The sequence below is a fragment of the Taudactylus pleione genome, unplaced genomic scaffold (assembly GCF_031769625.1).
Source record: "Taudactylus pleione unplaced genomic scaffold, aTauple2 ptg000256l, whole genome shotgun sequence".
Taxonomy (NCBI): Eukaryota; Metazoa; Chordata; class Amphibia; order Anura; family Myobatrachidae; genus Taudactylus; species Taudactylus pleione.
The window spans coordinates 22,267,160-22,371,682 of record NW_028284658.1 but is presented as its reverse complement, the minus strand read 5'-3'; the positions used below and the strand labels follow the sequence as shown (position 1 = coordinate 22,371,682).

Below are 104,523 nucleotides of genomic sequence, written 5' to 3'. Positions count from 1 at the left end.
TGATCTATCTACAGTAGGATTCAGTATGAGTGTTCGACAGTCAAAATGTCAACAGCGTAATGTCAACGGGAGAATGCCGATGTAGTAATGTTATTTAAATCATTGTTAACTGTGGGCCTGAGTCAGACCCGCTCGCGAGCGCTGAGCGCTCGCAAGCGGGTCGATGGTGCCCTAGTGCGCATACGCACGACGGAGGGAGCTCCGTCGTGCGCATGCGCGAGACCCGAATAGCTACGGCCAAGCCTTCGCTATGGGTCTCGCACCAAAGGGGGCGTGCTGTCGATGGTGAGTGACAGCACGCCCCCTTTGGTGGGCGTGCCGGGGGGGTGAGTGCCCAGACGGAGGCGTTCCCATGGGAACGCCTACCGTTAGGGGCCGGCCCCACTTACATCACTAGTGATGTCATTGGGAGTGCTTTTGGCTCTGATAGAGCCAAAATCACTCCAGGGCTTGCGGCAACAAGACCCTACCGCAGGGTCTCGTCGCAAGCCCGATGGTCTTGACCGTCGCGACCATCTTTTTGGCCGCTCGCATAAGCTATGCGAGCGGCCAGGAGGCCACTCCAATAATAGGTAGGACGGCCCTGATTCAGAGCGAGCGCTCTTGTCAGAGCGTCCGGCTCTGAATCAGGCCCTGTATCCGCATTATGGGTGGCCGCGGGATGAATCAAAGCAATTTTTGCAGTCAAACCTCCAAAAATGACGTTTTCGGAGGTTTGGCTGCGTACCACATATGCAGGAAGCTCCGGAATGCAATATGTTCCAGGGCTTGATACGGTGGGCAACGCCATTTTAGCCTATGGGCTTCTATTTGCACTGAGAGGGATCCAAGTGGATACAACCCAGCACCCCCACTCGACGCGTGCGCAGATGGACTCCTGGGTATTAAACACGTAAGCCTTTCTATCGCAAAGGACAGCTCTTACCGGGAGAGATGTTCTTTGTGATTTTTCTTCAAACATACTGTGTCATGCATCCCGTCCATCAACTTTAAGCATGATGGTTTACCAGCATCAGTATTGACTATTCAACTATCACCACTCACAGTATATGCCCATCAATACTGCAGAGATGAGCTCTAATTGCAGCAAAATTTCATAGCATTGTATAAAGGATGCAAAGTTTTGTCAGTACAATCCAGTGGTGTAACTAGGGTATTTTGAGCCCCAGGGGCGGGATACAGTAATACTTACCGACAGTCACCGCAATTGTACAGATCGCATATGCACTAACATATGCGATCTGTACAGCAAAGGACAGCTCTTCCGATAAGAGCTGCCCTTTGTGATCTCTCCTCCACAGTGGACTTCCGGGTTTATGACCTGGGAGTCCATATGCGCATGTGCAGAGTGAGGCGGCGGCCACGGGTCATGTTGGGAGGAATAGTATCAGATCCCTCATAGCAGCGCGATGCGGTAGAAGCCCATAGGCTTCTATAGGGTAACGCCAGCAAAAGCTGGCGTTACCCTCCACATCGGAGCCCGGCAGCCAGCTGATTGATGCATACGGAAAATGCGGTAAACAGGGGTTTAGTTCATCCCGGCGCAGGGCAAGATGAAAAATGGACACCCCCAAAACTCACCTATGAGTGCGCACCGAAGGCGCGTGTGCAAAAAAATGGGCGTGGTCACTGAAAAATGGGGTGTGTCAACATGACACACACCTCTTTTTCGTCACTCTGGGAACATTCCTTTCCATTCCATATACACCTTAATGCCCCGAAGAGTAGTGCCCCTCTTGCAATGCCCACTGTAGTAGTGCCCCTTATGCAATGTCCCCCCAGTAGCAGTGCCCTTTATACAGTGCCTCCAGTAGTGCCCTTTATACAGTGCCTCCAGTAGTGCACCCTTATACAGTGCCCCTTATGAAGTGCCCTCAGTAGTGCACCCTTATACTGTGCCCCCAGTAGTGGTCCCCCTTATGCAGGCCCACAGTAATGCCAGTTATACAGTGCCCCCAGTAGCGGTCCCCCTTATGCAGGCCCCTTATATAGTGCCCCCCGTAGTGATCCCCCCTATGCAGTGCCCCCAGTAGTGATACAGTACATAACACACATACATACATACATACACAAAACACTGGCTTACCTGTAGTGCGGACCATACACACTGTTATCCGCACTACACTGACTGACTAGGGCGGACCTGTACAGTGGCCGGTGGCACGCCGCCCGTCCTAAGGGGCCCAAGGCGCGAGGCCTGTCCTAGTTACGCCACAGGTACAATCATACACTTTCCATATAATTTAAAAAAACAGGGAAAGGGGAGATCTTGAGCACTAGTGTTACAGTTTATACTTTAGAGCAGAGGTTCCAAAACGCGGTCCTCAAGGAACCCCAACAGTCCAGGTTTTAAGGATATCCATGCTTCGCCACAGGTGACTTATTAGTACCTCAGTCAATTTGATTTTACCACCTGTGCTCAACCACGGATATCTCTAAAACCTTAACTGTTGGGGTGCCTAGAGTACCACGTTTGGGAACCTCTGCTTTAGAGCATGTTTGAGAACCACTGTGCTACATGATTGTGGATATCCCACATTCATGTAGCTGAGCGTAATGTCCCAAACAAAAAGGGAATTTTGTGTACTATGCATGGAGGTACTCCCCTGAAATTAATATGTCAAACTACAAGAAAAATAACTCTTTTATGGGGTGCACTCTTAGTCAAAAATAAAATGTAGTTTTTATTAAATCCTTTTAAAATATGTATGGTACAAACATATACCTAAACAAACACTGATACACTGATACAGCTATACATACAATACAGTTTTAAGAAAAAACATATAGGATCCAATCAGTGCAGGTGAAATTATAATTTCCAATAATGTGAAGGTTCTTCACTTTCTAATCAAATTTTGGCGAACACAGGACCTGATTCAGACCCGCTCGCTAAGGTGTAATCGCTCGCTCTGAGCGATTTTCGCCCATCTGCGCTGCATATTTTTACGCAGTGCGCGTGCGCAAGCCATTCGTTGCGATCTGATTTTGGTTGCTCGTAAGCCACTATCAGGTCGCTGCTTTGAGTGACAGATTGTGGGAGGTAACAGGGGAAGGTGCTTGTGAATGGGGGAGTGGATGTGCGAACGCAGGCGTCAGGCCACCAAAACGCTGTTTAAAGGGCGTGCATAATTAGCAAAGTATCGTCATTTTACACGTCACCTGCATGTATTTCAGCCAGCACTGATCGCTGTGCTTGCGGCAGGTTAAGGCAACCCCAAGGGCTGCGAGCAGCTCCGATGCCTCACGATGGTCCCGATTAATCCTTCATTTCCCGGAGATGACGTGTGTTGCGAGTGGCAAGGGGGCATCTTTAGACACTTGTGAGCGCACTTTGCCATAGCTCGCTAAAACATAGTGGGCGTCCTTACACGACGCAGTGTGAGCACTTCATTTAAATATCCGGCCCCTTTTTGCAAGCGAGCAACCGCAACTTGCGAGCGTGTCTGAATGAGCTCCACAGTCAGTAGCCCTGGTGAGAAAACACCTGTGTGAAACGCGCATCTTGGAATAGGAAGGTGCCCGTGCACAAATGGGACACCAAGGCAACACAGCTCTACACCGCTGCCCCACGCAGACCTACTCTGCATTCCTCTCCACTCATAGTAGCAGGTACTCTTTTATTCAGCCGAGGTGTCACACTGACAGAGAACAGGAAGAGACCCTGCACTGCTGATAACAACAGTGTCCACCCGTATACACTGATCACATGGACACTATTAGCTTATATTTCTTCCAGCCACCATATACAGGAACACATTTATTAATGATAGCATTTGCAATGCGATCTGGGCGCAGCATTGCAGGATGCGATCATATCGGCCGAATATATTACTGAGCTCCTGCAGGGACAGAAGCCCTTCCCTGCTACTGTATGTGGTGGGAGTGTAGTGACCGTGTTAGCTGTCTCTTCACTCCTGTGCCGCAGATCCTGCGCATGTGCGGCCTGCAGACCAAACATGTGCATTGCCGGGGAGGGTTCCTATGGAACCCTCTCCCGGCTACTACTGTGTTGTGTAGCCCATAGACTACAGTGAGCTACCGCCATTTTCAGATGGCGGTAGCTGCAGGGGGCCAATCTCCGGAATGTATTGCATTCCGGAAGTTGGTAAATATGGCAGCATCGCATCCCCAATAGAAACCTATGGGGGTTTGAGTCTGCCAGCGGGAATGGAGGGATTGCAGCAGGTAACTGAGATATCTGCTGCGGTCCCTCTGTCATTCGTGGGATACTATTTATTTGTGGTTACCCCCCAGAAACAGGTCTTTTCGGGGGGAAAAGATGCAAATATTTATTGATAAATGGGTGCCACAGAGTGAAACCGCTCAACCTGCCACTAAATGCCCTGAGGCATATGACAGGCAGCAGTATATAACCCTGATTACATATGGTGTCAGCATATTTCCTCTTATACCCTATATGCCATGTTTCCTTCTCTATTCAAGGTACTCTCATTGGTGGGCTGTCCCGCCAATTTCTTACAGTAGTACATCAGGCTCTCCCCTGGGCATACTACTAACAGTAGATACCTTTTATACTTATTCTCACCCCATGAGTCCTGTTGTTCACTGCATAGCACACAACATGTAGCAGCTGTCGGTCATACACTTATAGGGACAGCTATATCTATAACTAGCTGTAGTACCCAGTGTTGCCTGGATTTAAACCTTCAACTTATTGGTTTTATTATGTGATGTCGTCCAAATTTATCCAATGGAAGGGCCAGAACAGGCTCCCTGGGTCAAAGTTCTGCCCTTTGCCGTGAGGTCCGACCGGGACCCCAACCACTCCATTAGGCATCCTAGATCAGTTGCCACCCATCTGTGAAGTTTCCACCCAAATCCATCCAGTGGAAGGCCCAGAATAAGCTCCCGGGTCAAGGTTTTAACCAGCGTACACCAGCGGGAGGTCCGACTGGGACCCCCTAAAACCTAGCCAGGATCCAACTCTACCACCTTGCGTTGGTTTCATCCCAATCGGTGAAGGGGTGTCCAAATGCATAACCGGACAAAAAAACAAACAAACAGACAAATGAATTTTATATACTGTATAAGATACTCATAACTTGCTACATAATGATACAATGTTTCATTAAGGATCATACTGTTTCCAGCCACTATACATACTGATTGTCACAACAAGCTCTAGTTTCACTAATTGAAGGTGAACTAATAATCTTTTTATAATTATTGTACATATTTTCTTGTACTTATATAGGGGCCCATTTATCAATGAGTTTTATCATATGCAACAAGTTTTAAAACTTGTTGTGTATGATAATGGTGCTCCAGCCAATCAGCTACTATCATCTGTATGAAAAATGAAAGTTGGGAGCTGACTGGCTGGAGCACCATTTATCATATGCAACAAGTTTTAAAACTTGTTGCGTATGATAACTCGTTTATAAATGGGCCCCATAGTGTGGAAATGAAGTATTTATTTTCTTGCTAATATTGAGGTTTCCTTGTTTGTATTTTTCATGATCTTCTTGACCTAGTATCTGTACTATGCAGTATAGTTAATATTAAGGTCTTACTGACTGTGGGCCTGACTCATAGATGTAAGCTATTGCAATTGCAACTGCATTCTCTCACAGATAGCAGTTGCTAAAATATGCTTATGCCCTCCAAAGCACAGCCGAGCATAGGGACGCCCACTGCTGCCTTCTCATATCCGTCCAACGACGTGCAACAGCATAAACATTGATAACATTGATACAGTTTGGGCAGCCATACAAAATATGCGGCAAGTCTGACTAGCCGCAAACACTGCAGCTCTCCTGACACACAGAGAGCTCTCATACTGCATAAGAGATAGCAACTAATTTATGCATGCCCATGAAAGGGAATTTAAATGGTCAGACACACCTGTGTATGCCTAGCCACCCCCCATTACCTCCCCCCAAACGCTGACTACCTCTCACTCATTTTGCAAATGGATCCTTTGTGTGGGCATAATCCCAAAGCAATCGCTGCGCGTGCACAGTTCTGCCTGACACGCATGTGCAATGGCAAACAATCGATTAGTCATTGCATACAGGCTGAAGGGACTTCCTCCGATGCCTGCAGACAGGGTGAAAATAGGTAGATGTACTAAGCCTTGCAATGAGATAAAGTACCAACCAATCAGCTCCTGTCACTTTACAGGCTGTGTTTGAAAAATGACAGGATCTTATTGGTTGGTACTTTATCTCTCTCCAAGGCTTAGTACATCTCCCCCTTTGTGAGAGCGCTGTCATGCCTGTCAGTGTGTTTGACCCAGTGACCCCCTGTCATGTGTATGTGACACCCCCACTGTCATGTCTGTGACTCCCCATCATGCGTGTGACCCTGTCCAGTGTGTGTGACCCCAGTGTGCTGTGCAGTCACTAACCTCACTCTGGTCGGCTTCTCCGGTGCAGCAGACAGTAGCAGCTAGTTCCAGGAGTGAGAAGAACCAGCAGTCAGGCACAGCAGAGACCGGAGCCACCGTAACAGGTGAATTATTTTTTTTCTTTTTCTGTGGAATACATACAATGGAAACACGTCATAATAGTACCAGTCTCTAGTTAGCCACCCAAGGTTGATTATTCCAGGCTCGTATCCTGAATGCTGTGGCTTCTTTCAAAGTACTGCCGGTAAGTATTGTGCCATTCCGTTACTCTGATTTTCCGGCCACACAGCTCCATAAGACCTGCAGGAGTTAATGATACAGGTTAGCTGATCCTCTCTGGTTTTTCATGGTGCTCTGACCTTTAGTCGGTCTATTGGTAGCATATAGCTCATGCCAGAGATGGCGCTACAGCTTCAAAAGCAATAGAGAGAGACATGACCTCTGACTACTGCTATTAAACTGTCCCATATTCCAGCTTTCAAGAGGGGCTTGCACTTTCTGGCTTCCCTGTTTGGCACATCTTGAGCTGTGGGAGGAATCCATATATTTCATTGGTACTTCTTAATTACCAGGATGAACAATTTCCCAGGCACTGACAGCTCTTCCTTGGGAACTTATGCTGACTATGGCTCCAAAATTTCTGGCCTGCCCTGGCTAGATAATAGCTTTTTCCTGAAAGAAATGAAATCTCTGACGGTTGGGTCCAACCAGGCTTTGTTCCTTGGTTTAATCCATGGACTGCCAGAAGCTGCAAAAGGATCATCCCCATGAAATGCTGCACTTTGTCTAATCCCTCAGACTTCTGGAAGCCTTCTCAGGCTAGCGGCAGTGATGACCAGCAATTCAAGTTTTTCAGTAGCGGGCTGCACTGGCAGGAGTGTTGGACCTTCCTAAGATGGCTATAATGCTGTTGCAGATTCTAGCTATCATTTATCTAGTACATACATGAGCTTACTGAGGTAGCCGCCGATACTTGGCAGAGGCGGAGAAATGCGTTTATTTCACTGCTATTGAGAGACCAGCTAGCTGTACTCACGTCCTCGGGATCCCCTGTCTCCTCTGGCGGTCTGGCTGTTTGAAGTCTGGAGGTGACTGTTTGATACACTGTGGACAGGGAAAGCCTCAGGCAGAGGAGAGGGGAGAGAGAATCCCTAAAGGGAGTTCACCAACAGCCCTAACCAACAGAAGGAGGATGTGGTAAACTATATATATATTTTATATGGCCATGATTTTTACTTAAGCATGCATGCACTTTTTCATTAACGAGTACTAAGGACTCACATTATTTTTTCTAAAAGACTATGGCCCTCATTCAGACCCGCTCGCAAGCGGGTCGATGGTGGGGCACCGCGCATGTGCACAAGCCCCGGAGCGAGTGAGAAATTCACTCACTCCAGGGCTCGCTACAAATGGGGTGGCAGCTCGCCATGTTTTGTAGGCGGGGAGGGGGGGTGTCTGGACAAACGGAGGCATTCCTGAAGGAACGCCTGCCGTTTGTGGGCGGCCCTACTAACATCACTCTTGATGTCAGTAGTGAGCTTCCGGCTTTATTAGAGCAGGAAGCTCACTGGGGCTTGCGGCAGGTGAGACCCTACCACTAGGGTCTCGTCGCAAGCCCGATGGTCGCGACCATCGTGACCATCACCTGGCAGCTCGCAAAAGCTGTGGGTGGTCACCAACAGCCTAGCGAGCGGCCAGGAGGCCGGCTAAAAAAAAAAAAAGCAGCCGCCCTCATCCAGAGTGAGCGCTCGCTTTTTACGAGCGGCTCTGAATGAGGTCTCTATTTTAAATTGAGTGTGGAGATCCATGTGAAAAAGATGGCCGTGCAGTGTGATTGGAATCAGCTGGGGAATCTGACTGCATGCTGTGGTTTAAAATTGCCGTGGAAAGAGTTAATATCTGCTTTTCCCTGGATTAAAATGCCTAAAGACTGTGCTTTAAATTAACGATACAGGACGGTGCAGATAAAATAAGCAGAGTAACCCCACACAGTATAAAAGGGTTGTTACACAAGAATCCACTTTTTTATATTGCTACTTGTGTAACAACTAGTGTAAGAATATCAATTACTGTGAAACAGTTACAAACTGAACCTGTTGTTACTATGTGTGATTTTTTAAAGAGATTACAGCTGTGATTGGTACTCATAGATAATAGCCTGTTAAGGGTTCTACAATAATAAGGATCTTGCGGTTATAAATATCAAGAGGTGGTTATTATCTTTTGAAGGTATAAAATAAAACAGCTAATATTCTTTAAGTATTTTTTTCTGATCTGTTTTTATTAAAGGTGAATGTATGCTTTTTCAAATTACTTTGGCTCAGTAATAATTGCTAAATAGCTGGTAATATCCTTTCATTGAGGAAAGCTATTAATATTTTTTTTCTTATATATAAAAATGGTGTGTTTAGCGCTTTCCTTCTCCACCCCTTTTATTTACATTCTATTAAATACTATTTGGAACTTGGGAGGGGCTGGGCTGCACATCCTAATATTAAACACGATAATAGGTGCTACCATGCTGAGACCAGTAGTTCTACAGCAAAAAGGAGAGGGGGGGAGGAGCAGGTGCACACTATAAGCACTAAAAATACAAATTCTCAAAATATCTATAATAGACTGCAATAATTAACATGGTTTTAAATGTAAGGTTTCTTAGTACATGTTTGGCCAAAGATGTTTGCCCACCTACCACGTCACGGTGAACCTTATACAGGTGGGTCCCTAACATCTCTAATACCTCTTTTCCACCAAAAACCCAGGTCCGACCTGGGTTTTTGGACATGGTTCCAACCCTGGTCAGACCCAGGTCAGATCCATTTACACTGCACCTTCGATCTGGGTTACTCCCAGGTCAGCCCTGTTCACACTGAACTCAGGTCTGCCCTGCTAAACCTGTGAGGTCATTAAAAGTGGGAGGTGACTGCTCCACAGCCACCAATCAGCTAATTTTAGGCATGATCCAGGTCAGATAACCCGGGTTGCACCGTTTACACTGCACCATTACCCGGGTCCATCCTGGGTCCAACCCTGGTAGCTACCTGGGTTGGATTGCAGGGTCACTTGACCCAGGTTATTTTTCAGGGACCCTTTTACACTGAGCTGCGACCTGGGTAGACCCAGCAAAAACCCAGGTTTTTGCTCTGGTATAAAAGGGGTATAATACTAACACACTAATTAATTTATCTAGGTCTTACCTATCATAGAACCCATAATACCCCTTTTCCACCTAAATTCTGGGTCTGACCCGGAGTTGGAACAAAGTTCCTATCTGGATCAGACCCGGAATTTTGCCGGCACTGACTCGGGATATTCCCGAGTCAGCGCCGCTCACACCGCAGTCGGGTTTGCATAGACCCGGCTTTTGCGGAGTGAAAGTGGACACTTGGAGATGACCTCATCTCCAAGCGCCACGGAAGCCGGACCAATCGGCCGGCTAGCAGGGCACTCCAGGTCTTCGTGACCCGGAGTGCGCTGTTCCCATAGCAGGGTTTCACGGGCTACGCCCGTGTTAAACCCTGCTAGTTACCTGGGTTGGATTGCCGGGTCACTCAACCCGGCGATCCACCCCTCTGCCCTTTTACACCAGGGAGCTGCCCGGGTTAACCCTTCAAAAACCCGGGTTTTAGCTCCGGTGTAAAAGGGGTATTAGATGTGTGTACTGCAATGCAAGGACCCATACCAGTTAAAATCACCTGGGGCAGGCACGAAGAGTGCTAGCCCAAAGAAGGGGTCTCACCTTAAATACACACACACAGGAAATGGGAGGGGCTGGGCTGCACATCCTAATATTAAACATGATAATAGGTGCTACCATGCTGAGACCAGTAGTTCTACAGCAAAAAGGAGGGGGGGGGGAGGAGCAGGTGCACACTATAAGCACAACTGATCAAAATATCTATAATAGACTGCAATAATTAACATTTGGAACTTCTCTACTTGTCTTCTTTAGAAGATTTGATACAGCTCCCTACTGCAGGGCCGGACTAGGACTAAAAATAGGCCCTGACATTTACAGCACACATACCCACCTCATATCAACATCTGGCTCCTGGCATAGACTCCTCCCCTTACTATTCCTGACTCCTCCCACTTCTTAGTCTCTGCTCCTCCAAATATAATTAATATTAGAACAGCATACAAGTGTACATCATTATCTGTATTACACACACAACAGAGAAAATCCTGCAGGGGATTTAACGGGCGTTTCTAGAGAGGAGGGGGCCCGTGTGCAGTCTCCGACATGGGCCCCCTCCTGTCCGCCCGACGGCCGGCAGCTCACTGAGCTGTGTGCGCCCATCGCTGGAGTTATAGACTCTGGGCACTAGAGGGTGCCCAGAGTCTATAGCGTATGCACAGGTAACCGGGAAAATGGCCAAGGTGGCCATTTTCCCTGTACTGCGCTTGCGCAAACGACGGGAAAATGGCCACCGCGACCATCTTCCAGTCGTTTTACAGCGCCGGACGCCCTCGCCGACGTGGGACTCTGGAGAGGTAAGTATTATTATCGGTGCTGGGCCCCCCTGGACCCAAGGGCCCGTGTTCCCCGCACACCCTGCACCCATTAAAGATACGCCCCTGGGATTTAAACATGTGCCATAGTCAGACATTTGGTATTTGGTTGGTTCTGTAAGATAAAGCTTGCCACTTCATTGGTGTAGGCCACACACAAAGAAAAGGGAAGACATTTTCCCAATTGAAAAAAAAAAACCCAGCAGAAAGTCTTGAATACTACATGATAATAGAAATTCAGAGATCTCTGTTGCATATATTTGCAAATATATGGTTAAGCGCCGGGCCACGTCAAGATTCCTCTATACCGGCGTCCCTAATGCTACATAATAATAGCACCCACTCTGGGTCATATAATTGCATACTGTTGTGCCACATGATAACAGCACATAGAGAAATATATTTAAGCTGAGGGCCAACTGTCACAACCGTGGAATTTAGGAGCTGTGTTCCCGGACTGGGCCTTGGATCTGTATTATTTGGCGCAGACGCTCGCTGGAGGAGGCTTGGCTTAATGGAGTTTCTCCGCATGAGAGGGTGCAGCGAACTGACAGGGGTTTGAGGAATGCGGCAGTAACGAGATAGCTAGGAAGCTGCGTGGAGCGGCTGGATAGCCTAGGGTAGACGTTGGTAGCTGAGTGACTACGTAGAGCGGCTGGATAGCCGTGGGTAGACGTTGGTAGCTGAGTGGCTACGTGGAGCGGCTGGATAGCCGTGGGTAGACGTTGGTAGCTGAGAGGCTACGTGGAGCGGCTGGATAGCCGTGGGTAGACGTTGGTAGCTGAGAGGCTACGTGGAGCGGCTGGATAGCCGTGGGTAGACGTTGGTAGCTGAGTGGCTACGTGGAGCGGCTGGATAGCCGTGGGTAGACGTTGGTAGCTGAGTGGCTACGTGGAGCGGCTGGATAGCCGTGGGTAGACGTTGGTAGCTGAGAGGCTATGTGGAGCGGCTGGATAGCCGTGGGTAGACGTTGGTAGCTGAGTGGCTACGTGGAGCGGCTGGATAGCCGTGGGTAGACGTTGGTAGCTGAGTGGCTATGTGGAGCGGCTGGATAGCCGTGGGTAGACGTTGGTAGCTGAGTGGCTACGTGAAGCGGCTGGATAGCCGTGGGTAGACGTTGGTAGCTGAGTGGCTACGTGGAGCGGCTGGATAGCCGTGGGTAGACGTTGGTAGCTGAGTGGCTACGTGGAGCGGCTGGATAGCCGTGGGTAGACGTTGGTAGCTGAGTGGCTACGTGGAGCGGCTGGATAGCCGTGGGTAGACGTTGGTAGCTGAGAGGCTACGTGGAGCGGCTGGATAGCCGTGGGTAGACATTGGTAGCTGAGTGGCTACGTGGAGCGGCTGGATAGCCGTGGGTAGACGTTGGTAGCTGAGAGGCTACGTGGAGCGGCTGGATAGCCGTGGGTAGACGTTGGTAGCTGAGAGGCTACGTGGAGCGGCTGGATAGCCGTGGGTAGACGTTGGTAGCTGAGAGGCTACGTGGAGCGGCTGGATAGCCGTGGGTAGACGTTGGTAGCTGAGTGGCTACGTGGAGCAGCTGGATAGCCGTGGGTAGACGTTGGTAGCTGAGTGGCTACGTGGAGCGGCTGGAGCGCAGTGGGAAGGCTACTTAGCTAAACTAAGAAACTAGTTGCACTGGCAACTTGTGTGAGCATTGGGGATCCTTTTATAGTGGACACTGGGAGCTGACAGGCTGAGAGAGAAGGAGAAGGCTCCACATTGGTGGAAGTGGGGTCACATGGGCAATCCAAGATGGCCGCGCCCATGGACCGGAGGACAGCGCTTCCTGGAGGTAGTCAGCGGGGACCAGTGGTGAGCAGGAGCCAGCGTGGGAGCAGCACAGCAGCGGGACCCTCCAGAGGACAACAGCGTACAGCGCGGGAGCCGGAAGACAGCGCGGGTCAGTGCCCGCACAGGTAAGCGACGGGGTCTGATTCTGGGGTCTCCAAGCCGGCGTGTGACAGTACCCCCTTCTTCAAGAGTGGCCACCGGACACTTCCTTGGTTTATGAGGAAACTTCACATGGAACGCTTTGACCAGACGGGGTGCATGGACATCGGAGGCATTTATCCAGATTCGTTCCTCCGGACCATAATTCTTCCAGTCGATAAGGTATTGAAGACGGTTGTATCGACAACGGGAATCTAAGATTCTGTCAACTTCGAACTCCTCTCCCTGCTGTGTTTGAACACTAGAAGCTTTAGGCAGGACCTTCTGAAATCGGTTTAAGACTAGTGGTTTTAAAAGAGAAATATGGAAGGAACTTGGAATGCGAAGAAATGGAGGAAGCTTTAACTTGTAAGCCACAGGATTCAGGACTTTGATGATTGGGAATGGACCAATGAATCGCGGAGCAAATTTCATCGAGGGTACTCAGAGTCTTAGGTTTCGGGTAGAGAGCCAGACCATATCCCCAGGTCGGAAATTTGGAATCGCTCGTCTTTGGCGGTCAGCAAATCTCTTGTACCGGGCTGATGTTTTAGTCAGAGAGGAACGAACCTTTTCCCAGATGTTGGAGAATCGTTGAAGGGACATTTTGGCCGCAGGCACATCTAATGTGGGAAGAAGAGGGAAATCTGGCACTCGAGGATGTTGACCAAAAACTGTAAAAAACGGAGTTGAGCTGGTGGATGTGTGATAATGATTATTGTGGGCAAATTCGGCCCAAGGAAGAAGTTCAATCCAGTCATCTTGGGAGGAGGAGACAAAAGTGCGCAGGAACTGTTCCAGGTCTTGATTGACCCTTTCGGTCTGACCGTTGGTCTGGGGATGATAAGCGGTAGAAAATTTTAGTTTTACCTGAAGGGCTGAGCAGAGTGACCTCCAGAACTTCGCTACGAACTGTACTCCCCTGTCGGAGATGATCTCTTGAGGAAGGCCGTGGAGCTTGAAGATCTCTTTTATAAAGCTCTGGGCGAGTAGAGGTGCAGACGGAAGCCCAGTAAGTGGTACGAAATGAGCCATTTTAGAAAAACGATCCATGATAACCCAAATTGTGTTGTGGCCCCGAGATGGAGGAAGATCAGAGATGAAATCCATAGATAGGTGAGTCCATGGCTTAGATGGAATTGCAAGAGGTTGGAGTTGACCGTGTGGAACCTGCCGAGGTATCTTGTGTTGGGCACATTTGATGCATGAAGACACATAAGACCTGACGTCCTTTTTCATCGAAGACCACCAATAGGACCGCTGGATAAATTCTAGGGTTTTATCCATACCCAGGTGACCAGAGAACCGGGAAGCATGAGCCCAATGCAGTAACCTCTTGCGGAGTTCCGGAGCGACGAAAGTCTTCCCAACCGGGGGTATAAAAGATAGTTGAGTAGAGGCGAAGGAAGCGGAATTCAAGATTGGTTGGGGCTGCTCCATGGGTAGATCAGGGTTGCTCGTCATGGAACGGGAGAGTGCGTCGGCTTTGAGGTTTTGTGAACCGGGGCGATAGGAGACTTTGAAATTAAATCTGGAGAAAAACATTGCCCACCGGGCTTGACGAGGGTTCAAGCAATTAGCAGATTTAAGATAAAGGAGGTTCTTGTGGTCAGTAAAAATGGTAATGGGGTAATGAGCTCCTTCTAGAAGATATCGCCATTCTTCGAGGGCTAGTTTCATGGCGAGTAACTCTTGATCTCCAATGGTGTAGTTCTTCTCTGCAGGCAAAAACTTCCGGGAAAATAAACCACAGGGATGAAGTTTTTCATCTTTAAATCGCTGGGAGAGCACTGCACCGACACCTTCAGAGGATGCGTCCACCTCCAGGATAAAGGGCCGGGTGGAGTCTGGTTGCTTTAAGATGGGAGCGGAGATGAAGGCTTGCTTAAGAAGTTGAAATGCAGAGGTAGCTTCGACGGGCCATATAGTTGGATCTGCTCCCTTGCGGGTGAGGGCTGTAATTGGAGCTACCAGAGTCGAGAAACCTTTTACAAACTTGCGATAGTAATTGGCAAATCCTAGGAATCTTTGTATGGATTTTAAGGAAGAAGGAAGAGACCAATCAAGAATGGCTTGTAGTTTTGACGAATCCATTTGAAGGCCTGTTCCGGAGATAATGTATCCTAGGAATGGTACACTTGAGACCTCAAACAGACACTTCTCTAATTTGCAAAACAGTTGATTGGACCGTAACCTCAGAAGGACTTGTTTGACCTGGTCTCGATGAGTTTGGAGGTCTTGAGAAAAAATCAAAATGTCGTCTAAGTAAACGACCACACACTTGGTCCCGGAAGATTTCATTGACGAAAAACTGGAAGACGGCCGGAGCATTACAGAGGCCGAAGGGCATAACGAGATACTCGTAGTGCCCATCCCTGGTGTTGAAGGCCGTTTTCCATTCATCGCCTGGACGGACACGAATTAAATTATAGGCTCCTCTTAGGTCGAGTTTGGAAAAAACTGTGGCTCCCTTGACTCTATCAAATAACTCTGTGATGAGAGGAAGAGGGTAGCGATTCTTAATAGTTATTTCATTAAGACCCCGGTAGTCAATACACGGGCGCAAGCCACCATCTTTTTTTTTTTACGAAGAAAAAGCCAGCCCCTGCTGGAGACGTGGAAGGTCGAATGAAGCCTTTATTTAAGTTTTCCGTAATGTACTCCGACATGGCCTGAGTCTCAGGGAGAGATAGAGGATAGGTTCGGCCCCTAGGAGGATTCTTCCCGGGAATTAGATCTATGGGACAGTCCCAATCACGATGGGGAGGTAACAGGTCTGCGCTCTGTTTGCAAAAGACGTCCTGAAACCCATCGTAGGCTTTGGGCAGGTCTGTAGAATCCCGTACAACGGAAGATCTGATAGGTATTACCCGCTGAAGGCAACCTTTGAAGCAATTGGAACCACAGGAGATTATTTGCATGGTGGTCCAATTGATTTGAGGTGAATGTCTCTGTAGCCAGGGTAATCCGAGGACTAAAGAATGAGAGGCTTTGGGAATCACTAGGAAGGATAGTTGTTCGGAATGGAGCACCCCAATGGTAAGTTTAAGTGGTGTTGTACGATGGGTGATGGTTCCACTAGAAATGCGACTACCATCGATGGCGGTTAAAGTGATGACTCGAGGCAACGCTTCCATGGGGATTTGATGCTTCTGGACAAATTCAGTAGTGACAAAGTTCTCTGCCGCTCCGGAATCCAGGAGAGCTAATACAGCTTTGGAACCTCGAGGACACTTTAAATGAGCCTGGATGGTGGAATCAGACTTCCTTTGTGATTCAATGGCAACTCCTAACTTAACCTCTCTTTCATAAGTTAGGAGGAGGCGTTTCCCGGACGAATGGGACAAGTTTTAACTAAATGTTGCGGAGATCCGCAGTACATACAGAGGTTCTGCCTCCGCCTTTTCTGACGCTCCTCAGCCGATAAATGAGAGCGGTTGACCTGCATGGGTTCTTCGCCCAGAGGAGGAGAGGGTAAGCGGGAAACTGGACGTGGCCTTCCACGATCAAATCTGCCTCTTTCCAAGGCACGCTCCCTGTGACGGAGATCCACCTTGTTGCAGAGGGAGATTAACCCATCCAAACTGGTTGGAAGGTCACGGGAAGCTAGGTCGTCTTTGAGCCTTTCAGAAAGGCCACTCCAGAAGGCAGCGTTGAGGGCATCCTCGTTCCAATTGACTTCTGAAGCCAGAGTCTGGAACTGGACTACGTATTGACCGACGGTCCTGCTGCCCTGACGGAGGCGTAGAATATCAGCTGATGCGGAGGTGGTTCTTCCGGGTTCATCAAAGATTTTGCGAAATGTAGCAACAAATTCGGGGTAGTTGGAGAGCAGGGGGTCCGACTTCTCCCAAAGGGGCGAGACCCAATCGAGTGCTTGGCCAGAGAGTAGAGAGATGATATATGCCACCCTGGTTCTGGCCGTCGGAAAGTTGGCGGATTGTAGCTCGAATTGGATTTCGCATTGATTTAAAAAACCCCTGCATAATTTGGGGTTGCCATCGAACTTGCTCGGAGGGGAGAGCTGAAGACGAGCAGGAGGTAGAACCGGAGGAGCAGGTGACACCACAGGAGGAGAGGCGGCTTGGGAGCCAGCGGGAGCGGGATGAGCCAGTAAGGACTGGATGTTGTCCAGGCGTGACGACATATCTTGGATAAATTGGATCAGCTGAGCCTGAGAGGTCTCCTGTCTTTCCAGACGGGATAGTACATCCTGCGAGGCTTCTATCCCAGATCCTTGACCACTTGCCGAGTCCATCTGGCCAGTGCAAACTGTCACAACCGTGGAATTTAGGAGCTGTGTTCCCGGACTGGGCCTTGGATCTGTATTATTTGGCGCAGACGCTCGCTGGAGGAGGCTTGGCTTAATGGAGTTTCTCCGCATGAGAGGGTGCAGCGAACTGACAGGGGTTTGAGGAATGCGGCAGTAACGAGATAGCTAGGAAGCTGCATGGAGCGGCTGGATAGCCTAGGGTAGACGTTGGTAGCTGAGTGGCTATGTGGAGCGGCTGGATAGCAGTGGGTAGACGTAGGTAGCTGAGTGACTACGTAGAGCGGCTGGATAGCCGTGGGTAGACGTTGGTAGCTGAGTGGCTACGTGGAGCGGCTGGATAGCCGTGGGTAGACGTTGGTAGCTGAGTGGCTACGTGGAGCGGCTGGATAGCTGTGGGTAGACGTTGGTAGCTGAGTGGCTACGTGGAGCGGCTGGATAGCCGTGGGTAGACGTTGGTAGCTGAGAGGCTACGTGGAGCGGCTGGATAGCCGTGGGTAGACGTTGGTAGCTGAGTGGCTACGTGGAGCGGCTGGATAGCCGTGGGTAGACGTTGGTAGCTGAGAGGCTACGTGGAGCGGCTGGATAGCCGTGGGTAGACGTTGGTAGCTGAGTGGCTACGTGGAGCGGCTGGATAGCCGTGGGTAGACGTTGGTAGCTGAGTGGCTACGTGGAGCGGCTGGATAGCCGTGGGTAGACGTTGGTAGCTGAGTGGCTACGTGGAGCGGCTGGATAGCCGTGGGTAGACGTTGGTAGCTGAGTGGCTACGTGGAGCGGCTGGATAGCCGTGGGTAGACGTTGGTAGCTGAGTGGCTACGTGGAGCGGCTGGATAGCCGTGGGTAGACGTTGGTAGCTGAGTGGCTACGTGGAGCGGCTGGATAGCCGTGGGTAGACGTTGGTAGCTGAGTGGCTACGTGGAGCGGCTGGATAGCCGTGGGTAGACGTTGGTAGCTGAGTGGCTACGTGGAGCGGCTGGATAGCCGTGGGTAGACGTTGGTAGCTGAGTGGCTACGTGGAGCGGCTGGATAGCCGTGGGTAGACGTTGGTAGCTGAGAGGCTACGTGGAGCGGCTGGATAGCCGTGGGTAGACGTTGGTAGCTGAGAGGCTACGTGGAGTGGCTGGATAGCCGTGGGTAGACGTTGGTAGCTGAGAGGCTACGTGGAGCGGCTGGATAGCCGTGGGTAGACGTTGGTAGCTGAGTGGCTACGTGGAGCGGCTGGATAGCCGTGGGTAGACGTTGGTAGCTGAGTGGCTACGTGGAGCGGCTGGAGCGCAGTGGGAAGGCTACTTAGCTAAACTAAGAAACTAGTTGCACTGGCAACTTGTGTGAGCATTGGGGATCCTTTTATAGTGGACACTGGGAGCTGACAGGCTGAGAGAGAAGGAGAAGGCTCCTCATTGGTGGAAGTGGGGTCACATGGGCAATCCAAGATGGCCGCGCCCATGGACCGGAGGACAGCGCTTCCTGGAGGTAGTCAGCGGGGACTAGCGGTGAGCAGGAGCCGGCGTGGGAGCAGCACAGCAGCGGGACCCTCCAGAGGACAACAGCGTACAGCGCGGGAGCCGGAAGACAGCGCGGGTCAGCGCCCGCACAGGTAAGCGACGGGGTCTGATTCTGGGGTCTCCAAGCCGGCGTATGACACCAACTCACCTAGGAGGTACCCCAGAGACCACCAAATAGCACTACAGAAATCCAGCACATCCTCCCAATGCTGGTCCCATCCGTGCCTCTCAGAACAGCAATACAGAATAATGGTTGCCCATATCAACTTAATGGTTTTTCACAGGTGGTTGTAAAGGGAGGGGTTTACTCTGAACTACAGAAAAAAAAGAAAAAAGTTTCCCTCTAGCACACTGCAAAAAAAACCAGTAGAAAGGCTCGAATACTACATGATAATAGAAATTCAGAGGTCTTTGTTGCTTATATTTGCAAATATATGGTTAAGCACCGGGCCACGTCAAGACCCCTCTATACCGGTATCCCTAATGCTCCATGATAATGGCACCCACTCTGGGTCATATTATTGCATATGCCCCTGCATCACACAGAGCCAATGCGAAGGCCTTTGATAAAGCTGTGGCTCCACACAGTGAAACCGGTCAGGGACTGGCTTTTATATGACCACCACCAACTATTAGGAGCCCATCCATCTCTCCATTTATTGGTGACACTTATTACTGCACAAAACTGCTATTTGGACCAAACTGTGGCCAAGGGACTACTATCTATGCAACAGCTCTGCAAGCTTTGCTAATTAAGACCCTGCATTCTATTTGGACTCTGGAACTGGTAAATATAGCTATATGGGAGTGCACATCCCTATTCACCATAGGACAGAGGTTCCCAAACGCGGTCCTCAAGGCTCCTCAACAGTTCAGGTTTTAGAGATATCCATGGTTGAGCACAGGTGACTTAATTAGTACCTCAGTCAATTTGATTTAACCACCTGTGCTCAGCCATGGGCATCTCTAAAACCAGAACTGTTGGGGAGCCTTGAGGACCGCCTTTGGGAGCCTCTGCCATAGGAGATATTTTGGACTTGGAAATTACATGGGATAATTGCTCCAAATTTGTTTATGAACTGCGATTTCCATAGTACATGATGGTTCATATTGTGACATTTTATTGTGGTTTACTGTGTATTCAGGGCCTGATTCAGACACGCTCGCGAGCGCTATGCGCTCGCAAGTGGGTCGATGGTGGCCCAGTGTGCATGCGCACGATGGAGCCGGCTCCATCGTGCGTATGCGCGAGACCCGGATAGCGATGGGCAAACCGTCGCTCCGGGTCTCGTACCAAAGGGAGCGTGCTGTTGATGTTGAGTGACAGCATGCGGGGGAGTGGCTGCCCAAACGGAGGCGTTCCCATGTGAACGCCTCTGTTTGGGGGCGGCCCCACTGACATCACGAGTGATGTCAGTGGGAGAGATTACGGCTCTGTGAGAGCCGAAATCTCTGGGGCTTGCGGCAACGAGACCCTACCACAAGGGTCTCGTCGCAAGCCCGATGGTCGCGATGTCTTGACCATCGCGACCATCTTCCTGGCCGCTCGCTATAGCTGTGGGTGGTCACCCACAGCTATACGAGCGGCCAGGAGGCCGTTCTAAAAAAACAAGAAGGCCGGCCCTGATTCAGAGTGAGCGCTCTGTCAGATCGTCCGGCTCTGAATCAGGGCCTCAGATATTACCAAGAACTGCGCATATATATGCATATTTTAATATTTATTTGTCTATATGATTAAAATGTATGCTTATTATACATGTTGATTGCATTTACCTTATTTTGAGCATTGGTATATTAGCATTGTTTTTCTATTTTGTGGAGGGATTGACCATCCCTTTTAAACCAGCTGCTCCATTGTTATTTGAGAAAACAGTCCTGACAGCGCTCCATTGGTAACTGTTGTTACCTTCTAGTTGTAGCCATAAATTGTAAGTATTAAAATTGATATTCTAGTATTCTCACAAAATTATATATATTTTTTTCTATTTTTCTGTATTTATCGAGACAGTGAGGCTGATAATGTATGGGGTGTACACAGGGCCGGCCCGAGCCTAATATTTTTGGTAAGCGAAGATAAATTTTGGCGCCCCCCTGGCGGAATTTGCACACGCCGAAGGTGCGTGCACCCGACAAAGGAAAGGGGTATGGTCTCATGGGAAAAGCCATAATCCCGAGCGCCGCACCATAATTTCAATCATGCTGGATGCATGCCCAGTGCTCTGGAGCTGCTGGGCATGCTTCCAGTCCCTTTCTCCAGTCAATAGATGCCGCATGCATGCGCATGTCATCTATTCACCATTCCCCCCCCCCTTCTGGGACACTTTGTCACCAAAATAGGGATGTTTGGGAGGCATGCTGAAGGTAAGGTCTCAAAATAAATGGGTGTGGTCACACAATAGTATTCCCAATTCAAACTACACCACACAGTGCACAATCTTATTCACATTACACCGCACATAGTGCCCCTGATTCACATTACACCACATTAGTAGTGTCCCTTATTTATGTTCTGACATACAGTAGTGCCCCTTATACACAATGCCCACAGTAGTAGTGCCCCTAATACAATGCTCACAGTAGTAGTGTCCCTTGTACAATGCCCACAGTAGTAGTGTCCCTTGTACAATGCCCACAGTAGTAGTGTCCCTTGTACAATGCCCACAGTAGTAGTGCCCCTAATACAATGCCCACAGTAGTAGTGTCCCTTGTACAATGCCCACAGTAGTAGTGGCACTTGCTCATAATGTCCACAGCAGTGGTACCCCTTCTGCAATGCCCCCATTAGTAGCGGCCCCAGTTGTAATGCCCTGGTCGCTGTAGTAGTGCCCCGAATTGGCAGGTTTGCTTTTACTCAGCGATATAAAGAAATGCATGTAGATTATTAAGATCATCGTTGAATTTGTCACAAAGTCTGATCAGTAGTGCTGGTTATGGTTCCTTGCTATCCAGTTACTGTATCCTGCATTTTTGGTGGATTGTAATTGGATTTTGCTGACGTAACCTTGTACAATGCCCACAGTAGTAGTGGCACTTGCTCATAATGTCCACAGCAACAGTTTCTGGATTTTCCTTGCTGCCTGCCCTGACCTCTGATTGTAGTATGACCCTTCTTGTCTGCCGCTAGCATTGTACTTTAGTCTGGTCACTATCTTGTGCTATACTACCTGCTGTCTTCAGTCCATCACCTGGCGTGTACACATAACACCACTTGAATGGTTTTTATGGTGTTATATCCCTTACACTGGGGCAGATGTATTATAGCGGCACTTAACGTGCCGCTATAATGCTTTCTGCTTCGGCTCTTTACTGAGGCGAAGCAGGAAGCACTACCGATGAGATGTATGAACATCTCATCGGCCGGAGAGGGGAGCGATAACTCCCCCCTCCGGCGCTACCCACTAGAGTCCATATTCGCATCAGCCTAGTGCTGATGCGCTGGGTGTCAGTCCCGGGCGGCTCCACAGAGCATGCGCAGGATCTCGAGCTCCTGCGTGCAGGCCTGAAGCCGGCAGCCGCCGCAGCAGGGACAGCGCTGTCCCTGCTGTGGGGATAGGGCAGCGACAGGCTGTAGTTGTCGATATCGACAGCTACAGCGGGCTGAATGGTCAGGGACCTGACCATTCATACATGGCCCAGGCTACCGGCGCTGCTATCTTGTAGATAGCAGCGCCGATAATGACAGGGCCGATCATACATTGGGGAGAAGCGGTATCAGTAGGGAGAAGTGGTATCAGCGCACATAACGTGCGCTGATACCGCTTCAGGGCTTCTTACATCTACCCCACTATTCTGAGCTAATAAACCCTTATAATCTGAAGGTCTGGCGTCTGGGGCATCAGAGTAACGGTAAGCACATAAAGCTATATGGGAAGGTTGGCTGCTATAGGCAAAGGCCTCACAAAATGGTTATAGGGCGATCATTAACTCTCTGTGGATATTGCCCTTAACAGTGCATCACATCTAGTGACATCAGGAAGAGCCTAGTTCTGTGAGTTGTTGAATATTCTCAGACTCTTTTATTCCAGGTGGGTACTCTGTATGTGAAGTCTGCTATATCACTCTATGGGGCCCATTTATCAAAGTGCATTTGAGGTAAATTCCCCGAAAACACCTGTTTTCAGGAGTTTACCTCAAATACTAAGTATCCCCCGAATGTATGAAGGAGGGAACGCAGCAGGTATCTCCGATAACTGCTGCGATCCCTCCATTGCCGCCGGCAGCCGCCTCCCCCATAGGTTTCTATGGGGGATGCGATGCTGCCAAATGTATCAATATCGGGAATGCGAATCTGAAGATAGCGTTAGCCGCTGTGTCCTATGGGCACTCACCGCATTTCAGCCGGCGGAGGGATCTTCCAGATCCCTCCGCCGGCAATGGGCGCCGCTCATGTGCAGTCCTCAGGACTGCGCATGCGCAGCAGCCCGGAATGCGCTCCGGCTACATCGCAGGGACGGGCTCTTTTCGGAGCCCTTCTCCCTGCATGTGCCGGGTCATACATTCGACCGGTAGGATCACATTTTGCAATGCGATCATGGGCGGTACTGCATGCCCTGATCGCATTGCAAAATGCGATCCTTAATAAATGGGCCCCTGTGTTCCGATGGTTACCTGCGTGCAGGCCCCGGAGACACAGGCAGTCATGTGGTACCATTAATGTAATGCAGCACTGGTCACAGCTTTCCAGCCAGACACGTCTTCCACCACCATGACCAGTACAAGAGCCAGGCTGGTCCCAGTACTGCGGGAGGCTCTGTGTATACACCCAGCCAGAGGCCCCTCCTCCCAGGGGCATGCTGGGAACTGTAGTCCCTTACCTTTTCTCACATACGTAACACAATGCACAGGCAGACAGTAGCACATATATAACCCCCCTGCACCTGACCATGGTGGTGGCGGCGCAGCAGAGGAGGAGTGCCCTCTGTCAGTGCTCCGTGTGGAGGTAACGCGCATGCACACGCAGGATATATGTGAGTGACTCTAGGCTGCAGTCACTGGAGGAGGAGTGGCAGCGTCCTGTCCATCTCCACCTCCTCCAGTGACAGTACGACTCCGCCCACGCTGCAGGAAGCCGGGCGCCCGCTGGTAAAATCTCAGCGGGCGCCCCGCAAATGATGCCTCCCTGAGGCGGCCGGGGGGGGAGGGAGAGAGAGGATTGAGCCAGCAGGGGTTTCTGGAGGAAGGATTGTGGCGGCAGGAGGGAGCGCGAATCAAAGCGCCCTCCGGTGGCTGGCGCCCTACGCACATGCGTAGATGGCGTAACGGGCGGACCGGCCCTGGGTGTACACACATACTTAACTGTGGTCACACATACACAGCACTGGTTACAGTTCCTTCCCTTCTCAGTATAGGCCCTTGCACCAAATTCACCCATGCAGCGCAGGTCTCTCTGCAGTACGTATGGCAGCTGCCCTCCTCTGCAGCTATTCTTATGTCCCCTGCAGCACCAAAATCAGCCTTGTAGTGCTGATTTCTACCCACCATGTGTGGCGTCTGTCCTCCCCTCTCCAGCTGCTGCTGATGATGTCATCAACAGGCAGCTGTGTCTGGCCAATCACAAGCTGTTTGGTGAAGCCCGGGAGTAAATTCCCAGGTAGCGCCATTCAGGCATAAGCAGGGTAATTTCCTGGGACTTAAGTCCTGGGAAATTCCCTGGTCGATTGGAGGGTCGGCTACCCGGGAACGTGTTCCCGGGTAGGTACCTTTCAGACATACACGACATCCCGGGAATTTGGCCAAGGCAGGCCAAATTCCCAGGAATCTTGGTATGTCTGAAAGGGGTATAACTGTCAGTAGACATATTAACAGATAACCTTGAAAAAGGCCGCCGTGGACGGCAGAAACGCGTTGGTCACTACACCAATGCCGCAAGACCATCGGCTCCACCCAAGGCACACGGAAGGCGGACCCTGAGCGACGATCAGCATCCACGTCGGAGCCGCGAGTGAAGGTAAGCCACGTCCGTGTGCTTACACCAGGGAACCATATTCTGCACATACGGAATAACTCTATTTGGCAAACCTAATACGGAGTTCAGGGGTTACCACCTGTATTGTCAGAACTACCTCATTATTATCATACACATTTGGAAGGCACATTAAGCACTTTATTTATATTTATATTTTTTTATACATGTCATTGTGTTTTGTACATTTATTGAATACGGTAACTTTCTATTGGAAAACCTTTTTAAAGAACATGTGCATGTTGATATAAAGTTTTTTATTATTTATAGGAGAGATCAATTAAATCTGTCTAATCAGATAAATAAAAATTATTATACTATATATTTTTGGTGCCCATTTTCATATTAATTCTTAAACTAGTGTATGGGGAGAGTAGGCCATTCCGCCAGAGGAAGATAATAGGAGATATCTGTGATATTTCCTGCTTTACCCCCTTGATGAATGGCCCGAAAACTTAATTTTTACAATTGCAGGTGAAAAAATTTTCATTTCACATGCTTTTGTAAAAATTAAGTGATGATGAATAGGCCTCTTAGTAATAAAATAAGATTCTCAGCAAAAATACATTCAATACATTTAGAATTTGTATTGACATATTAATATGAGGCAAATATTATTTTGTTTTTAGTGCTCCTTTTAAAGAAACTCTTACTTCTGTATTTGCTAGTAAGTGTATTGATTCTGAGTGATTGTTGATACAGAGAGCCTTATTCTGAATCACAGCAGCGACGTTGCAGATCGAATTTAGATGCACGGCAACAGAAATGTATGGGGCGTTCCTGTACGGTGTAACAGAGGGCTAAAAGACGCACTGAGATATAACATATAACGTCTTATGGGAGTGTTGCATATGTGCCACCAAAAGCGATTGCGTACAAAGACGCTGACCCGCTCACATAAGAGGCCATACTCAGCTGGGCCATATTACCATAGGTCTGGTGCAAGTTTCAATGGTGCGACAGATGGTGGAGTCTACAGACGCACCAATCAGTACTTCAGCATCTACGTATGATGGCAGTGGGCACCTCAGTTCTTGCACGGATGTACACCATGGTACGGCTTTGTAGCGGCATTTGAATAAAGACGCATACGCGACTGCAGCAAAAGATACTGTCACATCTGCGTCCAACTGAAAATCAGCTCCCAAGGCTTTGAACTACTCTATTTTATAGCATTGACTGCATGCACAGTACCACAATTCATGGTCATTGGTCCGTAGCATTCCTCGGGTATCGTTCCCTAATGTGAGAAACAGCTCTGGCATAAGGATCAAATAATATAATCTTATTGCAGTTTTATTATAGGCTCCATGCAATCAGATCACAGCAGGTCTCCTGCATTTATTAATGACGCAATGTGCATTAATGTATCAAGTATTTCGTTTTGGGAGCTTGACTGTGGAAACTTACACCATATTCAGAAGAAGAGAGTTCCAGTTGGATCTCTCCACATCTTACGGTCCCCATAGTGCACAAGCATGACCTATGGTCCTGCACATATATTGTAACATTACTGGGACAGAACCCAGCAGTGTAACTTTCTCTGTTACTATTAGCATGGAAAGTGTAGATGTTAGGCTGCACTGGGACAGCTGCTTATAAATTGCTCTGATGGTCATTTGAGCAGAACATTTGCTGTGCTTTGATTGGCTGAGTCACACAGTCACTTGGAGTACAGACACCTCCTAACTTACACTGCTGTGCAAGAAAGGACTTAGGAGGAAACTGACGGATACAGACATCATCACAGCAAGAAGAGGTACTGGAAGTGTATGGAAGTGTGTGAGAGGTAGTGTGCGTGCGTCGGTGCGTGCATGCGTGTGGTGGTCTGTATGGGGCTGGGAGACATTCGGAGAATTTGCTTCACAATAATTCAAGATAATGGAAACACTGGTTAACTATTTCCTATGAAAAATGTACAGGTGACCTGGAAAATATGAACTGTTTAGGGTCCTGAGAATCAAAATTATAGATGAGTATATTAAATCTATAAGGTTGAACATAACAATATGGTTGCGGTATCAAAATAAAGGTCTTACCCTGTAGATGTGCCAGTTGAAGAGAAACATTAGATTGGGGCAATGGTTCGGGCATGGTGGAGCGGCAAAGTTCCCATGTAAAGTATTGACTGACTGACTCACTGATTCATAAATGCCCAGCCCAAACCCCTGGAGCTAGAAACATGAAAATCGGGGACTATGGGCCTGATTCAGAGCCGGACGCTCTGGCCAGAGAGCTCGCTCTGAATCAGGGCCCTCCTCCATGAAAATGGAGCGGCCTCCTGGCCGCTCGCATAGCTGTGGGTGACCACCCACAGCATATGCGAGCGGCCAAAAAGATGGTCGCGATGGTCTTTGACCATCGCGACCATCGAGCTTGCGACGAGACCCTACGGTAGGGTCTCGCTGCCGCAAGCCCAGGAGTGATTTTGGCTCTATCATGGGAACGCCTCCGTCTGGCCGCCACGCCCCAGGCACACCCACCAAAGGGGGCGTGCTGTCACTCACCATCGACAGCACGCCCCCTTTGGTGCGAGACCCCGAGAAACGTATTTCTCGTCGCTCGCCGGGTCTCGCACATGCGCACGACGGAGCTCCCTTTGTCGTGCGCATTCGGCAAACATCGACCCACTTGCGAGTGTCATTTGCTTGCGAGCGGGTCTGAATGACCCCCTATATTCCTTCTATGATGTAGGTGCCCACTAAGAAGGGATTTTTCGAAATTTGACTACTAAGGCTACCTGCCTCATCATGGCTGTAGCAGTTTATATTCAAACACCAACTGTCATCCCAAGTGCTGCCAAACATCACTGGCAGTTGGTGTGACTCTCCTATTTGAGTATTGTGGGAAGGGTTGGGGGTAAAGATACAATATTGGGTGCAGGGTTAGGGGATAAGGGTACAGTATTGGGTTAAGCATTGAGTTATAAGGACATAGTATTAGGTGCAGGGTTAGAGGGTAAGAATGGGATTCAATCGGGAAGCCAGCTGACAGAAGCCCGACAGCCAGCTTCCCGATTGCTTTATCCCGGCGAGGGTTAAATGACAGACGTCTAGATTTAGACGCCTGTCATTTTTCTGATGCCGGGAGACCGGGGCCCGGCATCCCGATCGAAGGGATGCCGGGCGCCGCAAGCGGACAGCTGCGGGGGAAGGGGGGGAGTTAGGTTTAGGGCACCTGGGGGGGGACTGCTGGTTAGGCACCCCCCCGGAGGGTTAGGCTAGGGGGGAGGGAGGGTTAGGGTTAGGCACCCCCCCCGGGGGACTAAGGTTTAGGCAGCGGGGAAGGGGGGTTAAGTTTAGGCACTTAGAGGGAGGATTAGGGTTAGCCACAGGGGGGGAGGTTAGGGTTAGGCACCCCTAAGGAGGATTAGGGTTAGGGGGGTTAGGTTAGTTTGTACTTACCTAGGGACGATCGGGATTTCGAGCGCTGTCGGCCTACCGCTGCCGGGATCTCTGCATCTGTCAGGCTGACGCTGCCAGGAATCGAACTGAAGGCCATGCGTCAGCCGGTCTTTCATACCGAATGCGGTAAGCAAATAGTAGTAGGTTCAGGGATAGGGGGTAAGTGCACAGTATGGAGTGTAGTGTTAGGGACACTCTGTTACTACAGAAGTGAGCGAGGAAAATGTGTTACTACACAGGTAAGGGAGGGGAATGTCAAATGTGTTACTACGGGGTGAAGGAAGGGAATGTGTTACAACACGAGGTGAGGGAGGGGAATAAGTTACTACTGGCATGAGTGAGGGTAATGTGTTACTATAGGTGTGAAGGAGGGGTTGTATTTCTACACAGGTGAGGGAGGGGAATTTCGAATGTGTTACAACACGGGTGAAGGAGGGAAATGTGTTACTACAGAAGTGAGTGAGGATAATGTTTTACTACAGAGGTGAGGGACTGGAATGTGTTAGTACACAGGTGAGGGAGGATAAAGTCTTACTATAGCAGTGATGCATTACTATAGAGGTAAAGAATTAATGCGTTACTGGAGTGGTGAGATGGAAATGGAAACAGTAAATATCTAAAGTCTACCCAGGTGAAACCAGGTACATCTGCTTGTCTATATTTTAATTCTATAAGGTTTTTTACTCTGAGACCTATTTTGAGCGAACGGCTGAACTTAAATATATGGTTGTGGTATCAAAATAAAGGTCCCATGTAGTGTGGTGTGTTATAATGACATCATTCCCACTAACATGATTGGACACATTAGATCACATGACTGTGCATTATTTCCCAACGGCCGCACACTTCCCAGCGTAACTGCTCACCTGAACGACTTCCAACATCACATGACCATCTGTGAACAAATACAACTGTAAACAACAGCATCACTCATACAGACACTATTCACAGGAAAGAGTTTGTTTGTTGGCGAATATTTTCCACAACTCTCAAGGTAAAGGTGCCAAATCTTACATAGTTATTTAGTATTAAAAAAGTAAGCTATTACACCACATAGCGACAATGCAACAAATCTTATCTATAAAATTAATTGGTCTATTTGTTTATTTGCCTGCCTGGTTATGCATTCGGTCACCCCTGCACCAATTGGGATGAAACCAGTGCAAGGTGGTCCAGGTGGATCCTGGCCAGGTTTTAGGGGGGTGAGGGTCCCGGTCTGACCTCCCATTGGTGTAGACTGGTTAGAACTTTGACTCAGGGAGCCTGTTCTGAGCCTTCCACTGGATTTAGAAACTTCACAGAGTGCTAACATTGGATCCCAGAAGACATACTAGGGGGTTGAGGTCCCGGTTGCACCTCCCATTGGTGTAAGCTGTGAAGAAGTTTGACTGGGGATGCTGGGCAGAACTTGGACCTAGGAAGCCTGTTCTGGGCCTTGATTTGGATGAAAACTTCAGAGGGGTGACAATTGGTCTGGATGCCTAATGGAGTGGCTGGGATTCTAGTTGGACCTCACAGCGGAGTGCGCCGGGCAGAACTTTGACCCAGAGAGCATGTTCAGACCCAGGAAGCCTGTTCTGGGCATTCCACTGAATGTTTTTGGACGACATCACATAATAAATGTAATAACTTGGAGAAACACCCTAGCACCAATTGGGTTGAAACCAACACGAGGTGGTCCAGTTGGATCCTGGTGAGGTTTTAGGAGGGTTAAGGTCCCGGTCGGACCTCCAGTTTGTGTATGCTGGGCAGAACGTTGACCCGGGGAGCCTGTTCTGGGCCTTCCACTGGATGGATTGGATGAAAACTTCACAGAGGGGCGGCAATTGGTCTGGGATGCCTAATAGAGTGGTTGTGGTCCCAGTCGGATCTCACGGTGGAGTGCGCCGGGCAGAACTTTGACCCAGGGAGCCCAGATGGAATTGGACGACATCACATAATAAAACATAACAACTTGAAGATTTAAACCTGGGCAACGCCAGGTACTTCAGCTAGTTATAATTTAAAATGCTATTAATTTCCGTTAAATCAGTGCTATGCCCTCTGAGCCTCCACACAGCTTCTTCCTGCTTTACTGTCAGAAAATGCTTGCTGATATATTACAGATAATTACTCTTTTTTTTTTTTTTTTATTGTGTTTTAATTCTTTACTGAGATTAAACGTAATGTGTGGCCCTTTTGTAGGTTAGAGGTCCAATCATGGATAGAGGGAACACAGTACTGCAGGAGGCATATTAAAATGGTCCATTGATGGCTTCCAATGACGGTCTGCATGACCCGTGAAGCCTATGAGTATGCTCAGAAAAGCAGAGATCTCAGTGAGCTGATGACCCCTTCACCTCTAGCCCCTGCACTCCCTGCAGTGGCTTTAGATACATGCTCACCTGCTAATTGACTTTGTCTTCCCTTCAGGGTTCACAGGATATCTGGCAACTGTGGTGACTCAATTTCATAATCGTGGTCCGCTCCTGACACACAATGCCAATTCATGCTACAATTAACCAAAAATCGCATCATTAACCCCCTGGGGAACCGCACCTCTCCACTGGTCTGCTCTCCTGGGAGAAGTCAACGGAATGCGGGAGTCTCCCGGATGGATATTTCGGGAGAGTAGGCAAGCATGGTTATACTGTATCTGTATCATCCAAAATATACATAGATGATTCCTCTAGATGTATTATAAGAGTTTATTCTGTGTTATAGGTGTTTGCTCTAGATGTAATGTTTTAACAAATAATTGTTCAATGGAGGAAGTTTTATCTTCTCATTGCTTGTATTATGTTTCTTTTTTGCACTTTTCTATGCATTTCCAAGTACTATGTTTAGGATATTTGATGTCAGGCCAACATAATCACAACTGACCGGTCTACAATAACCAACAAAATACCATTCTAGAACATTATTTGTGACTCAATACATAAAACTTCTACTATCAGTGGCGTAAGTTCATCCCAGACGCCCGGAGGCAAGATATAATTGGTGCCCCCCCCCCCGTCACAGCCGCTGACACTGTAATGTAGCAATTCGCATGAAGACAGGCTACAGATAGACGAAGGCAGCAGCTGATGGCCTGACATGGAGCTCTCCATTAGTGTATGGTGGCTTCTCAGGTGCCGGGAAGGGCCATGAAGGTACAGTCCGGGTACATAGTTACAGCCCTAAGTGGGGTGAATATGTTGTGGACAATGGAGGAGGTGCCCCCTTCAGAGCTGGAGCCCGGCGGCAGGCGCCTCCATTGTCTCCCATAGTTCTGCCTCTGTCTACTATGTGTTGGCAAACGGTTTATGTCATACATGGTACACAAGTAGTTAATAAAAAGCTCATACATATATTAAATAAATCAAACAAACTCATAGACATATTAATTTAAATTTGCTTTAATGATATTGCAATTAATTGTTGATCAGGTTTATAAAGTGATTTATTTTATAAACTATTTGACATTTACCAATGAGTACTTATGCACTGGAAGGAATATCCATAAAACATGGCCAATCAGTGTAATCTGAACAAAGGAATACAAGTATCTAATGTCCCCACTATATAAGAAATATTTATTGGGAAGAAAGAAAATGTAAATAACATACAGCTGCTGCAGCGCCTCTCGTGGCCAAAAAGTCAGAGCCAAATTATTCTTGTAGAGAGTTGTAAAGAAATTCAAGGTCAGATAAATATATATTGTAATAATGTTATTATGTTTGTACTATATGCGCATGTGCGAATAGTTCAAAATAAGAGATGCAAAACAGTTATAATATGGGGACACATTACATTTCTTTATATAGCCATGCTGAAAACTAGCATTATTAAACCCAGTGGTCAAAGACACAACATATAAAATGGTCATATGCAGAGATAAAAGTTTATAAAGCAAAGGAATCACAAACTAAACCCAGATTCTTATCCAGTGAGGCTATTTTATTTTATTCAGTGAATCACTCTGTGCTTGGCAGGTCATCGTTGCTTGGCAGGTCGTCTTCAAACAGAGCTACTTGGTGCTGTCCTTCCGCGCAATACAGTACTGCCTGCACTTCACCTGATTTTCGAAAGTGGAGCTCCAATAGATCCTGCAGATCATCTGCATCCATGATATTAGGAATACTGGTAACCAACACTGTCCGGTTACACACCAAATGCTTTATCTAAAAGTGTAAGAGCAAAGTAGAGACGATTGAACTGGTGCAATAGGCAGTTTCTGTCTTCGGTTTCTTACCATAGGGGAGATGTATCAAACCGTAAAGAGAGATAAAGTAGAGATGATACCCATAGCAATCAATCAGTTTCTAGCTGTCATGTATCTATCACAGTCACAGTCAAAGTGACAGTTAGAAGCTGAGTGGTTGCTATGGGCAACTTCTTCACTTTATCTCTCTCGAAATTGATATATCTCCCCTTATGATTCAACAGCACATGATATACTGTAATTACATGTTTTGTTTTCGGTTTCCTCCTAATATAACTGTCAGCCAATAGTATTCTATGTATTGGAAGAAGTAAAGAGGAATGCTACGGTAAATATAATGCCGCCCTGGGTGCAGCAGCCAATAAGAATCTGCCCGACTCTTATTGGCTGCTCCCGGACGTTCACCACTATCGACCAGTTGCGTGTCCGCGATCGATGCTTTGTACACTACTCCGGACCACACTAAACACACACACACACACACACCCTCACTGGGTCGGAAACAGCGCCTAGGGCACATGCCCCGCTCGACCCCCCCCCCTGGTAACGCCACTGCCTGTTGTCATACAGACTTACTGAGAGGGTATAGCTCCTGAAGGCTTACCTGGTGGTTTGTAAGGTTGCCATTTAATGAAGGTGATACTTGGACATTGTGAGTAAAGTTTCCAAAAGGCACAGTAAAGTGCTCCTGTTCCACCAACCGTGGTGCAACTGCGGTGTAGAAATAAAGTTATATGAGAAGCATGTAGCTGTCACCCAGCCTATGACACAAATACTACAATACACAATCATCACTTAATACACAGACATTTCCCTATTACAGTACATGTATTGTAGATCCCCAGGTTTAAGTGGCTGGAATTATTTATTTAGACTCCTGATATTGTAAACAAATTAATTATAAGAATTATGGGCCTGAGTCAGAGTTGAACGCCGATGTTTACGAAAATGGAGCAATTGTTTTGCCACTGCATGCGTTTGAGTCACACTGCGCATGCGTCAAGGTACATTACGGTAGTCGCACACTGTGAGTCTTTATTCACAGTGTAATTGACAGTCAGGGAGCGTCTGGGGAGGTAAGGGGAAGTGATGGCAAGGAACACATGAGTGTCGCAAGCATTTTGAGGGCGTGTCTCATCCTGCGACCCCATACACAAGGAATAGGTCTCCGCCATCACATTTACAGCGGCCATTCTGAGTGACAATAGACTTACTCCGGGTGTCGATGATTGCATGATCTGCGTCCGATGCTATGTATGTGTACATAGTTGCGGCCAGTTGCAATGGCTCAGGTGGGCGTTTCAGTACAAGTCCCGGACGCTGTGCATTAGCATATTTTCGCAGCTATGGCAGCGCTAGCATATAACTCTGAATCAGGCACCATGTTCCCACCATAAAGTGACGAGATGTTAATATATATCTAGTAACATTTAGGACCTGATTCTGAGGGGGACACTAATGCTTCCACAACTGTAATATTTTGCGGAGACGCATCTGTGATAATATGCAAATGCTAGTTTTAGCCTTTCCCCTGTGTACTAGCGTGTGCTGGAATGCACAAGCCCTGAGATGTCCACTGTTAATGCCCGTGGATGGTGCAACTCCGCTGGTGGTTCCAAACACTCTACCATCGACGCTCCATCATGTTCACCATCAACACTTGCACCTGCCTACAGCAGGCGCAGTGTCTCCTTCTAAAATTCCACTGAATATGGCCTCTGTGGTGGTGGCTCTGCGTCTGACACGCCCGGGACACTCCGCCCCTGATACAACCTTTTTTTACACTTTCACTTTAGTTCAACTCCCATTCACCACCCAGGAACGCCCGTGGTATTGCCTAGCTGCTTCTAATGCCTGCAACTCCGTACGCAACAGCGTGAAGCATGCATTGTTGGGTTTGTCAGGACTTTTCACGCATGTGCGGTACAAAAAATTTGCCCAAATGCACAAACATTGGTACTGCATCTACCTTTCAAGCGCTTAGTGAGAGCAACATGCAGCTCATCAAAGTTTTATGGCATAGAGAAAGTCATAGAACATATTCGGGAACCATGGGCATCCTTGTTATATTGTCACCAAATGCTACAGTTAAATGCGAAAGGAGTGTCCCATTTTAAAACATATCAGACTACTACATGTACAGTATCTATCACCTCCTTCTAATACACAAACATCAGGACACGTACATTTCACCTATTATTACAACACAGAAATCGGGATACATACGCCTTGCCTCCTACTAGTACTCATACATTTGTCAGGACATATACAATACCTCTTATCTACTCCTAATGTACAGTCATTAGAACATGTACCTCTCACCTCCTCCTAATACTCAGATATCATTACAAATACTTCTCAGCTCCTCATAATACATAGACATCAGGACATATACTTTTTGCCTATTCCTAATACAGAGACATCAGGAAGCATATTCCACACCTCTTTCAAATACTCAGACATCAGACATACTCTCCTGCAACTACCGGGAGACTCACAAATTTGTGGAGAGTCCGCTAGATCCCCGGAACAATAGGTGGTCCTCCCATCCACTTCCTAGTGAAGTGGGCAGGACGAGGAGGATAATACTGGGAATTGCTGGTCCATGTGGAGGCGATGGGGCCAATATGACGTGATCATATAATTGCATCATATTGCCCACTCCTCCCCATGATTAGAGCATTTTTCTTTGAGGGGACAGGGCCTAATGAAATTGAGCACCTGCTGCCGCCCCCCAACATATGTCTGTCACAGCGTCACCGAATCCAGGTCTTGCTTACCTGGTCAGGCGGTGCTTGGGTCCGGGCCGGTCTGGGACAGCGGGCGGGAGATCCCCGGCGCCCGCTATCAGCTGTTCCCCTCCTCCTCCGGTGGCTGTGTACAGGCGGCTGCGGCTCCCATAGGAGCGCGCGCCGCTCTGCATAAGATTTAAAGAGGCAGGCGCTAGAATAGGGAGTATTGATTGGGGCTGGGGTTGAACTCTGACCTTTAAAAGGAAGTTCCTGGGAGCACTCCAGTGCCAGAGTATAAGCTCCATTACCATACTCCAGCGTTCCCGTGCATATCCTGACTATTGGTTCTGACCTTGGCTACTCCCTGTGACCCATTTACGTCTGCTCCCTGGTACCATCTCATCTGTTTGGTTCTGACCCAGCTAGTCGACTACGCTAAAGTCTCCTGCATACCAACCAAGTTAGCCAGCACCTGTATAGGGAAACCTAACCTGAGGGCCACGACCTGTGTGTCGGACGCAGCCAAGTCCATACCTTCTTGCGAGGGTCCCTTGTGAAAACCGCTGGCACATTAGACTCCGCGCCTCTGGAATAGGTCTAGCCAATTCCTTGAATACGGATGGCATCCACAATCTGTCCGAGAGTTTGTGACAGAATACTCTGGCCCAAAACATGGATGCTGCTGGTAACCCATCGACCCGAGACTTATTCGAGAACCTACTTGCTCGAGTCGAGAAGCAAGAACAAGATCAAGCTCAGATTATGCAGTGTCTGCAGACCTTAATGCAACAAGTCAGTACCTCTCAGCCGGCACCGGTACAATCAGTCCCACCTCCTTCGGTGACTGTACAGGCTGCAAGTGCTTCTGCATCATTACGCATTCCGAGTCCCACAAAGTACTATGGGGACCCAAAGGGCTGTCGAGGTTTCCTGAACCAGTGCTCAATTCAATTAGAGGTTCAAGCAGCAAATTTCCCATCAGAAAGGATGAAAATGGCTTATGTAATGTTGCTGCTGTCCGGTCAGGCTTTGGCTTGGGCTTCTCCATTATGGTAGAGAAATGATCCTCTGGTTAACAATAGCGCAGAGTTCCTGAAGGTTTTCCGGAGGGTCTTCGATGAGCCTGGTCAAGTAACCTCTGTGGGATCGGCTATTCTACAGCTGAGACAAGGCAATCAATCTGCAGGACAGTATGCTGTGCAGTTCCGAACTCTTGCTTCAGAATTGGGATGGAACAACAAAGCCTTAGTTGCTGCATTCATGCAGGGTTTGTCCGATCAGATCAAAGATGTACTCGCATCCAGGGAACTGCCAACTTCTTTGGATGACTTGATCTCCCTGTGTATCCGGGTGGATCTTCGCCATAGGGAGACAACAAGAGAAAAGAAACAGGACCTTATTCAGAGGCGTAGACCGTACGGCCGCCTCGATGTTTGGCCAGTGCGCATGCACACGAGGGAGCCGGCTCCCTCGTGCGCATGCGTGAGACCCGCTACGACCGACAGCGCTGGTCGTAGTGGGTCTCTTTCCAAAGTGGGCGAGCTGTCGATGTTGATTGACAGCTCGCCCCGTTTGGAAGGCGGGCCGGGGGGGTGGCAGCCCAAACGGAGGCGTTCCCATGGGAACGCCTACCGTTTGGGGGAGGCCCCACTGACATCACAAGTGATGTCAGTGGAGAGCTTCCGGCTCTGACAGAGCCAAAAGCTCTCCGGGGCTTACGACAAGTGAGACCCTACCCTAGCCACGATGGTCGCGATGGTCTCTGACCATCGCGACCATCGCCCGAGCGGTCGTTAGAGCTGTGGGTGTTAACCCACAGCCTAACGACCACAACAGAGGCGGGCGGTCAGGATGCAAGTGGCCGCCCAGTTTCTGAGCGACCGCTTGCATCCTCCGACCGCCTCTGAATGAGGCCCACAGTCTCGTCGGTTTACCTTTAAGCTCGCTCCATGTTTCACGGCACCAGTGGAACCTCCTGAAGAGCCCATGCAGGTTGGGAAATCTCGCCTTCCTTCGCAGAGAGAGAAAGGAGGTTTAAAAACAGACTTTGCTTATATTGTGGTGAACCAGGTCATCTTCTCTCCGGCTGTCCAAAGCGTCCAGGAAACGGGAAGGCCTAACTGATCGAGGGTTGGTCAGACTGGGTACATTTCAACACACCCCAAAGAACCGTGTAGTTCCCCAGTTCTCCACTGATGTGACTCTGGTCCTGGGAAAGTTCTCTGAAGTTATTAGGGCTTTCCACACAGCTGTGCCACAAATTCATTATATGCCACTCAGCCATGAATTATGCCATACATTTTTTTTTTTTTGTGGACTCAGCGGCGCCCTTAGGCAGCTGCTTAAGGTTGCCTAATGGCAGCACCGGCCCTCAGCTCTTAATGCTCAGACATCACTACATGTTCCTCTCAGCTCCTCCTAACACTCAGACATCACTTCATGTTCCTCTCAGCTCCTCCTAACACTCAGACATCACTACATGTTCCTCTCAGCTCCTCCTAACACTCAGACATCACTACATGTACCTCTAAGCTCCTCCTAACACTCAGACATCACTACATGTTCCTCTCAGCTCCTCCTAACACTCAGACATCACTACATGTTCCTCTCAGCTCCTCCTAACACTCAGACATCACTACATGTTCCTCTCAGCTCCTCCTAACACTCAGACATCACTACATGTACCTCTAAGCTCCTCCTAGACATCACGACATATACTTCTCAGCTCCTCCTAATGCTCAGACATCACTATATGTACCTCTCAGATCCTTCTAATAGTCAGAAATCACAACACATAGCTGTTACCTCATACTACACAGACATTTAGTCAATGATTTGAGATATAAATATCCTATACCTCCTTCACTTATGAAACTGAGGATTGCACTTTTGAATTTAGGAATAAACTCTCTGCCGTCCACTTCCCCGCCACCATCACTACATGTTCCTCTCAGCTCCTCCTAATGCTCAGACATCACTACATGTTCCTCTCAGCTCCTCCTAATGCTCAGACATCACTATATGCACCTCTCAGTTCCTCCTAACACTCAGACATCACTACATGCACCTCTAAGCTCCTCCTAACACTCAGACATCACTACATGTACTTCTCAGCTCCTCCAAATACATCATGACATATACTTCTCAGCTCCTCCTAATGCTCAGACATCACTATATGTAAATCTCAGGTCCTCCTAATGCTTAGAAATCACGACACATAGCTGTTACCTCATAATACACAGACATTTAGTTAATGATTTGAGATATAAATATCCTATACCTCCTTCATTTAGGAAACTGAGGATTGCACTTTTGAATTCAGGAATAAACTCTCTGCCATCCACTTCCCCGCCACCATTCTTGACTTTGGAAAAAAACAGCTCCAGCTTGTCCAATACATGTTCCTCTGACATGGAGGATGGAAGATTGGATACTAGGATCTTCTGGGGACTCACATTAATATTCATCTGTAAATAACAGAAAACACATGACCTATGTTTCTTCCCTTAGAGATGGCATTGATTTGCTTCAGTGACCTCTACCAGAATGGTTTAGAAAATCAATTGATGCTACCCTCAATGCTACTAATATTTGTCACCAGCATTACTCAGTTATAATGGTTTAAACATGAAAATATTTGTAAATGTTATAAGATTTCTGTGAACTTACAGATAACTACAGATAAAGGAAACATTGACAGAGGGCCTGATTCTGTGTCACACGCAGATGGGCACGCAGCGTCTATTGCCGGACACCCGTCTGTGACTTTATGCAAATGCTGCTACAAACTCCTTCCCTAGTGTACTTCCATGCAGCTGAATGTGCAAAGTCTGAGACACTCACTTTTAATGCCCGGGCACACTGTAGTACCAATTGGTGCGTCTTTATACGCCACCATCGGTCGCACCATTGGAAATGAAAGCAGCCCTATGGCAGGCTGTCATGGTGTGTGCGAGGGAGGGGGGTTCCAGGAAACTGGAAACCCTTCTTCCCCTGCGTTTGCCTATAATTTAGTTTGTTATACATTCATTCTTAATGCTACTTACTGGGATTCCACAGTCCCCCCAGTTTTTATAGTGGAACACCAAAGCTCTCCTCATTTATTTGCCAGTTACAAACAGGCAGTAGTGTTGCCAGTGGCCCTGATTCAGGAGTGAGGAGAGCATCTGTAGGCCATTACAGACATTGGGCCTGATTCAGAGACGGACAGTAATGCAATCACAACTGTATTCTCTCACAGATCGCAGTTGCTAAAATATGCTAATGCCCTCCAAAGCACAGCCGAGCATAGGGACGCCCACTGCTGCCTTCTCATATCCGTATGAAGTGCAACAGTGTAAACCTCGGTACCATTGATGCACATTGGGCAGCGGCAAGTCTGACCAGCCGCAAACACTATAACTCTCCTGACACACAGAGAGCTCTCATGCTGCACAGGATATCGCAATTACTAATTTATGTATGCCCATAAAACGGCATTTAAGCGATTAGACATGCCTGCGTACTTCTAACCACCCCCAAATGCTGAATACCTGTCACTCACTTTGTGAACGGTTCCTATGTATGGACGTAATCTCAATGGAATCACTGTGCCCATTGATAGACTTACAGATTCAGAATGGATGTCTGACCCAGTTAAGCACTATGGGGCATATTCAATTACCCGCTGGACCTCTCCCGCAAGTAATTGATGGGTGAAAGTCCCGCGGCGCAGGGTAAAGCTATTCAATAGAATAGCTTTTTCCCCGCGTCCAAAAAACAGGACTTCCACGCGAGAACACACTGATTCCGCGAGAACTGCGGAATCAGTGTGTTAACATTGCTCGCGCGAGGCCGAATAGAGCGGCCTCACGCTGATTTTACCTCGCACCTACATGAGGTGTGAGGTAAAATCAAACAGCGGGGACTCGCACGGGGTCTCAGGGACACCCGCGCGTGGAATCCCCGCTAATTGAATCCCGTCAAGCGCGTCAATTAGCTGCGGGGTAAACCCCGCGGCTAATTGAATATGCCCCAATAAGCAATAACATTGTTTTAACAACTTAATGCTTTCAGTTATGCTTGGGATTGAAGGTTTGTTGGTGGTAGTGGAAAATATTGCTCTAAAACCTCTTCTGATCAGTGTGGAAGCATTAAGTTGTTGAGAATGAATATAACATTTTATTCTGTAATGAAAGGATTAAAGAAATAATACCAATTCAGTTAGGCCCAACCCTGGTGTGCCAGATATAGATAGGTGGGTATCAATAAAGTTATTAGTGATAGAATCCATTTCAGGAAGGTGTGAGAAAGCAAGCCATTACTTACACTAAGAGCATCCAATACTACAAGCTCAACAGGCTCGGCCTTCACATGTATCCAGCACTCCTCAATCTTTATCTTGTGATGCTTCTGGGCAATCACTTCTCCAGCAACTGATAAGCATAAGGTGATTGTATTTTGTTAGTAGATAATATGCTGTAACTATGAACAAAGCCTAAAGGAAATTGTTCTACTGGAAAAAAATTCCAAACTACTTTAATGGCTCTCTTTTCTCTTACAGATTCATAGGGCTCAATCCTATTAGGTGCAAGTTAAAGAATGCGGGTTTGTTTCATGAAACTCGCAGACATTGTACGAATGCGTGCACCCAAGAAATGCAAGATCCAATTAGAAATGGCAATTGTAGTTGCGGCGAGGGTGTGCGACTTTTCTACAAAATGCGACCTGGGAGAAGTGCATGAAAAAGTGGGGAAACCATCCTAAACCCAATAAAAGAGACAAATGAGAATGCAGGATAATATAGAAGGCTGTTAGTGCCCATAAGGAAAGTGCTGGAGGTTTCTAAAAGGTGTGAAATGGATGATTTTTGCACTTTTTATTAATGGTTGAAATATTATACTGAGCAAGTGTTTTTCACAGCGCACAGGTGGTTAAATCAAATTGACTGAGATACTAATTAAGTCACCTGTGGTCAAGCATGGATATCCTTAAAACCTGACCTCCACATCATTTACACCTCCACACTCCTGCTCCACATCATTTACACCTCCACATACCTGCTCCACATCATTTACACCTCCACATCATTTACACCTCCACATACCTGCTCCACATCATTTACACCTCCATATACTTGTCCCACATCATTACACTTCCATATACCTGTCCCACATTATTTATACCTCCACATACTGCTCCACATCATTTACACTTCCACATACCTGTCCCACATCATTTACACCTCCACATACTTGTCCCACATCATTTATACCTCCACATACCTGCTCCACATTATTTACACCTCCACATACCTGTCCCACATCATTTACACCTCCACATACCTGCCCCACATCATTTACACCGCCACATAACTGTCCCACATCATTTACACCGCCACATATCTGCTTCACATCATTTACACCTCCACATACCTGCCCCACATCATTTACACCTCCACATAACTGTCCCACATCATTTACACCTCCACATACCTGCTCCACATCATTTACACCTCCATATACCTGTCCCACATCATTTACTCCTCCATATACCTGCTTCACATCATTTACACCTCCACATACCTGTCCCACATCATTTAACCCATTATTGAGCTTTTTAGAGAAATTCGCCTGAAAACTGACATGTCTTTAATGGCCAAAACATGCTATTTAAACCCCTCCAAGTGCATGATTATTCATTAGGAGGGGTGTACCAGTGGTTCTGCACATTGCCACAGATTTTTTTTACTTTAAAATATAGAGTTTGCCTACATTTTCACCTGCTCAGTGGGGTGCGCACAAAAAAAAAACGTGAATTTCCACTGAAAAATCCATGTTTGGAATTGGATTGCAAATGTAATTTGCAGTGCGAGTTCGCCTTTGGAAATGCTTAAAGGACGCACCTTGCACCTAATAGGATTGAGTCCATAGTGTAAAAATTGTTGATCTTTGATGTATATTCAAAATAACAGTTCAAAAGTGTCTGCATCACCTAATCTTTCAATATAATACTACTCTCTGCCCATCAAATCTGCCAATTTCATTGAGCCCCACCATATGGTTCCTCAAAGGTGATAAGTGCTGTTCCGCTATTGACGGGAGATCTTATTCGATGTTTGACACTCAGTCCATTTCTGATAATGTTGTCGCTTATTTTCCCCTTGAAGACCATTTTTCTCTCCATTCCGGAAGCACAAATCTACAAAGAAAGTGGGAATATGATAATCCAGTTTACTATGAATTTCTTGTAATACATATATGCAATATATATTTATCTTTGGTCAATGTGCCCTTTCAGGAATCACTGCACATAGTGCCTGATTCAGAGATGTTCGCTAACCCGATGGTTAGCGTATATCTTCGATGTTTATCAATCTGCGCAGGTGTTCAGAATTGTGTCTGACATTTGTTCCATTCACCACATGTTGAACATAAACCAGACAAAAAATAGGGGTAATTTACTCAATGTATATCTAGTTGTTGTACAATTTATTTCTCTGCACAATTGTGTATAAATATATGGGTTCAAATAGGCATAGATGCATGCCCCTTATGCAAGATGGCAGAACCAAAAAATAGTGCAACACTGCACAAACTTATGGAGAAGATCGTTAATGTTCTGGGCCTGATTCAGAGGTGCACGCAGTCTCAATGCCCCATGCTAACAACCGATGTTTTCAATTTGCGCATGGGTTCAAGCCGCACCCATTGGTTACTGTTGGGAGCTGCAGAACGAATTTGGATGCAGAGAGAGGTAATTTTTAGAGCGTTTCTTGGTGGCAACAGGGTGGTAACTAACCCGACGCGAGCGTATTGTGGTCAGCGTCTGTGTCTTTTGCCGCAGTTTCACCAACACAGGCGGCCATGTTCAGTGTCGAAGCCAGATGATTGGCTGAGACCAGATCTTAAAATTAGTATCAAGCGACGTCATTTTAGGTTGCCCCTGACGACGCCATCTTGCGTCGTCAGCATGAAACCATTGTGTGTGATGCTAATATGCTATTATTAGCATTGTGCGATCACATTGCCATCGCAACTGTCTTGTGGACATGTTTGTGACAAATAATTAAGAATACACAAGGATACTGTGAGTATTTGCTCTGCATACAGATACAGTGTGTCTATGACAAATGAAATATAACACAGACACCGATATGCCCAGAAGGATTGTTTTGAATGTGGATTTAGAAACAATGGTCAGACGTTTAGCTATCGTTTAACAATTGTAGGCCTTGTATCCAATGCTGATGTGGTTAAGTAGAACTAACAGTTGTATTCTGGATAAACATAGGAGAGCCTTATGTTAAAATTATCAGACTGTTTGCCAAAGCTTGCTCCATCTATGAACAGGACAAACTCCATTGTCTGTCATTTTTTAGCTCAGACAGAAGTAATTTTGATAGTAGCCAGTGACTGTTTGAAACTGTGTATATATATATATATATATATATATATATATATACATATACACACACACACACACACACACACTTAAACGATCGCATGTGTATCCACAATACATGCACACATATATACAGTTGCAATTATAAATAGAAACACACACAGCGCACCTTTTACGCTGCAGAAACACACACAGCGCACCTTTTACGCTGCATGTAAACACACAACGCATACTTACATGTAATCATAAATATACACGCACTCATAAAAGGTTCCTGCACATTATGGTTTATATTAAAGTTATTAATTATGATGTAAAATGCATGTATTTGATATTAATGGTATACAACATGATAGACATGGCATGTTTGGTACTAAACTGACACACTGTTTATTTCCAGATATCTGAACCTATCAGCCAGGGAGTCGCATCTTGCGTTCTATGGTTATGGAATCTAGGAAATTATTGGTTAGAATGTATACACTGTAATGTAGTGTCTCTATCTAGTTTAAATCAATTAAAGAAAGACAATGTAATCTGGACAATTTGGACATACCCCTAGTGAACTGTCCTATGAACTACAGCGTACTACAAGACCAAGAGCAAGAACCAATGGAATTATGTTTGTCTGTCTACATTGTTGTTATCATGATCTGTTAGGGTATATATAGCCTGTGTCCCGGTCCCAGTTAGTAGCCATTCTCATGGATGACCACTGACCTCAGGATTGATGACTGTAACTGGGACCGGTGCGCCTGCGTAATGTATAATCTTTTGCGCTAATTGTATTTAGATCACAGCGTGTAACTAAATGCTTTTTATGTGAATAATAACTTTTTGTGCTTTGGAACCACACTCAAAGTCTGGAAAGCAATTATTTCTTGTGCGACTTACAATGCTAAATAGCGACATTTAGGGTGTATAGATTATTAGGTATTCATATCAGACAGCGTATTAGTGCTGCAGCCGGTGGTCGTGGGTCGTCTCTGTATGAATATCATCGGCTGCGGCATTTGATTCAGAGCCGGACACTCTGAACAAGCGCCCGCTCTGAATCAGGGCTTTTTTTTTTTTTTAATAGCGCGGCCTCTTGGACGCTCGCATAGCTGTGGGTTACCACCCACAGTTTATGCGAGCGTCCATGATGATGGTCGCGATGGTCAAGATCATCGGGACCATCGGGCTTTTGACGAGACCCTGCGGTAGGGTCTTGCTGCTGCAAGCCCAGGAGTGCTTTTGGCTCTATCAGAGCCAAAAGCACTCCGACTGACATCACTAGTGATGTCAGTGGGGCCGGACCCAGACGGTAGGCGTTCCCATTGGGACGCCTCCATCTGGGCAGCCACGCCCCCGGCACGCCCACCACAGGGGGCGTGCTGTCGATTTTGGCCGTCGTTATTTGAGTCTCGCGCATGCGCACGACGGAGCCATCGACCCGCTCGCGAGCGGGTCTGAATCAGGCCCTCAGTCACGACTGCAATAGCGTGCATTTCTAAATTCCGCCCTCTATGTGCAGGGCCAAGAGAAATGAGCTTCTCATACAGATTCTGTATTATTTACACTGTGATGCACATTTAGACAGATTTTTCTGGTCAATAAGCCTTCCAAAGCCTTTTTGGTGGCAGATTTTTCAGGGCTATTTGTAGTGTACTATAATGGGAGGCATGCATAAAAAGATCTGTAATATCCACCCTTTATTTACATATCTCAGTGTTGGCTAACCTTGACACTCCAGCTGTTGTGGAACTATATATCCCAGCATGCCCTGCCACAGTTTTAGCATGCCCTAATAGCAAAACTGTAGCAGTGCATGCAGGGTTATGTAGTTCCATAACAGCTGGCGTGCCAAGGTTAGCCAACACTGACATATCTGCTTCTATAAAAATAAATTTTTATCTTAAGCGCATTTTTACATCTGGAACATAAGTGTAATATTAGCCAACCTCACACAGTTTTCCACCCATTAACAGGAACTGCTCTCATTCTGTAAACAGAATCCATCTTGTTGCATAAATGCATGTGAAGCCTCGTATATGTAAGAACATGATCCGCATATGTCAAACATCCGATGGTTGTTTACTCACGTTGTGTATCAATTGCAGCTGTCAGGGAAGTGTAGAAGGGATTTCCAAAAGTATAGTAAACGTTTTCCTAAAGTTGGTAAGTTGGTGCAATAGTTTGTTGATTTCCCTGTATTCATCCTTTAGACACATGTGGATGAAATACCTCCGGAAGTCACAGTAGATGAACATTAATTGAACTCCAGAATCACTCCTGGGCAATGCTCTGTCTTTTCTAACCAGTGCGATGAATTTACATTGATCTCCAAAAGATATTTCGGCCACATGTAACTTTATTATCCCAATCTGCCAAGCAGTTGAGCAGTATGTCCCATTCACATCTGCTTCGTAGAGCAGTGATGAAGGGGTGCTACCAGTACCTGCTGCTGGTGTTGAGACACTAAAAGCCTGATAGGAAGGAACAGGATGTGAATAAGGGGCAACATATGCCCCCAGGGGGTATGGTCATGCCCCCTCCATGATGCAGATACACCCATGCTCTCCCAATGCTGGGAGGTATGACATTGGTTCAGCTCACAAAATGGCTGCCTCCTCTGTGTTTAGGCAATGGATGTACTTTAAACACAAGTTTCACAACATAGACACAAGCCACTCAGGGGCCTATTCATCAACACTAAAATAACGTTTTTAAAGACATTTTCTTTAATTATCGTTATTTTAGTATTCATGAACACACTTAGCACAGGAGATATCACTGATATCTCCTTGCTAAGTTCCCCTGCATTAATTTCCACACTCCCCATACATTAGTATGGGGATATGGAAATTATGGTATTCATCAAATTCCGAAAATTATGTATTTTCGGAATTTGATGGTGTTACTATTCGCCACTGTGAGGTGGCGTATAGTAGGTAACACTTACCTGCTCTCAGCTGTGCATGTCCCCTGGCGTCTCCCTCCGGCACTCTGATCTCTCCTCTGGCTCCGTCTGCTATGCTGTCATGTGTTCTCCCCAGCAGAACACAATAAACTTTATAAAATAAAAAACGTTTTTTTGTTTTTTTCTAAATAGTAGTGTGTGCAGCTGGTGAGAACACATGACAGCATAGCTGACGGAGCCAGAGGCTGCTGCGCGGACAGGTAAGTGCTGAACGGGGGGGAGGTGAGTGGGGGGCGGGAGGTGAGCAGAGGGGGGGACACAAACTTACCACATCTGTAGGCAGTGCTGCGCATGCGCTGGCTTTACAGATGTAACAGCGCATGTGCAGCACGGATTACAGCTGCGGTAAGTTAGAGTAGAGAGGGAAAACTATCTATTTCATGAAAAGCTGTCATCACAAAAATTACAGCTTTTTGGAATAGATAGTTATGGAGAGGAGGAATGATGCCAGTTCTAAACCTGATTACCTCCAGAGAAGCTTTAGGTATGATGAATAGGCCCCTCAGTACTTACACATCAGTTACAGCAAGTATTAGAAATCATCCATACTGTGTTCAGGCTACTCACATCCTCTAGCTTCTTTGTTTCTTGTTCAAAATGAGAAATATTTTCTTTTAAGTATTCTGTCTGTTCCTTCAGGTTTTGGTTCTCCGACAAAATGGTTCCAACACTCTCCTACCAGACAATAAATAAATATAGGTCAGAGAAGATTTATAACACCTTGTTTGAACATTGATTGGCTAAGTAGAACATTTTATTTTACATTGGTTGATAAAAAAAAGATTATACATAAAAACTATCAGGGTTACGATGAGCTTTTTTTTATTTAATACTGTTACTTATGAATTTGGCTGCAAAATCTCACATTTTGTTTGTTGTTTTTTGTCATTAATGTTTTTCCTACACCAGCCACAGTGCACAGCAAAATATATTGGCAGTCTGTAGGTCTAGTCATAAACTATATATTCTACAAAATGCAAATTTAAGCATAGATGTCCCTAAATCTTAATAGAAAGTCTATATAAGTGCTAGTTGTTCTGTGTAAGGAAATCTCCTGTGTGACTTCACTGCCAAAGATTTTTCCTAAATAGCTAAAAATCCGACAACAGACCCTGTGTACATAGAGCCTGATTCTGAGTCGCAATACAATGCCAATATTCACACAAATGCTTAATGGTGTTTCAATCGTGCATGCGTCTAAGTTGCTAAAAAGTCGCACAGCGCATGCATTCCACAGTATTCACACACAGAGTTGCAGTTTCTCAGAATGTATTGGGCGTCCCTGGGAGTGACTTGGAAATGGTTATTCATACTCACGGAGATGTACCATCTTATGGGTGTGTTATTGGAGTGTCGCAGGTGTAGTGCATTACTGGTTGCAAACTCAGACACTTATTTGCTTACACTGGAGGCCATACTCTGATGGAGTGTCTGCTCCGAGCATGGGGCAGGTGCAAAGTTCAATGGGGCATCCAATGGTAATGTCTGCAGACGCACCAAACTGCATTGTTGCGTCTGCATCTTTATGCTAATGCCCCTACAAAGGCCTTCCCTGATGTACATCCGTGTGTCTGAATGTTCAAGGACTGCTCACTGTCAGCACCTTTAAAAACACATAGATGAGCAGTGGCGTCACAAGGGGGGTGCGGGCCGCACCGGGTATCACCCTCCAAGGGGGTGACACCAAAAGCCGCACGCTCCTGCCCGCACCCCCTGCCACTGCTTTAAATCAGATCCATTAATTACTGATCCCCTCTGCGGCCACATAGTGAACCAGATACCCAGTTCCGGGAAGGGGATCCACCACAGCCTGAGGGAACTTCAGTTTTGTTAACAAGCCCAACGCAGGAGCAGGATAGGAGAGAAGGAAGACTGGTACACTGAGGAATCACACTCTTACGCAGAGAAGGAAACAAGTGACCAGGAGAAGAAAACCCATAAAAGCTAGGAGAATCAGGGCGGGTGCCCAGTGGACACTATGGACTTCAAAGAAAGAGAATTAACCAAGGTAAGCTTTACCATAACTCTCCTTTTCTTCTTCAGGGTCCAAAGGGCTCCACAAGGAGACATTGGGGATGTCCCAAAGCAGTTGTTCAAGGCTGGGAACGCTCCTGAGCTGATAGGATAACTCAGCGCCCGAAGGAAGCATCCTGAGAGGCAAATGTATCAAAGGTATAAAATCTAAGAAAGGTGTGGACAGAAGACCAGGTGGCCACCTTGCATAGCTGTTCAGCTGAGGCGCCACGCCGGGATACCCACGAGGGACCCACAGAGCGAGTATAATGAGCAGAGACTGTAGTCGGCACAGGAAGGCCCGTCTGCCCGTAAGATTGTGAGATAGTTATGCGAATCCATCTGGACACAGTCTATTTGTTAGCTGGTCATCCCTTCTTGTAGAATACAGATAGGACAAAGAGGGAGTCCGATCTCCGGATGGAAGCAGTACAGTCCACGTAGATCTTTAGAGCACGGACTACATCCAAAGAGGCCTCACCTGCCGAGAGGTCTGGTGAATTAAAGGCCGGAACCACAATTTCCTCATTCAGGTGGAAGCGAGAAACCACCTTGGGAAGGACAGCCCTGTCCTGATGTAATATTAAAAAGGGGGGAGCAACAGGAAAGCGCCCCTAAATCCGATACCCTATGGGCAGACGCTATAGCCAAAAGAAACAGTCTTCACAGTGAGCCATTTGACATCCACTGATTCCAGGGGTTCAAATAGAGGTTCCTGAAGTGCTTGGAGCACCACTGACAAATCCCATGGAGCCACAGGAAGGACAAAGGGAGGTTGTATTCGTAGAACACCCTGCATGAAGTTGTGAACATCCGGTATAGGAGCAATTCTGTGCTGAAACCAGATAGACAAAGCAGAGACCTGCACTTTCAGAGATGCTAGGCGGAGGCCAAGATCCAATTCAGCTTGAAGAAAGGCAAGAATTCTAGAAACCTTAAGGACCTGAGGGTCATAATTTCTTGGAACACACCATTGGAAATATGTATGCCATATTCTGTGGTAAATCCTGGCTGAGGCTGGTTTACGTGCTTATAGCATGGTCTCGACCACAGAGCTGGAAAAACCCTTAGCCGTTAGGAGGGATGTCTCAAGAGCCAAGCCGTTAAAGACAGATGGGCTAGGTCCGGATGTAGACATGGACCCTGAGACAACAGGTCTACTCGTAGAGGAAGCTGAAGAGGAACGTCTATGGAGCCTTTGAAGATTGGAGTACCAGTGACATCTGGGCCAGGTCGGAGCTATTAACATGACAGTGCCTCCCTCCTGTCTGAACTTTCGAAGCACTCTAAGAAGCAGGGATATTGGAGGGAAGAGATATGCTAAATGGAAGGTCCATTTTGCCGACAATGCATCTATGAAGGCCACGTCGGGGTCCTTTTTTCTGCCTCAATAAATTGGAAGCTTGTTGTTGTGTCTGGAGGCCATGAGATGCACCTCCAGAAGACTCTGGGCCTGATTCAGAACAGCTCGCATAGCGCTCGCAAGTGGGTCGATGGCCGGGCAGTGCGTACGCGCGGCGTGCGCGAGCCCTATAGCGAGTGAATTTTCACTCGCTGCGGGACTCACTACAAGACGGGGCAGCTGTCAATTGTGATTGACAGCTCACCCCATTTTGTAGACGTGCAGGGGGGGTGGCTGGACAAACGGAGGCATTCCTGAAGGGACGCCTGCCGTTTGTGGCGGCCCTACTGACATCAACAGTGATGTCAGTAGTGAACTTCCTGCTCTATTAGAGCAGGAATTTAACTGGGGCTTGCGGTGGACGAGACACTACCACAAGGGTCTCATCGCAAGCCCGATGGTCGCGATAATCGTGACCATCTCCAGGCCGCCCGCACACGCTGTGGGTGGTCACACACAGCTGTGCGAGCGGCCTGGTGGCCGGTCAAAACAAAAACGTCCCGCCCTGATTCAGAGCGAGCGCTCGCAAATAGCGAGCGCCTCTGAATCAGGGCCTCTATTTGTCCACTAGAAGCTGAAAGACTTCTGGATGTAGAGACCATTCTCCTGCATACACGTCGTGACGGCTGAGGAAATCCACCTCCAAATTGAGAATCCCCGGGATGAACACTGCGGAGATGGCTGGGAGACTGCGTTCGACCCAGATGAGAATGCGGAACACTTCTGTCATTGCTGACTAACTTCGAGTTCCCCCTTGGTGATTGAGGTAGGCCACAGCCATGGCGTTGTCGGACTGTACTTGTACTGGCCTATGTTTAGAATATTCTGAGCCAGAGTGAGAGCTCTGTAGATGGCTCGAAGTTCCAGGATGTTGATTGGCAACACTGCCTCGACTGGGGACCATCGGCCCTGGAAGGAGTGCTGGTCAGTTACTGCGCCCCAACCTCGGAGGCTTGCGTCCGTGGTGAGGAGAGCCCAGTCCGGGATCCAAAAGGGTAGACCCTGGTTCAAATGGGAAGTCTGTAGCCACCAAGCTAGGGACAGGCAAACTTCTAGAGAGATGCTCATCATCTGGGATTTGAGCAAATGGGTAGCCCGTTCCACCTGGAGAGGATCAGGTGTTGGAGGGGCCAGGGGGTAAATTTACTAAAGTAAGAGTTTTTAGAAGTGAGTTTTAAAAGTGATGTTGCCCCTAGCAACCAATCAGATTCTAGCTATTATTTTCTAGGAGGTGCTAGTTAAATGTTAAATAGAATCTGATTGGTTGCTATGGGCAACATCACTTCTAAAACTCACTTCTAAAAACTCTCACTTTAGTAAATTTACACCCTGGAGTGAAACTGGGCGAATTCCACCATGTGGACACCATTGATCCAAAGGCCTGCATTGCAGAGCGATTTGACTCTCTGTGATTGTGAAGCAGTCTGAATAGTCTGTGCTGTAGTGTTGAAATATTGTCCGCCGTTAGGAAGATTCTCTAAACTCGAGAGTCCAGGAGGGCTCCCAAATGTACCATCCTTTGAGAGGGTGTCAGGGAAGACTTTTTCCAGTTCATCAGCCAACCGTGCATTTGTAGAAAGGCAATGGTTACCTGCAGATGGCTGTGAAGAGTCTCTGGGGAGCTTGCCGACAGCAAGAGATCATCTAAGTACGGGGACAGTCTGATCCCTTGACGATGAAGAGAGGCCGCCATAAACTGCCATGATCTTAGTAAAGACCCTGGGGGCCGTTGAGAGGCCAAAAGGCAGAGCCTGGAATTGGTAATGTTGCTGAGGTGTAGCAAACCGGAGATATTGTTGATGAGAAGGTGCTATAGGTACATGAAGGTAAGTGTCCTGAATGTCTAGGGATACCATAAAATCTCCAGGCTCCATAGCTAGGATAATGGAACGGAGGGTTTCCATACGAAACCTGGGCACCCTGATAAACTTGTTCAGAGACTTTGAGACCCATTGGGCTTCTGAACTAAGAATTAGGTAGAATAATAGCCCTTGCCCCGTTGTGAAGAGGGGACCCGAATTATTACTCCTAATTTCAGTAAGGACTGAATGGCTTTTTGGAGCAGCAGGGCCTTGGTTGAGTCTGATGGAGGTCCTGTGCAAAAGAACTGTTTGGGGAGTCGCCTCAGGAAGGAGAGGGCGTATGCGTGGGAGACCACTTCTCTTACCCAGGCACCTGACGTGGTTTGATGCCAAACTTGGGTGAATTGAAGAAGTCAGCCTCCCACCCTGGGAGCCCCCAGGGAGAGGCCGCCTCGTCAGGCTGCAGGCTTGTCCTCAGACCTGGCAGGTGGACATCTAGTAGTCAGGTTTGTTTGGCCCTAGCCTTGGTTGATGTCTGTTGCTGTGGGAAGGACTGACCCTTGGCTTTGCCTTGAGGGCGAAAGGACCGAAAGGATAACATCAGCGGCTTTGTATTATATGCAGAGGGCAGGAATGCCGTCTTGTTAGTCGCAAAATTAGTCACAATTGTATCCAATTCTGGACCAAATAGGATGTATCCTGCATAAGGCAGAGACTCTAGAGCCCATTTTGATTCTGAATCTGCTTTCCAGGAACGTAGCCAAAGAATATGGCGGGCCACTACCGAAGTCACAAATATCCTGGAGGCCAGGAGAGTTGTATTCATAGCTGGTTCACCTAAGTAGGAGGCTGCATCTCTAATGTAAGATATGTAGGACAGCTGTTCCCTTGAAGCATCAGGGGGAAAAGTCTCTTCTAGGGCCTCTGCCCAACTCTCAATGGCTTTTGCCACCCAGGCCGTAGCCCTAGCAGGACGAGTAATAGCTCCTGTAAGAGATGTCAAAGCCGGATGATTGGCTGAGGCAGAATCTGTTTACAATCGTAATCTGCAAGACGCCAGTTTGCGACTGATCTCCCAGCACCATTTTCAGTTACAACTCACGAGCTAAGTACAGATGGCAATGTTTTTGGTAATCCTTTTAGAAGCCATGACAAGCCCATTCTGGGGACAACCTTGCATAGAAAAATACCAAAACAAACACAGTATCAGTTAGTAACTAGAAAAACAGCTTCCTGAGAAAAGTAATTAGAAAAAAACAATACACCAGGATACTGTGGGCATTTTTGCATGTAAATTAAGAGACCTCACATGTAGGCAGGTATAGCTATGACAATTGAAATATAACCCAGACAATGATCTGCACAATTGAATTTGTAAATAGGCAGAAGAAAACCTTTAGTTTCACTGTCAGACAGGCTGGCACAAGCAAACAGCTGGGGGTCTCCACCCTGTTTGGGTGTGAAACTCATTACTAATAACACATTACATTGCAGTTTAAAAATGAACGGAACCGTGTAGAACCGAACCCGCTCACCCCTAATATATATATATATATATATATATATATATATATATATATATACACACCTTTGGCGGTTTACCTGGATGCCTTTTTACAACCCTGCATTGTAAATACCTTTACCCATCTTAAAGATACATCCACATTATTACGGGATTTGGAACAGATCAGTACAATTCCAGAAGATCTTATCTTAGCGAGTATAGACGTAGTGAGTCTGTACACCTGTATTCCCCATCAGGCAGGTGTGGAAGCGGTACGTCTATTGATTGAGAATAATGCTCTATATACAGGTCCACAGATAGAGTTTTTTCTAAAATTATTACATTTTACTCTTACACACAATTATTTCGTCTATGATGGAAATTTTTTTGTTCAGCAAACAGGGTGTGCAATGGGATCATGTGCCGCCCCAGTGTTTGCTAATGCATACATGTTCCTGGTAGAAAAGATATTATTTTTTGGTTCTGAGGAAACCAAGAAATAAATTTTTAAATATTGGCGTTATATTGACGACCTTTTCATTTTTTGGTCAGGAACTAGGAGTGCATTAGAATTATTAATAGAACAACATAATTTGTCTTCAAGTCCAGTTAAATTAACCATGGTTCTGAGTGTGGACAACATAAACTTCCTGGAGGTAAATTTAAGTGTAATAAACAGTAAAATCTATACCAAAATGTATACTAAGGCCACAGATAGGAATACCCTATTAAGATTTGAAAGTTGTCACCCAAAATCCACTGTGTATAGCTTACCTTACTCACAATTTATTAGGGTTTGTCGGATAAATAATGACCTCAAGGAGAGAAATATTCAGTTGGACATTATGTCAAAGAAATTTTTAGAAAGAGGTTACCCAAAGAAATTGATTGAAGGGGCCAGAAAGAAAGCTACACAGGTGGATCGGGTTATATTATTGCAAGAGAAAGACAAAGACAGCTTAAATTCAAATGTAGTGCCTTGGGTTAATCGATTTTCACGTAAGAGCCAAGAAATTACTAAAAGGCGCAAAACAGCTTTGGCCCATAGTCACATCTGACCCACAATTGAAAATATTTAAGGATAGCAAGTTATTACCTAGCTATTCTAGGGGTGCTAATTTGAAAGATTTACTGGTACGGACAGATGTTTCAGGTTTAAGTACCTTGAACACACATTTTTTGGCAAGAAAGGCAGGTTGTCACAAGTGTTTAGGATGTGTAACATGTAGTTATTTGATTACAGGGGATAAATTCAATCATCCTTATTCAGGGAAAATTTATAAAATTCAACATGCTTTGACCTGCACGTCTAGGTTTGTGGTATATCTTCTGTCTTGCCCATGTGGGTTACACTACGTGGGCAAGACAGAAAGACAATTTAAAGAGAGGATGGCCCAGCATAGGGCAGCCATAAGAGCAGCATTATCACAGGGTACCAGCGAACAGTCTGTTGCCAGACATTTTCTGGAAGCAAAACACACTATGGCTATGTTACGATACCGCATGATCGATCATGTCCCTTGGACCATAAGAGTGGGGGACAGGGCCAAAAGATTATTACAGAGGGAAAGTAAGTGGATATTCACTTTAAATACTGTTAGCCCTTTTGGTCTAAATGAAGCACTCAATTTGGGATGCTTTTTGTGATAAACGTAAATTCAGGTTATACTATATTAAATAAAGAGAGGTTTATAGCAAGGACTTTGCATAGATTTATATTAATATATAGCAGAAGCAGGCAGAGATTTATTCTAGCTATATAAATCATATTTGTAAAGAAAATTTATAGAGTAACCACTAGGTGGCAAGTTTACATAGCAGTACTTGAAAATGTATAGGTATATGTCAGTTAGATTATTAAAGGAAAGTTTAAAGGTTATTGAAATAAGTAATAATGTTACATTGGTCAAAATTATCATGTAAGTGTCTGTTGGTAAATATTTATATTTATATTGTTTTAAATTGATATCCACATTGAATGCGGACCACTAACACTAAGTCACTATATTTGTATTGTTCACTCCTATCAACTTAGCCTGTCTAAGTACCCGGTGAGCGTCACTTCCGGTGTGACATCACCGTCGGGAACCGGAAGTAGAACGCTGGACACCGGAGACCGAGATGGCGTGCTGCAGGTGTTGTTCATCACTGTCTGTAAGTATAAAATGTTTGATTTTTATTGTTTATGTATGTCCTGACGAAGGGGCTAGACCCCGAAACGTAGATATGGAGTAAATACCTTTTTTGCACGGTCATTGAAGTCTGTGAGTGCCGCATTTTTGGAGAAGGCTACATGGAGGGGTAGGAAACCCCAGGGTGAGCACCGCAGCAATATACAACTTTAGTGCTCACATTAAGAGTGCCGGTGAATTTGTTTCTTATATTTTTATATATATATATATATATATATATATATATATATATATATTTATTAAATCCATCATAAATAGACTCACATGCATAAACACTGCACATTACGCACAGTTGCGCTGTTGCACTCTACAAATAAACGCACCACACATATTAGCAACTTTGGGCCTGATTCAGACCCACTCGCGAGCGGCTGTCCGCTCGCAAGTGGGTCGATGTTATGGACTGAGCATGCGCACGACGGAGGGAGCTCCGTCGTGCAAATGCGCCAGACGCGACGAGCGAAGGAAAGTCCTTCGCTCGTTGTGTCCGATCAAAGGGGGCGTGCTGTCAATGTTGATTGACAGCACGCCCCCTTTGGTGGGCGTGCCGGGGGCGTGTCTCCCAGATGGGGGCGTTCCCACGGGAACGCCTCCCGTCAGAAGCCGGCCCACTGACATCACTAGTGATGTCAGTCGGAGTGATTTTGGCTTTGATATAGCCAAAATCACTCCGGAGCTTGTGGTTGAAAACCTCAACCGCAGGCTCCGGCTCGCAAATTTGATGGTCGCGATGGTCTCGACCATCGCGACCATCACAATGCACGCTCGTATAGCCTGTGGGTGGTGACCCACAGCTATACGAGCGTCCAGGAGGACGCTCCATGAAAATGGAGCCCGGCCCTCATTCAGAGCGTACGGCTCTGAATGAGGGCCTTTATGCAATATTCTCTTACACTTACACAAATTACATGAAAGGTTCCCTAATATTAAAGTGTAATATTCAAGGTTTACACAGTGATTATTAATGTTGTGAAATAAAGATTATTTGATATCTAAGGTTTAGCACATGATAAGCCAACCATGTTTGGTAGCGTACTGATCTACTCTGTCTCAACAGCTTTCCGGTGTCATCGGTGAGAAGATCGCAACATGCATTCTCAACTTATGGACTGTAGAGAGTTAAAACACCAAAATGTACTTTGTAATGTTAGCAGTTGCATGCAGGGGGAATAAGGAGACAATAGGCTGTCGGAGGCTGACCTGTGTCCATTTGAATCAACCTGTTAAATATCCTGTAACAGATGCACCCGCACTGGGAACCAATGAAACCATGCCAAACTTTTCTATTGTATTGCTTATCCCTGTAAGGCTATAAATGTGCTTACAGAGTCCAATCTGGAGTCTTCATGCTGATGCTGTTGATGGAGGATTCTTATGGATGCCGGTAACTGGTCCCTGTGCGCGTGCGTATGTATAACTGTACCTTGGGTCTGTATAATTTCTTTGGGCTAAATTGTCTTTAGATCACAGCATGTAACCTACTGTTTTTATGTTGAATAATATACTTTGTGCTTTGGAAACACATTTTCAAGGTCTGAAGGCTTTTATTTTACTGTATGACTGCGTATGCAAATAGCATCAATTTTAGAAGGTATAGGCAGGTTTTAGAAGGTATAGGAAGGATTGTACCAGAGGTTTAAAACCGTTATAACAGAGAGTAAATAGATTTATGACAAGCTTCTATAAATCTATCTGTGGTCTCCTTCAAGGAGGTTGCAGTATGAATGGGCAAGGTGGCATTTTTAACCAGAAGTGTTACATGAGAATCTACCATTGGGGGAACTTCCCATTTAGTACAATCAGTAGCTGGAAGCGGGTAAAAGAAACTGAACCATTTTGTAATTTGAAACCTTTTACCGGGTATATTCCAAGCTTCGCTTATGTGATTAGATAGCTGGTCAGAGTGAGGAAACTCTGGTAAAACAACCTTTTGTAGCTTAAAAAGTGCGTGTTTTTTCTTAGGAGCGGGTTAATTCTCTTCTATCTGTAGAATATTTTTAACAGCTCTCACAAGAGCAGGTATATTTAGTTTAGAGGGTGGCTCCTCTTCTCCAGAGACGGAGTCAGAGTGAGAGAGACCTGTATCTTCTTCCTCCTCAGATGATATCTCAGAATCAGATAATTGTGTGGATTGGGAAGATATAGTACATTTAGTAGGCTTAGTAGGTAAAGGGTTATCTTTTGGCAGCATTTGCAGAAAAAATGTAGAGGTATTAGCCAAACTCTGTATTGAGGTAGACAGTACGTCTATCCATGGGAGAGGCAAAGGATTTGCAGGGGGTACCTGCTGTGCTATACCATAGGTGAAGCTACCATGGGGACTGCTACTTGGTCCACAAGTTATGCCAGCATTTGTGAAAAGGCAGCTAAGAGTGGTTCCTGAGGGAAAGGCTGATGGACCTGGGGCTGTGTAACATTTATTACAGAGACCATCCTGAATGAGGTCCTCTGTGGCTAAGCCTGCAGAACAGGACTTACAAGATATCAGTGTAGTAGGAGCAGCATCAGGCTGCTTGTTATTCTTTCCTCTGCCAAACATAGTCACAAGAATAATAGAATACACAGTATGATACAGTGCAATGAACACCTGCAGTATGTGTAATAGTCCTCACACTTAAATAGCAGATGTGAGGTACAATGAAGCTTCCCCGTGGGAGAGGTATGCGCCAGTAACGTTATGCCCTGGTGGTCTAGTGGAGAAGTGAGTGAGCTATTGTCTACATCAGCGCCTCCGGACTGTCTACTGAGACCGGACACAAGACTGCACTAAGACGCAGATCTCCGCGAATGGGGTTCCGCCTTACCTGTCCCCTGGATTCTGGGCTGCAGTCTTGGGTCCAGGGAGCCTGCTAGCTAGCCCACCTCGGAGCCCCGCCGGGAGTACCTAGCACAGGCTTGGTGTCATGGCGCCGCGGAGGGGTGATGGGGTGGCAGCACAGACGTCCGGAGGACAGTTTGGTGCTGCTTGCCCATTTGGTAAAAAATAAAAAGTAAATTAAATCATAAAATTAAAGCTTAGGCTGCTTAATGCAGCCCACTGTTATAATGGTGGTCCAGCTCCTGCCGGACACCAACGAAGCGGAAGTGTGGGCGGGGTATAAGGGGGAAGGACCGGAGCATCCTGGGATTGAAAAGCTTTGCAGTTGGTGTCCGGTCCTCCAGGTCCCACCCACACCCCAATGTCTCTCTATGGACCCTGAAGAAGAAATATAAATTTGTTTCTGTTGATTATCAGTGCTTATCAATATGCACTTATTGCTCATGTGTCGATCCAACAAATTGATATGAACGTTGTGATTGTCGGTCCCTATTTTGAATAATCTTATTGTAGTTATTTCCATACTGCATATTTAAGTGCTGCTTATGATGACAGTGTGCACACTGTGGCATAAGCATCAATGCATCTAGTGGTATTAACATGCTGTGTTCATTTTGGAATGCACCGTAAGAATTACACTAGTTAAAGACATATGTGCGAGTTCTCCAGATTGGCGATTCTAGATGTTTCTTTTTAATTTCAGAAAACACACACACACACACACACACACACACACACACACACACACACACACACACACCTTTCCCCAGAAGTCATATTGGAACCAAACAGACGTTGTGTGTGGCATTCGGGTAGATAAGATCAGCTGATAACTGCATCAGTGTGTGTCTATCCATGGGCATAGCTATAGTGCATGCAGGGGCTGCCATTGCTATGGGGCCCAGAGGTTTAGGAGGCCCTGAACCAGGTTATATACTGTAGTTGCATACCAAATTCCCAGATTTGCCTGTTAAGCAATTGGGTCCAATATGTTGCCCAGCCTGAATGGGAAGATATTTTCAGTGAGAGGTGTGTGTAGTGGTGTTATGGAAAAGTGTCTCACCAGATAAGGCAGGAAAACTTGGTTTGTAGAGTAGCCTGCGAGGAGGGCAGGATAACTTGGCTAGATGAGTTGCCTGCCAGGAGGGCAGGATAACACAGGCTGAAAATAGTTCAGGTGTAAATGTACAGTTTGATTACACACAGTAGGGCTGAGAAAACTGTAGCTGCTGATTATACAGAGGAAGCACGGACCCAAAGGCTTGGGCCTGCATACACTGAGCACAGCATGTGGATGGTGAATAGTTCAGGTGTAAATGTACAGTTTGATTACACACAGTAGGGCTGAGAAAGCTGTAGCTGCTGATTATACAGAGGAAGCACGGACCCAAAGGCTTGGGCCTGCATACACTGAGCACAGCATGTGGATAGTGAAAACAGACAGCAAGCTAACAGCATTCAGAGCAGAGTGGAACAACAGTCTTGTATAATTGAGCTACCTGCTGAAGCCTGGAAGGCAGTGTGGAGGGAGACGGAGAGTGGTAAATAGAAGCAGCGGCTGAAGTGTAGACAATCACGGAGGATAGCTGGAACAACCAGACCGAGCTGTAGGAGGAAACTCTATAACCGGCAAGGGGGAATGAATCTGGAAGCTACAAATAGGAGGAGCAGCCAATCAGCAGCATATGGAGTATGAGTCACTCTCTGCAGCATCCCCAGTGCTTGGTAATCAGCGGAACTGGATCCTGAGTCAGTGTAGGTCCCGAGCCAGTGGGAAACAAGCTGCTGCAACGGCTTGTGACAAGTGGATGTTATATGGCATAATCTGAACTGGGCACTGTAATGTGGCATAATCTGAACTGAATTGAAGGGCACTGTAATATAGCATGATCTGACCTGCTCATTGTAATGTAGAATAATATTAACCGGAGGGCACTATATTGTTACATAATATGAACTGCAGCATTGTAATGTGGCACAATATGAAGTGGATGCACAATAGTGTTGCATAATATGAACTGGGAGCACTGTAATGTGGCATAATTTTAATGGAGGGCACTGTGATGTGGCACAATATGAACTGAGGCACTCTAATGTGGCACAATATGAAGTAGAGATACTATAGTGTGGCATAATATGACTAGGGGGCACTGTAATGTTGCATAATATGAACTGGGGACATTATGTCATAACGTGAATTGAGGGCACTCTGTGGCATAACGTGTACTGACAGGCCTACAATGTAACATAATGTGAAAAGGGCACCAATAGGGTTCATAAAATAAACTAGGGCACTACGGTGGGGCATAACATTAACTAGGGCACTACTATTTTTGAGAAAATGAACTAGGGCACTATTATGGGGCACAAACTTAACAACTGCTGCAGAGAGGTGTCTTTCTAGAAGCATTGGGACAGGGGCCCCTTAAAAATGTTGCTATGGGGCCCACAAAGCTCTGGCTACGCCCCTGTGTCTGTCAGTTCACCCATAACAGCTAATCAGATTAAACGATTAAAAAAGAAAAGAAAACCACTAATTCTGTTTATTGGGTTTGCTCTTCTATGTGTCAATATCAGTTTGTCCTCTTTTGCTACTGGTAAGATACGTAGGTTTTGCTGGGACTTTGTGGCTAATATATACAGGTTATTACTAGCTGTCCAGCTTTAATACCTTTGATAACAGACAAACTAAAATGCAGCTATACACAAAGTATGATTAAAGAAAAACTTTTCATACAAGAGGAGTGGTTCCATATTAGAGGACAAGATATAATATAAAGTATGAGAAAACTTACTGATCCATACTAACCTTAAACTTTAGCTCCTTTTCACGCAGCTGGCTTTCAATCTCCAGGGAAGTACTCTCCACCAAATCCCCTCTGTCCTGAATCTTCTGCGCCAAGGACTCTGTTTCCCACTTTTTCTGGTCCAGTTTGGCTATATCATCTAATAGGACTGAATGCTGGTCCTATAGTAAGATAAGTACATAACAATAATGATAATGAAATAGGGATTGTTTTACACAATGTATATGGATTGTGCAGCAAATGACCTCTACCTCTAGAAAAGTATGTATTTATGTTTCTCAAAAAGCTACTCTGATACTGTGGCTGGATATCCATTGTTCCCTTTTTATTTGGTTGTATATTGAACACATTACAGTGCTTTGTGAATATAAATGTAGAAATGTGTGTGACAATGTATTTATTTTAAATATGTTACTCATCCAGGGGCAAAATAAGAGTCATCTGTGCTGGAGGCCACCAAGCCACTCCGATTATGTTCTGAAGGACCCAGAAGCCATGCAGAACAAGAAATAGCAAGCAGGGCCTTCCTAAAATGTTACATTATTGTACCAGAGACTTGAAGGCACAAATCAAAGGGCAATCATATCATCAGCGAGAGGTTACCAATAAACTATGGCAATCCATGATCAGATATGGTCAGATGCCCAGACCCAGAATGGGATACTTACAGTAACTTGAAATTTTAAGATAAATAAGTTAGCATGTACCAAGTGCATTTCCACATTTGACTTGAGTAATTATTGGCAGATTACACTGATATAAGAGACTCAAGAGTGGTTTGTGTTTATCAACCTGTTCAGCTTGAACAAGATTAGAGTCTTGCTGTTCACGATGAAGAATGCATTGCCCTCCTGGCACCTAGTGAAGGACTTCTGAGTCTTCACTCACATTTATTAAGATGATATAGACATTTTAAATAATATCTACACTAACCACGTACAATATGTGAGGGTTGTGTTAGGAAGGACTTGGAAAAGAGGACTAATGGAGCATATACATGGTCAGATTTTGTGTCAGTTCTGAATGATAACGATTTTAAAAATCATTCAATCGTTCATATCTGAAAGAAAATCTGACACCTGGGCCTGCAACAATGAATGATGCGCGTTCCCACATGTCAGATAACGATATCTGACATAGTCTGTGTTTGCAGTCAGATTTTTACGATTTCATTCATTTCAATACTGTCTGAAATCTTTCAATCGTTGGTAAAATCGTTAAAATCGTTGGAAAAAATAGTTCACTCGTTCATCTGACAGATCTGACCGTGTGTATGCACCATAACTATCCGGTCAAATGTCAGATGAGAACAAAAGAAGGTTAGTACCTAGGGCAATGTGTGGATGGAAGATGGGTTAGGCCAGAACAAGACAAGGTAGTGTAAACCTGAGACTGTCCTCACCTCACAACTTAAATACTAGCAATTTTAGAGACTGCAGGTACTACAGGCAGTGGCGTCCCTCCCCGCGGTGACACCCGGTGCGGGGAGAGATGCCTTGAGCACGGCGGAGCCGCGCACTTTGCCGAAAAGGAGTGTGGCCTCGATGGATGAGGCGTGGCCTTGAGAATGGGGGCGTGGCTTCGCGTCCCGAGACCGCCAGTACTTAGTTATCAATGGGGGGTGCCGGAGGTGCGGGCAGTGCAGGCTCCCTCTCTGTGACAGGAGCAGAGTGCTGCACATGATGTTACAGTGCAGCACCCGCCTCCTGTCACTGAGGGGGAGCCTGCACCTTGGTGTCACCCCTCGGCGGGTGACACCAGGGTGCGGCCCGCACCCCCCGCACCCCCCTTCTGACGCCACTGACTACAGGCAGTTTTTCTGACTTTAGCACTGTACCCAAGCAACCTCTCTCTAAGGGTGAGATGTATCAAGTATAAAAATGTGGAAAAACTACCAGTTTCTGTGGTTTACTGCAACAATATATGGATCCACATATATATTAAAAAAGGTCCTAGGCAGACATGTGAGATTTCTGCTGCGGAAACGTGGTACAGTAGTCCCGACAGCATTTTATGAGGCTGCAATGTGTCTGTATGCAGCAAGCTTCAGACAGAAAAACTTTCCGAAGCTTGAGTCCAATAGTCAACGCCTTAGAAGTCTATGGGTTTCTTCTTAAACACTCAGAGGGAGCAGAAGGATTCCTCTCCATGACTATGCATGCGCATTAGGACTCCTGAGTCATAAACCCAGAAGTCTACTCATCGCTGATGCAGTACTATATTGGAAGAACTGTCCTGGCGGTTATGTGATCCTGCATACCGGTGATAAAAAATGCTGATATGCAGGCAACTGTGTGTGGGGTTTATCGCAATCAAATTTAAACTTGATACATGCCACCCTAAGAAAGAGCTTCCTAAGATAGACTGGACACCTGCATTTGAGCTGGCCTTACAGTTATTGAAAAGTTCCCGATGAGTGCTCTAGCTACGCAGATGCCAAACTATGTTAATAAAGTTTTTATTGTACATACTGGATGCAAACCAGTACGAACTTGGGGCCGATTGTTTGCAAAAAGCTCAGATTGTTGGGGGTCGGTGCATATGCAGAACGAGTCCTGCGTGATTGCTCACAGTTCCCTCAGTTATATAAACGTACAGCGTTGTTACCTCCTTACTAAGTTATCCAAAAAATTTTATAGATGTGCTGCAGCACTGTTCTTTTAGATCGTGTTAGAGGCTCCACTCAGTAAACAGCCAGCGTGTAGTTAAAGTAATACCGCTGTGTCTGTAACTCGCTTGTACAGCTGCTCACTCCGCCACTGTGCCAGAAATCCGTGTGAGCGCCTGCTTTTCCTTCCTTGATTACCGCCACATACAAGAACTTTGGGAATCATAGAGCAAGCTACCAAAAGGATTGACCTCTGGAACAGAGGCACAGCTGGGATAATCCCTGGTCCCCCACTCACTGCATGTGCATGGATTTCCGGCACAGCCACGGAGCGAGCAGCAATAAAAGTGAGCTCCAGACACAGCGGTATTATTTTAACTTCATGCTGGCTGTTTACTGAGTGGAGACACTAACACGATCTAAAAGAACAGTGCTGTAGCACATCTATAACTTTTTTTGGATTACTAAGTAAGGAGGTAACAACATTGTACGTTTATATAACTGCACCATGCAAAAAGTGACATTTTCTTGAACCCTTATTGAAGGGTACAGCAATATACAGGGTGCAGTAATATATAAGTGATACAGGGCCTCTCTTACTATAAGGACTATGGAAACAGCGGGTCTCTAACTATCTATTTACACGTATATACTGAATAAGCAGGGCCAGCGCTACCACTAGGAAAACTTAGACAGCTGCCTAAGAGCGCCGGCCACCTCTGGAATAATGTGCAGTGCGTACCGCACATAAGTGCAGCCCGTACTACACTACTAGTAACAAACACACAGCCACCGGCGCCGGCAGCTGTGTGTTTGTTTTAGCAGCTGAAGAGAGTCAGACAGACTCGTATTGGCTGCTGCACCCACTACCGGAGCCTGGCTGGAGCTTACTCATGAGCTCCATTTTCCGGCTCCCGCAGTGGGTGATGGGAGAGGCGTCATGAAGTCTCTCCCATCATGCAGAGCGGGCCGGCCCGGAGGGACAGAGAAGCGGACACCGGAGCGGGGATTAAGGTAGGTGGAGTTTTTTCGGTTTTTTTACGTGAGTGTCTGTCTGGCCCTGGGATCACTGCTGGGGGTGGCACTACCACTGGGGGCACTGCTGGCGGGGACTACCACTGGGGGGACTACTACTGGGGGCATTGCTGGGAGGGACTGCTACTGGGGGCACTGCTGGGAGGACTACTACTGGAGGCACTGCACTGGTGGGACCACTACTGGGGGCACTGCACTGGTGGGACCACTACTGAGGGCACTGCATAGGTGGGGATTACTGCTGGGGCCACTGCATAGGTGGAGGACTACTACTGGGGGCATTGCTGGGGGAGGACTACTACTGGGGGCATTGCTGGGGGAGGACTACTACTGGGGGCACTGCTGGGGGGACTACTACTGGGGGCACTGCATCAGAGGGTTAGTACTGGGTGCACTATATAAGGAGGACTGCTACTGGGGGCATTATATAAGGGACACTGCATAGGGGGACCACTACCTGGGGCACTATATAAGGGGCACTGCATAGGGGGACCACTACCTGGGGCACTATATAAGGGGCACTGCATAGGGGGACCACTACTGGGGGCACTGCATAAGGGCTTGTGTAGCTATCCGAGTGTGGGGGGTGAGGAAGGGCGCAAGGTTGAAGAAATACCTAGGGTGCCAAGAAACCTTGTACCGGCCCTGCGAATAAGACACTTGGTGGTTTGATATATACATTTCTAGATTGTACTACTCACGAGTAATCTGGATCAATAACTGTTTTTAAATAGGCGGACGCGGCTGTATAAATCCAACAAATAAGTATTTGGTATATAGCCATAGGGCTCCTAGCAGTCAGTCTTAATTGTGTAGCAATTTAAAAGGAGAAACATTGTTTCATTTTTTTATGTGTTTATTGTTTCTATTCATGGTTTCAATGTGTATGGTTGGAGCTTTTCTATGAAACAGCATTTTATTAATATCATTAAAGCATCTTGTTTTTTACTGCATCCTTTTGATCATTATCATATTGTTAGATTAAAAATATTTTTTTTATGTCGCACATACTGGGGCTGATTCAGACCCGCTTGCAAGCACTATGCGCTCGCAAGCGGGTCGATGTTTTCCCCCTGCGCATGTGCCGCCTCTGGCGTGCGCATACGTGAGACCCGGCCAGCGAAGGATGCTCCGTAGCGACGGGTCTCGAACCAAAACGAGGCGGCTGTCGATTGTGATTGACAGCTCGCCCAGTTTTGGAGGCGGGGAGGGGGGTGGCTACACAAACGGAGGCGTTCCCGAAGGAACGCCTGCCATTTGTGGGAGGCACCACTGATGTCAGTGGTGAGCTTCCGGCTCTATTTAGAGCCGGAAGCTCACTGGGGCTTGCAGGAACGAGACCCTACCACAAGGGTCTCGTCGCAAGCCTGATGGTCGCGACCATCACCTGGCCGCTCGCAAAAGCTGTGGGTGGTCACCCACAGCTTAGCGAGTGGCCAGGAGGCCGGCTAGAAAAAACGCGGCCGCCCTCATTCAGAGCGAGCGCTCGCTTTTTGCGAGCGGCTCTGGGTGAGGTCCTCTATTTTAAATTGAGTGTGGAGATCCATGTGAAAAAGATGGCCGTGCAGTGTGATTGGAATCAGCTGGGGAATCTGACTGCATGCTGTGATTTAAAATTGCCGTGGAAAGTGATATCTGCTTTTCCCTGGATTAAAATGCCTAAAGACTGTGCTTTAAATTAACGATACAGGACAGTGCAGATAAAATAAGCAGAATAACCCCACACTGTATAAAAGGGCTGTTACACAAGAATCCACTTTTTTAGATTGCTACTTGTGTAACAACTAGTGTAAGAATATCAATTATACCCCTTTTACACCGGAGCTAAAACCCGGGTTTTTGAAGGGTTAACCCGGGCAGCTCCCTGGTGTAAAAGGGCAGAGGGTTGGATCGCCGGGTCGAGTGACCCGGCAATCCAACCCAGGTAACTAGCAGGGTTTAACAGGGGCGTAGCACGTGAAACCCTGCTGTGAGAACAGCGCAATCCGGGTCTCGATGACCTGGAGTGCGCTGCGAGCCGGCCAATTGGTACGGCGCTTAGAGATGACGTGGCGCTTGGAGATGACGTCATCTCCAAGCGACCACTTTCACTCTGCAAAATCCGGGTCTGTGCAGACCCGACTGCGGTGTGAGCGGCGCTGACTCAGGAATATCCCGAGTCGGCGCCGGCAAAATTCTGGGTCTGATCCGGATAGGAACTTTGTTCCAACTCCGGGTCAGACCCGGAATTTAGGTGGAAAAGGGGTATAACTGTGAAACAGTTACAAATTGAACCTGTTGTTACTATGTGTGATTTTTTAAAGAGATTACAGCTGTGATTGTTACTCATAAATAATAGCCTGTTAAGGGTTCTACAATAATAAGGATCTTGTGGTTATAAATATCAAGAGGTGGTTATTATCTTTTGAAGGTATAATATAAAACAGCTAATATTCTTTAAGTATTTTTTCCTGATCTGTTTTTATTAATGGTGCAGGAACGAGACCCTACCACAAGGGTCTCGTCTCAAGCCCTGACGGTCGCGACCATCACCTGGCCAGTCGCAAGAGCTGTTGGTGGTCACCCACAGCTATGCGAGCGGCCAGGAGGCCGAAACAAACAAACAAAAAAAACGCCCTGATTCAGAGCGAGAGCTCTGAAAGAGCGTCCAGCTCTGAATCAGGGCCACTGTACACTAGAGGTGCCCACACACTAGGCGTTCAGGTCACGATCCGATATCGTGTCCGATTTCTCCCCCTGCAGTCGTGGACATGATTTGGTGTTAAAAACAATCCAAATTCACCCACGATCTATCGTGCATCCTATACTATTCCAGTGCATCGTGATAAACTTTTCACATCTTGCCTGCAGCAGGCAAGATCTGATGATGCGATGTATGACCAGCGGGTATGCACATCGCCATCGTAATCGTGAGTAGAGACTCACGATTAAGACATATTTTACACGATCTGTCGTCCCGATGCGTCGGAATCAGGCTGATCGTGTAAAATATTGCCTAGTGTCTGGGCACCTTAAATCTACTCTGGGCATATTTTTCTAAGCGCGGTCAATTTCGCCCTTTTTTTCTTGAATGCAAATGATGCAGCAGTTAAGGCTATTAAAATCAGGGCTTTGGGGTAAATTTACTAAAGTGAGAGTTTTTAAAAGTGGAGATGTTGCCCATAGCAACCAGATTCTAGCTATTATCTTCTAGAAGGTGCTAGTTAATTAAGTAGCTTCTGATTGGTTGCTATGGGCAACATCTCCACTTCTAAAAACTCTCACTTTAGTAAATGTACCCCTTTGAATCTTAGAAAGGGAATTTTAATGAAATTTGTGGTCTGTTCCAGCCCGTTTCCAGACTCAGGCACATTAGCCCCTCTAGCAAATGCCACAGTTGCCAGATTACCAGTACAGGCTTACTCCAAAATATTAGTAAACTAATTCCTAGTGAACTGATAGAATACATTATCATGGCTATTGGCTCTAAAAATGGAAGTCTCTAGCCACAGTTTTGCTATTTGATAATGCTAAAACTGTTGCAAGGCATGCTAGCATGTGTAGTTCAACAACAGCTGGAGGGCCGCATATTGTCCACCCTAGTGTGTATGAAAGCTAAATTGTAACCCTCTTATTTTTGTCAGGCACTAAGGAAAAACAAACACCACAAAAATACTTTATTCATTAAATCAACAAAGTTACTTTTATTGGAGCAACTCCATAAAATTGCCCCAAAATTTTCTGTTGTTTTCCCAAGTACAGGGATATTATGTGTCACATGACTCAATATTAGTTATACAAGCAGAGGTGTTTTTGCTTTTTTTGTTACTTTTCCTGTTAATTATGTTTATTATTTTATTTATACCTTTAATCCAGGGAAACTTTAAGCAGTCAAACGGGTCTCCCAATAGGCGTCTTTAGAATGGGTGCTAGGTGTGCGGTGCACACGGCCCCCTGGGTCTAAGGGGGCCCACACCGCACACCATAAATAAATACTTACCTCTCCGCAGATTCCAATGTGCTGCTCGGCAGCGCCGTGCCAGCGCTGCAGAACAGCAAATAAATCACTGGCCAAATGGCAGTGCCCATCTTTCCCAGAGACCCGCACATGTGCTGCAGATTCTGGCATGAAGCAAGAATGTTTTAATAATTATTTAATTTTAATGTATAGTTGATTCAGAAGACATGATACAAACCAGATATAGGTAAAATGTGATTTCCAGACCTTGTGGGACTACAAATCCCAGCATGTCCTGTGACTGTCTTGTAGTCACTTCCTGCACTCTCGTATGATACAACCCTTCCAACTGTGTAAACACAATGCTACACCTCCACCCCGTGATTACACATACACAGTCAGCAGCAGCAGCCACCGCCCTGTCCCGCTGTGAGGGAGGCGCCCCCGGCAGGAATGTGGGATGTACACGAGTGGGTGGGAGAGAGAAACTAGGTGAGCCGGAAGTTCCCGGGCCGGCCGTGTACTTCCCGCAGGACGTGTCTCCTATTCTATACATTACACAGGGCGGCGAGCAGCAGGGAGGAGCCCGGAGCACACAGGACCTGCCCCATCATCATCATCACCCATCCCCACTAGTTTCACTTACTGACTGCTCCCGAGAGGCAGCATCGCACCCCGGGCAGAGCCATGAGCCTGAACACGGCGAACATCAACTTCAAGTGGGACCCGAAATGCCTGGAGATCCGCACGCTGGCCGTGGAGCGGCTGCTGGAGCCCCTGGTCACGCAGGTCACCACCCTGGTGAACAGCAGCAACAAGGGCCCGTCCGGGAAGAAGAAGGGTCGCTCCAAGAAGGCCAAGGTGCTGGCCGCCTCCGTGGAACAGGCCACCCAGAACTTCCTGGACAAGGGCGACAAGATCGCTAAGGAGAGCCCGTTCCTGCGGGAGGAGCTGACGGCGGCCGTAGAGGATGTCCGCACGCAGGGCGAGATAATGCGGTCGTCCTCCGGGGACTTTGCCGATGACCCGTGCTCCTCGGTCAAGCGGGGGAACGTAGTCCGGGCCGCCCGCACCCTGCTCTCCGCAGTCACCCGGCTGCTCATCCTGGCGGACATGGCCGATGTGTACCGGCTGCTAGTGCAGCTGAAGGTGGTGGAGGACGGCATAGGGAGGATGAGGAATGCCGGCACCGAGCAGGACCTGGGCATACAGTACAAAGCCCTGAAGGCCGAGGTGGATAAGCTTCATGCCATGACGGCCAAGCGGCAGCAGGAGCTGAAGGACGTCGGCCAGAGGGACCAGATGGCCGCAGCCCGGGGCATCTTGCTGAAAAACATCCCCATCCTGTACACCGCCTCCCAGGCCTGCCTGCAGCACCCCGATGTAGCTGCCTACAAAGCCAACAGGGACCTGATCTACAAGCAGCTCCAGCAGGCGGTGACTGGCATCTCCAATGCAGCTCAGGCAACATCCTCTGAGGAGGTATCTGCACAACATGGAGGTGAGCTGGCCATTGCCCTGAATAACTTTGACAAACAGATCATTGTAGACCCCCAAGGTTTCACAGAAGAAAGATTCAGGCCATCCTTAGAGGAACGGCTAGAGAGCATCATCAGTGGCGCTGCCCTGATGGCCGATTCCACCTGCACCCGCGATGACCGACGTGAGCGAATCGTGGCTGAGTGTAATTCGGTGAGACAGGCCTTGCAGGATCTCCTTTCTGAGTACATGGGAAATGCTGGCCGCAAAGAAAGGAGTGATGCCCTTAATGCTGCAATAGATAAAATGACTAGGAAGACCAGAGACTTGCGCAGGCAGTTGCGTAAAGCGGTTATGGACCATGTTTCTGACTCTTTCCTTGAAACCAACGTGCCTCTGCTTGTTCTGATTGAGGCTGCCAAGAATGGAAATGAAAAAGAAGTCAAGGAGTATGCACAAGTTTTTCGTGAACATGCAACTAAATTAATTGAAGTGGCCAACTTGGCATGCTCCATATCCAACAATGAGGATGGTGTTAAAATTGTCCGAATGTCTGCAAACCAGCTTGAAGCCCTCTGCCCTCAGGTTATAAATGCAGCTTTAGCCTTAGCAGCCAAACCCCATAGTAAAGTGGCTTTGGATAACATGGACATTTTCAAAGATCAGTGGGAAAGGCAAGTTTGTATCCTGACAGATGCTGTTGATGATATTACTTCTATCGATGACTTTTTGGCAGTCTCAGAAAATCACATTTTGGAAGATGTCAATAAGTGTGTGATAGCTCTCCAGGAAAGAGATGTTGATGGACTAGATCGCACAGCGGGGGCCATACGTGGCCGTGCTGCACGAGTGATGCATGTTGTTACTTTAGAAATGGATAACTACGAAGCTGGCATCTACACAGAACGGGTGATTGAAGCTACCAAGCTCTTGGCAGATACTGTTATGCCACGTTTTGCAGAGCAAGTTGAAGCTGCTGCCAGTTCTCTCAGTGGAGAGTCCAATCAACCAGTGGATGAAAATGAATTCATTGATGCTTCTAGACTGGTATATGACGGCATCCGTGACATCCGTAAAGCCGTGTTAATGATAAGAACGCCAGAAGAGTTGGATGATTCTGATTTTGAGACTGAGGACTTTGATGTGAGAAGTCGCACTAGTGTCCAGACCGAAGATGATCAACTGATTGCTGGGCAAAGTGCTAGAGCACTCATGGCTCAGCTTCCACAAGAACAAAAAGAAAAGATTGCTGAACAGGTTGCAAGCTTCCAAGAAGAAAAGAGTAAGCTGGATGCTGAAGTCTCCAAATGGGATGACAATGGCAATGACATTATTGTTCTGGCTAAGCAGATGTGCATGATAATGATGGAGATGACTGATTTTACTAGGGGGAAAGGACCTCTGAAAAATGCGTCAGATGTCATTGGCGCTGCTAAGAAAATTGCAGAAGCTGGGTCTCGAATGGACAAATTGGGACGTACTATTGCTGACCACTGTCCCGACTCTGCTTGCAAACAAGACCTCTTGGCTTATTTACAACGCATTGCCTTATACTGCCACCAGTTAAATATTTGCAGCAAAGTTAAAGCTGAAGTACAGAATCTAGGTGGTGAGTTAGTTGTCTCTGGAGCTGATAGTGCCATGTCTCTGATTCAAGCTGCCAAGAATTTAATGAATGCTGTAGTACAAACCGTTAAAGCCTCTTATGTGGCCTCTACAAAGTATCAGAAGTCCCAGGGCATGGCATCTTTAAACCTCCCTGCTGTCTCTTGGAAAATGAAGGCACCAGAAAAAAAGCCCCTTGTCAAGAGAGAAAAGCAGGATGAGACCCAAACTAAAATCAAGCGGGCATCTCAGAAGAAGCATGTGAACCCCGTACAGGCTCTTAGCGAATTTAAAGCCATGGAGAGTATATAAAAATACCTTTTTATAATGAACATTAACATTGTTCACTTATTTACTGCTTTATACTGCTTCCAGATATTGAGTTATAACTAATACCCAGTGTTCATTTGCACTGCCAGCATTGTTCAGATGCCACCTTTGCTATGTCATGCATGTCTTTTGGGGGTTTATATCCAGCTGTTTTAATATATTTATACTATTCTATTGAGAGATCAGGCTGATTGCGACCACCAAAGGTGACATTTCTCAATCTATGCATTTAATCTTAAAGCTGAACTCTAGCTAAATGCATTTTTGCCCCCGATCCATCTGTTTAACTATGGAGGTCCTAGGATGATTTACGAGGAAAAAACATTTTAGTTGGATTTCCCCTTAAAAACAGCATGCATTGCATTAACCATGTACATCTCCAAATATATGTAACTATATTATTGAATTCTGAGTTAAGATGGCTCTGGCAATTTGTTGTTGAATTATATATATACTGCAGATAACCTATATTCCAAGCTGAGATTAAATCATAAGAATATAAGAAGTCTCAAAATGAGACAATTTAGTAAGCCTGTATCTTATACAAACTTTAGGGGTTTATTTTGGTGACTGAAATATTTTACCCATCAATTTATCATTCAAAAAGATGCATATTGTTACATAACACAACAGCTGCCTCTACGGCGACAGGTGTACACTAACTTGCTGGTACTGTTATAATACATTAATAATTTCTCGTGTGCAGCATTTTAATATTTTATCAATTGCTTTGCAGTGTTCAACACTGCAGTGTGTTTGTTTTCAATTAAGGTTTAGATTCTTCTGAAACACCACTTGGTTTTGTTTTTGGTTATTTTATGTACCTAGGTCACATCTGACACCTGATATTGTTGATATGGTAGATCTGCAACAGCTGAAATATCAGTGGTTTGACTTAAATAGCGATAGGTTGGAGCTTTATATTTTTTGGGGGAGGGGGCAGTTGTTTTCTGGCTTTTGACTGAAACTAAGAGTTAAGATGACTGTAAAAGGTAGTTTAATACAGTAGTTTAAATGTAAGATTTTAAGGGTGTTTGCACTAATTGTAACGGTGATCTTTTGGCTTTCTCTACAAAAAACCAAATGAACGGAGTCTATGTACATTTTCCAGCATAGGCTGTCTATCAGATATATGCATTAAAGACCCCATACTGTGATCATTATGATGCGTGGCTACTCTACATTTTGTGTTTAGTGGTACGCTGCAAGCGCTTCCTCCTATAAAAGCCTTATATTGGGATTGTCTGTTTGATGGGCTATTGTGTAGGCATAATTACTTTTGTTACATTCTCTTTTATGAACCAAAGTGTGTGTGTTTTTTTTTTTTTTGTTTGTTTTTTTGTCCCCCATTTTAAGGTGTTTAAAATTTTCAAAGTGCATAAGATAATAGATTGATAATACTGTGGAGGCAACAATTTGTGGGCAGAACAAAGGTTCATGACAAATTCACTGAGGTATGAGGCACAGTGACACCTGCCTCATACCTCAGTGTTGTCATTCTTTTTCCAAGTGAATTGATAGGCTGCTTTCTCAAAAAACATTGCTTCCAGCCCGCAGTAGGTACCCTTAAAAGGGATTGTCTGTCAAGGAGCACTTTCGTAATTCATCTCCCACCACACATCAGTATGGGGTCTCTCCCTCAGGGCTCTGGTGTAAATCCCTTTCATTGTGTTCATTTGAATGTTTTGGTTTTTTTTAGATGGCAACTGTGGCTGGGTGCCCAATGTCTCATGGAGTTAAACACATTTATTTTCGTGACTTGGTCTGTGGCAGTTACAAAACATTTGCATCAACATTTGTTAGTTAGGTCAGTTCAGTCTCACTTCAGTGTTACTGTATGCAATGTCCCACCAAAAAAACAAACAAACTGGGGTTCAGAGGCTGTCAAAATCTAATTTAGGTGATTGTTCCATCAAAGGTGAAATTTTGTTTTCCTTATTTCACATTACAGTTTGAGATCTCATGCCTTTGTGTAACAAGGGAATGTACCACTTTAAAGCTGTGGGGTGTTAAAATAACTTGTAATAGTTTCTAACCACTTGGGTTTTATACCAGTTTAAGTTCTGCTGATTACCTAACTGCGTGTTTATTTATATTTCCTTTCAGTGTTGCATTGAATTGAGTTTCAAGCTGTAATCCCGTTTACTTTTTTATAACTGCAAGTGCTTTATAGAATTTTTATGTATCTTTTGAAAGGCTCAAGGTTTTACCATATATTTAGGTTTTTTTGTATGTTGACAATAAATTTTGATTTTACTTACAAAAAATTGTGTACATTCTGTTTTTTTGAACCTGTGTAACTGATGCAGATGTTTTTTAAAGATATTGCAATTAAAACTTTGCAGTTTCGTATCCAACACATTGGGTGAGATGCAGAATGGGGAGAAATACGGTCAAACCCCGAAAATGCGGGTTTGACCACATTTCCCATATGCACTAAGCACTCCGGGACTTAGTTGCGGTGGGTAACGCCATCTCCCAGACAGCGCTACCCATAGAAGCCTATGGGCTGCTTTCCGCAGAGTGCTGATAGAGGGATCCAATTGGATCCCTCCCAACACCCACCGCATCCGGGGCTTCTGGGTCATGCATCCTGCCCAGTATGGTAATGTTACCTGAACAGATCCAGTTCAGGCTTGTAAATGACCAAACAATTCTTTAAAAAAAAAAAAAAAAAAAAAAAAAAAATCTGTGTAATCATGAGTAACCAGAAAGATGCCCTGTAGCATAGTCATGCATTAATTTGAAGACTATTTTTTTTAGGAATTGTGTAAACTTTTTTTTTTTTTATGGTACATTTTTTGCACTGCCTTGCACAAAATATATGCTACTAAATAAATCAGCCAAAGGATGTGACCATACTACTCTATATAATCATGCAGTCTTTAATGACATTGATTATAGCCTGAATGGAAAAACTGCAGATCAGCTCTAAAAGGGTGTGGTTATTTTGTCAACATTCATAATGATGACATGAGAATGTCTACCTGATCCTAATGTTGACTTGCTCACACAAAGTTGGCAAGCTCATTGACCAGGTTGGCATTCATCATTGTCAACATGATTAGAATGTCAACAAAATGTCCCTGATGGTCTAATAGTGACTTTCCTGGTATGGCGGCTCCATCGGTGTGTTCTAGGTCTGGTGTTTATCTGATGACTTGCGTGGTGAGTATACATATTCCCCTCCAGCAGCCTAACCCTAACCTCACATATCAACATTGTGAACATGCTGACATTCTGCACACGCTGACTGATTGTGATGTTGACATTATGAATTACATTTTGTCTACATCCTGCTCTAAACACTGAAAATTAATTACACGTGTAGCATAGGCTAAAGCAGGGGTAGACAATTTGTGGCACTGCTAGTGCTGTGGAACTACACATCTCAGCATATCCTGCTACATTGTTAGCATGCTGGGATTTTTCAGTTCCACAGCAGCTACATTGCCACAGGCTGCCTGCCACTGGTTCCCAAGCTTTCTTGAATCACGGCATCCTAGAGTATCGGCATTTTTTTCACAGCATCCCTAGGCCAAACGATTTTTATTGAGCAATTCGGAGAAAATTATTAAATTAAGTAAATTATGCTTATATGACATACTTAGGTTCAGTTAAGTGGTGGAGGACAGGGTTGTGCTTTGGTTTCTCCACATTCTATTATTGATAGCCACCAGCACTGGTTTTGTCTATCAAATTGGACATAAATAATTTTATTTGGTCCTGGACCATCAACCTATGGCACCCTGGGGTGCCAGTCCTCAACTCAAACTGCCATGCTTAAGCACAAGTATTTGAATCAACATGACTAATGATATAATTATCACCATATTCAAGTACAGCAGTGGCGTTTCTAGAGAGGAGGGGACCCGTGTGCAGTCTCAGTCACGGGCCCTCTGCGTTACAGGTGCAGACACCGGAGTGGACGTGGGACTCCGGAGAGGTACGTTTTATGGGTGCAGGGTGTGCGGTGCGGGCCCCCCCTAGACCCAGGGGCCCGTGTGCATCGCACAGCCTGCACCCATTGTAAAAATGCCCCTGAAGTACAGATATTCATAAAATGTGGACTCTGGAGTTGGAAAAACACTGTCCTAAGCATAATAATAAACTGACTACAAGATGACAGCATATTGTACATAAATACATGTGTTTCAATGCTGCATTTTCAAAAACAAAATTTTGTGTTCATATAATAAAATATAAAAACTCCATATTGTTAATGTTCTTATTTTAAACTGGAGATAGTCAAGGAACAGGATCCCAAAAGTGAACTATTATATATTTCCATGAAGCCAGCAAGAGTGACTGTCTTTTTGGAAAAGTGTGTGTGACTATATACTGTAATGTGTGTTCTTATTCACACTCTAGTCCTGATTCAGAGATGTACGCTAACCTGATGGTAAGACTACATGGTTTTACTACAGCAAGTAATGTCTACGGATATACATCAGGAACCATGTGCAGAACAGGTCCTGCGATACCGCACAGAGTTCCCCCAACCCTCTGCCTGATTAACGGGCAGAATTTTTTGGGGGGTGAGGGAACCCCTGTTTTCTGGGAGTTCTGAGGCCAGGGTCTCCCTCCGAACTAAGACTTCCTGGCCTTGCAAGCCGCCAGGACTCGGTTATGCTGCGGTAAGCTTCAGCTACTGCAGCCTGGCCAACGGGACATATAATTGTCGCGATTGTTCCGATGGTGGTCTCGCAGCGCTGGGATTGTTGATGCAGCAAGGAGGTGTCTTTCATACAGACACCTTCTGAATTAGAAGTTTAGATGGATGGAATTGCACAGCCGCTTGTGTGCAGCTCTGCAATTCTGTACATCTCTGACTCAGACCCTCTATTTGTAACTAGGTGTATGAAAGTTCTGTGAATGCTAGTTGGAACGAGCATTAAATGTGTTGGTTATCATTAATTCCTGGGCTTGTGCCAATTCCTCTTCAAGTGCTTAAGTGAAGAATGTCAGCAATGTAGCACCATATCTGTGGGAATGTTGCAACAAGCCCAGTATGGCAACTGTACTGTGGGAAAACTGCTTTTGTGATCTGGGTAATATGACACTGCATGGCTCTTTTAGGCCAAAATGGGCACCTTGTTTCCAGGAATTTAACGTTTTGTTGTTTCAAGCCCTCTTGTCTGTGGGTATATTTGCACTCCTTTTTTCTTTTTTTTTTTTTTTTTTAACAATGTAGAACAATAGGGCCCTGGCTTACTCAAACATAGGTAGGGGTGAGCTGCATGGGGAATTTAGTTACTTCATTCTGAACTGTTTTTGGTTCTTTTAGCTCAACTCAATGTGATATTTATTTTTAAATGACTGTTTTTGATCTTGCTTTTTTGCAATTATTGGTGTCTCATAGACTGTTTTACTACAGCAGGTAATGTCTACGGATATACATCAGGAACCAGTGGTTTGGTAATCGGTGATGATTCTCAACTTAACAGAAATAATTTTTTTATTTGATGCTGGGATTGTGAGTTACCATTATCACATTCTTGTTACCGATGGCCATCCAATGTTAAATGTATCAAAACCATCAACTCATTACCTTGCTTTGGCTACTTGTCATCTCAAGGCATGTTGTGGTGGCATCGCCATCCCTATTAATGTCCTACATATTTTATAATTGAGCAGGGATGGCCATCAGTGGGTTAACCACCAATGGTTTCGCCAACCAATGTTCAGCCTTGCTCCATTAGTCACTAGGCAGAGAGCCAATCTGATTCAGGGGAGGAGCTTTGTGGGTTGTGCCAGGGGGCGGAGCTATGCTTTGTTGTCCGGCGCTAGAGGAGAAAAAACATTGTGGGGCTCTGTGCCATCGATGGCGGAGAACCACTATCTCTGCCATGGGTGGTTAACAATCAATGTTTGCTAATTGTTGATGGCTGGGACTAATCACTGTCAATAAGTGCTTCTTTCACCGGTACAGCTGGGTACACACTGACAGATATATTGGTCGATCAATTGATCGGCCAATATATCTGATGCCCGTCTGTGTGTACCAGCGATATGTCTGAACGACGTTTGTCACAGACATATCGTGTCTGCTGTGCTGCACAGCCGATGGCAGATATATCCGTCCATTGGGCAGTGTGTACACATGCAGCAGACGCTGCGGGGAACGGTACCCATGGCCAGAAGCAGATGATGGTCGTTCAGTGTGTAACGACCATCATCTGCAGATTTATCTGTGCACTGTGATGGTAAAGTTTTATTTCTTATTTTCTTTTTTGGGAGGGAGGTGATGAATTGCTTGTGAGTAACAGCATAAGATTGTGCAATGTTTGACATGAATCATCAAGACTATCTGATATACTCAGACAGTAGGAAACTGTAACATAAAATTCCCAAATAAGGTAGGCTGCATCCAAGAGCTTCTTGTGATAAGACACAATCTGTTTAACCCATGGTATTCACTATGGGTAACCAGCTTATATTTCCAGTTGTAATTCTGTAAAATCAACCAATATTACTGAAGTTTTTTTTTGTATTGCTTATTTTGTAAGCAGACTACAGTTCATCAAGTTAATGCACATTTGTGCTGTGATCACGTGTTAATGAATTAAATGAAATAATGTTTGAATTCCTTTAAGAAAGCTTTATACAAAGGGTTTTGTATTTGCAGGAAAGAAACTAAAGCAGGGTACACACTGACAGATACCCTGGCCGATCAATTGAACGGCCAATGTATCTGCTGCCCGTCGGGCAGTGTGTACCCGCGACATGTCGGTGAACGTTGGTGTTCACTGACATATCGCATTGGCTGTGCTGCACAGCCGATGGACAGATATGTCTACATACATATGTCCATCGTCAGGTGTGTACGGGCGGTCTGCAGACAGCACATACACACAGCGGGAGGAGGGACACGCCCCCTGGTTGCCGAGACCTGCGGCCAGACACAGATGATAGTGGTTCAGTGTGTACGAACAACCATCATCTGCAATCACTCGATCTGCAGATATATGTCCGGTGTGTACCCACCTTTAGGGTTTGATGTATCAAGCAGTGAAAAGAGTTTAGAAGTTGTGCATAGCAACCAATCTACTTTAATGTAAAATGTACTAAGTATGTTTTATATATGGATTTTTTACCTTAATTTGGGTACACACCTGACAGATATGTAGATAACTCGACGATATATCTATCTGTAGATGATGGTCGTTCATACACACTGAGCGACCATCATCTATCCGGCTGCTGCTGTATGTGTGTAGGCGGTCTGCAGACCGCCCCGTACACCCTTGCCGCCGGACAGATATATCTGTCCAGCGGCTGTGCAGCAACGTGATATGTCTGTGAACAACGTCGTTCATAGACCTATATCGTCTGTACACACTGGCCGACCAGCAGCAGATATATTGGCCGATCAATTGATCGGCCAATCTGTACCCAGCATTATATTAAATAGCACTTCAGGTGCTAAATATTTACACCCTGACCCTTTTTTTTTTTTTTTTGGAGGGGGATGATTTCTATTTAATACAGGCACTTGCACAATATTAGTCTTAATTGAGGCAGTCACTATGTAGAACCTTCGTTCCACTGTCTAGCGCAAGCTGCGGCCAAATAAACTAACACTAAACAAAATGTGACACTGGTTTTACTCCCACTGACCTTCATGTGGTGCATGTCATTTTTTTACATTTTATCAATTTTGATATATCACTAGATAAAATCTGCAACACACTTATCCATGCACTCCAGGTTGGAATGCGGAAGTGATTGACAACACACTTCATAATAATACTGGCTCTATATATTTATACATTAAATTTCACCCTAAGGGCCCTATTCATTTAGGTGCGAAAAGCCGTTTTCTGTGGAAAAGTTTCACCGGTGACGTCATTTCGCCAGGCGAAAACTTATCCCCGTATTCAATTCCAAAGACTATTCGCCGGTGTGGAAAGTCAATGCATTGGAATCGGCGAAAAAGATTCGCATATGAAAGCTGTCGAAAAAAAGTGCAGAATTGGGGTTTTGGGGTGCAAACTTGCAGGAATCACCTTGGACAGCCCCCAAAGGTAAACTATCAAAAAAAAGTTTTAAAGTACTTTCATTTTGTGGGTAAAAAAAAAACAAAGTTGGGGAACAAATTTAAACTAGCAAAATAAACTCTAGGGGGTCCCCCAGTATGCTCCAGGTGTTTTTGGCAGGTGGATTATTTTTTACGGTTTTTTAAACTTAACATTTGCAACTTCAAAATATGCTAGCATCGCTTTTCATATACCCCAAATTTGCTGGGACTAGTTATTTTGATAAAAAAATATTGCTTAATGCCATTCTTCACCACTTATGTGAAGACGCTAATAGCAAGCTTTTGGAGAAATAAAAAACCCAGAATAACTTTATTAGGGGTACTAGAACACCCCCATAGTGATCCTCTATGTTAATGCAGCTTTTCAGGGTGTACAGTGTTTCCCCATTTTTGACAGTATTTTTTGCCAGGTGCCGATTTCGCTGATTCCTAATTGAATACGGGGATAAGCGGAGACACGCGTGATACTTTTCCGCATGGAAAACCAGCGATGATGGCATGTGAAAAGTACGGGACTTTTTGCACCTAATTGAATATGCCCCTAAGTGTATAAAACAGTCTGCATGTAACTTGCCATAGCATTTCAGGTTGAAACGCACAAGCACCTGGCAATACTCTGTCCATACAACCATGCACAGTCATGTAAAGAACAGAAATGCAGATTCTTTCAATACACATACCAAGACAACCGGCACATGTGCAGTTCTAGTAAAGAATACAAAAGCCGAGACCAGTTTTCACATCCAGATTACGGCGGAAGTGGCTTGCGTTTCACAGTGGAATTCACAGCCACAGTTTATTTATAAACCGGTTTGGTAGTCAAAATAAATATAAACTATTTGAACTATGTGGCAATAAATGTTTTATATGGTATTTTTTTTTCTGTCTTTATTGAATATAGTCTTGGTGATGTTTCCCCCCCCCCCCCGTCCGCAAGATAAACAGATGGGAGGGAAGTCTGGTTAACTGCCCATCATGGTACACCTTAAAGAAGACCATGTTGAAATGTGTCGGTGGAGGACAAGAACGCTGTTACTAACCAGATCCAAGGGTAGATGCCATCTCTGCAGTGGATGTTACTGAACCCCGGATGTACCATCTACATTGCATTTCTGATGTGCTACTTGCCTTCCTTTATCCGGTATGCAGTTAACTTGTCCAAATGGTGGTTTTATTTGTGGTTTAAAAGGTGTTTGGCTTTAAGCCTGTTTGCTGCCTTCTCGACCCTGTCTCATGCCTCTGAATTTTAATGGCTCAAGCTCCCCAAAGAAGAGCTCTGTCTTGATGTTGGCATTATGCCAAGGGCATATTGATATAGCTTTCTTACAGATCCACCTTGCTCCCTGTCATACTATACTCCAAGCTAAAGCTTTTTCCCAATCTTTCTTCTGCCCCCACAAACCAGAGGTGTTGCTATCCTTGTCCACAGTAAGGTTCCCTTCCCAATGTCCTCCTCTTACTCTGATCCCGAGGGTAGGTTTCTTATAGTTGTGGGTTCTCTTGGGGCCACCCCGGTGTCTTTGGCCCCCTACTACTCTCCCAATACAGGACAACTTTCCTTTCTTTCCTCTGTTTCATCATCTTGACTTGCATGTGATTTATGTGGTTTTGGGTGGTGACTTTAATATGGCACTAGACCCGGCCCTGGATAAATCTACCCATCCAGTCCCCTCTTCTGACCTGCCCTTTGCCTCCACACACAGTTTTGCTGCATTCCTAAATGATCTCTCCTTGCTTGATACTTGGCTCCTCTCTAATGGAGAAGCCAGGGGCTACACATGTTTTGTCTCCCCCCTGCATAGTTAATTCTCCCATATAGACTATGTACTTGCAGATTCCTGACTTTCCTCTAAGGTACTCCAAGCTGATATAGTTACTTTTTTCTTGGCTGATCACTCTGGTCACGTGGATCCTTTGAATGTATTTAACTCCCTCACCCCCTTTTTTTTCCCCCTTCTTTGAGGCTATTGGGAACTATAAGATGATGTCAACTGGGACATTTTAATAAGACTGTGGGGATCTTATCCCATAGACTCGATTATACTGTATTTTGTATTACTTTCTGTAAAATAATGGGTAGAAGCTCACTGGTTGCTGTGAGCAACTTCTCCACAGGTCTACTGTTTGATACATCAACCACTATCTTGCATAATACATCTTATAATAACGCCAGTATACATGATTAAACTCACAAAAGACAGCTCTCCTGGTAAGAGCTGTCCTTTGCGATAGAAAGACTTCCGTGTCTATGATGCAGAAGTCCTACTGCACATGCGTTGAGTGACGCACATGTGCCAGGGGCGTTCTGGGAGGGATCCAATTGGATCCTTCTCAGGGGGACTTGCGATAAGAATCCCCTAGGTCCATCATGTCTAAAGATGGCATTAGCTACTGCATCCAAGCCCAGGAATGTATTGCACTCCAGACCTTGGTGCATATGCGGTGAGCGGCCAAACCTCCAAAAACTTACATTTCCTGAGGAATGACCACAAAACAGCAATAGTGCATCGAGGCCAAATTATCTTTTGTGGACTGAATGTAAAAAAATCTGCTCAATATCCACTTATAGTGATTACATATAAATATATATATATATATATATATGGAAAGGCAGCTATATATCTATGTATGTATTTTTATTTCCATTGAGGTTTACATTGCTTTTGTGTACAGCAGTTATGCATGGTTATTTTTGTAAGGTTTTTTTTACTTGAATTTTATGTGTCTGATTGTTTAGTTTTCTTACATTTATGCCTAAAATTCCATATATTATTATTAAATGTAATTTATATAGCGTGCAGTGCGTAACAGAGAATATTTACTCACTCATATCGGTCCCTGGCCCAGTGGAGCTCACAATCTATATTCTCTATCAAATGGAAACACATACAAACATGGAGAGCATACAAACTCTACACAGTGCCTTGGTCAGGAATTGAACTCACAACTTCAGTGCTGTGAGACAGTAATGCTGACCACTGCGCCAACCACACTGCCCACATATTGGGTAACCAGTAATAAAGAGGGCAATGATTTGCTTAAGGTGCATACACACGGTTAGATTTGTCAGATGAACGATTTGATGAATGATTTGAACTACAAACGATTTTTGACTGCATTAAAATGAATGGAATCGTCCAAATCTGACTGCAAACACATGAGATGTCAGATATAGTTATCTGACCATCGGGAACGTGCATCGTTCAGACATGTCAGATTTTCCTTCAGATATGAACGATTGAACTATTTTTTAATAGTTATCGTTCAGATCTGAAGAAAAATCTGACCGTGTGTATGCACCATTAGATCTTCTAAATCAAGGGTTCTCAACCATTATCCTCAAGTACCACTGACAGGTCATGTTTTGTGGATTTCTGCTTGTGGAAGCAGATGGGATAATTACTGACCCAGCAAAATATACTAACTCATCTCTGCATGATTAAAGAAATCCTCAAAACATGACCGGTTGGTGGTACTTGGGGATTAGAGTTGAGAACCCCTGTTCTAAATCATTACAACTTAATAAGTTATGAGTTTTCCCTGCCTGTGCTTTGCTTAAAAGCTTTATGTAAGAAGAAATGCAAAAATATAAAAAGAAAATCTTAAAGTCAGTGCTTTTTATTTTCTTTTAAATGTAACTTTTAGAAGTGTGCTACTTTCCTATAGAAATATAACCAGATACATAATAATAAACATGTAATTTAATGGGCTTTTTACCATAGTAGCTATTGCCAAATGTTGGAGATGTACATTTTTCTATGTGAGTGCAGGGTGTGTATCACCTAACCTTACAATCTAACACTGTGGGCATACATTGAATATAAACAAACGCTGCTGGGTGTGGTCAGTAACAGGAGAACAAGTTAAAAAAAAAAGTTTAGGCACAGACAGGAGTGCGAGTGAGAACTGTTTCTTACTGCTCATGTGCTGGCCCGGGGCATGTTCAGAAGAGAGCAGCAGCGGCCTCTGTAACAGACACCTACCTTATATTTTTGTATCTCTCTTCTCACATCTTCTTCTGTCATAGTCTGGTCTCCAACATGTACAAACCCTCCCTAAATTGAAGATGAAAGATATGTATCAGCAATTTCTTCTGTATAACTAGTTTTTCCTTTCTCTTCCATAGACTAGCTGTTATTTACAGATCTAGCAAGATAGAACCACCCAATGGTGACAAATGTATATAACACATGTAACTCTGACAAGCAGCTGCACCCCTTGCACCTATGGTAATTACACCCATGGCTGCAAGGTATCGGGTGTGGTACAAAATATATACATTGTAAAGGTCAGCATTCAGTGGGTCGCACAGGTTCAAATGGTCAACAATTTTTTTTTTGTAATTTAACCCTACCTCTCCCCTTAGTGCCTAACCCTCCCAGATGCCTATACCTGATGCCTAATCTTCCCTCAAGTGCCTAACCCACCCGATGTCTAATCTTCCCCCAAGTGCCTAACCCACCTGATGCCTAATCTTCCCCCAAGTGCTTAATGCTAGGTACACACTATACAGATGTATCTGCAGATGATGGTCGTTCATACATACTGAACCGGCCATCATCTATCTGGCTGCGGGTACCGGCGGCTGTGTCTGGGGCATGTCCCTACCCCCAGCTGCCACTGTGTGTGTGTACGGGCGGTCTGCAGACTGCCCGTACACACTTGCGGATGGACAGATATGTCTGCAGACATATCTGTCCATCGGCTGTGCAGCACAGCCAATGCAATATGTCTGAACAACGTCGTTCACAGACATATCGCTGGTACACAATGGCCGACGGGCAGCAGATATATTGGCCGATCAATTTATCGGCCAATATATCTGTTGGTGTATCCAGCTTTAAACTGTTAAAAAAAAATGTTTACCATTGTTGTGTCGACCTTTTAACCCTGTCGACCTTCCGCACTGCTGGTCTTTTGTCAGTCGGCCTTTTATCGAACTATTGCATTTGTCAACCCAATGACTGTTGACCTTTACATTGTCGATCTTCTATATGGATACCCAAGATATCACGTGATCTTGGGGTGGAGGAATAGACATACACTTGGGGAGGATGACTTGTAGTGAGTTTGGGATAGTATTTATTCCATTGTAATGAGCTTTTGATACAGAAATCAGACCTGGATTGAAGTAGGCAATCAGACACGGGAAAAGGTTACATGGCAAACGGGGCATAAACCAAACTGCTGGTGCTCAAGCCTATTATTTGTGAGGTATTCTACATGCAGCCAATGGGATTGCACTACATAATTACATTTGCACTAAGCCGAATACCTCACTAATAAAAGGCTTGAGCACCAACAATTCAGGTTCAGCCTTGACAAAGCAGGAAACCAGCAACACACATATCGGCGTTCAATCACCGTGTACCGCACAGACACAATCCTCATAGGACTTTGTCTAATGCCTCTAATGTGAATGTTTGAATGTCCGATTAGCAATAGCTGTAAAAAGTGGGCCATCCTATGAGACAGCACAGGGATAGTAACATGAATGTACGATCACTGGGGCCTATCTATCAAGTTTTTATTTTTCATAACATTATGTAGAAACTGCAGTTTCTGCATAATTTTATATGAATTGTTGCTATCTACTAATAGTCTAATGCAGGAGAGTTCACATAAAATAAAATAGAGTTCTACTATGGAGGATAAAATTAACTAGGTCACTACTATTAGTGTTCCCACTAGGCTATTTTAGTAGGCCACCACGCCCTGCCAATTTTAAAGTAGCAAAATGCGCTCTGCCCTTATAGCGACAACCCGCTAGAGCAGCCTGCCCTGCCCTGTGCCGTTGCCACCCCCGGGACGCAGTGTCTTTACTTTCTTATAATTTATTTGCCGCCTTCTACTTTATACATTGCAGTGTCATTACCTTATGCCTGTCGTTCTGGTAAGATAAATGAAATGCAGTGTGAGAAAGGAGCAAGCTGGCTTACGGGTGTTTTCAGGTGAGGTGAAAGAACAGTGGTGGTCCGAATGGCTAAAAGTTGTGGAAGTTGAATGAGCGAACTATAGAGGAGACTTTGGTGCATATCCAATTGGGTGCGAGGTACCCAATTTTTGGATTACCGAGTGTATGCGCGCTCCTCATACCCCCGGTATACAATAAAAAAAGTGGTTTCAAGGTTTTAAGAGCTGAATCCCCCATGGCGCATGAGGAAAAAAAAAGATACTTACATGTCCTGGGTCTTCCCCCATCTTGTCACAGGCGAGGGGGCTGCAGGGAAGCTCCGGGGGTGTTTTGAAGCGTAAAGACTACTGGAAGACGTAGTTCTCCCAGCACCTGGTACGTGGGGGGGGGGTCACACATATACTGGGTCACACACACAGACACACACACCTTTTCCACCAAAATTACGGGTCAGACCCGGAATTTAGCCGGCACCGACTAGGATATTCCCGAGTTGGCGCCGCTCACACCGGAGTCGGGTCTGCATAGACCCGGTGTGAAAGTGGACGCTTGGAGATGATGTAATCTTTAAGCGCCACTGAAGCCGGACCAATCGGCCAGCTAGCAGCGCACTCCAGGTCATCGTGACCCGGAGTGCGCTGTTCTCACAGCAGGGTTTCACGGGCTACACCAGTGTTAAACCCTGCTAGTTACCACTCGACCCGGCGATCCAACCCTCACCCCTTTTACACCAGGGAGCAAACCGGGTTAACCCTGCAATAACCTGGGTTTTAGCTCCAGTGTAAAAGGGGTATAACAAACACTCGCATACTCACCCTGCTGCAGAAGACCTGGCTCCCGACACTGGAAGAAGAAGACAGCGCTTCTGAAGGTGAGTAATTAAGGACTAATTAAGCTAATTGGAAACTTCCAATAGCTTATTTAGTCCTATGGGGAGGTGCCGCTGGGGTCCCAGAGCAAGTCCCACTGATTTTTACAAAAATGTACAATTTTAGGATAATCAGACTTGCTCTGGAGGATTTTCTATAGAAATCACTGCTTCCCAATTTCAGATACCATATTGAATAGCAAAACGGCTGCGGGAAAAGCCTTGCCCTGCAGGGTTTTTTTTAAATATCCCACCTTCAATTGGATATGCCCCTGTGGGTGAGAGAACCTGCTGTCTGTTCTCTTGTAAGGGAAGAGATGACGATTTGGTGGATGTGTAGATAGGGGAGATTATTGAGGGAGGACAGTGATGGGGGGGGGGGGGGGGGGGAGTGGAATGGAGAGGGGAACTGAATTCATGAATGGGATTGCTGCATGCACTGTGTTTTATACTAGCCATACCTCCTATGAAAATAGCCGCTCTCCCTCCTGTGCCTGAGGGGTTGCTCCGCACTGGATAACACACAGGGCCTGCCTTTGTAAATACAGCTTTGCCCCTTGGCCACTGCATTCTGATCTCTTGTATGCTAGCCATTAGAGAGAGGCTCTGCGTTTTATACTAGTCATGACTTGGCAATAGAATGGAGTCTCTACTGCAGGGGTTCCCAACCACGATCCTCAAGGCACACTAACAGTCCAGGTTTTAAAGATAGCCATACTTAAGCACAGGTGACTTAATTAGCATGAATATCACGAAAACCAGGACTGTTAGTGTGCCTTGAGGACCGAGGTTGGGAATCACTGCTCTTTTGTATAATGGATACAAGATTGGATTGGGCTCTGTGCAGGATTACAGTCCCGTTATAACGTGCAGGGCAGGGCTGGATTAACGGGGGGCGACAGGGGCGGTCGTCCCTGGGCCCCCACACATTCAGGACCCCGTTAATCCAGCCCTGGGAACCAGATCCGCCTCCGCTGGCCCAACTAACCCCAGCACCGCAGGGATTTTGTTATCAGCGGGCGCCCGGCTCCACAACGGTAGCTGGAGCTCACTCCTGAGCTTCGGCTTCCGGCTCCCGCAGTGCACTATGGGAGAGACGTCATGACGTCTCTCCCATAGTTCAGTGGAGCATCCAGGCGGACTGGACGGGAGCGGGGCTTAAGGTATTAGGTTTTTGGTTTTTTTCGTGTGCAAGTGGCTTCATTATAGAGGGCACTACTATTGGGGGCAATACTCAGGGGCCACTATTACTTGGGGCATTTATACAGGAGGCACTACCACAGGGGGCATTACTACTGGTGGCACAACTAATGGGGGCATTGCATAGGGGGCACTGTATAAAGAGCACCACTCCTGTGGGCACTACTACTGGGGGCTCTGCAAAAGGGGCACTACCACTGTGGTTACTGTCACTACTGGGGACACTGCATAAGGGGCATCACTACTGGTGGCATCACATAAAGGGCAATACAGCTGTGGGCATTGTGTAAGAGGCACTACTACTGTGGGCATTATGTGTATTAGGGGCACTACTACTGTGGGCATTGTGTATAAGGGGCAATACTGTATGTCATAACATGAATAAGGGGCACTATGTGCGGTGTAATGTGGATAAGATTGTAAAACTGAGTAAAATTTCATTTGGATGCATATATGTGTGTTTTTTTTCCTGTGGGTGTATATTGTGTTTTTTTCTTGTGTGTGGTTGAAGTTTGATTTATCTGGAGAGACAGTGCTAAAGAGGTTATGTCACTCGCTAAATGTCCTCCTTTCAGTATTTAACAAACAGCGTTAAGATTAGCTTATCACTGTTAGTCAATGTACCGCTTATGAGCGATATGGTCCCCATTGTGCATACCCCCATTTCGTCCATATTTAAAAGGGGCTCCCACATGTTTGTTGCCCAGGGGCCCCCACAGACCTTAATCCGGCCCTGGTGCAGGGTCACTGATGGGGTCTACTTTAGACTGTAATAATGTTAATGTAAACTGAACTTTTAAGCTGCATACACACAACGATTTTTTTGAACGATTATCGTTTAACGATAATCGTTTGAAAAAATTGTTCACTTTCTGAGTCAAACGATGAACGATTATCGTTCATGCGCGTTCACTTATGTAGTTTGCAGTTTGTAGTTCAGTCAGACTTGTCAACTCAACGATTTTCAGTAAGGGAATATGCAAAAATCGTTTGTAGTTCATAAAAATCGTACACTACACTTTAAAAAATCTGACAGATAATAGTTCATAAAATCGTTGGTATCAAAATCGTTGTGTGTGTATGCAGCTTAATGGGTACAGATAGGGACATTGGGCCTGATTCAGACCCACTCGCGAGCGGCTGTCCGCTCGCAAGTGGGTCGATGGTGTGCACTGCGCATGCGCACGACGGAGGGAGCTCCGTTGTGCGCATGCGCGAGACGCGACGAGCGAAGGACTTTCCTTCGCTCGTTGTGTCTGATCAAAGGGGGCGTGCTGTCGATGTTGATTGACAGCACGCCCCCTTTGGTGGGCGTGCCAGCCAGACGGAGGCGTTCCCAAGGGAACGCCTACCGTCAGAAGCCGGCCCCACTGACATCACTAGTGATGTCAGTGGGAGTGATTTTGGCTCTGATAGAGCCAAAATCACTCCTGGCCTTGCGGTTGAGAAACTCAACCGCAGGCTTCTGGTCGCACTGGCGATGGTCGCGATGGTCAAGACCATCGCGACCATCATCCTGCACGCTCGTATAGGCTGTGGGTGGTGACCCACAGCTATACGAGCGTCCAGGAGGACGCTCCATATTTATGGAGGTGGGCCCTGATTCAGAGCGAGCGCTCTGGTCAGAGCGTCCGGCTCTGAATCAGGGCCATTGTACCAACTTCTACTTGGGTATCAATATAAGCTATTTCCTTCACTACTAAATAAAAAAAAAAAAATTTGCTAAATTAATTAACTTTTCTTCCTAGACATAGCTACCTCTAATTTTTCTAACAGCTTTTGATGTATCTATTATTTGATTTTCAAGACCACTTACTAACTTCTTGATGGTTCTGCTCAGAGTTATAGACTTGTATGCAAGCAAAGTTAGTTGGACACATTAAAGCCAAATTGCAGACATTGGGATTGCTTAGGTGCATCACTACTAAAAGAGTACCTGCAACTGTCTAGATGCAGGACATTGAGTGCGAAGTGTAATCCTGAGCTTCACTTGGGATCCTCCATCTGAAGTTATCTGACAAATGAGATGTATGTAACCAATGATAAATCAGGGTGTCAACCCATAATATAGTTGAGCAGGCTTTTTACATAAATGATAAGCTCTTGTGGTGAAGATTGCATGTTTTAAGAGAGAAGGGGGCCCGTGTGCAGCCTCTGTTTGGGCCCCCTCCTCTCTGGCATTTTCCCTGTGATTGAAGACTGCAGAAAGGTAAGTATAAACTAAATATGGGTGCAGGGTGTGCGGTGTGGGCCTCCCTGGACTCAGAGGCCCGTGTGCACCACGCACCCTGCGTCCCATATAAATACGCCCCTGTCGCCTACAAAAAGTACTGTTTGAGCGATGAAACGGGTCACTTTTCAGTCATTTCTGCTTAGCAGCTCGAGGGGTTGTGAGTAGAAATGTCAGGGCCAGCAGCTATGCGCGCCCGAACGGAGTAACAATTGAATTGCTCCATCGGGCGCCATCTAGTGGCCGCTGGTCGTGCAACACACCTGAATTCCCCCCACTGAGGTGAGGAGCAACATTAGCCTTTTATACACTACTTATAGCACACGGTGAACAGCAGAATCTACAAAACAGATTAAATTATAATTTTCTATCCTTTATTCCTGAAACTAATTTCTGGTTTATGTTTGCAAATATCATTGAAGGTCTGCATTAATACTTATATTAAGCCTTTGTTCCACAATTGGAATTTCTGAGATCCAGTCACATGATTTACTATTATTATCATTTATTATTATCTTTCATTTATATGGCGGCACAAATGTTCCGCAGCGCCTTACAAAGCACATAAACAAATTGTAAACAAGCGACTTACAGAACAATATACAATACAGGACCAGGACATGGATAATACATATTGCTACATTAGTGATCATAACACCCAGATAAGCAACAGAGCATAAGCAGACAAGTGTTAGGTGCCCTAGTGGTGAGTAAGAAGTAGATGAAACTAAAGTAGGGAGAAGTACAAGAGGTTAGAGGGCCCTGCTCATAAGAGCTTACATTCTAAAAGGGGAGGGGAAGACAAACAGGGGTGACACAGATGGGGAGGAAGGTGTATGTATCAGGGAGTTAGAATGACAGCTGGAAGGCTTTGATGAAATAATGGGTCTTGAGAGCCCGTTTGAAGGATTGCAAAGAGGTGGAATGATCAACATTGACCATGTTAACATTCATAATATCGACACTACAGTGTTGAATGCAACACCTTCACAGTGTTGAAATCTGAAATGTAAACAGTTCAGGTTAGGAGCTCCCGGGAGGGTTAGGCTGCGTGGGGAGGTTAGAGTTAAACTTCAGGGAGAAGAGGGGTGTTAGGATTAGTCACTAGGAGGAGGGTTAGGAACAGGGATTGGGACAAGATACTTACCGGAATGCCGCTCCTCAGACACCTGCGCTGGAACTGCATGTCACTAGACGGCCGGGACCCAGAAGAAGACGCTGGAGATGCCTCTGCCACAGAGACAGTAAGTAACCGCTGGGCCAGCAAGGATGTTAGGTCGACATTCTAACATGTAGACATGTCATCCGTTCAGACATGAGGAATGTTGACATAGTTACTGTATGTCGACATTTCAACCATATCAATATTCTCATGTTGACCCGATGCACGTCGAGATGTTAAATGTCGACCTAACAATTTTTATTTTTGTCTTTATTTTGCCACTTTTTGAAAACAGAATATCTTTCCGTGTACTTCTGCACATCACGCTCTAGCGCTTGTTACCTTTGTCTACGGTTATATGTTGTTAGTCCATTTTAGAAATAGCCTTAATTTAATAAAAGTTTTATTGTAAAACTAAGAGTATAGTATTCTTTACTTTCTTAACTGATGAGGGGTGATATTTCTTCAATTTGGAATTAAGCATGAATCAAATGCAGACAGAATATGTAACCCCCTTTACCAATATATACAAATAAAACCGTGGTAAACAGATACATACCCAACTAACTATTTCTATGGGGGAGGGGAATATGCGACAAAGGGAAGAAATACGGGAAAGCTCAGGGTTTAGGGGAAAACATTGGGGGACACAAATAATGTGGAAAACTGAAAGTGTGCGGCGGTCAGAGAAGGCCTAAACTAGATAAAATAGGTCTACAGCGGGTTCCCAGGGATTAGGGCTTTATATGTAAGAGAGGACTTAAACTAGGTTGCTACAAAGTCTGATTGCGTCTCTAGGGTTGCGTGGAATATATCCTCCATAGTCATGTAGAAGTACAATCGTTGGCACCAATCCTATATCAATGGGGACACCGTTGAGCGCCAGCATACTGGGACAACCTCCATTGCAGCATTATTAATATGTTGGGATATTTGTGTACGAAAGTAGCCAACAGACCTGTCAGAGCTTGATAACCCAGAATTTCTGACGATAGTGCTATAATTTTGGACCAAAATAGGGTAATTAAGGGACAATCCCACCAAATGTGTATCAAAGTACCTCTATCTTTGCCACATCTATAGCACATAGGAGACAATGAAGGGAAAAACTTATGTAGCATAACCGGACACCTGTACCACCTCGTGAAGCGCTTATATTGAGTTTCACATATTCCTATGCTAGAAGAGCAGGCAGAGGTGATTTCAAAAGCTTTCTCCCAATTTATATGTATACCACCGGTGTAGAAGGTCACTATCCCATGAGTCACAGAATGGCGGATTAGCAGGGAAATGGACAGACAGAAGTATTTGGTAAATACCAGAAATAACATGGGTGAGAGCACATATTCTCAGACGGCGTAAGATCCCCACCAAAGTAGGAGGAAGCAGAATGGCGCACCTGAAATAAAACCATTAATCTCGGTCAGAGACACCAGTAGACGCACATAGATCGGAGAAGGATTTAATTCCCCCATTAGAGACCAGATGTCTCAGTCGGGTAACACCTGCCTCCTTCCACAAGGACGCAGTCTGACCAGATGTCCCAGGAGGAAAGAGGGGGGTTATCTAAAATAGGCGTAAGTGAAGATATTATCAAGGAGATTCCTGTCCTAAGGCGCAATGTTCTCTATAATAGTAAAGTGGGTCCAACCGTGGGGTGATCAGAGCCTATAACTTTAGAGCAAAAGGGTATGGTATTCAGACAAAGGTTCGTGCAGAAAGACTCCAATTCTATCCACTGCTTCCTCCCCACATCCCTTGACCAATCTAAAATTCTGTGTAGGACTGTAGCTTGATAATAAACTGAAATCAAGATACCGTATATACTCGAGTATAAGCCGAGTTTTTCAGCACATTTTTTGTGCTGAAAAAGTACCCCCTCGGCTTATACTCGAGTGAAGTGTGTAGCGCTGACCGGACGGAGTTCGGTCAGCGCTACACAGCACAAACAGACAGCCGCCGGAGCCGGCAGCTGTGTGTTTGTTGTAATCAGCAGCCGCTGAGAGTCTGTCAGACTCTCAGCGGCTGCTGCTGCTCCCACTGCGGGAGCCATCTTCCGGCTACCGCAGTGGGTAATGGGAGAGACGTCATGAGTAATGAAGTCTCTCCCATGCCAAGCGGCCGGAGGAGCTGTTAGCGGCGGGACCAGGAGCGGGGGTTTCAGGTAAGTGTTTATTTTTTTATTTTTATTATGTCTCTCTACTGAAGGGGGGGGGGGGACTACTGGGGGCACTACCAGGGGGCGATTACTACAGGGGGCACTAAAAGGGGGGATTAGTACTGGGGGCACTAAAAGGGGGGGGGGTTACCACTGGGGGCACTACCAGGGGGGGAATACTACTGGGGGCACTGAAAGTGGGGATTACCACTGGGGGCACTACCAGGGGGGATTACTACTGGGGGCACTACCAGCTGCTGCATTTCCCACCCTAGGCTTATACTCGAGTCAATAAGTTTTCCCAGTTTTTTGTGGTAAAAGTAGGTACCTCGGCTTATATTCGGGTCGACTTATACTCGAGTATATACGGTAATTGTTGGCCACCCTGTGTTTTATCTAAAAAGCTGAAAATGCTTAAATCTAGGATTCTGTGTGCTTCAAACAAAGTTACGGATAACCTTGTGTGCCTCTGTTAAGAAGCATGGGGAAGCTTCAGGGGAACTGCCTATGCGTCCATACCAAGAAAACTTTTGAGTGAGCCATTGTGATAACTACTGCCGTATTTTACTTAGGATCGGGATATGGTTCAGGGCCAATGTTGTATGAAGATATTTCGGTAGAAGTATTGTAATATGGGTTATAGAAATGAGGACTCCAGACAGGCATGTACTTGGTAAAGCAGTGGCTTTTAATGGCAGCAAACACTGCACCTTAGCATACGTGAGCATAGGCCTGTATACACAAAGGCACAAAACAAAAAAATAAGTAAATAAACATAAAAGTAAATGTCCCAGCACTCTTTGTGCTTAACAGTCAACAGTTACAAAATCTGTGGACCTTCCGGGTCCTGGCACCCTAATGCTAACCACCACCCCTAGCCTATCGCCTGGCCAGCTTATCCAGCATCAGGAGCAAGGAGCATCAGGTGTGTGAGAGTTTTAAACCCTTCCTGTGCTCCATTGATTATTTCAGCTGGGTCTGTGCAACTGTTAAAACCTGGAATTCCACACCTTCACTGCTAATGCAGAATGCACAGGCTTCACTCCAGCCTCCCTTGGAGGGATTGGATCCCACAGGAATGTGGGCAATTCAGGTGAGAGACAACCCCTCTCACCACAGTATACTTGACGTGAGAGGGATGCCATGCAAATGAGAAGGAAGCAGTCAGGGCAGAGAGTCTCTGCTGATTCAGTAACATTTAGATCCGTGGATTTTGAGTAGTTGATTTTGAATGAAACCTAGAGTGATCTCTACAATCAATCCAGTAATGTTGGGGTTGCCTCTATTCTCTGTCGCCAAGGCCTCCATACACAATACCAAGACCAATGGTGAGAGAGTCCAGCCCTGGCATGTACCATTAGAATTTGTAATTTTTTTGGATAATATCCCATTTACTCTGACCTATGCCAATGGAGCCCGATATAGAGAAAGAATCTTCTGCAAAAAGCCCTCATTCAGGCCCAACCATCTCAAGACTGCCTTCATAAAGCCCCAATCCACCCGATCAAAAGCCTTCTCGGCAACCATGGAGAGAAGCATCATTGGGACCATTTCTACTTCTGAGTGTAAGCTATCAAGTCAATCACTTTGGTAGTGTTGTCCCTCGCCTCTCTGCCTGGTATGAAGCCAACCTGATTGGAATGGATAACACTCGAAAGTAGAGGCCCAAGATGATTCGCCATAAGATTGGAGTATAGTTTAACATTAAGGTATAGATTAACAAATGTGAGTCAATCTCCTCTCTGTGTTCCTCAAGTGTCACCACTCTGTCTGCCACATGAGTCAGATCGGTCTTCATAGAGGAAATACAAGCTTGGATGGAATCCTCTGTTCAATAGGTTGTAAGTCCTGGTGAATATCTTGCCGAGTCGGGAGGGATCGCAGGTGTGTTAAGATTTCAGCAACGTCCACATTTCCAGCCTGAGACTGACAGAAAAGGAGAGAAGCGAGTCTTGGGAGTAGAACCCCCATCCGAACTGCCAGATGCCATGGGCAGAGAGGTAGGGCCAGATGACATGGACCCGGGAGTAGATGCTACAAATAGGTAGAGGAAAGTTGCTATCTGGGATGGTAGCTGGAGTGACTGCGGACTTCTTGGAATTATTGCGTCTCACCATGGATCAGGTAACCAGATCTCTGGGCTAGGTCCAGATTAACAGACAATAATGAGAGATTGGATGCAGGTCTGATAGGTGTCACATCTCACGGTCCCCTCAACTGAAGTGGCAATGTCAAAGGACAGTAGATGACAAAGTGTCATCTATTCCTGGGCCTACATCCCATGAAAGAGGCAGCATAAATAGTATAAGGCACAAAGTATGAGTGTATAGGTGAACTAGCAGTCAGGTAATGGAGACCAGGGTAAAGGCCCAGAATTGAATTTCCACAGTAACCCATATCGAAAATAAATCAGGAGCTTCACAGTGAATTGAGATCTGCGGGGTTTTTGCTGTGTGTAAATATGACAAATTCAATATATAGAGAAGTTGACCATAGGAGGGGGCTCCAATACCATAAATGACACAGTTGCAGCTTATGATGGTATGGTGAAAGTAATTTATAGAAAAGGCAAAGAATAATATACTCAGGGTACAGGCACCTTATTTTCACTCTCACTCTGGGGCATCCTCAAGACAGCCTCAGAATTACTGGATTGAAGAGGAGAGAGCCCAAGAAGAGCACTATCCAGAGGGGATCGTTTGCTCCAGCAACCCCCCCACCCTCCCCCCGACCTGTAAGATGGCAGACAGTGTACTGATCTGTAAGCTGGAGCACCAGGGTCAGGCTATAGATATCCTTCAGTCTGGTGGATTAGGGACATCCACTCACTTCGTACATTCAGCAGGGTGCCTGGGGAAGAAGCCGCATCCCAGCAGATATCCGCAGAGCAGCGGCAATGGTGGAAGACCACGAGGTGCAGCAATTACGTGCGGCATGAAGTCCCGGCCGGGCCATGCACACAGAGGATGCTCCACCACTAGCAGAGGTAGGCACTGGGGTTAATGGGGCTGGAGGGCTGAGTCCAACCTCGGGAGCCGTGGGCAGGCTAGAGCCGGAACCGGAGTCCCAATAATGTGCAGGAACTGTTCACGGGGTCAGGCCAAACTCCAGCCTGGGGCTTCAGAGGGGTGCATAGGCCACAACCGGCAGGGACACAGGTGTCCCTTGGCTCTGCAAACCTTATCCCTAATACAATCAGGTCACAGGTAGAAGACAGACACAAATGGGGCCCCTAAAAATACTAAGACAGGCCAATAAAAGAACAAAATGCAGATGCCGGCCAGGAACCTGCACGACACATGTCCACCCCAGATGCCTGCCAGGCCACGCCCCATTCCATTTGTTTTTATTAAGATTCCAACATAAAGTAGCTACAGATGAATAGGGTATGGGAAACGTAACAGAATAGAAAGGGCCGAATGCAAACATAAAAATAAACTGTAATGCTGGGTACACACTGACAGATATATTGGCCGATCAATTGATTGGCTAATATACCTACTGCCCTTCGGCCAGTGTGTACCAGCGATATGTCTGTGAACGACGTCGTTCACAGACATATCGCATTGGCTGTGCTGCACAGCCGATGGACAGATATATCTGCAGACATATCTGTCCATTGGCAAGTGTGTACGGGCAGTCTGCAGACCGTCAATACACATGCAGCAGCAGCCGTGGGGAGGGGGGCGGACGCACCCCCCAGCCAGCAGGCCCCGCGGCTGCCTGGAAGATGTTCTTGAACCTGCCAGTTTCATGGAAGATATCCTCGGCCGCGTTGGAGCGCCCTGGAGCAAGCACACTATATAAAAAGAGAGAGGCCGTGGGGGATGGATTTGAATTTACTAAGATACAAACCTATCCTGTTGAGTTACTTAAGGATGCTCTAGGGTCTGCCCATGAAACTAATGCTGGGTACACATTAGGTCGACGGGTGCGATGTGTCGGGCCTGACCCACAACTGGGCTGGCATTTAAATTTGCCCACTAAATTGAGCTGCCGGTCCTTGGACCATTTGTACGTGCGATCAGCGGGTTGTATTGATAAAAATAGAAAATTTAGGATAAAAAAAAGCTATATACTTGTATCATTTAGAATGTAAGGTCTCACGAGCAGGGCCCTCGTCCCTCACGTGCTTCTCCTCCCCCTACTTATAGCATCATTTACTCCTAACTCCCCACAACGGCACCTAACACCTGGTTGCTCATGTCCTGCTGCTTGTGTTATGCAGCTATGTGTATAAACCATTTCCTTGTCCTGTATTGTTTTGTATTACTATTAACTGTTTTTTTTTTGTGTGCTCATATATGTACTGTGTAAGGCGCTGCGGAACCTTTGTGGCGCCATATAAATAAAGGATAATAATAATAATAATTGCAAAATTACAAAGCAATGTAATAAGCAAAATGACAATGTCACAACATAAAACATCACAAAATAAAGGAAAAAGTAAACACAAAAACTGGATGAGTGAAGTCAACAGCAGCAATGCAAACAGTTTCCAAAATAAAAGACATAAGTGCAGTAGCCCAAGGAAAGAGTAAAGTAAAGGCCTCCATATATCAGAAATCAATTGGTGCAATTCTGTTTTGCAGATGATTGTGTAACAAAAACCCTGAAATGTATGTGGTTAATAATTAAATAAACACATTTAAATACTGTATCTCTTTGTTTAATGTCTGAGAAGATTACATTATAATGTTTATCTACACTGATAAACCTTGTGGTCGGGATGATTCGATTACAGGGCTGATTCAGAACCGCTCGCGAGCGCTAATCGCTCGCAAGCGGGTCGATGGTGGCCCAGTGCGCATGTGCACGACGGAGCCGGCTCCATTGTGCGAATGCACGAGACCCGGATAGCGACGAGCAAGCCGTCGCTCCGGGTCTCGTACCAAAGGGGGCGTGCTGTCGATGGTGAGTGACAGCACGCCCCCTTTGGTGGGCGTGGCTGCCCAGACGGAGGCGTTCCCATGGGAACGCTTACCGTCTGGGGCCGGCCCCACTGACATCACAAGTGATGTCAGTGGGAGAGCTTTCGGCTCTGTTTGAGCCGAAAGCACTCCAGGGCTTGCGGCAACGAGACCCTACCACAAGGGTCTCGTCGCAAGCCCGATGGTCGCGATGGTCTTCACCATCGTGACCATCTTCCTGCCCGCTCGCTATAGCTGTGGGTGGTCACCCACAGATATGCGAGCAGGAGGAGGCCGTTCAAAAAAATAAAATAGCCCGGCCCTGATTCAGAGCGAGCACTCTGTCAGAGCGTCCGGCTCTGAATCAGGGCCTCAGTCAGAACCTGTACTATCTGAAATCTACATTAAGGACCTGATACTCGATTTGATACTCACGACAACACGTGAATATTTGTACCCATAGTGCTTTGATCTTGCCTTTGGGTTACCTATAATACTTGAGTTACTGCACCATATCTGTGCATCTGTCTTTAATCCCAGATACACATGTTTTATAGAGAAATTGGAGTAAAGGTTTTCAATATTTTTTAGCCTTTTTCATTTTTACCTCTTCGACTGTCTGGTCAGCCATCTGGAGATCTATAATCTGATAGTTGTAGAATCTGTAATCAGAAAATAAGAAAAGAGATGAGTAATAAATGTATTAAGTACTGACCTTTAAAAAATATATATATATATTTAATCTACTACAGATATGTATTTGCAGAATTCATGTGCAGACAAGGAGCAGAGAGAGATTAAACTAGTCATTCTGCTGCTTGAGGAGAGAGTTGCAAGAGTATCCCTATCACTGCGTCTTTGTATAGTGCCCTTTACACATCACTTTATTCATTATTAGTTTTACCACCAAGGTAGAAACTAATCATTTGCATAATAGCATCAAGAACCTTGTTAATCTGATAATCTATATATTGTGCATACTTCTCACAGTGGCGTAAATTCATCCCAGACGCCCGGTGGCAAGTTAAAATTTGGTGCCCCCCCCCCCCCGTCCCAGTCGCTGACACTGTAATGTAGCAATTTGCATGCAGACAGGCTATAGATAGAAGAAGGCAGCAGCTGATGGTCTGACATGGAGCTCTCCACTAGTGTATGGTGGCTTCTCATGTGCCGTGAAGAGGTGCCATGTATTGGGCGGCCATGACGGTACACTCCGGGTACATAGTTACAGCCCTAAGTGGGATGAATATGTTGTGGACAAGGTGCCCCTTCAGAGCTGGAGCCCGGCGGCAGGCGCCTCCATTGTCTCCCATAGTTCTGCACCTGCACTAAAATCTGCCTTCTGGAACCACTACATCACTGTCAAGTTGGAATTCAGTCTTGGGGGGGCAGTAAAATCCAAATCTGTTAGCCCCAACCCTTGATAATTTTTTCCTAATACCGTCTTATCCCGTTGCCTTGTTGAGTCCATCACATTTCTAATTTTTATAGAATATTTATTGATTATATTATATTGCTACTATGTTACATCATTCACTTGTTATTCTTTTTATGTACTGAGTGTTTAAGGGGCCTATCCATTAGACGACTTTTTGAACGATCTGACCAAAACCAAGAGGTTTTTGGTCGGAACGTTCAGAAAGTCGTCTAATGGATAGTCGGCAAGGACCAGCGATGCGCGTGCACGCTGGGTCCTTGCTGACCCCGACTATCTGTGGAACATGCTTGTAAACATGACGACGAGCATCAGATTCCACATGTTCACAGATATTAGGTCGGTCTCCTGCACTGAATGACGTTCAGTGAACGCTGTTCAGTGCGGGCACCGCACCCGGCGACCTGAAGGACTGAACGCTGGAAGTTCAGTTTTTCAGGTCGTCAAATGGATAAGCCCCTTTACTCTGCACTTTGCGTTTTTTCTCTTTTAGTGGCACACTAAGCTTAAACATTGAATTTTTGTCTAATTGTATTCTGTTACAGGACAGTTTCACCCAGTAGACTAACAAGTTTTATGTCGGCAGACAATACTACAGGTGAAGAGCGTCTGCTGGTTGTATAGTTGAAAAAGAATAGTGAAAATTGAACTCTACTAAGTTATAAGATCATTTAAGCTGCCTTTAAAAGCTGCCATTAACACTAAGGGGTCCATTCATTAATTATTGGGGTTTAAACCCAAAAATTAGATAATTGGTATTTGCGGCAATCAGAAATTCTTTACCGTCTGGATATATTAAAAATCACAACCAGGGACAGGGGCTTGTCCCTGCAATGTGTAAAGTGACCGCATCTGCATTTTTCCAATAACCGTTAAAAGTGTTTTTAAAGAGTTAATGCAGAGGTTCCCAAACTCTGCCATTACAGTCCAGGTTTTAAGGATATCCATGTTTGAGTCTAGATTGTTAAATTAAAGTGACTGAGATACTAATTAAGTCACCTGTAGTCAAGCATGGATATCAGAGCTGTGGGCGGAGCTACAGTGGGGGTGGGGCATCAATTGGTGTGCAACAAATTTTTTAAAAAGCATTGTCAAACTTTGGGCTGTGGGGGTGGGTGTTATTATCCCCAGCATCTCCTGGCTGCCCCTATCTCTTCCCTAGCCCTTCCCCATGAGGCCATGGCCCCATGGCCCTTTTTCAGGGGGCTTGTGGCACTAATTTATTAAAGCACACATTAATTAAATATAAGAGGACAGGTGGCACACATTAAACACCCTCTGACTCTCCCTGTCACCCATTGCCTCTCCCGTCACTCCCTGCATCTCCGTCACTCACTGTCTTTCCGTCACCCACTGCCTCCCCGTTTCTCCCTATCACCCACTGCCTCCCCCTGTCACTCACTGCCTCCCCCTGTCTCCCCCTGTCACTCACTGTCTCTCCCTGTCACTCACTGCTTCCCCCTGTCTCTCCCTATCACTCACTGTCTCTCCCTATCACTCACTGCCTTCCCCTATCACTCACTGCCTCCCCCTGTCACCCTCTGCAGAAGGACCCCTTAGATAGTTATGAAAATAACGTTTATATTCCCATTTTGCTGCAAAGAAAAATAACAAGTCTGTAAACTATTACTGCTCTCCTGAATACATAGAATGTGAAAGTAATGTGAAACGAGCTAACTTTAAATTACCTGACTTCTTGCTGAGACTGGCAATGAATGGCTAATTCCTGAACTGTTAAAATCATGTAATTAAAGTCTGTAGTAGCTATAGATCATTATTTAGAAATTAACTAGAAAGTATTGATACCTCTTTTCGGTTGAGCAGAACTGTGGTCTTGTGTTTGTTGGCTGCACTGACTACAGTCAGTTTCACTTTCATTTATTTACAAGGAAGGACGTTTCCCTGTTTGTCTCACTTGTAGCTGTTTTGCATCAGAGTAGGCGGCCCTTCTGTTCAGTGTTCTGCTCTGGAACCACCAGGCCAGATAACATAAATCTTGGGGTCTGAAACACTCCCCCACCCCAATCCCTCCCCCTGGTATTTACAGAGCTGAAATAAGGAAAAATACAGTTTTTCCTTATACAGCTTTTTAAATAGTTTTTAAATACAGAACATTAATTAAATGACTCACTGCACGTTGTATTCCACACTTTGCACTCAGTTAACACTGAGGGCCTGATTCAGCAAGGGAGAGAACGCACGCACTCGGCCGATGTTTTTGCACTGCACATGCATCGCACTGTGCGAACTATCCAGTGTGATCGGGTAAGGGTACGCAGACCACACGCAGTGTGTATACAGACTCTTCCGATATTGATTTACAGGAAGTGCCGTTTGTGGGTGGTGATGGGGGTGGTTGGGCGTTGGGACACCGTTATAGGGGTGTGCATAATTAAGGCAGTGGGCCGCATACGCAGCCAGACGACTCAATGAACGCAGGAAGTGGCCAAAATCCTGCGCCAGATCAGGTCAACCTCTATTGTGCGTGTGCACCGATGGTTCTCGATGTTACCGATGTTTGCACCAGCCTGCGTACAGATTGAGCATTGAGTAAAGGGAGATGGGCGGCACTATGTATTGCTGGGCGACTGCATCCTTGTGCTGCGGTTGCCGTGCGTATGCATTGATTAGTAAATACATGCAGCGGCCGAGTGCGTGAGTTTTCTCCCTTGCTGATTCAAGCCCGGAATGCGCAGTGTGCTCTATATGCCACAATGTGCAGGTGCAAACACAGGATTTGTAATGGGGGGTGTATATTTTCCAATCAGAGGTGGAACTAGAAAGTGGTGGGCCCAGGTGCAAGAATATGCTTTGGGTCCCCTATGCAGGGCACCAAATAGTGGTCCCCCTACGCAGTGCCCCCAGTAGTGCCTAATATAGAGTGCCCCTAGTAGTGGTCCCCCTATGCAGTGTCCCCAGAAGTGGTCCCTCCAGTAGTAGTCTCCCCTATGCAGTGACCCCAGTAGTAATCCCCCCTATGCAGTGACCCCCAGTAGTAGTCCCCCCTATGCAGTGACCCCAGTAGTAATCCCCCCTATGCAGTGCCCCCAGTAGTAGTCCCCCCTATGCATTGCCTTAGGGAGGCGAGAGACAGAGCGTTGGCCGCTCCTAAAAAAGCTAGCAATAGGATACAGAACAAATCTATTGATTCTGACAGGATAGTGTGGGTTAATGGCTTTAGTGCCAGTAGCAACACCATGATAAAAACAGCCAAACGATTCTGGCCTATGATTAAAACCGATGGTACATTGCCTCTTCTAAAGAATTCCTCAATACTCCCTTGCTTTAAGCGCGGTAAAAAAAATCTGTGACTAGTTAGTCCACACGGATATCTTTGTTTTTGGCAGCAGTAGCACATCACATTTCCTGACCAAGAAACCTGGGAATTACAAGTACTTGGGATGCACACCCTGTGGCTTCTTGGAGACAGGAGACAGTTTTGTACATTGTCATACAGGATGTAGATACAAGATCAGTCACACTCTAACATGCCCACAAACAAAAAAATAAAAAAAATAGCAGCTGCTCAATCAATCTGGTAGTACTTTTCAGGTGCATGAAAGGGAGGGGTCATACCAAGTAGAAAAAGGAGGGGTGTTTAACCCCCTACTGTTCCTCAGCACACTGAATTATACTTGAAACAATATATGAAGACTATATTGTAATAGAACTTCAGAGATATTGGTTGCATGTATTTGCAAATACATGGGAAGCTGCTAGGCCTCGTCACGGCTTCTCTGTCACTAGCAGTCCCTAACACTAAGGGGTTCACATCCAGGGCACAGAGCACCCCAAAAAACGTCCAGCCCAGGACCCCCCCAGGGCATCACACGAAAATGGAAAAAGAGTGACAGTGCAGTGTAAAGTATACATGTGTGCGAGTAGTTAATAAGTGTTGAAAAATAGGTTAAAATATATGTGAAGCGGGTCGATGTGCTCCGCGTGCGCAAGCCCCAGAGTGAGAGAGAACTTCTCTTGCTCCGGGGCTCACTACAAAAGGGGTGGCTGTCGATGGTGATCGACAGCTCGCCCCGTTTTGTAGGTGTGGCTTCACAAATGGAGGCGTTCCCAAATGAATGCCTGCCGTTTGTGGGTGGCCCCACTGACATCACCAGTGATGTCAGTGGGAGAGCTTCCTGCTCTATTAGAGCCGGAAGCTCTCTGGGGCTTGCGGCAGACGAGACCCTACCACAAGGGTCTCGTCGCAAGCCCCGATGGTCGCGATGGTCTTGACCATCGCGACCATCAACCTGGCTGCTCGCTAAAGCTGTGGGTGGTCACCCACAGCTTAGCGAGCGGCCAGGAGGCCGGCTCTTTTTAGAGACGAGGCCGCCCTCATTCAGAGCGAGTGCTCGCATTTTGTGAGCGGCTCTGAATGAGGTCTTATGGGTGCCCACAGACATAACGATGTACTCACGATCAGCTGATGTGTACGATTTCCCTTGAAACTCTCCTCGGCAGCTCTGCACACGATCTGCACACAATTTGGTGTCCAATCTTCATACGATCTCTCCTGCATCCTGACTTTTTACAGTGCATCACATCCTAGATTGTCAGATCTGTCCTACTGCACAGCAGATCTGACGATGCGATGTGCGACCAGCGGGGACGCGCATCGTGATCGTGAGTGGGGACTCACGATTTGGCCATATTTTACAAGATCTGTCGTTCCAATGTATCGGAATCGGCCAGATCGGGTAAAATATTGCTATGTGTGTGGGCAGCTTAACACCCACGCTGATCCTGTTGTAACCCTATGATTATTTATAGGATCTAGATTATATTGTTATCTGCAATATGTGTGCCTCCACCCAGATAATTAAAGGTTGTCTGGGAAACCTGACTCCACTATATGGGTA

At 46.0% G+C, this 104,523-nt stretch overlaps 1 protein-coding gene and 1 pseudogene across 2 annotated transcripts; one reads left to right on the top strand and one right to left on the bottom strand.

Annotated features, from left to right (window-relative positions):
• Positions 1-31,335: 31,335 nt before the first annotated feature.
• IFI35 (interferon induced protein 35) lies at positions 31,336-101,541 on the bottom strand. Of its 2 annotated transcripts, XM_088480845.1 has the most exons (11): positions 101,471-101,541; positions 98,837-98,891; positions 89,706-89,783; positions 83,771-83,842; positions 60,755-60,913; positions 46,782-46,889; positions 41,905-42,049; positions 40,178-40,284; positions 38,151-38,337; positions 32,743-32,849; positions 31,336-32,097 (listed from the first exon to the last, which is right to left on the bottom strand). In XM_088480845.1, the coding sequence occupies exons 2-11, from the start codon at positions 98,858-98,860 to the stop codon at positions 31,891-31,893; spliced, it is 1,194 nt and encodes a 397-aa protein (XP_088336971.1). In that variant the 5' UTR covers positions 98,861-98,891; positions 101,471-101,541; the 3' UTR covers positions 31,336-31,890. The 2 variants fall into 2 exon arrangements, with proteins under 2 accessions (XP_088336971.1, XP_088336972.1); XM_088480846.1 differs by lacking the exon at positions 89,706-89,783.
• On the top strand, positions 68,837-74,013 carry LOC148515028 (catenin alpha-1 pseudogene; annotated as a pseudogene).
• Positions 101,542-104,523: the final 2,982 nt, after the last annotated feature.

Excerpts from the sequence above, each read along its gene's own strand:
- IFI35 (XM_088480845.1), bottom strand. The coding sequence starts at position 98,860 with ATGGCTGACCAGACAGTCGAAGAG. Across the intron at positions 89,784-98,836 it reads CTGACCAGACAGTCGAAGAG|ATAACTTCAGATGGAGGATC; the intron begins GTAAAAATGAAA and ends CTCATTTGTCAG. Across the intron at positions 38,338-40,177 it reads TAGTATTGGATGCTCTTAGT|ATGAATATTAATGTGAGTCC; the intron begins GTAAGTAATGGC and ends TGTTATTTACAG.